Source organism: Myxocyprinus asiaticus, chromosome 47 (assembly GCF_019703515.2).
Source record: "Myxocyprinus asiaticus isolate MX2 ecotype Aquarium Trade chromosome 47, UBuf_Myxa_2, whole genome shotgun sequence".
Lineage (NCBI taxonomy): Eukaryota > Metazoa > Chordata > Actinopteri > Cypriniformes > Catostomidae > Myxocyprinus > Myxocyprinus asiaticus.
In genome coordinates this window covers 1,671,442-1,815,187 of record NC_059390.1, presented here as the reverse complement: position 1 = coordinate 1,815,187, position 143,746 = coordinate 1,671,442, and the positions used below count along the sequence as shown (strand labels likewise).

The 143,746-nt window shown below is 40.5% G+C and overlaps 8 protein-coding genes across 13 annotated transcripts in view; 5 read left to right on the top strand and 3 right to left on the bottom strand.

The window, feature by feature from the left end:
* The first annotated feature begins 3,980 nt into the window (after nucleotides 1-3,980).
* LOC127436973 (sodium-coupled neutral amino acid symporter 2-like) lies at nucleotides 3,981-15,964 on the top strand. Its single transcript, XM_051691522.1, has 16 exons — nucleotides 3,981-4,293; nucleotides 6,665-6,778; nucleotides 6,875-6,956; nucleotides 7,047-7,162; nucleotides 8,751-8,824; nucleotides 8,911-9,003; nucleotides 10,127-10,205; nucleotides 10,766-10,848; nucleotides 10,932-10,990; nucleotides 11,116-11,256; nucleotides 11,352-11,431; nucleotides 11,573-11,673; nucleotides 12,027-12,151; nucleotides 12,239-12,383; nucleotides 12,470-12,567; nucleotides 13,457-15,964. The coding sequence occupies exons 2-16, from the start codon at nucleotides 6,666-6,668 to the stop codon at nucleotides 13,568-13,570; spliced, it is 1,503 nt and encodes a 500-aa protein (XP_051547482.1). The 5' UTR covers nucleotides 3,981-4,293; nucleotide 6,665; the 3' UTR covers nucleotides 13,571-15,964.
* An 8,265-nt stretch (nucleotides 15,965-24,229) lies between these two features.
* LOC127436968 (protein SCAF11-like) lies at nucleotides 24,230-36,479 on the top strand. Of its 2 annotated transcripts, none has more exons than XM_051691515.1 (15): nucleotides 24,230-24,407; nucleotides 24,739-24,799; nucleotides 24,968-25,113; nucleotides 26,559-26,636; nucleotides 26,717-26,799; nucleotides 26,886-26,956; nucleotides 29,662-29,696; nucleotides 29,794-29,894; nucleotides 30,022-30,129; nucleotides 31,439-31,512; nucleotides 31,602-33,911; nucleotides 34,730-35,046; nucleotides 35,148-35,324; nucleotides 35,412-35,531; nucleotides 35,698-36,479. In XM_051691515.1, exons 2-15 carry the CDS (start codon nucleotides 24,778-24,780, stop codon nucleotides 35,806-35,808), a joined length of 3,753 nt encoding a protein of 1,250 aa, XP_051547475.1. In that variant the 5' UTR covers nucleotides 24,230-24,407; nucleotides 24,739-24,777; the 3' UTR covers nucleotides 35,809-36,479. The 2 variants fall into 2 exon arrangements, with proteins under 2 accessions (XP_051547475.1, XP_051547473.1); XM_051691513.1 differs by having other exon boundaries at nucleotides 35,145-35,324.
* A 2,094-nt stretch (nucleotides 36,480-38,573) lies between these two features.
* On the bottom strand, nucleotides 38,574-62,531 carry LOC127436695 (AT-rich interactive domain-containing protein 2-like). Its single transcript, XM_051690999.1, has 21 exons — nucleotides 60,962-62,531; nucleotides 60,764-60,857; nucleotides 60,095-60,192; nucleotides 54,127-54,260; nucleotides 52,785-53,003; nucleotides 52,631-52,698; nucleotides 51,413-51,482; nucleotides 51,021-51,271; nucleotides 50,648-50,744; nucleotides 49,226-49,435; nucleotides 48,969-49,133; nucleotides 48,493-48,568; nucleotides 48,272-48,406; nucleotides 47,925-48,118; nucleotides 45,384-47,794; nucleotides 43,398-43,540; nucleotides 43,166-43,304; nucleotides 42,910-42,992; nucleotides 42,688-42,817; nucleotides 42,199-42,290; nucleotides 38,574-40,350 (listed from the first exon to the last, which is right to left on the bottom strand). The coding sequence occupies exons 1-21, from the start codon at nucleotides 61,051-61,053 to the stop codon at nucleotides 40,239-40,241; spliced, it is 5,013 nt and encodes a 1,670-aa protein (XP_051546959.1). The 5' UTR covers nucleotides 61,054-62,531; the 3' UTR covers nucleotides 38,574-40,238.
* A 2,024-nt stretch (nucleotides 62,532-64,555) lies between these two features.
* Nucleotides 64,556-92,425, bottom strand: LOC127436437 (GAS2-like protein 3). 2 transcript variants are annotated; one of them, XM_051690576.1, is made up of 9 exons: nucleotides 92,281-92,425; nucleotides 85,289-85,413; nucleotides 80,196-80,373; nucleotides 79,582-79,694; nucleotides 79,359-79,497; nucleotides 74,448-74,511; nucleotides 73,398-73,533; nucleotides 71,152-71,259; nucleotides 64,556-69,546 (listed from the first exon to the last, which is right to left on the bottom strand). In XM_051690576.1, the coding sequence occupies exons 2-9, from the start codon at nucleotides 85,313-85,315 to the stop codon at nucleotides 68,497-68,499; spliced, it is 1,815 nt and encodes a 604-aa protein (XP_051546536.1). In that variant the 5' UTR covers nucleotides 85,316-85,413; nucleotides 92,281-92,425; the 3' UTR covers nucleotides 64,556-68,496. The 2 variants fall into 2 exon arrangements, with proteins under 2 accessions (XP_051546536.1, XP_051546537.1); XM_051690577.1 differs by lacking the exon at nucleotides 92,281-92,425 and adding an exon at nucleotides 86,748-86,904.
* A 10,732-nt stretch (nucleotides 92,426-103,157) lies between these two features.
* On the top strand, nucleotides 103,158-105,774 carry LOC127436455 (FGFR1 oncogene partner 2 homolog). The gene is made up of 6 exons (XM_051690625.1): nucleotides 103,158-103,208; nucleotides 104,292-104,428; nucleotides 104,503-104,620; nucleotides 104,700-104,842; nucleotides 105,113-105,226; nucleotides 105,298-105,774. The coding sequence occupies exons 2-6, from the start codon at nucleotides 104,294-104,296 to the stop codon at nucleotides 105,433-105,435; spliced, it is 648 nt and encodes a 215-aa protein (XP_051546585.1). The 5' UTR covers nucleotides 103,158-103,208; nucleotides 104,292-104,293; the 3' UTR covers nucleotides 105,436-105,774.
* A 7,095-nt stretch (nucleotides 105,775-112,869) lies between these two features.
* LOC127436438 (transmembrane 7 superfamily member 3-like) lies at nucleotides 112,870-128,897 on the bottom strand. Of its 4 annotated transcripts, none has more exons than XM_051690580.1 (12): nucleotides 128,709-128,895; nucleotides 125,884-126,038; nucleotides 123,284-123,434; nucleotides 123,048-123,168; nucleotides 120,484-120,655; nucleotides 120,203-120,398; nucleotides 119,666-119,752; nucleotides 119,022-119,102; nucleotides 116,012-116,164; nucleotides 115,803-115,900; nucleotides 115,562-115,724; nucleotides 112,870-114,461 (listed from the first exon to the last, which is right to left on the bottom strand). In XM_051690580.1, exons 1-12 carry the CDS (start codon nucleotides 128,776-128,778, stop codon nucleotides 114,208-114,210), a joined length of 1,701 nt encoding a protein of 566 aa, XP_051546540.1. In that variant the 5' UTR covers nucleotides 128,779-128,895; the 3' UTR covers nucleotides 112,870-114,207. The 4 variants fall into 4 exon arrangements, with proteins under 4 accessions (XP_051546540.1, XP_051546541.1, XP_051546538.1 ...); XM_051690581.1 differs by having other exon boundaries at nucleotides 120,203-120,380; nucleotides 128,709-128,890; XM_051690578.1 differs by having other exon boundaries at nucleotides 115,562-115,900; nucleotides 128,709-128,897.
* On the top strand, nucleotides 128,898-131,949 carry LOC127436463 (mediator of RNA polymerase II transcription subunit 21-like). Its single transcript, XM_051690634.1, has 4 exons — nucleotides 128,898-129,016; nucleotides 130,222-130,336; nucleotides 130,463-130,563; nucleotides 131,243-131,949. Exons 1-4 carry the CDS (start codon nucleotides 128,975-128,977, stop codon nucleotides 131,420-131,422), a joined length of 438 nt encoding a protein of 145 aa, XP_051546594.1. The 5' UTR covers nucleotides 128,898-128,974; the 3' UTR covers nucleotides 131,423-131,949.
* Nucleotides 131,950-141,108: 9,159 nt separating this feature from the next.
* Nucleotides 141,109-143,746, top strand: part of echdc3 (enoyl CoA hydratase domain containing 3) — a 2,680-nt gene continuing 42 nt past the window's right edge. The window contains exons 1-5 of the mRNA XM_051690619.1: nucleotides 141,109-141,336; nucleotides 142,507-142,628; nucleotides 142,720-142,817; nucleotides 142,896-143,096; nucleotides 143,247-143,746. The exon at nucleotides 143,247-143,746 is cut by the window's right edge and continues 42 nt beyond it. Coding sequence (XP_051546579.1) covers nucleotides 141,206-141,336; nucleotides 142,507-142,628; nucleotides 142,720-142,817; nucleotides 142,896-143,096; nucleotides 143,247-143,579 — 885 coding nt within the window. The 5' untranslated portion in view covers nucleotides 141,109-141,205 and the 3' untranslated portion in view covers nucleotides 143,580-143,746. The remainder of the gene's footprint in view (nucleotides 141,337-142,506; nucleotides 142,629-142,719; nucleotides 142,818-142,895; nucleotides 143,097-143,246) is intronic.

Sequence of the window (143,746 nt, the reverse complement as noted above, 5' to 3'; positions counted from 1 at the left end):
GATCTGATTAAATAAGATTGGATGAGTTCTCAGAAGAAGAGTTGAACAAGTTCAAAAAGGTGGAAGGGTTTACAAAAAGATTTTGATATACTTGGGCCTCCTCTAGCACAGAGTTAGGCAGATAGTTTACGAATGGAGGAAATTCAGCACCACTGCACCTCTCTTCGGGACACGACGTCCCGCAAAGATCACTGTGAGGATCACATGTAAAATCCTCAAACAAGTGATGGAGAACCTTAGGGTGATGGCTAAAGATCTGCAGGTATTGCTGACACCTGATAACGTCAGTGTACATGAGTTTACCATAAGAAAATATTGGCAAGAACAGTGTTCATGGGAGGTTACCACAGAAAAACCACTGATTTCCAAAAGAAAATTTTGCTGGTCATCTCAGGTTTCCAGGATGTTTCACAGCTCTCCTGGAAAAATGTTCTCTGGACAGATGAGTTTAACATTTTAGTAATTGTATGCATTCAGTTTAAAGAAAACTTGGGCTGTCAATTTAACGCATTCATTTAGTGCGATTAGTCTGTGGCAGTAGGGGGCAGTCAGCGCAACTTACAGACAGGTGCGCTTAAGACAGCTGGACGGAGCACAACAGAATGCTGACACATTTTTCAACATCTTGACACAGCGTCTTAAAAATACAGCGTTGTATAGAGACGCTAAAAACTCAACCAAAACGAGATGCTTTAAAACTGTCCGTCTGACGCATGAGTACATAGACCAACACTTAAAAAAAGCAAAGAATTACAATAATAGAATTATATACAAGTGAAATGGATTGAATCCAGGGCGTGCTGAGTGACTCCAGTCAGGCTTCCTAAGCAACCAATTGGCCCGGTTGCTAGGGAGGGTAGAGTCACATGGGGTAACCTCCTCGTGGTCGCTATAATGTGGTTCTCGCTCTCGAGTGGGGCGCGTGGTGAGTTGAGTGTGGATGCCGCGGAGAATAGTGTGAACCCTCCACGTGCGCTACGTCTCCGCAGTAACGCGCTCAACAAGCCACGTGATAAGATGCGCGGATTGACGGAAAATTCTGTCATTATTCACTCACATCTTCTTACTCGGTTTGGAACAACATAAAGGTATTTGATGACAGTAAATTATGACAGAATTTTCATTTTGTCCCTCCACACTTCTCCATAGACCTGATCATCGGCCGCAGAAGGTATTTGTTTGAGGTTATTGCCAATAAAAGAGGTTCCAAGTTTCAAAACATAAGGGTTCACCAACCTTTCTGTATTATTAATGATGTTGGTATGTGAAATCATTGGTTGAATAAAGATATGACACATTTAAAGAGCACATTTTAGAAACCATTCATGCAGAAATCCAGTAATTCCAATGGTTGGACGCACAACATTTTCCTGTAATCGTGGCTGCTTTTCAGTGAAGTCAGGTGGTGTGTTTGAATTTATAGTACAAACTTCTCTTCTTCAGATGATTCATTCATCTGAAGATCTTGCACAAGTTTCCCTCCCTCATTTCTGGACAGAATACTCGTTGGATGCTTCCAGTTTCAAAAGCATAGCTGGGATTTCTTTTTTCACACAGTGTGGAGACAGAAAAATGCTTTTGTTTATCCAGTCTTACCTATGGAGTCGGGGCGTCTCTGGGGCCTCACGGGCCATTTCAATAGGTCAGACATTCCAGTATCCGTGTTCTTTTGTCACCGGCTGTGAATTTGAGCTCAGTGGCTGCAGTGGCTTGTAATCCGGGGGTAAACCACCGTTGACCGAGGTCCTGCTCCACTTCCACTGGGGAGATTTGGCCGAACGGGGGGTGGCAAAGAACTTCTGTGTGAAGGTGCTCAGGCGAGTGATTCGTTTAAGTTCTGCTGGGAGCGAAAGAATCAACAGACTCAACCCGATGCCCTCATCTGCAATGACCTAAACCAGTGCGGAGTCTCCTGGCACTGGTACACTCCAAACTCATATAGTTTCCCTGCTGAAAAAAAAAAAAAACATCTTTAACCAGCCTAAACTAGCTCATCTCTCAGCTTTGCCAGGGTGTGTTTTTCTAGTTTATCCATCCAAAACTCCTTTGGAAGTTTCTGTTTTTACTGTTATTTATTTTGTTTCATGACCCTTATACCCCGATGTTCAGCGTCACATTCGTGTGGTCTCATTCTGATCTTATTCACTCCCATAGGAATGAACAATCGCAAATGACATCTCTTTAATACCTCGTGACCTGCGTCCTGTACACATGCGCCTAGCATTCGCGACTGACTGAAGTACACAAAACCGATTTCAAGCGAATGCAAAATAACTCAAAATATCATCTTTTTTTTTTTTTTCTCCCCTTTGGAGCTAAGCTCTGCAGGACAGTGGCCCTCCAGGAGCAGGGTTCCCTATACCTGATTTAGACTACAAAAAGTGGCTTTAAATGTCAAAATATTGTTTATTTCCATTTCACTTTTTTTTCTCCCCAATTTGGAATGCCCAATTCCCAATGCGCTCTAAGTCCTCGTGGTGGCGTAGTGACTCACCTCAATCTGGGTGGCGGAGGATGAATCTCAGTTGCCTCTGCGTCTGAGACCGTCAATCCGCGCATCTTATCACGTGGCTTGTTGAGCGCGTTACCGCGGAGACGTAGCGCGTGTGGAGGCTTCACGCTATTCTCCGCAGCATCCACGCACAACTCACCACGTGCCCCACCGAGAACGAACCACATTATAGCGACCACGAGGAGGTAACCCCATGTGACTCTACCCTCCCTAGAAACCGGGCCAATTTGGTTGCTTAGGAGACCTGTCTGGAGTCACTCAGCACACCCTCCAGGTGTGGTAGTCAGCGTCAATACTCGCTAAGCTACCCAGGCCCCGCTCAAAATATCATCTTGCACACACAGAACATTTTTGTTAGATCAAAATATCATTTTGTGCACTCAATATATCTTTAGCGGACGCAGAATTGTAGCACAAAAACAACTCCTTACACTGTAACCCAGAAGAAAGGGAGAGACGATTCGAAATTCATTTTTGTGGTGATCAACATTATGCCACAAATGCTGTTGATTGAGCTCAACTTGTATTGAGTCTCCTGCTCCTCAGATGTTTCTACATTTTAAATGCGTATATCTGCTAAAAGATCATTTTGACAATTTTTTGGAAAAGGTACACTAGCATGATCTCAGAGCTAACACTGATGGACTAATGCTATATTTTTTAAGCAAAATCTCAATTTCATCTCACTTCTGTTGAAGAGAAACAATTGGGATATTAAAGAGATTTCATTTGTGATTGTTGTCTGTGGGCAGAAGGAAGACGACTTCATAAGGCAGCAAAAGAGAGAGAGAGAGAGAGATTCCTGGTGAAATTCCACTGCTGATAGGGTCATTGAGCTCCTCCTCTGTGTTTGTATACAATCCACGTCAGAGTATGGATGGCGCCTAGATGACATGTGTGCCACAATTCTGCACGTGCAAAATTATATTTTGAGCGCACAAAAATGTTCTGCGCGTGCAAGATGAAAATTTGAGCGCACAAAAAGTTATTTTGCACGTGCAAGGAATTTTGAGTGTAAAAAAAATTGTGCACGCGCAAGATGATATTTTGAGCGCGCAAAAAAAATTCTGCACGCGCAAGATGATATTTTGAGTGCACAAAAAATTTTCTGTACACGCAAGAGGATATTTTGAGCACACAAAAAGTTATTTTGCAAGCACTTGAACTCAGTTTTGTAAAGCAATGTATCTTCTTGCAAAGATAAATTCATTTTGAGCAAACGAAAATCAATTTTGCGCTTGAATAAAGTTTATTTGAATGTGAATTTGCTTAGAATTCTTACATTTTGCCTTCTCCTCCTACCCACTCTGCGTGCAAAATACCTTTTTGCATGCTCAAAATATAATCTTGCGCACCCAGAATATGCGCAGAATTGTGGCACAAGTATAACTCCATATTCAGAGACTCCGCCCACTAGTGTTCGCTGGCTGATGCAATGCGACCGGTGAATATAAATCCTCTTTCAAACGCAGAGAATCACGATTTTGATTCCGGGACGCGCCTAGATGATATCTAATCATTTTAATCTTCAAAATTTATGTTAATATTCAAGATTCTAGGGCTTTAGATTTTTACAGTATTTATATTTATGGTTAATGGTCGTGATTAATCGTTAGGATATCTATTTAATGTATATACAAGTACATTTAGAAGGATAAAAAAATCAAGTTATCGTTTTTAGAATTGATCACTGGAACATTCTACACTGCTGGGAGTGTTTTTGTAAATAAAAAAAGAAGAAGAAAAGAAAAGAAGCAGAATTTGTGTCTTTAAGTCTTAAGGTAAGAACACATCGCTGTATTAATGCATGAATGAGCCACCGGTTGTTGTTTTTTTTTTATTATTATTATTTTTTTTTTTACAATTTAATACTGTTCAATTTTTGGGCATGACTCATTCATGTGTCATTATCTCATTTCAACACTTCCTTTAAACAAAACAAAAAAAAGAAGAACAAAAATGGCGCGTTTAGACCGCAGCATTTGTCGGGCTCTTTAAATAATTAATTTATTAATGAAACACGCTGGTGATGTTGATGATTGATCTTTCGATGGGGAACAATGTCAAATGCTGTAGAGATGAAATTAGATTTATAATGAGCTTTATTTCTGTTGTCGTTTCATTCCTGCGGGGGCTGTTCACTACAAAGACACACCGTGCATCTGTGTTTATTTCCACATTCTTTCAATATTATCAATATTTTATCATTTCACATAATTATTTATATTTCCTTTGGGAATTTAACCTGAAATATGGCAGTTTAATTTCCCTTTCAGACTCTAAAACCGTCACCAGAATACGTTTAAATACGTTAAACATGTCACCTGACAAGAATAGACACTGAAATTGGTTTTTGTTAATTTCGTTGCTATTATATAAATATAGATTGTGGAAATGTCGGTATTAATAGTTGATGACGGTGCATGCCGGGTTTGTAATTTTCCACCCAACTATTTCTCATGGGAAGTCGCCAATGGCTCGCTGAGCTAAATCGCGCGGTTACGTCATGTAGTACGCAAGACGTCTAATTTACATATGTAAATGAATTGGCGTAAAGAGCAGTTCCTTAAAGGTGTAGTGTTAAAGAACCATCATACGTTTTTTTTTTTTTTATTGAACTAATCATTGAACAATTAGTATTTAATTACTAACCATTTGTCTATCACTAATTGAACTTGTCAAACATTCAGAAAGTTGTGGGCAGCGGGATCGATTTTTTTTGTTGTTTGTTTTTGTTTTTTTTTGTTTTTGTTTTTTAATAAAACTATTTTAATAAACATGCTAGCCTATCAAACACCATATAGCAAGCAGGGGAAGACAGTGGGGGATTACTATTTTATTATTTATTTATTTATTTATTTATTTATTTAGTTTTGTTATTGAACAACAACAAGGCCAAAATCATCCTAGCAATAGCAAACAGGGGTAGGCAGCGGTGTAGTGTTGGGGATACTTTTTTCTTTTAATTATTATTTATTTTTAAACATGGATCTATATGCCTTATAATTCTTCATGCAGAGTTTTGGAGATAATATGCAATATATCTTTTTTTTTTAAGATCAGGGTTTCATATCCATTCTCTCTATCTCTCTTTCTCTCTCTCGCCCAGTTAGATCATTTCTCAGTGCTCTTCTATCACTGTAGGCTGACTTTTCTAAACGGAGAGCATGCACGTGAATTGAGGTTGAGATTATCGCAACAAATACCAACAACATGTAAGCTCGTCAGTCATACGATTTATAGAACAGCCGTATGCACATAAATCCAACTTCTGATGGCATGAAGGTCAGTCATATTACTTGAAACACAGGGGGGCGCTAGAACACCGAGAAAAATGAGACGTCATTCACGATAGAGCTGATGTTTTTTTTGTGTCGCCAGATGTGGAAGAATGTCGCTAAAATTGTCGCAAGTAGCTAAATGGCTCTTTTAATCGCAAAGGAGTTCAAAAAAGTTGCTAAATCTAGCGACTAAGTCGCTAATTTGGCAACACTGTTCCGCTCTAATGGGTCACATGACCACACTGAGGCGAGGCCCCACTGATCTATGCGGGGGCGCACATTTGCTACACGCGCAAGGACGCAAAACTAGATATCGATTGACCGCGGGTTTATTTATTTATTTATTTATTTTCACACCCATCGATATTATTTTCTTTATATTATTTTAGTGTTTTAAGAGTATGGTGTTTTAACTGTTTTAATGCGATTTTGATAGCATAAACCACATAATAATTTGACTACAGCAATTAAAAACAAAACCCCATTGACTTCCATTGTAAGTGTCTCACTGTAACCCAGAGTTTTTATTTTTTTAAAGAAAGGATGAATCAAAATGTATTTTTGTGTTAATCAACATTATACCACAAATGTTGTCGATTGAGCTTAACTTGTATTGAACCCGAAATATTCATTTAAAAGTCAGGGCCACGTGTTTCTCACTTGAAAATGAATGGCTGTAAAAAGTTACGTAATTTATGTGTCCAAAGTCTTGTAGAACTGTCAGATGGATTGTATCAACAGTTTTGTAGTTAATTAAAAATAAGTACATAAGTAAAAAAGCAGTAAAATCAAGGTATCCACACTGCAATGTTCAAACGAAACCCACATCCTTTCATAATAAGGAGAATTTGTGTATGGTTTTATGTTGCAGAATGAACAAAGCCCCAGGGAAGACAGAGATGAGTCATTTTAACACCCCTCCAGAGATGGACAGCAACGAGTACACTAGTTACCAAGACTGTCACACCAAAGTCCCTCTCAATGGGTAAAACATTCATTTGATCTGTTTAGTCACTATTATACTACAACTCATCTGCTAAATGAAATAAAACATTGATTTAATATACTCGTGCGATTACAGATTGCAGTATAACGATGTGGACGCAGAGAGTCAGAACTTCCTGTCTGATCAACATTTGGGAAAGAAGAAATATGAAGAATATGTAAGTTGCTCATCAGGTTCAGTCAGTTTCATAAGATGTGACTTGTTCTTAAACATGGTAGTCTAAATCTCGTTGTTCTTGTTTGTTTAGAGCACTGGCTCGGCATCGTTTGGAATGTCGGTGTTTAACCTCGGTAACGCCATCATGGGAAGTGGAATTCTCGGGCTCTCCTATGCCATGGCCAACACTGGCATCGCCCTGTTTGTGTGAGTATTGAGAAGGTTTTGTGATCTGTACTGCATGATGAAAACTTGGTTTTAAAGAGTGGGATTTTCCAGTAAAAACACTTAAACCTCCTTTAAACGTGAGCTTGTCTCATAGAATGAACGTTACATTTACTACATTTTTGCAAACGGACTTTTACGTGCCGAATTCTACGTTTCACTGCTTTACATTAACTGTGCGTTTTATTCACTTATTATGACTTTATAAACACATATTTTTCGCTCCATTGCTCACACACTGTATGAAATTGCGACACCATTTCACTCGCTTTTGGCGCCCCCTGCTGGACAATTCACTGGGAAACTGCAGCAAAACGTGTAATGAAGCATGTAATTTTGTTTTGCAAAAATTTTGCCACGGTCACATAATGTTCATGAGATCTGGCTGTTTAAACATGATCTGTTTTCTTGAGAAGCAAAATTAGACTTGTTTTTAGAGAACATATTTTTGGTTGTGTATTTTTCTTACCCCATTTATATATATATATAATTTTTTTTTTTTTTTTTTTTTTTTTAAAAGCATAAATCTCATCAAAATTTTGTGTGGTTTATGCTTAAAACAGTTTGCCAGTGGGGTAAGATATTGCAAATGTATTTTATTTAAAGGATGTTTATGTGTTTTTACTGGAAACCCAGAGAAGAATATTGATTAAGGAAATAATTTTTGCAGTTTATACATAAAACAGTTGCTAATCTACCATTAAAAATATATATTTTAGTAAATGTTTAAGATTTATGCATTTCAATTTCATAACAAAATTCCATTGAATTGAATTGTGTAATTTTTTTTAATCAAAATTAAATTAATAATAATAATTTTTAAAAAAAATGTTTTATTTTTTCTTAATTAAATTTGATGGAATTTTGTTAAATGCATAAATCTTAAAATGATTATTTTTGAGTGTATAGAATGAAACGTGTACACATTGTCCCCAATTTACATTGCAACTAATTACCTGATTAAGATAATTAATACTGTTAATGAGTCATGCAGTTTGCCCCAGATTCTGGTTGTGGTAAATCGGCCACACTTCATCTGAGTCAGTCAGTTCGTCTCTAGATGAAAAAATAATGAAAGCCGCGGTCCTGCTTAGTGTTTACAAACAAAGCCCAGTGTGTATGTGTGTGTGAATCCCCTGACATTCGTGCCAGGCTTTCTGCTGGTTATATAAAGGTATCGGGCACAGGTGGAGCTATGCGACGTTCCATGCGTGCCATTTGTTACATTTAATCTGCTGGTTATAAACGGGTTTACACGAGCTCCAGAGAGTGGAACAGATGAGCATGGGAGAATATAATCAGGTTGTGAGTGTGTGTTTGCCTGTGATGGTAGTGAGCGGGTCCATTATGTCCAATTCTTTATCATTTATATCTTATATATCATTTAAAGTCGACATGAAATAAAAATGGACTCCATATGCTTACTGGTTTCCTGGTTGTATTGTGCATTATTCATCGCTTCATCCTGTTTCATTTTGAAATGTGTCAAATTACAGAAGTAAAATGTTGTTGTTTTTTTCATGAGAGTTTGTGAGCAGTTTGAATAATCCCGTTTGTGTTTGTTTTGTAGGATCCTGCTGGTCAGCGTGGCCATTTTCTCCTTATACTCCGTTCATCTGCTGCTCAAAACGGCCAATGAAGGAGGTTAGTTGCTCTTTGCATTATGTGTTTCTGTTTTTAAATGTGATAAGAGCATGAGTTTTAACGCTGTAAACTCCTCTGTCGTCCAGGGTCTCTGGTGTACGAACAGCTGGGCTACAAGGCGTTCGGAATTCCAGGAAAACTGGCAGCATCTTGTTCCATCACCATGCAAAACTTTGGAGGTACGCTAGTGGAGCACAGTGCAAAAAAAAACATTTTACGAATTACAGTATTTTTTTTTTCTTAAAACAACACATATTTACCTGAGAGGCAAATTAGTGTAACATAATAAGACTTATAGTTATAAAAATAAATAATCAATAATTTATAAATTATTTATTATTTATAATTGAAATTATTTATGCATAAAATGTAAATTAATTATATAAGAACAAGCCTCAATATTTTTATTTTATTTTATATATTTTGAGATATATTATTATCCAATGCATTTTAGCTTCACAAGTATATTTATCTTGTTTTAAGAATATTTAGGTATTTTTAATGGAACACATTTTTTTTATTAAGTTTATTTATAATTATAAAAATACATCATTATAAATAATCATTTATAAATATGTATTATTTATAATTAATTATATTTAAAAATAAATATGCATATAAATAAATATTTATTGTTTACAATTATTTATAATTATATAAGACTAAGCCTCAATATTTGTATTATTTTATTTTTTATATTATTTATATTTTGAGATATATTACTGAAGACATTTTATCATATGCATTTTTGCTTCTCAAGTATATTTATCTTGTTTTAAGAATATTTAGGTATTTTTAGTGGAACACAAAACAAAAATACTGATTAAGAAAATATATTATTTTATTCTTAAAACAACATTTACCTGAGAGGCAAATTTGTGTAACATAAGACTTTTTTTTTAATTATTTATAATTATAAAAATAAATTATTATAAATAATCAATAATTTATGCATATGTATTATTTATAATTAATTATATTAAAATTATTTATGCATATATAAATAATTATTTATTGTTTATAATATTTAAGACTAAGCCTCAATATTTGTATTATTTTATTTTTTATATTATTTATATTTTGAGATATATTACTGAAGACATTTTATCATATGCATTTTTGCTTCTCAAATAAATGTATCTTGTTTTAAGAATATTTAGGTATTTTTAATGGAACACAAAACAAAAATACTGATTAAGAAAATGTTTTGCAGTGCAAAAACTCCGTGTTCATGCTGATTAGCTCTTTTACCAGTTTGTATCAAGGAACTAAAATGTTTTTAAACTCTGTTTTAACCCCCAGCTATGGCGAGCTACCTCTACATTGTGAAGTACGAACTGCCGATCGTCATTAAGGCCTTCTTAGACAACACTGATGACAAGTAAGTTTAAACATTTCAAACTCACACTCATTTTTATCCATGCATGAGACAGTGGCGACTTTAGCTGTCGATTGTGTGAATCAGAGATTGTTGCGATCTGTCCAGTACAGCCAGTGTTTTTATTGTTGCACTGGAATATTTGGAACAGTGTGTGAGCTCTATTGTAGAGCTGTCCCAACGAGGGGGGTCGGAAACACTCTTCAAAGACAACGATTTAGAGCTTTGTGCCAGTGACCAAATGCAACAAACACTGACATCAAAGATTCAGAGCTCTACATGGGCCCCGGTGCAAAAAAAAAAAAAACACATGATACATGCCACTAAAAACAACCGGCAGAACTGAAATACCAGAGTTTGGGATTTTTATCATAAAAATATTCAAATGTTTTGTTTGCAAAGTACCTTTCTAGAACTCAGTATTCCTTCTACAGAGTCTGATGACAAATAGATAAACGTTAGAAACAGGATCTTGGAAATACGTCACGTTATGAAGGTGAAATCGAGAACGGTGTTTCATGCTGACTTTACAAAACAGTTTGTTTTGTTTTGTGCTTTTGCAGCATGTGGTACACTAACGGCGATTACCTGGTGCTCATCGTAACCGTGGCCATCATTTTGCCACTCTCGCTGCTTAAAAACTTGGGTAAGTGTTTGCAGAAAGTGTTTGTGTTTGGTGTGTTTGTTTGGAGTGTGTTTAAGATCCTCATGGTGTGTGTTGCGTTTCAGGTTACCTGGGATACACAAGCGGGTTTTCCTTGTTGTGCATGGTGTTCTTCCTTATTATGGTGAGTGTATTCACTTTAAAATGTGCTCGTTTGACACACAAAGACGGGCACGGCAATTGAGAGTTTTATTCGAGCCGCTGTTGTTGGTCTGATTGGACGTTCTCTCCTGCTTTTGTTTTTTTCAGGTGATCTACAAGAAGTTCCAGATCCCCTGTCCTCTACCTGAAGACTTCATTAACATCACAATGAACAACACCGTGCCACCGCAACACAACACCACTGATGAAAACTGCTGCAAACCCAAGTACTTTGTCTATAACTCACAGGTACCAGAACACATATTTGCATCTCAGATTTGCATTCCAGTTACGTGTGTGTGAGACAAGCATGCATTTATCAAACCTTTCTCTTTTTAACTCAGACTGTGTACGCCGTGCCCATTCTCACCTTTGCATTTGTGTGCCACCCGGCTATTCTGCCCATGTACGAGGAGCTCAAAGAGTGAGTCAAATCTTCAAGTCGTGAAGATTAAAATTGTGATTTCTAGGCTTGGAGAAGCAATTTCAGTAGTGAATATGAGCTTGTCTAGTTAGGCTCAAACACTAGTAAACGAGTAAACTCTTTCTCTGTCTGTCATTGCAGTCGTTCCAGAAAAAGGATGCAAAATGTGGCAAACGTGTCATTTCTGGGAATGTTTGTGATGTATCTGCTGGCTGCTCTGTTCGGATATCTGACCTTCAATGGTGAGCGTGTTAAAACAGACGCATCAGAACCCGAAACATCTTCTAAGACATCACTTATATTCTAGAGTTGGCTTGTTTTCGGCCTAAATTCACAGTAAGGACAGGTTTGGGGTTTCAGAAGTTTCTGGGGGGGGCACAAGGTAAATCTAGGGGGGGCAATGCCCCTCCAAGCCCCCTATTAAGCCTAGCCATGCATCCTGTCTTATATAAGTCACACATATCACCTGATGAGTCGTATTTAAATAAAGATGCATTTTAAAGCAGCTTTATGTATAAGAAGTGTCTTGTGTTGATTCTGTGAGGTCATGCGCCCACAGCGAGAGTCTAAACCGAAAATGTGCTTGATTTTACAGAGGCTGTCGAACCCGAGCTCCTGCACACATACTCCAGGGTCTACAGTTTTGACGTTGTGCTTCTGATCGTGCGTTTGGCCGTCCTGCTCGCCGTAACGTTGACCGTGCCCGTGGTTCTCTTTCCGGTGAGTCTTTCTGTACTTGTACATGCAGTCAAAACAAATCAGCGTCGACGGTATGTTGACCAAGCGTTTCTTCTATGTTTGTTTTAGATTCGTACCTCAGTCAACCAGCTGCTCGGCGCGTCTAAAGACTTCAGCTGGCCGCGTCACATCTGCATCACCCTCGCGCTGTTGGTCTGCGTCAACATTCTCGTCATCTTCGTTCCCACCATCAGAGATATCTTTGGATTCATCGGTGAGTGGACACAGGATGTGATGTCATCGTGTGTGGGTGTGTGCACAGTACAGGTGTGTCTAACGCAGGTGTGTCTATCTCTGCAGGTGCATCTGCTGCAGCTATGCTGATCTTCATTCTGCCGTCGGCATTTTACATCAAACTGGTGAAGAAAGAGTCCATGAAGTCCATGCAGAAGATCGGGGTAAGAGAGATTCACCTTTAGAGCGCTACTACAATGATTTCTCAATTTGTGCGTGTTTGATTTTATTTAATATTCACAATATATTTGCAATGATTTTAGCTAGTGGTAAAAAATAAGCAAAGGCGTGAATATTACAGTTGATTAATAGTGTCTCTGATTTAAACTTATGAAGCAAAAGCGACATTTCAAGTTTATACGTTTGATTCATTTCTGTGAATCAGTTCAAAGTGTCCATTTCAGTGAATCGATTCCAAACTCTGATTCAGTGATTCACAATCATCACTCAAAAATGTTAATAGAGGGGCCTAGGTAGCTGAGTGACTCCAGCCAGGTCTCCTAAGCAACCAAATTGGCCCGGTTGCTAGGGAGGGTAGAGTCACATGGGGTAACCTCCTCGTGGTCGCTATAATGTGGTTCTCGCTCTCGGTGGGGCGCGTGGTGAGTTGTGCGTGGTTGCCGCAGTGGATGGCGTGAAGCCTCCACACGCGCTATGTCTCCGTGGCAACGCGCTCAACAAGCCACGTGATAAGATGCGCGGATTGACGGTCTCAGGCGCGGAGGCAACTGAGATTCGTCCTCCGCCACCCGGATTGAGGCGAGTCATTACGCCACCACGAGGACTTAGAGCGCATTGGGAATTGGGCATTCCAAATTGGGCAGAAATTTGGAATGCAGTAAATGTTAACAGAAGTCCCCTCGTGAGATTTTTACAAATATACTTTTTTTTTCTTTATTGAAAGTATAAATATTGCTGGTTATGTTAGCTATATTAGTTCAAATGAGGGTGTTTCTTCAGCTTAATTATGCATTAAATTATGCAAAGCTTGATTGGAAATGACGGCCAATAAAAATATTGACGGATAATTTCCTTTTTTCTTTCTTGAAACAGGCGTTGTCGTTCCTTATCCTGGGTTTCGTCGTCATGATCGGCAGTATGACTTTGATCATCCTCGACTGGATTCACAACATCGGAGCCTCAGAGAGCCACACCAACGGGCACTAGTGGGTGTATCCTAACTCTGACTGACAGAATGAGGCGGAGCAAAGCCGCTAAAACTGCAATTTAAAAAAACTCGAAGCTGCTCTTTTATCAACGCGGAGCAAAAACAAACATCCATTCTGAGAGAATGTCTTGAACTTTGTACAGTATGCTGTTTGCCCACAAAGATGGTAATCAACGATTAATGTTGTGCTTTTTCCCATTGATTTTATTTGTTGTTCATTTTAGTTTTGTGTTGTTTCTGGTAACGTTGAATTCTGGTGGTACGTTGCTCAGAGTGTCGATTCATTCGTGCTCCGCTGTGTGAATTATTCACACTTTTTCAGGTTTGGCATCTTGTATCACAACGAAAACGTATTGATTTCACCGATCTGTTGCAAGCAGAGCGTCTGCATTTGACTTCCATTTGTACCTTTGCCAAAAATATTGATGTTTGTGTGTCAAATAGCACTTCAGTAAATGTGAAAATTGTCCGTTTGCACATTTTCGCTAGGCATTTGTTACAATGCTATTCATACTGTACTACTTGAGTCACCTTTACCTGTCCTTTAGACCTACTAATGAACAAATGTTGATCTGTAGTTGTTTGTTTCTAACAGGTAGAGCAACTAAATGAATTTACGGAAACCTTATTTAAAGCCGAGGCAACAGCTAATCGGCGATTACAGGAGCATTTTATATTGAAAACTCGGTTTAACCAAAATACATCACATTACTGTGGTAATATGACTTGTGAATGCCTTTTAAAGGTGCTGTAAGCGATTTTAGCCGCGGTTGATTAGCAACCACTGGGTGGCGCCAGAAGATTCCAATCCATTTAAGTGTTAGTTTGAGTATAAATTAATTTCGGGCTCAACTTGTGCCATTGTTGGCTGTCATAACTCAGAATAATTAATTATATCAACGTAACTAACCCCTGACCTTCACTTCATGACATCTACATACTCCGGCGAGACACTGTCTATAAAAAAAAACTGACCGGGCAGCCGCGACTTGCGAGCTCTCGGGCCGGCTGAACACCGCTTTGTGCTTGCATTTGCCGTTTTATGTCATGCTGCTTATCCGCGCGACGTGAGAGCTGCAGGTCATAGCGGTTTATTTCATGACTTCAGCAGGGACCTCTTGTTTGGACATTTTATCTTTGCACTTGCACTCATTCTGTTTGCAACTATCTGGTGGATCACACTCCTGTTTATCCATACTATCGTTGGCACTGTTGATGACCATTGCATGACACTGTGTCATGTGTTGTCAACATGGCAGCGCCCATGAGGGGGCGACCCGCTCTATGTAAAATCAAACAGCTTTTATTGGGAGTCTTCACCTCATGTGAGGTTACATCATTTTCAGCATATTTCTAAAAAATGCAATTCATGTCTTTGTGTAAATCTCTGTTAATTAGCAAAAACGTACTTAGCATACCTTTTAAACGTTACATCACCCACTAAGAATATACGCTGATGCGAGTGAAAACACTAGAGACCGGAAATTGAAAACAGTCGAATCGTGGAACACTTCCGCGTTCAGGAAAAAGGTGGATATGCGCCGCACAATGATTGACAGGCAGAAAGTCTTTTGATTGGCTAAACAAATGAGCTTTTTCGCCGCTGTTTACCGAGTTGTAATATTTTATGGCACCTATTTCAATGATATCGGACAGAAAATAAGGACGTTTTTGGCATGTCATTTAACTGAAAAATCACGTACAGCACCTTTAGCGAATTAAGAACTCTTGGTTTTGTTACAACTGCTTTGTAATGGTGAAACTGCACAGATTCAAGCGGCAAAAAGACCGCCAGTGTTTAAATGAATTAACCATTTCAGTGTTTGCCATCGGCAGCTTGAAGTTGCTCCCTGAGCGAGCGAGCGAGAGAGAGAGAGAGAGAGAGAGTGTGTGCCGCAATCACTGCTCACACACCTCACTTGTGCTTCCAACAGCTAAACCTCACGTGTCATCCAACCTGTTACTCTCCGACAGTTATTTATGGAAAAACATCAATGTAATTTAATCTATTTTACTGTATTTATATATTGTGTATATATGTGTATATACCACAAATTGAACTGTATATAGATGCTGTCATTTATTGTTTTGTTTTTGTTTTGTTTTTCAATTTTGCGCAATATGTATGAAATATGAAAAATAGCTTTAGAACCACAGTGTTCTCATTCATGTGTTCCTCAGTGTGTCGGGGCCGAAGGGAAATGGGCCCCTGAACATCCTTTCGACACGAACGCACCTTTTACACTACTATTACAATGCTGTATTAATACCAGCAAAGGGGTGGAGCGCTCCTCATGTGCAAGAGGCCATTCCTGCGAATGATACGCTCTTGTTTCAATGAAACACTATGTATATCATGTAATTAATGTCTAATAAAGGTTCGAAATAACTCATCCATGTGTCATGGCTTTTTAAAGAAGGCTCTTTGTCTCTATGTGAAAGTGTCATAAGAGATTCTCTTTAAAAAATAATTTTAAGGGATGCACTGATATGAAAATGTGTGAACAATACGATTTACCCTTGTGCATCAATTTAAAAAAGTTACTCAGAGGGCAAAAAACTGCAATAAAAATATTTTATATTAATATTATTTTCTACTTTCAATTAATTAATTTTTTTAACCAACATCAGTCCTGATCATAACTACCAAATATTAATTCAGTTTCAGGATTTTAACCCTTTAAATGCCAGTTTGTTTACATAATGTCACTGTTGTTGTTTTTTTACACACACACACACATTTCTCAATACACACATACAAAACACACTCTGACATTCATAATAACACACACACACACACACACACAATTTTACCTGTATCATTTATTCAATTGGCCTGCAGTGCTCTATAATACAGCAAATAGAAAATAGGTAAAAAGCTTGTATTTGCTCCATATGCTAAACATGAGGAAAAATGGCGCCATCTGGTGGAAAATATTAAACATTAAATTTTTTAAGCCAGGGCTCTGGAATGAAAGCACAATTCATGATTTTATGCTTTAATGGCACTGGGATCAAATATTGCAGTTTTAATGGGTTTCAATGGGGACATTTTTGTCCTGAAGTTTCTTTTTTTACTGTTCTGAAAGTAAATAATTTCTATTGAACATGGATTGGATCTGTTGAACACATGTCAGGCCAAAATTTTAAAGAGCCACAACGAAGGATAAATAGAACATAAATGTGAAAAATAACTGAATATGATAACATGATGACTGATAAGTAAAAAGTTTATTTTGTGCTTTTAAAACATTTTTGCACTTCTGTTTTTACAGTTCTAAACGGATGCATTGTTGATAAAACATGACAAATTCATACTATGCATATGTTGGGCAATTCCACAGAAATGTTTAACACTTCATGGAAAATAAAACGATTTAACCAAAGGAAGATAAAAAAAAAAAAACATGTTAAAATTCAATATTATATTGGTATAATGGATAATGTCACCCAGACCGCTAGAGGGCGCCGCTTGCTCACACAACGCTGAATGTAGACTATATTTTGAAACATTGCTTTTTATGGTTTAATAATCGCGCAAGGCCATATTGCGATTTCAATCTTACTTCAATCAATCATGCAGCATTAATGGATATTATACCGATGTCTCCGAAGTCAAAGTCTGCTGGTTTCAAAGCGTTTTGGATTGTTTCCCTCATCATGTAGCCTATAGCAATGTGCCGCTTTCACAACTGTCATGTCTGTTTATAGCAGTTTTTCCACATTAATGTGAAAATGAGAAAGAATAAAAATGAAATATTAAATGTACTTAGAAGTAATAATCCTTCTACATAATGTGGATATTATTTCTGGGTTGTGCATTTGAATTCACAGAGTTTTACAAAGTGTGTTACTAATTAGTTACAAATAAACCATCGTTTTTTCATATCTGCACTTTCATGCTTGTAACCAATATGCCGATGGTTTCAATTTAGTCAATAATTGGCTGATAAATATCGACTCTATTTTAATATTTTCGGGCTGCCGGGGCTAATTAATTGATTATCTTGAGTTTGGTGCTTTAAACGCATTAAATATGCATTTTGTTCTGTATTTCTGGAGCGCACATATCAGGCACGCGGGCTTCCCTCGATATCATGGCGCTGACCACAAAACTGATGTGACCCATTTTAATTATTATTAATTTTATTGATTTTCTCCCCAATTTGGAATGCCCAATTCCCACTACTTAGTAGGTCCTCATGGTGGCGCGGTTACTCGCCTCAATCCGGGTGGCGGAGGACAAGTCTCAGTTGCCTCCGCTTCTGAAACCATCAATCCGCGCATCTTATCACGTGACTCATTGTGCATGACACCGCGGAGACTCACAGCATGTGGAGGCTCATGCTACTCTCCACGATCCACACACAACTTACCACATGCCCCATTGAGAGCGAGAACCACTAATCACGACCACGAGGAGGTTACCCCATGTGACTCTACCCTCCCTAGCAACCGGGCCAATTTGGTTGCTTCGGAGACCTGGCTGGAGTCACTCAGCACACCCTGGATTTGAACTCGCGACTCCAGGGGTGATAGTCAGTGTCAATACTCACTGAGATACCCAGGCCCCTTCTCATTTGAATTTATGTGAGAATTTTCCAATTTAAAGATCTGTGGAGGAAGTCAAACCTCTCAAGCAATAAACAGCCACGACATGCTAAACAGCACTGAGGAGAAAAAGAGCAACACTGTTCTACATGCCAAAATAATGGGTTTGTCATCCTTACTCAAATTTAGACTAATAAAAGTAATTGTTATATTTTGTATAAAATGTTATGTTTCTTTTAGGTAGAATCGATTAGGCCTCATTTTTATTACCACTGTGGCAGTTGCAGTTAAAGTTTCTAAATGTGTTTAGGCTACTATTATTTTCATGACTGATATGAAAATATGTCATATGTCAACGACACAACTAAACAGTTTAGAACGATCGTGTCAACGCGTCCAGTGTAAACAGCTTCAAGCCGTTGCATCACGTCAACAGACGCACCTGGCGTAGACAGGGCGTTCTCATCAGCCTCTCTTCACAGTACGACAGTTTTAAAGAATTTTTGATTTTTTTTAAGAAAATGTTTTTTGTTTTTAAGAATATGTGATATCATTTGAAAGAAATCACAACAACTGATCTTTTCTTCTAAAAAAAAAAAAAGATATGCCACAAACATCACCACTACCACTAATCTAACTTCAATATAATGGCCAAACAAAAAATGGGAAAGTCAAACAACAATATATTGTTTAAAAGTATACTATGACATTAGATTATTGTTGTCACACACATGACTCTATGAAAGAAATTCCAAATTTCTGTCCCTTTTAGTTTTTGGCAGGTGGTTGTACATGAGACATTATTGGTCATTCAGTGTTTCAGTGAAAAAGACTAACAATAAAGAGGACCAGCTCATGACCAGATTGGACCAGCTCATGACCAACTTGGAGCAGCTCATGACCAACTTGGACCAGCTCATGACCAGCTTGGACCAGCTCATGACCAGCTTGGACAAGCTCATGACTTGATTGGACCAGCTCATGACCAACTTGGAGCAGCTCATGACCACCTTGGAGCAGCTCATGACCAGCTTGGACAAGCTCATAACCAGCTTGGACCAGCTCATGACTAGATTGGCGCTCATGACCAACTTGGAGCAGCTCATGACCAACTTGGAGCAGCTCATGACCAGATTGGACCAGCTCATGACCAACTTGGAGCAGCTCATGACCAACTTGGACCAGCTCATGACCAGCTTGGACAAGCTCATAACCAGCTTGGACCAGCTCATGACTAGATTGGTGCTCATGACCAACTTGGAGCAGCTCATGACCAACTTGGACCAGCTCATGACCAGCTTGGACCAGCTCATGACCAACTTGGACCAGCTCATGACCAACTTGGAGCAGCTCATGACCAACTTGGACCAGCTCATGACCAACTTGGAGCAGCTCATGACCAGCTTGGACCAGCTCATGACCAGCTTGGACCAGCTCATGACCACCTTGAACCAGCTCATGCCCAACTTGGAGCAGCTCATGACCAACTTGGACCAGCTCATGACCAACTTGGACCAGCTAAGGACCAGCTTGTACCAGCTACCATGTTCCAAAACACAGCTGCCAGCTTGAGCTGGGTTTTCCAGCAGAAGGGTCGTTCCAAACAAAAGTAAGAAAGTTATTTTTTTCACAAAGGGCCCTTTCACGAGACTATTAGCAAAGTCTTTCTAGCAAGTCAGTCCACTCGGCGGCCATCTTTGGAACGCCCCCGGGAAACTATTTCCAGTCATGCCAGTGCAGCTCCTATTTACTTGAAAGGGGGAACACCGAAATCTCAAAAACGGTTGGTCATGATTACGATCAAATAACATATTTCAAATCAGAAATTAAATTTGATAATATTGGAATCAAAAATTGATATTATTTACCTCATATTTCGTTAAAAAAAAGGCAATTTCCCTTGTATAGACAATGCAAATGCGCTTTAGCATATTGATTGACAGGTGATGTCTGTATCTAAATGGTGATTGGCTCTTTTAACTGTAAGGCGGGACTTCCTTTCTGCTTCCGTTGACCGTTCCAATGTCTCCCATTCATTTTAATAGAACTGGCCCATCTCTGATAAATAGTCTCTGCTTTTAGTGAAGGGTACATTCAAACTGTATTGCCATGCTCCCGTCAGAGTGCCCACATCAAGAGCTCTGTCCTTCGTAGTGAGTAGGGCATAGGGATGATCACTTTCGATTGGCAGGTTGTTGGGCTCATTACTATTAATCACGTTCTATAGACAATGTCGCCCTCTGCTGGACACTGTTTGAACTACACAAATGCATTTCTTTTACACAAAGCCCGGAGAAGCCGTATTTTACACCGTTTTCAGATTATACAGTACATAATATTGAGTTATAGAGGTGGAGCTTTAATCAGAAAGACTGGATGTGATTTCAGCAAGCATTATTAATCACATCCAAACAATCTTTAGTAACTGTTTTGTATGACAGAAACTAATAACTGCCATTTAACCACGAGGTCAATGAACATTCAAACAGAAATAATTTGGAAGAAAGGAAGATAACAAGAGCGTCGGTTCCACAAGGGGAGGAGCTCTGCAGAATCGACGTTGTCTCCCATTGGCCAGACGCTAAGTGACACGGTCGACGGACCAATTAGGAAAAAGCATATATATATATATATATATATATATATATATATATATATATATATATATATATATATATATATATATATATATATATATATATATATATATATATATATATAAACATACAGAAAAAAACAACCAAATACAGGGGAGATAAAGTACATCCTTTATACCAAAAAAATAAATAAATAAAAAATAAATAAAAATAAATAAACATTAATAAAAAATACACAACAGAAACATCTCATTTACATTTCAAACAATACAGACATTTATTTCCAATTATATTCCTATTTTAAAAACTTGTGGTGGTCATATGGAAAAAAAAATATTTTGAGGATGTTTTTGCATATTTTTAAGTAATCAATGAGTCATTAAGCATATTTACATATACGTTAAACAGATTAAAACAAGTTATTTTTTTTTTTATTTTTATTTTTTTTACATAACCAGTGGAACTTTTCTAAATGAGTTAATAATTTCTTAATATTAACGATTATAGGAAGACCAATGTTAAAATCTAAGAACAAGTCTGTACTGTAATTAATTGGAGTTATTTTATGAAATATTAATACGAATTCCCGGGTCCAGAAATCTTAATAAAATAAACCTGCTATTGTTTCTATCTCAACATTACACTAAGAACATTGTGGTTTCTGCCTTGCATAATAATAATAATAATAATAATAATAATAATAAAAGCATTGCAGGGATAGAAATACAATTAAATAAATATGTTAATTATTTACGTGCTCTAATAAATATTGTAAAGTCACAGTCAGCTTTATTGTCATTTTTAGGATTAAAAACAAAAGACAGTGCAACATGTAGTAGATATAAAGACAACAATAAATACGGACAATAAATACAAACAATAATACCACAACAAGTACACAGAATTAAACAAGTCATATATAAATAGGAAATATATGAAGTGTAGCAGCAGTGGGAAGATGATGATATGTACAACTGTAATGTATGAACAGTAAGTACTAAGTGAATATATTATAACACACTTATTTCACATAGTAATGTAGTGACAATACTGCACTTGTTGTGAGTGAGGTAGAGTGATACTGTTGTTCAGTCTTAGATGGCAGGTCAGTCTCTGCACAGATGATAGTGTACTTGTTAAGGTGACGATAGTGCAGTGAGGGGTTATGATCACAATCAGGGGGTTGGGAGGGTTGTCCTAAGTGGCAGTGATGCGCTGTGCCACCTTCACTACCCGCTGCAGGGCTGTGTGTTGATTCTGACAACCTGTTGTCTGTTGCTCAAGAAGTCGAGTATCCAGATGCACATTGATGTGCTCAGTCCAAGTGCTGACAGTTTTTCGATTAGCATCTGTGGGATGATTGTGTTGAATGCTGAGCTGACATATGAGTCTTTGTTTTCCAAGTGTGAGAGGGCTAGGTGAATTGTGGATGCGATTGCATTACCTGTGGGGCGGTTGTGTCTGTATGCATATTGTTGAGGGTCCTGTGGGTGGGATGAGTGCTTTGAGGTGAGCCATGACCAGTCTTTCAAAACACTTCATGATCACAGGGGTGAGTGCGACAGGACGGTAGTCATTGAGGCATGACACTGTAGACTTCTTAGGCACTGGGGAGATGGAGGTAGATTTAAAGCACACAGGGACGACTGCCTTCTCAAGGGAGATGCTGAAGATATCAGTGAAACATCTGCTAGTTGGTGGGCACATTCCTTGAGCACATGGTTTGGGATACCATCTGGTCCGCCACTTTTGCAGGGGTTTACCCTGAGGAGAGTGTTCCTAACATCACTAGCACTTGGTCACCTGGTGGAGGGGTAGTCTTAACCACCTTCCTGGAGTTAGTTCAAATCGTGCGTAAAATTCGTTCAGTGTGTCTGGCAGAGATGTGTTGTTCATACAGGGGTGGTTCTTCTGCCTGTAGTCAGTGACACATTGAATTGTTATTGAAGTGTTCTTTTATTCTGGTGGCATATGAGTCCTTGGCTTCTTTGATGCCATGGGTGAGATTGATCCTGGCTGCTCTGAGTGTCACTCTGTCACCTGATCTGAAGGCTTCATCACGGGCTTTGAACAGTGAGTGGACTTTAGCATTTAGCCAGGGCCTCTAGTTGGGACGTATAGTGATTGTCCTAGTGCAGTGTTTCTCAGTCCTTTCCTGGAGTACCACTAACACACATATTTTGGATGTCTCCCTTATCCAGCACACCTGATTCTACTGATTAACAGGATTGAGAAACACTGTCCTAGTGAGTACAACATCAAAAAGTGCTTGGATAAATTCAATTTTTACACGACTTCCCGTTGTGATGTCTGTTGTGTGTTGTTTCTCCCTTTTTTTTTTTTTTTTTTTTTGTAAAACAACAACAACAACAACAACAACTTGGGTCATGTCTGTATTTTTCTGATTTGAACTAAGCTTAATTGATTTGATTTCAAACGACCTAATGAGTTTATTTTGTGGAGCGATACGCCCTCTTGTGGACAATTGTAATTACCGAAAAAACTATGGAGTTATATTTGTGCCACAATTCTTCAAAAAGATGATATTCAGAGCATGCAAAAAGGTATTTGCACGCAGAGTGGGTAGGAGGAGAAAGCAAAATGTAAGAATTCTGAGCAAATTCACATTCAAATTTATTCAAGCGCAAAATTGATTTTCGTTTGCTCAAAATGAATTTATCTTTGCAAGAAGATACATTGCTTTACAAAACTGAGTTCAAGCACATGCAAAATAACTTTTTGTGTTCTCAAAATATCATCTTGTGCGAGCGGAATTTTTTTTTGCACTCAAAATATAATCTTGTGCATGCAAAATAACTTTCTGTGTGCTCAAAATTTGATCTTGCATGTGCAGACATTTTTTTGTGCTCTCTAAATATCATCTTGCATGTGCAGAAATTTTTTTGTGTGCTCAAAATATAATCTTGCGCATGCAAAATAACTTTTTATGAGCTCAAAATTTTATCTTGCATGTGCAGAATTTTTTTGTGGTGTGCTCAAAATATCATCTTTTGCATGCAGAAATTTTTTTTGTGCGCTCAAAATATCATTTTGCATCTGCAAAAAAATGTTTGTGCTCTCAAAATATCATCTTGTGCGTGCAGAATTTATTTTGTGCACTCAAAATATCATCTTGTGCATGCAGAATTTATTTTGTGCACTCAAAATATCATCTTGCATGTGCAAAAAAAAAATTGTGCTCTCAAAATTTCATCTTGCACGTGCATAAAAAAATGTTGGCCGCTCAAAATATTATCTTGTGTGGGTAGAATTTTTTTTTTTCACTCAAAATATAATCTTGTGCGTGCAAAATAACTTTCTGTGCGTTCAATTTCATCTTGCGCGTGCCGAATCTTTTTTGTGTGTGTGTGCTCAAAATATCATTTTGCGGGTTCAGAATTGTGGCATATATATAACTCCATACCCTTCTACTAAATTTTATTTCTGTGAACCCTAAACTTAACGTGATGACGCAGTAAGTCTACCAGCACGCCCCGCTGCAGCGCCGCCTTGTGGTGAAGAGGCGGAACTGCAGCCGCTGACCCACATGTGGCCGGACGGTGTTAAATGTACCGCAATATCGAGCGCAAGTGCTCATGAAAGTGCACGAAAAGTGCGTGTTTTTGCGCTAAGAAGCGTCCTGCGTTTTGTTATATGATCTGAGCCGTGCGGAGGAAAGTGTGAGGAGGTGAGTGTGAGCTACTGACAGCACATGCTAACACAGCTAGCCGCGTCACACTGGTAAACAACAGTCTAAACTTATAAACACCGCCTGTAAACATACCTGCTAAACATCTATATGTGTCTCTGTGTTTTATCCATACTAAGTATTCATATGAGACTGACTAAAGTGAGTGTAAAGCGTTATAAAAGCTCTGTTAGCGCATGGTGCTAATGAAGAACTCAAAGTTAAAATAAAGATGCAGTTACACAGTGATAAGTATGATCTTTTAAGCTTCTGAACTGTAATTTTATGATATTTTATTACATATGCGACTTCTTTGAATGTACTGGTACAGTGAATTAGGGCTCAGAGCAGCTGTGACCCGGAGCCAAAGATGCAAGAGGGGCAAGGACAGGGTGAGTTGGGCTTACTCATATTAAATGTGTTGCTTTTCAATGTACACACACACATGCATTTAAAGGGATAGTTCACACTAAAGTGGAAAATCATTAAATGTGGGTGGAATGTTTTCTGATTCACCAGGCAGAAACTTTTTGAAAAACTTAAACTATGTGTGTTCTCAGGTGGGCAGAATGTGGAGGAGAGTTTGGAGGATGAAGAGGCCCAGCGATGCCCGATCTGTCTGAACCGACCCAGACGGGCGGAAAGAGCTGTACCTGACTGCTGCAGACATGTCTACTGCTCGACCTGCATCCTCCGTTGGGCGCAGGTCACATCCTGCTCTTTATATAATAAAAATAATTTAAATAATAACTGTTATCTTTTCAGGCATTCCACATATGTAAACCTCAAATGTTTATATAAATTATTTCATATCACGGTAACATATATATATATATATATATATATATGTATATTATATATACACATATGAAAGAAAATCTCTCCCTGATAATGCTGTTAATTATACCGGGTATCTTCTAACTAGGTACATTACAAAGAATATAAATAATATTTTATTAGTTTTTCATCATTTTGGGCACATTTTAGCTATTTAAAAATGAAACAATCAATGCATTTCATCAAAATATAATATGATGGGTGTCTGGGTATCTCAGTGAGTAGTGACGCTGACTATCACACCTGGAGTCATGAGTTCGAATCCAGGGCGTGCTGAGTGACTCCAGCCAGGTCTCCTAAGCAACCAAATTGGCCCGGTTGCTAGGGAGGGTAGAGTCACATGGGGTAACCTCCTTGTAGTTGCGGTAACGCGCTCAACAAGCCACGTGATAAGATGCGTGGATTGACGGTCACAGACGCGGAGGCAACTGAGATTCGTCCTCCGCCACCCGGATTTAGGCGAGTCATTACGCCACCACGAGGACTTAGAGCGCATTGGGTATTGGGCATTCCAAATTGGGGAGAAATCAAAAAAATTATATATTATATCGCATATATTACATTTCGTTACCTGCGAAATGTAATATATGCTATTTAAATTTGAATTTGTCCGTGCTAAAAATCGGTACTGTCTCTTTAAGAAAACCGGCAGTTCTTAAAGTAAGAAAGTTCGGCAGAGAGACTTAAATGGCTTTACCTCATCCATGCATGAGTGATTAGAATTATTTATTTATTGTAGTTCATAATTTCATCTTGCACGTGCAGAAATTTTTTTGTGCTCTCAAAATATCATCTTACGCATGCAAAATAACTTTCTGTGCGTTCGTGAATAATGTAAAGCAGTCCACCTAGCGGGGCGATTCTCACGAAACCTGTCAAGAAAATGTCCTGGTTACATTTTTGTCTTCAAAATTGCATATAGAAAATTAAGCCTATTTTAGGGCTGTTAAGATTTTTAACATTGTGACATTATTTTTAATGACAATTGCTCACATTTTACCCCCCAATTCTTATTTTCCGCAACTCAAAAATAACCACATTATGAAACTAAGGTATTTATACGTCATAGTGATGCTCCCTTGGTACTTCCTTTTAATTTTCACTGATTTTTATTAAAAAATCATTGCACAAAAGCATCTTTTTGTACTTAATAAAATCATCAATCATTAAAATAAAATGAACTATAGTGGAACCATTGTAGATGTGTGTTATTGGTACATTGCATATGCACATTTGTATGAATGTAATTCTGACTGGCCCGTTTAATCGGCAAATACGGGGTGTAATTTATAATGTTGTGTTTGATGTGTATAGATGGTTCAGTCCTGCCCGGTGGACCGAAGACCCTTCAGTGTGATCTACCTGCAGGGCTCATCACAGCAGTTGATTAAGGTCAGACTTCCTGCTGATGTCCTGTTAATCTCTGTTAGGGGCATTTATTCTTGATGAAACTGAGCTTCTCTGTGTTTTAGCTTCCTGTGAAAATGGCCAGACTGTCAGACCCACACGAGTCCTGCACTCTGGATGCTCAGAGAATGTGTCGTATCTCTGTGGTGTAAGTGACTGTGTTTACGACTGTGTTTTATATGTCACCGCTACTGTCCCATTGGGATATTTTTACATTTTAACTGTCATTTACAGGGGAGAGGCAGAGGAAATAGATAGAAGGCAAGAGAAAGGCGATAATGCCAAACAGAAATGCCACAGAAAATGTACGTATTATTAATTCTTATGTTATGTGGTGTGTATAGCAGTGAAAGAGTGCATTTTTGTTTTTTATTTGAATAAAGAATTCAGTGAAAGAATTACAGGAATATTCCTGGTTAAAAAAAACGTAATTTCAATGATTGTTCCGGCTGGGGAAAAAAAACAGCATTTGTGGAATAATGTTGAATTTCTATACACACACACACACAAATCATTTTAATTGTGTTCAAAAAATTAAGCAAAAATTACCATTACAGTAGAGGCAATGGGGCCAATCTGTAAACGCTTAAATAAACGCTGTTTCAAAAGTATAGCCACAAGACGTAAACATTGTACGCGATAACATCATTTTATTATTAACGCTTTTCATTGATTCTTGTATAAAAAAAGGAATGAAAAATATATATACAGAAGCTTAGTGTGATAAACTGTTAACCTTCTGTGTAAGGTTATATGCAATATTACAACTTAATTGTCATGACAACAAAACCCTGATATCACTTCACACAAATAAGATTACGAAGCAGTTTTATTACATTAATACCATGTTAACATGTACAGTTGAAGTCAGAAGTTTACATACAGCTTATCCAAATACATTTAAATTCCTGACATTTAATTGTGGAAAACATTCCCTGTCTTAGGTCAGTTAGGATCACTGCTTTATTTTAAGAATGTGAAATGTCAGAATAATAGTAGAGAGAATGATTTATTTCAGCTTTTATTTCTTTCATCACATTCCCAGTGGGTCAGAAGTTTACATACACTTTGTTAGTATTTGGTAGCATTGCCTTTAAATTGTTTAACTTGGGTCAAACGTTTTGGGTATCCTTCCACAAGCTTCTCACAATAAGCTGCTGGAATTTTGGCCCATTCCTCCAGACAGAACTGGTGTAACTGAGTCAGGTTTGTAGGCCTCCTCGGATTGAGGTCAGGGCTTTGTGATGGCCACTCCAATACCTTGACTTTGTTGTCCTTAAGCCATTTTGCCACAACTTTGGGGGTATGTTTGGGGTCATTGTCTATTTGGAAGACCCATTTGCGACTGAGCTTTAACTTCCTGGCTGATGTCTTGAGATGTTGCTTCAATATATCCACATAATTTTCCTTCCTCATGATGCCATCTATTTTGTGAAGTGCACCAGTCCCTCCTGCAGCAAAGCACCCCCACAACATGATGCTGCCACCCCCATGCTTCACGGTTGAGATGGTGTTCTTCGGCTTGCAAGCCTCACCCTTTTTCCTTCAAACATAACGATGGTCATTATGGCCAAACAGTTCAATTTTTGTTTCATTAGACCAGAGGACATTTCTCCAAAAAGTAAGATCTTTGTCCCCATGTGCACTTGCAGACTGTAGTCTGGTTTTTTTATGGCGGTTTTGGAGCAGTGGCTTCTTCCTTGCTGAGCAGCCTTTCAGGTTATGTCAATATAGGACTCGTTTTACTGTGGATATAGATACTTGTCTGCCTGTTTCCTCCAGCATCTTCGCAAGGTCCTTTGCTGTTGTTCTGGGATTGATTTGACCTTTTCGCACCAAACTACGTTCATCTCTAGGAGACAGAATGCATCTCCTTCCTGAGTGGTATGATGGCTGTGTGGTCCCATGGTGTTTATACTTGCGTACTCTTGTTTGTACAGATGAACGTGGTACCTTCAGGCATTTGGAAATTGCTCCCAAGTATGAACCAGACTTGTGGAGGTCCACATTTTTTTTTCTTTGATTGTCCCATGATGTCAAGCAAAGAGGCACTGAGTTTGAAAGTAGGCCTTAAAATACATCCACAGGTACACCTCCAATTTTCTCCAGTTAGCCTATCAGAAGCTAATTGGCTAATTGCCTAAAGGTTGGCATCATTTTCTGGAATTTTCTAAGCTGCTTAAAGGCACAGTTAACTTAGTGTATGTAAACTTCTGACCCACTGGAATTGTGATATTGTCAATTAAAAGTGAAACAATCTGTCTGTAAACAATTGTTGGAAATATTACTCGTGTCATGCACAAAGTAGATGTCCTAAACGACTTGCCAAAACTATAGTTTGCTAATATGAAATCTGTGGAGTGGTTAAAAAATGAGTTTTTATACAAGTGTATGTAAACTTCTGACTTCAACTGTATAATGTTTATGTCTTGTGAATATACTTTGTAATAATGTTGTGTACTTTAATGTGTATGGACTAGCCCCATTCACTTCTATTGTAAGGATCTTGCTGTAGCTTTTTGAGGGGCAAACAACACTGTTGTTTGAGCTTAACTTGTATTAAACCTGGAATATTAATTTATGCTCTGGAAAGCATCTGTGACATGCTGCCGGAAGACGTCCCTAAGTGTGTAGAAACAAGTAAAAGTGTTTGTGTACAGTCATACACACACAAAATTAAAAGTCTATGGGGCAAGGTGTACTGGAGAGTTTAAAAGCGTAATGTAAAGTTCATAATTCCTTCTTTCTTTGAGTGACAAGTAAAACAATTGGCACATGCCACAGACGCTGTCGGGGAACTCGAAGTTTAAAACCTGGAAATATTCCTTTAATTTCACGCTGCACAAATGCCTCGCATTCAATAAAGTTTGAGGTATAAGAGCTTAAACAGATCATGTTAGTTTGTTGGTTGTGGTGACACGCTTTATACAGGACAGCTAAAATAAATGTATATCATGTAAAAGTTTCCCAGAATTGTTTGGCAAAATAAATGTTTTGTATTTCGCAACAGGTGACTCAGATGCGTCTGTGCATAAACACAGAAAGGTTGGTCTTTTATTTCTCAGTTCAGTCACATTTATTGCAGTTCAGTAAAACATGAAGTGTTGAGCACCATAAGGATCATGTTTTTTTATGCATGCAGGTGAGAGGAGACTCGTGCCACTCTCTTCTACTCACTCAGAATTTTCACTCATCACTGCCCAGCCAGCAGGGGGCGGCAGTAGGCACTCTCACTCAGATCATGTAAGCGCACGTATTGGCTTGATTCTAAGGCATAGATGAAGGTTTTGGACCTTCTTTTGTCTTCCATTTTGGTTGGCAGAACACATCTTGGGTGCATGTTAAAGTGTTGTGTGTGTCATTGGTATAGAACAGAATCTGCTGAGGTTTGTGAAGATGTTGTCCAGTGGAGGAGAATAGAGAGAAAGCGGCAGTGGCTACCTGCCTCTTTACCTTTCCTCTCTACTGGGGTGCCCAGGTGAGGAGCATGTTACATGGTCACTTGTAATTCACTCTTTGAATATACACTGATGGCCAAAAGTTTGGAATAATGTACAGATTTTGCTGTTTCGGAAGGAAATTTGTACTTTAGTTCACCAAAGTGGCATTCAGCTGATCACAAAGTATAATCAGGACATTACTGATGTAAAAATTACTGATGCATCATCACTATTTGAAAAAAGTAATTTTTGATCAAATCTAGACAGCAGCCATCACTCCAACACCTTATCCTTGAGTAATCATGCTAATTGATCATTTGGTACTAGAAAATCACTTGCCATTATATCAAACACAGCTGAGAGATATTTGGTTCATTAAATGAAGCTGAACATTGTCTTTGTGTTTGTTTTTGAGTTGCCACAGTATGCAATAGACTGGCATGTCTTAAGGTCAATATTAGGTCAAAAATGGCAAAAGAAGAAACAGCTTTCTGTAGAAACTCATCAGTCAATCATTGTTTTGAGGAATGAAGGCTATACAATGCTTGAAATTGACAAAAAACTGAAGATTTCATACAAAGGTGTACACTACAGTCTTCAAAGACAAAGGACAACTGGCTCTAACAAGGACAGAAAGAGATGTGGAAGGCCAGATGTACAACTAAACAAGAAGATAAGTACATCAGAGTCTCTAGTTTGAGAAATAGACGCCTCACATGTCCTCCGCTGACAGCTTCATTGAATTCTACCCGCTCAACACCAGTTTCATGTACAACAGTAAAGAGAAGACTCAGGGGTGCAGGCCTTATGGGAAGAATTGCAAAGAAAAAGCCACTTTTGAAACAGAAAATCTAAAAGAAAAGGTTCGAGTGGGCAAAGAAACACTGACATTGGACAACAGATAATTGGAAAAGAGTGTTATGGATCTTAACCCCATTGAGCTTTTGTGGGATCAGCTAGACTGTAAGGTGCGTGAGAAGTGCCCGACAAGACAGACACATCTATGGCAAGAGCTACAGGAAGTGTGGGGTGAAATGTCACTGAGTATCTGGACAAACTGACAGCTAGAATGACAAGGATCTGCAAAGCTGTCATTGCTGCACGTGGAGGATTTTGTGATGAGAACTCTTTGAAGTAGTTTAAGAAGTTCTGAACATTTGTTTCAAACTGCAGTAGTAATTTTTCACGTTATTAATGTCCTGACTATACATTGGGATCAGCTGAATGCCACTTTGGTGAATAAAAATACCAATTTCTTTCCATAAGAGCAAAATCTGTACATTATTCCAAACTTTTGGCTTCCAGTGTAAGTATCTCACTAAATCTTTTCTTTTTTAACATGAACAGGTTGTCCTTGTGTTCACACCTACTCATGTCAGCTGTCTCCACGTCTTTGAATCTGCTGCTCGCTGAACACTCAAGTGAGAGCTTGTGTCATTTCAGATTTAGTTGTTGGTTATATTTTAAGGATATACGTAATCCATGCTTAATTTATATATGTGTTCCTTAGTTCCTCATGGTATAGTTTGTGCCGTCACCTGTCCCAAAGGTGAGGAGAGAAAGGGAACCAGGGGCTCTGGATCAAAGAGTTCTGCAAAGCCGGCAGAAGCTGTTGCAACCCGACGCTCCTCTCGGCACAGTCGCGTTGAGACGGAGGATTCCACAGCTACACAGTCGCAACCGACAGACACGGACGTCTCCTCTTCCATTGACCCCTCAACTACACCACAAACTGTAAATGATACTCCTGCTTCTACAAGCAAAGGCAAACAGGGGAACAATCGGAGGTCTGGAGCAAAGACAAAAGGTCGTGCAAAGAAGGCGAAGGTGAAGAAACATAACGACGAGGAACAAGAAGAGGAGGCTGAGAATCACAAAGAAGATGGAGTCACGAAAGAAGCAGAATCCGAGGAATCAAGAACTGACCTGGAAGCAAAAGCAGCTCAGAGCTCCGATCAGGTCGATGGTGACAAAGAACCATTGAATACGGAGCAGGAAATGGAAATGGAGAATCAGACAAGTCCTGCTGATGGTGAACGTATGTCCCCTGATTCTGATAACCAGGAAGAAGAATTTGTTTCTGCTGATGCTGAGAACCAGGAAGAAGAATGTGCTTCCCCTAATGCTAGTAAACAGTTAGAGGAAACAACGATAGTGGAGGAAATGCTTACCAAGAGTACTGTTGATGAAGATGAAGACAATCAGATACTTTCACCAGGAGAAAACAAGCAAGAAGTGGAGGATTGTGACGAAGACCAAGCGGAATCAATTAATGTTTCTCCAGTAATGAAGGAAGACTGTCTGCCTCAATCCTGTGCTGAGGTGCAGGTGTCCCAGTCTGTTTCTCCAAATGTGGAATCATCTCTCCATGTGGAACCAACAACTCTTCTTACAGAAGCTGCAAACAAGATCACCAACCTGGAACCAGAGCCTGATACCACAGCAGATAATTCTGATGAAGGTCCCAGGCAAGAGTCTAGCAGCCTTCCGTCTGAGTCTAGCAGCCTTACACATGTCTATGTGGACCAGAGCACCTGCTCATCAGATCAAAAGCTTGAATTGGCTTCAACAGAGAACACTGCCTCAGAGTCTCTTGACACATTGAGTCCTCAGGACAACCCTGATCTCATCCCCATGGACTGTGATTCACCTGCATCAGAGAGGGAAGGCAATGCTGTCAAATTTGAGAAGGATACCATTGGTAATGTGCCTGAAATCCCCAATGAGACGCCCATTCAAGACCCCACGCACAAGCCTGAATCCAGTGAGGAGCAGAAAGGCTCAGACAAGAAGGATGGACGATCACGCAGGTCTCGTTTTCACTCGCCTACGACCACCTGGTCTCCAAGCAGAGAGTCTAAAAGTGAAGGATCACGCAAGTCAAGGTCTCATTCACGGGACCGCAATCGCAAGAACCGATCCACATCAAGGAGCCGAGATCAGCAAGAGGACGAGAGAGACGGTAGACGGAACTGCAGTCGAGAGCGCAGCCATAGTCGAGAACGTAGCCGTAGTAGGGAGCGAAGTCGCAGGCGACGCAGTCGTTCCAGGTCCAGGAACAGAAACAGGCCCAGCCGCATTAGCCCATCCCAGGAACGTTCTGATCACGGTGGCCGCACTGATCACGGTGGCCGCACTGATCAATGTGGCCACTCTCCTCGCAAGAGGGACTCATGGGGTGGGGACGGATGGCAGAGCAGAGGTGGTGGGAGAGGTTTCCGTGATTCCAACTGGAGAAACAACTTCGAGAAGCCCGGTCATTTCTCAACAAGAGAGCCCATATCTTCAGACAACGGCAACTTCTATGAGGCATCACCAGACAGGGGCAGAAATGAGAACCCGGACTGGGTAAGGGAGAGGGAGAAGCTCTGGGCGGACACTGATACCAGAGGGCGGGAGCCACGAAGAGAAGAAAATATGAGCGATCCACCTGGCGAGTTGTGGCCTCGAGGTGGCTGGAACGTTGAGAAGGGGCAGCGCCCTGCCGGACGCGGCAGGGGTGCACACTGGGCTTCCAGCCAGCAGGGGGAGACGACCGATAATTGGAGGCAACGTCCTACTTTCTCAGGGACAACGAATAACATGAATTCTTACAGTCGCTTCAATGAAAACAGAGCTGGAGGGAAGAGAAAAGAACCAGAGGGCGCTGATACTCCACTTGATCGCTCTGGGTGGTCTTCAGCGTCAAGTTGGGCCGTGCGCCGAACGCTCCCTGCTGATGTGCAGAACTACTACTCGCGCAGGGACAGAGGAGCCGACAACAATGCCTGGAACAAACAAGATGAGGATCAAGGTGCAGTAGGTCTCTCAAAACAACCAGGTCAGTATTTATCTAAAAATGTATGCGCAGATATCTGTAATTTAGGGTGACTCTCAGGAAAACATGTCTAGGTCACATTTCACCTCATTATCAAAAGAAAAATTTGTTATACAAATTATTTTGCGGCAAGAAAATGAAGACTATTTTAAGGAAATCACTCCATCTGCACCATAAGTGAGTATTGGGTCATTTCCATCAAAAGCAAAATGCTTCCATTGAAATCAGTGATGCTGTCAACACTGCATGCAACTGTGGCGTCAAACCATGTTGAGTTTACGAACACCCCCTTTCTATTTCTGACGTGCTGCACATGCTTGGCATTACAGCTCAATGCTGATTGTCCTTGTACGTCTTTTTTTTTTTAAACGTTTGCCATTATGTAACCTGTATAGACAGCCTCAAGCCATTGTGGTTGTGTCCGGTGTAGACAGGGTGTAAGATGTCAGGGTGTAAGATTTATGGATAAAATTACTTTGGATTTTAATGATAAGCACATAACTCTTACTGGAACGGTTCCATTTTTTTTACTTTTGATTTTGTTTGTAATGCTTACTGTAATTTACCATTTTCATAGTAATCCTCAGATTTTATAAGATAATCTTAATGGTCCTAAAAAAAAAATAGGATGTGTTTTCTTTATGCAAAATATATATTTTTATATCTTCCCTTGATTTCAGGGTGAAATGTTTTTTGACAGGTTTTGGTGTGATTCGCCATCTAAGGGTTTTCAATTAAAATTTCGCTGCCACTGTTTTCTTTGTGATACACAGTGTTTTAGGAGTAACAGGTTCATGTGCATCTTCACTGCTACATTTCAGATCCCCCCCAGAATGAGCCAAATGCCCCCCTGCCAACTGAGGCTGTGCCAGCCCTGCCCGCCCTGATGCCACACCAACTTGGTGTGATGGGGGTCCTTCGTTACCCAATGGCGCCTCTGGTGCCCAGACCTCCAGTGGGTCTGCAGCCTCCCCAGTTCAGCATGCCTCCTCCAGTACCAGTTCAGCTGCACCCCACTGGACCTCTTCTCCAGTTCCCACCAATAGCCGTGCAGGGACTGCCTCCACCCCCACCACCCCCTCCACCCATGCAACAGGGCGGCTTCACTGTGGTACCCACTGAAACCCACCCAACTCAGGTGGTTATTTGGACTGTAAATATTGGAATGAAATCAATGTGTAAGTTTACCAAAGTGCTATTTTAGTTGCTCAGTCAGTAACGGTGCATATTTTACAGCAGGTGATGCCCAGTTTTCCTGTCCCAAGCAAAGCCTCTTTCAAACCCATGCCAACCAAAGTAGGTGCAGGACCGCCTCCCCCTGCTGCTACATCCAGTGTGGCCCAACCATCCTCTACCACCACCACCCAAACTGCCTCTCACAGTAAGGCTCACGCCGACAGCTCAAAGAAAGAGAAGGCAAGTGGCACATTCAAGCAAAGAGCTCCTTTCCTACTGTTCATGAACTAAGCTGCACTTCCTAAAATGTTTTTCCCTTTTAAACAGAAATTGCAGTTTCAAGAACGAGCCATTAATGAAGTGAAAGCAGCTATAAAGCCATATTATCAAAAGAATGAAATCAACAAGGAGGAATATAAAGAGATTGTACGCAAAGCTGTGGAAAAAGTAAGTTCTGAGCTCTTGGAATTTAAAGAAATAGTTCACCCTAAAATTAAAATTCTGTCCTTGTGTTGTCGTTTCAAACACGGATGACTTGTGGAATACAAAAGATGGTGTTCGACTGGATGTTACTCTTTATACTAGCTTTTAATTTTCATGCTTTTTCTCTCAGGTGTGCCACAGCAAGAGTGGAGAGGTAAATGCCGATAAGGTGGCCAACCTAGTGAAAGCATATATCGACAAATACAAACGTGTTCGCAAAAACAAACCGGAGAAGAGCTGAGGGTTGCTTTTCTGCTTGACTGCACAAGTGCAATTCCTCCACCATTGGCTGCTGCAGGTGTCACTGACTGGAGCCATTCTTAACATATTTACATACGAGAATGAAGATTTTTCTAGAGATTACATATTTTGTTTAATTTGGATTTGATATAGTGCAAATGCCCTTTATTGGATTGTGTCTCATGATTGTGTGCGAGTGTGAAAGTCTTAAGTGCTGTAAATGTGGGGGGTTAAAAGTCTATAATGGTGTTGCTTTAATTGCATTTTGCTTCTAAGTTTAAAGTAGCAAAGAAAATGATTAATCAAAGCAAATTATTCAAGTGGTACGACTGGACCTGCCCTGTCTCTCTCTGTTTTTCTCTCTCAGTAGTCGTATGGACCTAAACATAAAAAAGTTTGTAATTTTCCCTTTAGAAATGTCAAAACAATATGGCGTATACGTGCATTAGCATTATTATTTCCTGTTAATTATTCCCTGCAATTTGCAGAGTGGATGTGTTCGAGTGTCTGATGAAATCATGATTTTACGTGGGAAAAAAAACACGGGTAGTTTGTCGCTGAGCTGATGATTTTTGTCATATTCAGATTTAAGTCCTGTACTTCTGTTTATGCAGTTCAATCACTGTGTATGTTTACCCTCCCAAAAGCAATTAAATAAACCAGCTCTCTGTACTCTGGCTTGTCTCAACTTACTAAAAGTTCAATATTAAACTGTGCTAAAACCAGACAAGGCAAATAAAAGCAATTCAGGTGAATTTGAAAACTGATAAGGAGCTCATATCTTCATCTAGAGTTCATGATTACCTCAAATGCTCCAATAAACACCTTAATTAAGGGACTTATCGTTTAAGCTCAACCTGATAAGATTCTGTTTGCCTAAAGGCATATCCCACATCTCATTAATACTACTAATCAAGTGATTTTCATTCACAGATTCATGTTGAATCTGAATGTGGTGGTCAGAAGACAAATATCTGAAGAAATGTTTTCAAATCTGTTCTCAGATCATAAACATGCAACAACATCAGATCTCCAGAAGATGGTACCTGTGACCCCATACGTGCCAGATTTTCAGATAACATTTGCTGTGAAACTTTGGGTTCTGAATTGATTCCACAAAACCACATAGTATTAGGAAGTACTTTGCATCCAGGCCATTCAAGTCCAATTTTCACAACAGACGTTGTTTCAAAGCAGCATGCTATAACACAAAATTAATGAATACAATGCCACTATTAGTTGTTATTCAGCTTCATTATATATATATATATATATATATATAGAAGCAAGCAATGCTAGTCTTAGGTGCACATGCTCAAAAAAGAACATATACTGCCTCAAAAGCATTGTCATCAAGGCTCTTTGGTGGTGCAAGAGAATGTGAAGCTGGCACATGATGATGATGAATAAAGTTGGAATTGGTGGTTCAAATCCCATGTACTGCATGCACACCTGAACCCAGTGGCAATAAACTTGTTCTAGGTGAATTCAGTGGATACTTGCCCCCTTGAGGGGCAAATACTTACTTTAAAAAATAGCCAATCAGGGATTTTAAGTATGCAGTTATCACAACATTACTATTAATCTCCCCACTCACAATGATCATCCAGTGCCCCACCAGTATATTAGACAGCTTCAGATCATTTGCCAGCCCAGGATTAGAACCCAGGTCAACATGCATCAGGACATGACACTTCTCCACTCAGCTATTGGATCCTACACATTAGAAGAGGTGTTTTTGATTCATTTTGCTTTAAAGACTACTCACATAATTCATGGACTGATTGCATGGAATGAAAACATGAATTTGTGTATTTGAAAATTATTTTTAAGTGGGAGACAAGATTTTAACTTAACAGATGCTTCAGTCACTAAGAGAAGTACCATGGTACCACCACATATATATTGGACATGCACCATGTGAATACTATGATACATAAATATGCTTGCTTGCTACATTATAACATTGATTCCATCACTATACATTTTTGTAAGGGATGTTATGCAACATATAGTAACCTCTATGCACTGCATATTTTATGTTGCTACAGTTTGCACCTGAAATTACCCTCACGACCACTTTATTAGGTACACCTGTACACCAACTTATTCATGCAATTATCTAATCAGCCAGCAGTGCAATGCATAAAATCATGCTTCCATTAATGTTCACATCAATCATCAGAATGGGGAAAAATGTGATCTCAGTGATTTCAACTGGGGCAAGTATTTCTGTAACCTCTAATCAATTAACTGAAGCTCCTGACCCACATCTGCATGATTTTATACATTACACTGCTGCCACACGATTGGTTGATTAGATAATCGCATGAATATGTAGATATACAGGTGTACCTAAGAAAGTGCTCGGTGAGTGTACAAATGCATGTATGAACTTACCGCAATGATGCTCATTCCTGATCCTGGGAATGATAATTCCTGCAGAGTTTAGATCCAACTCTAATTAAACACACCTGAACCAGATAATCAAGCTCTTGGGTTTCACCGGGAAATGAACAACAGGTGTATTAGAGCAGGTTCGAACTAAACTGCAGGAAGGATGAGCATTTAAAGTAATTTTGTAGTCGAGTACTCTAACGCATAACAAAAACGAGTAATCAATTACTTGAAATTTAAGTTCAACATTTAAACCAGTTTTCTTTATGAAATATTATCACTACGCATAAACAACATCTAAACTCAAATTAAAAAAACATGTGCACACACAAAGAAATAGGCATCCTAAGTCTTCTGAAACGATGCAATCACTTTAAATAATGACAGAATTTTCATTTTTGTGTGAATTACTGTATTACAACATCATGCAAGATTGTAACTGCAAAATGTAGAAGAGAGAAGCAGTTTCACTGTTGCCCACAACAGGCAAAGACACAAATGAAAATCAAATTGTAATATTCGAGTGCTGTTTTTACTAGTCGAATATTTAAAGGTGAACGAGTACTCGATTAATCGATTACTCACGCACATCCTTAGCAGGAAGATAGATTTTTATAGGTACGTTTATTTGGAAACAAATAATAAAAACAACAGTTTGTCAAATAAATTGGCATGTCAAACGCATGGCAAAAATGTTCAGTCTTTTATTTAAAAACTATAAACAGTCACCAAAGTAAATGAAGCCAATCTATATCAGACTGTTAGATATATGTATAATCGCACACCCTACAGACACTGCAGAAATGGGGGGGGGGGGGTCCCGGGGGTCCCCGCTGGGATGCTAACACTACAGTAATAAATGTTACACAACACACAGCAGAGAGGACAGCCTGGGGGGTCCAGAGCTGGAATGTGGCGTGGTCGTAAGAACGCGAAAAAAAAAAAAAATTAGTACAATAAAATCCCACACTATATTAAGATAGAAAAAAGGTCTGGAGGAAAATATCATACCTGCACGGAAAGCAAATAACACACGAGAAAACCTGTATAAAACTCCATGTATTTAAACCATTTTACAAATACAAAAAGAATCGCGTACGAGCGTACGGCAGGCTCATACACTGTCGGTTACAGTGAATACAGATTGAGGGGAATATCTTCAATATTTGTGTTTTTTCGTCTCTTCTACAAAATGACATTTGATATATTATTTCATACTCTTTCAGCCAGCAAAATGAGTTCTACAAGTTATAATAGTACAAAAAGAAAATGGGGCAAAAAACAAAAAATGTAATCACAGTTCCACAAAGAAAAGCCTGTAGCCCTCCGCCAGCCCTCCCAAAACTTTACAGCATCAGTACCTTCGCAGAATATTTACAGGGTTTAAGTACATTCATCCACTGCTGAGTATAGAATCACATCTCATACAAGTAAACGGGTTAAAATAAAAAAAGTGAATTTGAACCTACTAAAGTAATGCTTCTGATACCAGCGGCAGCAGCGGCATGAAGGGTGATTTACTTTATATCTATTCACAAATATTTACAAAAAATGTTCTCTCATTTACTCATATTGGTATTTATTTCAATAATAAATAAGTGAAAATATAATCAGCTCAAGTAAGAAAACCAAGCTATCAAGTTATAAAGAAAAAAGAAAAACAAACGATCTAGCCACACCTCTGCCGCCCGCACCGTTTTGTCCACTTGCCCCGCCCACAGAATCCCCCTCTCGCCCAATCAGCGGTGCTCATCCGGGACTATAAAAATGTGCTCGTTGGGCCGGGCGTGAAGAGGCGGATAGAAGAGTGAAATGGGCGCTGGTTTCTGAGTGGCTGGTGGAAGACCCGTGGCAGTTTGTGAGGGAGGCGGGTGGGGGTCAGTGGAATGGAGAGAGAGTGAGGTGGGGGAGGGGTTTCGGGGGGCGAGAGGTATCACCCCGTGACCCAACAACGCTGGCGACCTGTGTGACAGCAGAATGGGGAAATCAGGTTTGTATTTCCTTTCAAAGAAGTTCTTTTGGCTTGAGCTGAGCTCAGGCCTGCAGCGTGCGTGCAAGTTCGTAAAGGCATTTAGCGAGCGTGGTGGAGACCTCCATACTGCTCAGCGCCAGCACAGAGAGATGATTTTCATGCCGCCTTACCAACCTAAAAAACACAAACATGCATCAGCTGGCTGTATTTGTAAATTCTACTTCAAAATTCTTGTCAACATGAAAACATTTCAGAGTGCAACAGGATGTTCAACGAGGAAAAAGAAATTAGTGCACCAAGTCATCGAAAGGTAAAAAGTATTTTTTTTTTCTTTCTCCCAAATTTGGAATGCCCAATTCCCAATGTGCTCTAAGTCCTCGTGGTGGTGTAGTGACTCGCCTCAATCCGGGTGGCGGAGGACGAATCTCAGTTGCCTCCGCGTCTGAGACCGTCAGTCCGCGCATCTTATCACGTGGCTTGTTGAGCGCGTTACCGCGGAGACGTAGCGCGTGTGGAGGCTTCACGCTATTCTCCACGGCATCCACGCACAACTCACCACACGCCCCACTGAGAGCAAACCAGAAGGAGGTTACCCCATGTGACTCTACACTCCCTAGCAACCGGGCCAATTTGGTTGCTTAGGAGACCTGGCTGGAGTCACTCAGCATGTCCTGGATTCAAACTCGCGACTCCAGGTGCTGATAGTCAGTGTCAATACTCGCTGAGCTACCCAGACCCACGGTGAAAAGTATTTCTACATGACAGGTAGCCAGCCGAAAAGCAAAAATGTTTCAAAGGCAGAGCAAACGGTTACGTTTTGATAAAAGATCAAATAGACTAACGAATCATTCACAATAAGAACAGGAACTGTATTGACAGTGTTTTTCATTTTGCTCTAATGTGCATATTTATATACAATAGTTAGACAAGTTCAATGCCATTTGATTTTAAACCATTTAAAAATCAAAGCATCCCAAAGAGGCTTTTGAACCGCAGCAGTGTACTCCACGCACATGACAATACTTGCGTGAAACATGAACCTGCCCGGGCGTAGCGCAAATACATGCAGTGACAGTGATTATATTAGTGAGTTTATTGTGAGATTTTATCATTTGAAGATCTTTGTGCTATTTAGGCTCATAGCTCTCTGTGCACTTTATTTGCTGCCGTTTTGAGAATTGTTTGAGAAACTTCCATTGCAACAAACTTTCTTTATTCCCGAATGCTGACGAAAAACCCATTAACTCTCCGCGAAACCTGACTGTTAACCGAATGTTAAAAACAGTAACAGTGCACATCCCAAGTATTGACCCTTTGCTAAGCCCCGCCCTAAAATAATTTCTGACCAATCCGATTTTAGCAACTTAAGCCGTGCGCCATTTCTGACAAGCATTTAGTTTTTGCTAATGAGAGTCTACGTCCAACGAGAGTAACTTAACATTACTTAATTTACGTATTGATTCAGGTCTTAGAAATAAAGAGTTCAAAGCATCATAGTTAGTGTTGAGAGATGTTATTATAAGTTTAGGCTAATGTTATCAGGTGTTATTGCCATCAAATGAGGTTTTTCTCTTTTAAAGTGACTGTGATGATCGTTTGCCTCAAGTCTGATTCACAGCCTCCACAGTTTTCAATCAAATCAATACTGCGTAAATTAACAATCTTTTACAAAATTAAAATAAATAAGCTTTGCAATGTTCCTCTTTATTCCAGCCTACCTAAGAAAAAATTATCAATTCCGTTTATGAGAATATTTTACCAAAAACCCACGCCTTTAACGTCAATCTCCCGTTCATTTCAGTGGGAAATTCTGCAAAGCTTGTCAGAGCGAGCAGCGGCAACCAAGAGGGGCGGAGTTTAGCGAAGAGTCAATTGTATTGTATCAAGAAAATAAACAGTGAATTTTGTTTTCATGCTGACTTATGTTTATATTTTAGTTCATTGGCAAGTTTACAGCATGTATAAACAAAATTAGGCTCAGATTGGAAATATGCGAAACAATAAACCAAAAGGTTTACTTACTTCCGTCCACAATCAGAGTACTTAGCGATGTTCTTTAACGTTAAGGCAGCAGTTAGTCTAATGTGTTTGGTCATTGGTCCCTCTTTATCATCCTGAGAAAAACAGACATAACATGAGATAATTCTCTACTGGACATAGTGGAAATATCACTGTAGAACACATGGGTTCATACTACAAGGTTCCCACTTTTAAAAAAAATGAACTTCCATCAGTTTTCCATGATCTTTCAAGTCATTTGTGGGTAAAGATACTTATAAATCCCTGATTCAGATTTGCTAATGGATCATTTAGATCTGTTGTGCCTATTACACAGATCAGTTGAGAAGCTCTTGCTGCTTACAAGCTTTACTTTTAAGAGCGATATCTATCTGATGAAATATTTCAGAACACAGCACAACCAGACAAATCTATATTTCTTATCATACAGTAACGTGCATAAGATTTGTATGACTTGTCCAGGCCTGGAAAACAATTTTCCACTATACTCACTGTGAAGTCCCTGAACACGAGGTTTCTCGAGCCCCTGCGTAGAGCCATCAGAGCTGCGCTAGGGTGATTGACGAGCGCTTTCTGCGGCCTGGAAGGGGGAGGAGGACTGCTGACCACTGCTGGAGGAGACCTGCACATCAACACCACCACAGTCAGAACCAACATTCAATCACCATCATCTACAACCTTCAACCACTATAAATCAAAAGAAGTTATACACACTTGGAAGTGTTGGGGTTGCTGCCTTGTGTTTGCTCCTCCAGTTTGAGTGCAGCTATGAGCGCTTCTCTCGAGCAATGCTTATCCTGCAAAACACACACACAAAGATCAGTAAAGCACTTCCAATTCTTCATTTAGTAGATGCTTTTATCAGTATTTGTGTTCAGCTACAGGAACTAAAGCTCACATATAAACAGCCACCAGGGATGATGATGTCATCATTATGTCAACAGAGAGAAAAACAGGACCTTAACCTTACCTGCAGGTGTGTGATGAAGGATAGTCTCTGGCGAGGGAAAGGTTCACAGCCCTCCCAGAGGCACTGCCCAGGGTACACGTCTTTACTGCCATGATGGGTAGCAGCATGGTAAAACACCTGTGATGGCGTTTCAAACCATCTAAAAAAAAACAAAAAATGACATGTTTAAGACAAACAGTGTTACAGTTAACATGCACCAGTGAAACAGACACCAGTAGTGACACTTTCTTACCGTTTGCATCCCTGCCACAGACATTTAAAGTTCTGTCCAGGTTTACGTGCTTGATCTTGAGAGAGGGAGGTTGCTTGCGAATTCTGATTGGTTCCCTGTGCAAGCTGCACCACTGGGGGCGGAGTCTGCACCGACAAAGGCTGCTGCAAAGTCAAACAAGAATATTTAGCGAATTCAATAATAAAAGACTTGACTTTAACTTGGACTCAATTACGCATGGCGACTACGCCAACTTAATGCAAAATGTAAAAGTGAAATATGGCAAAGCCTATTTTTAGGACAATTCTGAATTTGTGTTTTAACATTTGCCAATTAAGCACATTTCTGCTGCCATTACTGCAATAACACCTTTCATGAGATATCCAGGTTGATTATTCATGTAAGCTCACACTTTTTTGTTTAAAAAACATTAAACAAAGGGGGCCTGGGTAGCTCAGTGGTAAAATACGCTGGCTACCACCCCTGGAGTTCGCTAGTTCGAATCCCAGGGCGTGCTGAGTGAATCCAGCCAGGTCTCCTAAGCAACCAAATTGGCCCGGTTGCTAGGGAGGATAGAGTCACATGGGGTAACCTCCTCGTGGTCGCTATAATGTGGTTTGTTCTCGGTGGGGAGCATGGTGAATTGAGCGTGGTTGCCGCGGTGGATGGCGTGAAGCCTCCACACGCGCTATGTCTCCGTGGCAACGCGCTCAACAAGCCACGTGATAAGATGCGCGGATTGACTGTCTCAGATGCAGAGGCAACTGGGATTCGTCCTCCGCCACCTGGACTGAGGCGAATCACTATGCGAGTCCATGAGGACTTAGAGCGCATTGGGAATTGGGCATTCCGAAAAAGGGGAAAAATCCCCCCCCCCAAAAAAAAACATTAAACAAAGTACCGAAAGTATCAACAAGTATCAATAAGTAACACATTTCGTTTAATAACTACAAATAAAATAAACGTTTCATTTAATAAATTAGCTTTCCTAAAGATAATCATTTTAAAAGGCATGATTTTCAAATCGCATTAGTCATTTAAAACTGCACAATGAGGACTTTAAGACTAGTGGTCCACCTATATGTTTTTTTTTTTTTTTTATACGGCCGATACCCATAGAGCAGGATGGCCGACAGGCCAACATAATGCAGATATATCACAATTTAATATAGTAAATAACATGCATAAAATTGCTAAAAAATTAAACTCTAATTTAGCACTTTATTTACACAATTTCACACAAAACTTTAACTTTGTAAAACCCATTTTAGTAACTTGTGCACAAATAAATTGTTAATTTTTTAAGGAAATACAAAAACATGTTTTCACAAAAGACAGAAACAAACTCATTTGAACATACAGTACACAGTGAATATGACATTTACTTTCAGCACACGAGAAGCACATTTACTTTGAAGTTGCTCAAAAGGAATATTAGTTTTATTGATATTTGCCTTTTTATCATTAGACAAGACAGTTTAAAGTTACAGGGAAATGTTGAAGCAAGAGAGGATGAATGAAACAGGCGAGCACTTTAACATTATGATCTCCTACGCATCTGTCGCGGCTCTTATATGCGGACTGTTTAAATGAGACTGTGTTGCACACCGGTCTATTATTGTAGTAACATGATGGCACAAAACAATAAAACAAACTATGGTTAAATGTTTACATGTCTCAAAGGGCTTCTTCACATGCAAGCAGGCGATTCTCGGAGTCCTAATGGCCTTAAGAAACAAATCATCCATGCGGGAAAATTTATTGGCCGATGTGATAATTAAATTGTGTATTATTGGCTGATTTACCAGCCTCGGCGATATATTGTTCAATCACTGTTTAAGACATCACAGCATTATTTTCTGTAAAGCTGCTTTGAAACAATGTGTGTTGTAAAAAGAGTTAAACAAATAAAATGGACTTTCTAGCACTAGCCATGCACTACATAATAGTGGGATCTAAGCAATTTTGAAATCATGTTTGCTCTTTGAAGAAATGTTCCAAAATTACCTGAGCGTTGGTTTCAGGATGCGGAGAGGGCACACTTGGTCTCTGCTGCGCTGCGTTCTCTATTGCTACTTTTGCTACTGTGCTTGGGTCTGCGCCCGCTGGCACGGCCACCATGGTGGAGCTGTTGCCAGCATTGTTGGGGTCACTGATGGTCACTATCCGTACACCCATTTTCGTGGGGATTCCGGAGGAACCTCTATCCACATCCTCCAGTGGTCTCTTTAGCGGCCGGCTCTCAGAGGTGCCGTTAGTGGGAGGCGAGGGCAGCTCAGCTCCAGTTGCGCGCTGGAGGTTAGTAACAGCTGCGGGTGGAGGTGGGGAGTGGTTATAATGTGGGTGCTGTTGCCTCAGGCCCAGTGTCTCTGAGTTCTGAACTGAGGGGCCGTTGGAAATCTCAGCGCTGTAGCTGGAGATCTTGGGCCCGTTGGCCAAGCGATCTGCGTGCTCTGCTTTGGCAGTATCCTGCTGAGGAGCAGCAAGAGAATCCGTGAGGGCTAAAGCCCCGTGCGCTTTCTGAGGTGACAGCACCTCCCCGTTCCCCATGTGTTTGGAAGCCTTATGATTTGGAATGTTTTTGCATGGATGGGTACCAGTAGTGGGGTCCAATCGTTCAAAGTCACAGACCCCGTTTACCATTAGCTTTTTAGGGTCAGACGGTGCGCCCCCCAATGCCTGCTTCCCAGGGCCATCGGCGCTCTGCGTGGTGGGGCCGTTCAGTGCCTGCATGCCCTGTGCAGCCTCTGCTTGGCTGTTCCCTGAGTTGTACGGAGGTAGACTCGAGTCGAATTTCCTCCCGTTGAGCATCTTGAACGCAGGTCTGTCCACCTCCGCAGAGTCCCCATTGCTGGCTTTGGCAGAACCATCAGCGACAGAGGAGTTCTCCATGACCTCAATCTTACGCTCATGGGTGTTGAGTCCCGCGGCGTCCTTGGCTTCCTCCTCCTTTTCGCAGATGATTTTGTCACCTCTGAAAGGTGGCATGGGCGAGGGGCAAGTGGCTCCTGCAACTGACAGAGAGGGAGTCAATTGCAGGCCAATGGCGGGCGAGGCTGTGCTGACCGACAGGCCGGTCTGAGATGCGATAGGAGCCGGCGCTCCCTGGCTGACAGCTGCAGCAGCAGGGAAGCCAGAGTTTGGCACTACTGTGAAGGTAACTTGGTTGCTGGTAGCAGCTTGCAGAAGGGTGCCAGGGGTAGAGGTGGAAATGATCTGCCCAGGAAGGATGGAGATGGGGACAGCACCGGTCGCCTGCAAGGGACTCTGCACAAGCTGCACATTCAGCTGCGGCTGAGGTGCCCCCTGACCACTGTTGGTTACCTGGTACACAACTTGCGGGCTAGGAGCTCTGGTGCACACAGGGGCTGGGACTTGTGGAGCAGGGAGTATGAGTTTTCCGCCAGGGGTGGAAGGACCACGTTTTGGAAGCAGTAACTGTTTTATCAGACTGGATTCTGTGGAGGTAGGTTGGCCAGGGGGAGGAGGAGGGGGTGGAGGAGGTGGTTGAAGCTGAAACTGCTGATGCCGCTTGACAGACAGAATCTGGCTGACTGTATGGGGCTGACCTTGCTGCTGCACATTTGGAGAAACAGGAGGTTGGCCAGGAGGTGGCGTGGGCTGTGAAGGTGCCGTGGGTTGCCCTGGCAGCTGAATGGTCTGAGTACTGGGCATGGCTGAGGGGTTGGTCAGTACAATTTGATGGATGGCTGGGGCAAAAGCAGTGTTTGGTTGTGGATTGGGACTAACGATGACTAAACTTTGCTGTTGCTGCTGCTGTGGCGACTGCACTTGTGGTGCCGGTTTGGGTGCAATGTTCTGAAACGATGCGACACGAGGCCCTTGTGCACTCTGCACACCTGTGACAGTCACCACCTGCCCTCCTGCCATTAGTGAAGTACAGGGTGCACTCACATACTGAGGGGGTGCTATTACCAGAGCCTCTTGAGAAGGGGCACCTTGCTGTCCCTGAGGGGCTATCGAAGGACAAACACCTTGTACCCTACCTGTAAATATATGTCCTTGTGGCGGCCCCTGCTGGATCAGTGTGACGGGAGTGTGGTGGAACAGGGTCTGCTGGGTAGGAGAGCCCGCAGGGCAAGCGCTGTGGTTAGGAACAGCTGGTGTTCCAGAGGCTGTGGGGATAGCACTCTGGATCATGGCCGTCTTCAGAATGTCATTGGGACGTGGGGGAACTGGGGCAGTAGTCGGAGAGCAGTGGGGAAGTGCGCCTGGTCCCGTTGGGTTCACTGGGAGACGTGGAAAAGTCTGGGCTGGCGCAGGAGCACTGGGAACATTGTGGCCGTTGCCGTGCAAAGTCCCGTGCATGGTCAAGGCCACCTGTGGTGCTGCCTGGCCGGCATTAAGGCTTGGTGTTGGTGCCCGGACGAACTGCCCACCCATACCAGGGGGCAACGCTGCACAGGAGAACGAGATGTAAAGCACAAAGCCATTAGTGCTATTGGTGTTAAAACATATTAAACAATGTAGTTTCTCAGAATTGTTAGAATGAGAGTTACTAGCCTGATCACATTAGTGTATTCATACCTGACTGGGACTGTGGAGATTCTGAGGGGGCTTCATGTTTGGGAACTAGTGCAGGATTGGCCACCTGCTGTGGAAAAAAAAGTTGGACAGGAAGAGGAATAGACCTCTTTCGCACACCAACCACATGGATTTGAGCCTGCCCACTCAGGCGTGAGTCCTCCACCCGCTTCACCGTGTGATTGGGAAAAAGCGTCCTAAAAAAAAAAAAAAAAGCAAGCAAGCACCGAGGTGATGAGCAGTGAAGAGCCTGAGCCTTAGCACTCAAGTTTTACAGTTATACAGAACAGACAAACAGCTTCACAATGATGACAGTCACTGCATATGCTCTACAGATTCATGAATCTCACCTCAGGCATTTGTAGAAGTTGTTGGATGTCACCACGGCACCCCGCGCCATTTTACTGCAGGTTGCCAGATATTCAGAGTACATCTCTGAGCGAGAGACCGAACCCTCTGGATGAACCTCAAAATGAGCATTTAGCCTACAAAGAGCAGAAACTGTTCACAAAACACCAGAAAATGTAACAGATTGGAGAACTGTAAGGATGTGAGAGGCATTGACTCTTACCACTGAGCTGAGAATTTCTCTCCATCTACCTCCACAATCCCAGGTGGAGGTGTGGACTGCACAGGTGCTCTGTTCACTATACATGAAGAAAAAAAACATACGCACTGTAACCCCAAACTATAAACCCATTGGCATATTCACTACTCAGACAATTTACTATTTTACCATTTAATCCCAACCATCTCCAGCACATTTTTCTATTTTGCGACAGTTCTTATTACAAGAGTAAAAGAAAACTTGTTCACTTTGCTGACCAGAAGAGGGCAAACTCAAAAACAAATGGCAATTTTATCTTCATTCTGAAAAGAGTGAAACACTCATGCCACAAAGTGCTAATGAGGGAATCCATTGACTGTTTGAGTGCTTGCTAAAATAACAGACTGCAGTGCTCATTTACTCATTCAGACTTGATATACGGATAACATCAGAAAAAAATAAAGACCAAAAGGAAAATTAGACTTTAGAAACGCTCTTACCAGGGCCAGGAGTGCCTTGTGTAGGTGGGGGAACGTTCTCTACGAGCTGCGGTCGAACCTCTGATACCTGACTGCTGGAGGCCTGATGCTCGATAAGTTTTACTGCCGTCAGGGCATCTGGTCCAAATGTGTGCAGGTCTACTGACACCAATCGCACTAGAAGATCTGACAGACGCACATATATACAAACTGTGTTAGTTCACTGTTCCTGATAGAAGGCTGAATGTGTTTCCTGTATTTACCAGGTGACTGTGTACCTATGCTTCTCTCCACGGAGGCGATTTTGGTGCACGTGATCTCCCCGAGCTCGGCCAGCTGGTACAGAACCTCCAGAGCGGAGATGACCAGTATGATGTCCGGTAATGTCAGGAGGGTGATGACCTCTCGGTACGACTCCTGATCCACATACTCGCAGATCAGAACACCGTTATCCTCTACTTTGCTCAGGTTGCCCAATATTTCCATGGCTGTAGGATGCAGATGAAAGTATTGAACTTTTATAGATGATTTTGAAGACAAATGCAGTTACCTTTTCTGTGTTTACATATTTCCTATTGAAACAGGACATATAACCTACTTGGACAGGAAATTTTGTAGGTCTCATCCCATAAAAAAACAAAAAATAGCAAATAGTCAAGTCATTTTATTTGTACAGCGCTTTTCACGACAGGCATCCTTTCAAAGCAGCTTTAAAGAAAAAAAAGAAAAAAGGCTTAAGTTTACATCACAGCCGTGAACCACTGATAGTCAGAGGCAGGTGGCATTAGGTGGATGGGATGTCTCATTCTATAGAGCATTGGCTCTTGGCCAATTTTTTTTTTTTTTTTTTTATGTAACCAGCTGGTATGTGATAGCTGTGCAGTGTGTAAACCTCACTCTCCTGGCCTTAAGAGTTGCACTAGAGACCGAGGCTATGCCTTTTATAGCCTCCTTACTAGCGCGTCTGACTCCCATGGTGGGGATAGCTGGTTCGAATCCCACTCGGGGCGGGTCGAGTAGGACCGTTGCTACTGGTGCCATGACCCGGGTGGGAGTGAGGTTTAGGGGGGTGAGTGTACGGTAGCCAGCTGGAACGTGATAGCTGTGCAGTGTGTAAACCTCACTCTTGTGGCCTTAAGAGTTGCACTAGAGACCGAGGCTAGAGGTTATGCCTTTTATAGCCTCCTTACTAGCGCGTCTGACTCCCATGGCGGGGATAGCTGGTTCGAATCCCACTCGGGGCGGGTCAAGTAGGACCGTTGTTACTGGTGCCATGACCCGGGTGGGAGTGAGGTTTAGGGGGGGTGAGTGTATGGTAGCCAGCTGGAACGTGATAGCTGTGCAGTGTGTAAACCTCACTCTCGTGGCCTTAAGAGATGCACCAGCGACCGAGGCGAGAGGCCATGGCTTTTATAGCCTCCTTGCTAGCACATCCGACTCCCATGCCGGGGATCGCCGGTTCGAATCCCGCTCGGGACGGGTCGAGTAGGACTGATGACATATACACTCAAGTGCAAGATCAGTCATCAATATTTTGGTCCATTTTCCCAGAAAAGAAACAGTGCACATTTTAAATGCATCCTTTGCATTTAATATATAGATGAACTCAAAACTCAAAATATGCATGGACTAAAAGACACATAAATGTATTACATGCAGTTAAATTTTGGGTACCTACACATACTGAACTATGTGCTTACCCCTCATTTTGAGAAAGCGATCCTGTGACATCAAACATTTGGTGATGGTGTGAAACATCAGATGAGTTGTTCGAAAATCAACTGGATCCAATTGAAGCTGAAAGTGGAAACAGACACAATTAACAAACATAAACCAAAACACAACCAGACGTGGCCATAGGTACAAACAAGTGTGTAACTAGCCTGGTGCAAATTTGATCAAATTTAAGGCAGTTTCATTGTGAAGCCAATTTATTATTTGCCAATAGTTCCTCCCATTTATTTATTTGTCCACCCAAGCAGCAAACCCTACCTTCACCACTGGGAACAACTGATATTATATGGAACTGAATTTAAAATAGATAATTAAAGAGCTACAGTTTTGAATTCTGACCTCTCCTGCGACATTGCCGAGCGTGTCGAGACCCAGCTGTCGCAGCTGGATGAAGGTGCAGTGCGCACACAGCAAGAGGAAGCGCAGGCATGTGCGATTAGCTGCCAGGAGTTTGATGTTGGTCTCCTCAAAAGACAAGTTCCTCAGAATCATGGCCACCTGCAGTACCCGCTGGCCCTCTACGTCACCGATGCCCACGTTACGTGGCGGGTGGAAGAGAGAAGAGCAGATACCTCTAGTCTCAAAACCATCTGAGAAAAACAACACAAACATACTGTTAAGTGATGTTTGGTTAAAACATTGATAAATCAAAGTGAAACTACACTTTGAGTGAGTGTCATCCCCACATCAAAAGAAACGAGAGTGTGGCCGGCATGTAAACATCCACATACTTTGAGTTGTGCAGCTCCTGTCTGAGATGAGATCTTTGACTTCATTATCTTCAATGACATCTTTCCAAAACTATGAATGCAGGACAACAACAGTTAGGGAGAGAAAGCAATAAAACGTATTAACATAACAATTCAAAGTAGATTTACATTGTATTCAGCCATTAAGGCTCTGTTAAGCCACGCGTACGCTACACTCGGCGCTCTGCAACATGACGTTTAGAGCAGAAATCCGAGTTATTTTAGTGCAGTACCTGTAATTGACCTTCTAGTGTGCATGCTGCTCATATCTGTGTCCCTATTGTGCATGTTCATGCATTCGCTTTTTTTACATTTCCGATCGTACACTTTTTACCCTTTAAATCCGCACAGAATCGGAGAAAACCTTTAGCATCGTCCTGTTTCAAACGAATTGCCCAAAATGCTTCTTAAAATTAAGATAATGAAATCCATTCACAAACTCGGGCAGTTTATTCTTGATATATGTCAACAAACATGAAAGAACCACTCTTAGCAATTTCTGTGCTTATTGGCACCATTTGCAAAGGAATGATAAAACAGCTGAAAATAATTAAGACGTAATTATTATTATAGAAGTAGGGAGATGTGGGTGAAATTTTATTTTATTTTCAAATAATTTTTGTCTTCCTCTTCCTAATACCTTGCCCTTCTCTTGCGCTCACTCATTTCATTTGTTTTAGCTCATGACGGTCTCTCACTCGTCGGGACAGTGCGCACACCTGACGACAAGACGTCTAGACATCCTAACGTCTGGGACTAGTCTCAACATGTCGCAGGAGTGCGCACACAATGAGACCATTTGTTGTGAGATCTAAGACTTCTCGTTGCCGACTCAAAACATCAAAGGAGATGAGCTTGAGTCGTGTAGTGTCCACTAGGCTTTACAAAACCTCTGATGCCGTCTAGGTAGGCAGCACCTACAGAGAAGGCAATCCCAGAAAACAAGCCCAGTGAAAAACGATGCAAATTTCAACCAATACCACAAAGTTGCTTATTAGAATATAAAATTGTTAGCTTAGCAACATGTGCTAATGGCAAACTCAATTGAAACCAACTGTGAGTGTACACGGTGTGCTTCAAGTTTTTCAAACAAGCTACTTCTAGGTTTTATTTCAGTTTGGATGGTGCTTAAGAAGCCAGACAGACGAGGCAGCTTACTAGGTTTTGGATCAGAGCTTTAGTGTTAAAAGACTGTCTAACCTTTACGAAGTCTCGTGAAGTTTTCTCCTGCCAGTCTGTCCCAAATACAGCAGAAAAGCTGCCTAATGCTGAAAGACAATCACACGTAACATTAGAGGCACAAAAACACATTTGTAGTCACGAAGTGTTAATGCACTAGTCAAGACAAGCTTACAGTCGTCAAACACTCCGGCGTGCGCAAGCAGCAGCGTGACGAGTTTGGGCTCTTTGTCCAGCTGCATGGCGTGTTTGCTCTCGTTGGACAGTAGCGTGCAGACGTTAATGGCGAAGTCCACCTCATTTGGGAGTCCAGACAGGAGAGACAGCACCAGTTTGTTGTAATCAGATGGAGGGACGAAATCCATTGACAGCCCATAGCTTTGGCGGAGATAGTCTGTCATTCAGAGAACAAGAACGTTATAAAGAACGGTCAAAAAAAGACAGCTTTTAAATCTGGTCTGAATCTCAAAAACAAAACTAATTACACTTATTTAACATGACTATACTTGTCTGCTCCTAATAAAAGCTGATTGTTACATTTTCTCGAGAACATGTAAGCGATTCTCTCATCATTTACACATCCTCAAGCCATCCCAGATGTGTATGACTTTCTTTCCTCTGCAGAACACAAATGAAGATTTTTAGAAGAATATTTCAGCTCTGTAGGTCCATACAATGCAAGTGAATGGTGACCAGAACTCTGAAGGTCCAGATATCACATAAAGGCAGCATAAAAGTCATCCATATGACTCCAGTGGTTTAATCCATGTCTTCTGAAGGCATCCAATCAGTTTTGGGTGAGAACAGACCAAAATATACCTCCTTTTTCACTAGAAATCTTGACAGCAGTCTCCTTGGCGATCATGATTTCAAGCTTGATTACACTTCCTATGGCGCCATCTAGCACTCTATAGTAAAAAGGAAGTTATACTTTTGTCTGTTCTCACCCAAAACCAGTTGGATTGCTTCAGAATACATGGATTTAACCACTGGAGTCTTATGGATTACTTTTACGCTGCCTTTGTGGTTTTTGGAGCTTCAAAGTTCTGGTCACCATTCACTTGCATTGTATGGACCAACAGTGCTGAAATATTCTTCTAAAAATCTTCATTTGTGTTCTGCAGAAGAAAGAAAGTCACACACATCTGGGATGACATGAGGATGAGTAAATTATGAGAATTTTCATTTTCAGGTGAACTAGCCATTTAATAAAAATAAAAAAACAACAACATACTAACATCTTTGACAATTTATGACAGTATTAAAATGAACACAAAATAATGAAAAAGGTTTATCCTCCCTAAAATATAGCCTAACCTACTCTTTATATAAAGGGAAACAAAATCCGTCTCTTAAAAGCTCACTCACAGAAGTAGCAGCACTATTTCTTTTGTGGCATTGAGTTTTCACAGGTGCAGCTCACTAACACACATTTAGCCCTTGAGGCAATTGTGTGTGTGTGTGTGTGTGTGTATGTGTGTGTGTCTCAGAACAGCACAGCACAGGCTCATCTGTACCTGATACAGTGTGTTGCTGGTAGTTGTATGTCGTGGGTATTGCACCAATTGGAAGCAAAGGTTTAGGATTCCCCGGCTGTTCCTCTTCATCTTCCTCTCCAAAGTGATGCACCTTTTCATACTTCTCTAAGTAGCTGCAGAGAGACCAGAAAAATACTTCAAACACACAAGAATGATGCCCAGATAGATGTGGTTTTATAATCCCAGTAGAATACAAGACATGGAGAATAACTTGGGGTCATGACATGAGGAATCAAATTTTCTTTGATCTTCTGACATATAAGAGCTCATTGTACTTTAAAACCATACTGCACGTTTTACCAACTCACCAACTCAAAACTTCCTCCTCACTGTGAAGAGAGCATTTGTTGAAACCAAGCTGCCAAAATGACTCGTTCTCTACTTCCTCTACATTGTGATGTCACACTGTGGTAGACATTTGCATCAGACCGCCTCCACAACACCACATCAACACCTACTTTATCTTATCACTCCCGTTGCCCCGCCCAGTGGCTGTTATCAGTAAGATGGCAAGGAGAGAGCAGGTCAGTCAAGAGCAGAGAGCCAATCAGAACAGTGGGCGTTTGCTGAAGGGTCTTAAAGGAGCAGCACCACCAAAACTGAGCGTTTCTGACAGAGGGTCAGAATGATGGTCGAAAATGATCATGTATTACAAATGCATGACTTTACTAATATTATAAGTGAATCTCAAGGAACATATTAACAAAATAATGCATGTCAAGACCCCTTTAAACACACAGTTTTTCACTGAACAGGTGGCTCAAGAACCTCAGTGTTGGTGGTTACAATAGCTTGGCAATCATTTAAAATAAACGGAAGTTTACTTCTATTCTCGAAAATATTAAAGTTAATATTAACTGAAATTATTCCCAATTTTTTATCTAACCACATAAACACACAGCATAAGTATACTGTTCATTGTTCGATTGAAAAGATTGCAAGAAGGCGGTGTCTGTTGAGTTCTTCACATTGCAATGGCAGAATAAAAAGTAAAAAAAAAAAAACTTTAACAACAGATGACTGTAGCGTAACCTCATCACATAATTACTTGCGTTACTGTATCTAGATAACGAAAAAACATTTACACCATATTTGAATGTGGTCAGAATCCTTCCCTGACCACCTCCAAATGCGATCTGATCACAATGCATCTTGGGAGCATTTACACCTGTCATTTGATGTTGTCAAATGCTATCCGATAGCGATCATATCATCGAAAACGCATGTTAATGCAAGGTGTAATTGGGTACTAAAGGCCCGGGAATACTTTGTTTTTCTGCGTTCCGGATCGTATCACACCCCGTTGACCACATTGCCTTTCAAAGTATTTTTTTTCTGACTGCGAGAGAATACGAACGCGTTCGACGCACGCTTTGCAATACTCCTAGAACAGTCAACGGCAAGCGTAAGTGCCAGCGATGCATACAGACGAGGACTGTCCGCGTGTCTGGGCCGTGCGCGGACAGTGCTGATGACGAAATTTGAGTCACGGACACTGTGCACTGAGTAACCAGCAATTCATTTGGCCTCGACAGTGTTGTACTCTCAGCTCCATTTAACAGATTGTACTGTTTAAATCTCTTTATGAAGAATTACGGAGATATTCCCTAAGGCTGGGCAAAATAATTCTTAGCCAGTGTAGTTATTCATTTGATCTAAACCAAGTCTATCTAGAAAGTACTCATTGTATATCAAACAATTTGTGTGTATATTCATAAACCCCTCCAGATAGAGACACGCCCTCTAGAGGTTCACGCTGAGCAGCAATATTAAATAATTTATCATTACAATTCAACTCGCAAAGTTTGTCAAAATGAACGCTTGCCAAAAGTTGGCTATAGATGCAGTACACTTGAAACACGTCACAGAACAAAGCAATAATTAGCGATCTATCTGAATCACCGTGGCAAAAGGAGCGGCGGATGTTTGATTCTCCCATATATAGCCTCTCCATGATTTGAAATGAAGCACCTGTCACGTAACTAACGCTTTTATATGGGTAAAAAGAAAGGAGACTGTTCATCAACATGCGCACACCGAGGCCAGATATGGTCTATACTTGGTGTATACCTGCTAGGGATGGGCACGAGTACTCAGGTAATCAGACATGGCAGCAATGATCGATCATGAAAACGATGGTCGATGGTGATCATGCATGATGTGACTTCTCACTTAATTTGAAATTCAGTGACAATTACCTGACAAGGGGTAATTGAGGGGTACATTGATTGTCAGAGACGTCCCATAGCAACCAAACTCATATACGACGCTGCAATGCTATCGATATGATAATCAAGAGTGTGATTAACCATGTTTTGAACACCTGTCTCTGCAAAATGTTTGCTAAACACGTTTTATTATAATTTAAATGTAAGAACTTTGACTCGTTCATGGATATTATTTAATAAAAGTGAATGTTTATCACTGACTGTAAACCTCCCTGCCCTGGGTGCTGACACGTTTGCGTGAAGTAACACACACCGGCATCTCGACGAAATGGGAGTTGAAGATTTCTGTAAAGTGTCCGACTCTGAGTTGAATGGAACACTTCATGAATCATCACAGAAACAACATGGAGCATCGCGGCTTTCCCAACAGGAGTGAACACTCGGGGAGACACACACACACACACGCGCGCGTGCGTGTAGCAGTGGACTCAACACACTGAAGCAGTGCATATACAGCAGGCAAGTGTTTCAAACGGCTAGACAGAGCGCAGATAAATAGAACAGATTGCAGCATCTTCAAAACTGAACTTCAACTTAACACGCATATTAAAAAGGCGATGGTTATGGCGTCTCCTGTTACGCCAACTGCGATTTGAAAATAGACGGTCCAGACAGTCACTAAAAAAAAAAAAAATTGGTGCGCACTTACTAAGATTACTATGGTAACCTGAAGGAAGAACAGACAAACGTGTGTTGTGCCCATTCTTTCACCGAGTTGGGCAGCGAATCTTCACAATGACAAAATATGATGCATTATATTTTGATTATGCAATCTTTTGTACCAGATTATTTTATAACAGCCTATAATAATGAATAGACGATAAACTGGAACAACAAGACGCAATGCAGCAGCCAAAGACGTTTGTCAGACATGTTATTATATATACAGTTATGTACATGTCATTGACCCTCGGACTAAATTCTCGAGTACTCGAGTAGACAAAGTGACCAAAATGCCCATGCCTAATACCTGCATGATGGACGAAGTTGAGCTACAATCACACTGTGTACAATCGTACTGGGAATATTACCACTGTCTTTTATATCAGTCTCTGAGTTGTTAACCTGTCATGTTCATTTGGAGCACGCACACATGTGCAGCCGATCAGATCGGGAGCTGCATTAAGACAAGCGCTATTAATTATTTTTTTCTTCCTTATTCAGCCTTTGATGGATTTACAAAGTATCTAACGTTAGCGTTTACAATATTTCTTTGCAAAACCTCGATTTAAAAAAAAAAGTCAAAACGCAAATTCGAATTAAATCGGAAAAACCGGCCAGCCTTAATTTTCCCGCAAAATCAGCGCAGAAAACGTAAAAAAAAAAAATAAAAAGTCTACCGACTCCATCTGGGACTGCAATTGACTAAAGTGAGCATTGGCCAATTCCTGACACTGAAAGGTGTAATTCAGTTACAGTGTTTCCCTTCTTAGGTCGGTAGACTGAGCTTCTGTCAACAGATCGCACATTTAAATGACTCATTTCACATGCTTCGATCGGTGCCAAGTAGTTCAGTGGTAAGCGCATCACACCACAAACTTAAAGACCCAAGTTCAAACCCCTCCTCCAGCACTTCTTCAGCTGTGACTGTGTAAACACACATGCAATTCCCCTTTTGTGTGAGAGAGATAAGCGTTAGACTACACAATGACTGCCTACTGGAGACACCTGTACAGCTACAACCATTTAACAAAGTGGGATCGCAACTAAAATTCCTACATTATTATCTGAACACTGAGAAAACATGTTTAAAAATAAAGTTTCACTGCACATGACAGGCTGTAGGTCTGTGTGGCATGAGTGAATTAGACTAACCGAGAGCTGGAAGAGTTTGGATATTCTGAAAGCTGCACTACATCCTGCAAACTCCCAAGCTAAAGCGAAGGGTATCTACAGAGACCTATCAGCTGCGGAAAGATCTGCAGGACTCTTTTTAATGTGTGATGTGTATGGGATGCACCCAAGTGTTTCCAATGAGGCTTTGAGACAAACATTCAAAACAGATGTGGAATAAAATCAAGTCTTCACAAAATACATGTGCAATTAAAACGTTCCGATGTCTTGACTCCCAAACACCTGCAGCTTAAAACACAGGGTTCAAAACATGATCTTAACTCCTGACGGACAAAATGTGACTTGTTGAGAGTTCAGATGCATACTGGCACTAATGCACAGAGGCAGAATCTGTGCAACAACAACTGCAGAAACCATCTAGAGATTTTCTTTCTTTTGATACTACAAAAACAACTCGATCACAGATAGTGAATTTCCTCCAAGCAACTAGGTCTGTGTAAACTCTTAAAAGATTTGGCTCCATTTCTACCTCCAAACTCCCTAAAAGATGGTAGCGCCTCAAGACATACCTCTGAAGGATTTCAAAAACAACCTGAGTTGCATCTATAGAACTAGAGGAGAATCAAGACATCTTTATGGAAATAAAACCAAAAGAGAAAGTTTCTAATAAATATACGTATGACTGGATGCTATAACAGGTTTTATTTGATGCTCTGATCCATGAAGATCTCTAGTTAGCCCCCTCTCTTTTTTCTTTTTTAACTTTCTCCCCAATTTGGAATGCCCAATTCCCAATGCGCTCTAAGTCCTCGTGGTGGTGTAGTGACCCGCCTCAATCTGGGTGGCGGAGGACGAATCTCAGTTGCCTCCGCGTCTGAGACCGTCAATCCACGCATCTTATCACGTGGCTTGTTGAGCACGTTACCGCGGATACGTAGCGCATGAGGAGGCTTCACGCTATTCTCCGCAGCATCCACGCACAACTCACCACGCGCCCCACCGTGAGCGAGAACCACATTATAGCAACCACGAGGAGGTTACCCCATGTGACTCTACCCTCCCTAGTAACCGGGCCAATTTGGTTGCTTAGGAGACCTGGTTGGAGTCATGTCCCCTCTCTCGAGGAACACAAACAGGAGAACTTTATATCCCCTGTAGTTCTGTTCTGAGATCTGCTCACAAACAGACTCTCTGATTTACCTGAGAAATGAAGGTAAAGATGTTGAAAGATACAGAGAGTTGCACTGCAGAAGGGTAATTAATTACACTTTTAGCCCGTTGTGTGGCAGGTGTATGGCCCACACAGCCGAAAACCTCCCTGCTGCCAAGTCTGTCGGTCTCACCCCTCCATAACCTACTAAACTAGAGAGAAATGCACGTGGAAAACCAGCAGCCACTCACTGTAGACAACACAGCCACAGGTGTAGCGTGTACGCTTCCTCGCAACTGCCTTCAGAGACTACAAATGTACATAAACCTACATATCAGCACATGCATATTCTAACATTTGTTCAAGAGCTTCATGACACTAAACATCATCTAACCACATTCAAAAACATGCAGATGCATCCTTAAAAGCTGTCATTTTAACCTAAAAGCATCCACCCACACCTGTAAAGTCTCCTGATATAAATTTCTGTTCGACCCACATACAAACATACAGAAATGAGCACATGGATGTTCTAAAACTTCACATTCATAAACAAGCAAATAACAAACTAGACAGCCTCCAGAACCCTGCAGATGCTCACTCATAAAAGTGACAGACCACTTTAAACAACCATCTACTACTGTTAAACTCCTGATTTAGATTATTTAGATATTCTTTGCCCCTCGTTTTCTAAACACTTCTTCACGAGAACTGAATCACCCAGAGAAGCGCCTGTAAACATTGAGCACATGTGAACAGAGAAAGAGAGACTCACCGAAGGTAGTACTGTTTCAAAACAAAAGCAGCATTCGAGCAACTCCTGGGGAAATTAAAATCCTCGCCCAGTTCGGCCCATTGGTTCTTGTCGGACACCTGTAGGATGATGAGACAGGTGAGAGGTGAGGGGGGTTCAAGTGTACAAGTGTATATATGAGTGTGTGTATGCTAACTCCCATTAGCACTCCAGCTAACGTGCAGTTTCCCGTGTGAAATGAATAAATCAAACCTGCTGCACAGAAACCACCTGCTCTGAGACGAAGCCCGTCCGAGCCCAACGGACCCCCGCGTCCGGACCGCGGATCTGACGCGGTTTACGGGTGTATTTACATGGCGGAATGCACAGGCCTCTATGCGGCCTACAGTCGCTCAAACCTCCGCCACACTGGAGGAATGAACTCGATGATCCGGGTGCCGGTCCGGACGGGGTTCGGGTGCCTCAGTCTCACTCCTGATAATCGATGCAAAAGCCGCCCGGTGGTTTTGAGTGAGTGTGTGTGAAAGAGTGTGTGCGTCTGGGGCCAACACACACTCACTCGTGCACACAAACACACACACACTCACTCACTCACACAGGCCATAACAGCAGCAAGATCCGCCGAACCGGGCCGGAGAGTTGAGCTGAAAGACTTTGTATGGTGAAAGAGGTGGAGTGAGAGTAACTTACCTTCGCGAACCCCCCTAAAGACACCACTCTCATATACAGCGCGCTTAGGTCCAGCTCCTTTCCACCCACCACGGGAACCTTTCTAAACGGAGATCTGTGGAGAAAAAACAACCGAATTAGCAGCCATGACCGGACCGGACCACTCACCTACCCCGCGCGGGTCTCCCAAGTTCCAATAAGAGCGAAATTCCCGCTCACCCTCTGCTGTGGTGAAATTGCCGCAGCTCGTCCAGGAAAGCCTGTCCTTTCCTCCGCTGCTCGGGGAGGTTTTTCCCCGTCGAGTTCGCCATCGTTTCGCTGAAATTCGGTCAAAGCCCCGGCTCAGATTCGGTTCCTAAGAGTCCGGCGATCCCATGTTCCGGTCCGCTCCGCTCCGGCGCGGCTGCGTGTTTGAAAAGTTAAAGAAATGACGGCGGAGGAGGATGAGGAGAGTGGAGAAACCCGCTCCAACGGCACCCAGAGCAGCCCGTGAACCCGAGCGAGCTCAGCCCAGCAGCACCGCACGCGCCATGCTCACGGCTGCACGGGAAATCAACGGTACCGGCTGCGCTTGCGTTGGCTTTTGGAGTGGGTTTTTTGACAGAGCGGGACGGACGCGTCTCCGGTTTAATCGCGCACACTGTAAAGCGGCAGCGGGATCCAGTTCAGACAAAAAGACCCGAGGCCGCGCGGCTCCGCGGCGCCCCCAGCAGGCAAGCAGCGGCACTGCAACCGCCACAGCGCCGCTAACGAACAATAGAAGGAGCAAGCAGGGGGAAAGGGAGCGTCACAAAACTCCGCGAGGCCGTTAAAAACGGGAACCAGCTATGGCCATTGGTGGGGGGAAGGGAATGTCCACTTAGACTTCGTTTAAAAAGTGATTTCTTTCTTGACATATTTCACAAGTATCTAAACAAGCCATTAAAAAACAACTGTCTAACTCAGACACTTCTCATCTGAACCACCGTAGCTATTTTATGAAAAGAGATCACCATTGTGCTATAAACATGCAATTCCGGACATTTCCTAACGACTTATAAACGAGGACTGTTACGAAACATCCCATATCTAGCATTGCGCGTAGCTCAGACGGAGAACAATGATAGAATGAGTTAAATCGTTTTGTCTTCAGTTAAAGTTCAGCCTGCGCTTTGTTGCTGTGGACGAGCAATTATTTACTCCCGGTCCCTTGTGTTAACCGCCGGGCGGATATAAACGACACGGGGTGACTACATTCAACCATTACACGCACCCCTCTCACAAGTAATTCTGCCACAAAATGGCGGAGCCCGACACGAAAGACCCCATTTTGTCAAGCATGCGATAAGAACAGCTCGAAAAGCAGCCCTCTGGATGGAGATTTATATTTTTAAACATCATTTTGAGCGAGTTTGGAATGAGGTTTGCTGCGCGTCCTGGAACGTTGAGCCGTCGCGCGGCAGTGTGGAGAATAATGTCCGCGCGCTCTGGCTTTGAATCGAGCGCGAGCAAAGACGCGTTTAAATATATTTATCAAACTGGATATAATTAATATTATATTTTAAATAAAGTGTAATCGTTGATAATTTTTTATCTTGCGTTATGAAGCCAATCGTCTGTTTAATATTCTGAAAACCTTGTTATTTTTCATTTATTTGCTCTTTTTTTTAAAATAATAATCTTTTTTATTTTATTTATTATTATTATCATCATCATTATTATTTAATTTGAAGTATTTAAATGTCTGATTAGAAATGCAGTTTCCTACGTTAAGAGTTGCGGCTATGCGAATCATGTATTTATGTTCTAATAAGTTCTCACGGTCATGGAAAACCTGAAAATATCAGGGAATATTAAATATGTGATTTCTAGGCCTGGAAATGTCATGTAAATTAATAAAATCTTAAAAAGTCCTGGATATTTTTATAGTCAGTATAAATGTTTCTAGTTATGCTCAGCTCTAAAATATAAAATGTACTATAAATTGCTCTTTGTGGAGGAAGACTCTATAAAATGGGTTTATAAATTCTTATCCAGTCATCATGAAGGACTAGAAAAGTCTTAAAAAATTCATTTGTTAAATGGGATGTGAACCCTGTAACAACATTGCTCATAGAAATGCTTGAACATTAATATTAACCGGAGAAATGCTGTGCTGCTTTACTTCAGCAAACTGGTTTGAAACTCAAAAACCTGCATAATCTTGGAGTATTTGTTAGAAATAGGCCAATGTACCAGATTGTCCCTCTGATTTGTTTAGTATTGTATTTTATCAGTGGTCATCTCAAGCATAAACGAGTAAAATAGAATTATATTGTAAGTGAAAGTGTCCAATAGCAGGGCGGTTATTGAGATTAAGCGAGTAATAGTTAGCTGGTCATGTGATCATAACATGGCAGCCCCCATGAGGAGACCCTTTCCATGTAGATTTAAACAGCTTTTATAAGGTCACTGATATGACTGGAGTCGTCATCTCACGTGAGTGCTCATGATTTTATACATGTGTTTCAAAAGTACAATCAATTTCTTAAAGGGACAGTTCACCCAAAAATGAAAATTCTCTCATCATGTACTCGCCCTCATGCCATCCCAGATGTTCATGACTTACTTTCTTCTACTGAACACAAATGAAGATTTCTAGAAGAATGTCTCAGCTCTGTAGGTCCATACAATGCAAGTGAATGGTGACCAGAACTTTGACCACTGCAGTGGTTTAATCCATGTCTTCAGAAGTGATCCAATCTGTTTCAGATGAGAACAGACCAAAATATAACTCCTTTTCACTATATATCAGTTGTTTCCTTGGTGATTACAAGCTCGATTACACTTCTTAGCGCCATCTAGCACTCTGCGCAAGTTAGTGCTAGCACTAGGAAAATGTAATCAAGCTTGAAATTATGATCGCCGCTGATTTATAGTTTGTATTTATAGACTGCAATGGGAAGCTTTATAGTAAAAAGTAGTAACATTTTGGTCTGTTTTCACCCAAAATTGATTGGATTACTTCAGAAGACATGGATTAAACCACTAGAGTCTTATGGATTACTTTTAAGCTGCCGTTATGTGCTTTTTGGAGCTTCAAAGTTCTGGTCACCATTCACTTGCATTGTAAGGACCTACAGAGCTGAGATATTTTTCTAGAAATTGTTGTGTTCTGCAGAATTGTCCGCATTTAATACAAGTTAAACTCAATCGACAGCATCTGCGGCATAATGACATACCTGCCAACACTCCCGTTTTTCCAGCTCTACTCCCGATTTACAGTTTCTCCCGATGAACTCACAATTTCCTGCATCCACAATTTGCTTATGAGAATGTATTAGACCACCAGGTAATGTTTTATCACATTGACACAAGTTGAAAATTGTTCATAAGGTGAGTAAGGGGTCGTCTGAAAAGTACAAATTGTGCTAAAACTGTGGATGTTTTAAAAACAATGGAAGAACAGAAGGTTCAAATGTAAATGTTCAATAAGATGTACACAATTACACAGATCCAACAATGTATGAATGCAACCACTGAGTCAATAAGTACAGGTGAAAGAAAAATAATTTAAAGTTTTACAAAAATGCTCTTCCACAACCCCCCCCCCCCCAAAATACCCCATACATGAATCATATATGTAGTCTATTTTTACAGGTCTTTAAAATGTATGTGCTGGTTCCGATCAAACATACAGTATATGCACAGAAAATATCAACCCACAGCTGTATTTTGTCTTTTGCCATTAGGTGGCATCATTATCAAACAAAATGGATTATTATGATCTTGCATTAGAAGAGATTATCATAACAGAAGAAGAATAATGTGATAAATCCATTTACATGGTTCTAATACCCTGAAAAATTAGTATAAAATAAGTTCAAAACTTATCAGATATCCTGAATGAATAGTCGACAACAAATTCAGCAAAGTACCCACTGAATAGATCTTTATTTGACAGAATACACAGAGCACACACACACACACAGACACAAACAAAAACTTTTCTTTAAAGTGCTGGATGAACTTCTTTCAACTGGAGTTTGACAGACAAAACTAGAATTAAAAGATCAATATCAAAACTATTTCTAATAATAATACATCTATATAAAGTCTGGAATAAAGTGAAAAATATGAATACACAAGTCTATTGTTTGACATAGACAGTGTTATAAAAGCATTTAAATGAATCAGTAGTATTTGTTTGGCGTTAAGGAAGTAGCCGGCTGCTTGACCGACTTACAAATGTTAAACTAACGCTCTGATCTTTGCCATAAAAAGTTGTTTACGAATGTCTGATAATTAAACCCCACATAAATTCCAACAAACACAAAATTTAAGGCACACAAACACAAAAATACTCCAAGCGAGTTAAAACTAAGGGCGTAGCCAGGAAATCACATTTGGGTGGGCCTCAGTAAAAATGGTTTTTCTCCAACTTTTCCAGAAAAGTTGAAAAGGCGGCGCATTCAAACAGTTCTCACACTTTCAGAAAGCAGAATTTATGCATTTTTTTATCTCTCCCCTTTTCTCCCAATTTGGAACGCCCAATTCCCAATGCGCTCTAAGTCCTCGTGGTGGTGTAGTGACTCAATCCGGGTGGCGGAGGACGAATCTCAGTTGCCTCCGCGTCTGAAACCATCAATCCGCGCATCATCACGTGGCTTGTTGAGCACGTTACCACGGAGACGTAGCACGTGTGGAGGCTTCATGCTATTCTCCGCGGCATCCACGCACAACTCACCACACACCCCACTGAGAGCGAGAACCACATTATAGCGACCACGAGGAGGTTACCCCATGTGACTCTACCCTCCCTAGCAACCGGGCCAATTTGGTTGCTTAGGAGGAGACCTGGCTGGAGTCACTCAGCACGCCCTGGATTCAAACTCGCGACTCCAGGGGTGATAGCCAGCGTCAATACTCGCTGAGATACCCAGGCCCCCAATCTATGCATTTTTAACTATTTTATAAATATATATTTGAAGTCAAAAAGAGTGGCTGAGGCCCACCCTTGGCTACGCCACTGGTTAAAACGTGTTCTAAAATAGATCAGGAAGGACTCTCAGGATCTCTTTTTGGTTGCCATAGAGACATGCCTTTAAATATTATGGGATATCACATAAGAACTAAAACAATGAGAGCGAGAATTGTATGTATCTGCATATGTTTATGTAATTCAGTGCTCTCGGGTGTAAATATGAACAGAACAGCAGACCTGTGCACGTGATAGTGCATCTGCTCCATCATCATATATAAAGACAAACATTAAACCAACACACACACTTACTGTATGACATCAACCACATTCTCACAGTTTTTCTTGTGAGCTCAGAAGGAAGACATGTAAATATACGGCAGTAAAATTATCTATGGTATTAATCAGGAATGTTGATCCATGTGTCCCCCAATTAGGAGACAGACTGACCTATAATATTGTAACGGATATTAAACACACATGATGTTAAGAGTTTGTGCATAATCATTTCTGATTAAATTTAAACTACCTAAATATAAAAAAAGGCTTTCTAATCCCTTAGCTAAAATAATGATAATTACAGTAGCTAAAGAAGAAATGAAACTGTGTTTACAATGCATACAGTATGTTAATTCCTGGTAGAATGAATCAAAGGCATATCCTGATGATTTTAGTATGGCACAAATAAAAGCCTGAGTATAATTAAGTTTTGACAGATGCAAGGAAACAGAATAGTTTATGGATCTCAGTCAGGGTAGACGGCATGCTTATTTAACGTGAATGAAAACGAGGCTGTAAGTCAGGGCTAGTCAACTGGTGGGCCAAATCCGATCATCTTTGTCTGGCCCTCCGACTGATTTTTTTATCAAATTGTCTCGACATCTGAAATACCAGAGTGCTCTCTGTGCAAAACTCAGTGTTCGTAGGCGCAAGCCTCAGCAATTAGCGGTGAGTTTAACAACGCTCAATGGCGTGTGCAACAGCATTCAGCCGTCATCAGTTGTGCAAACCGGAGGCTGGCGATAGTTTAGTTACACTGCTTTGCTAAACATGGATTGCACCGTTTAGGGGAGCATTTGATAGCGTCTTTTTCAATCAAATGTATTTATATAAAATTGCTTAGTTGTGTAGAGTGCGGTCAAATCTACAGATGTAGGGTCTGGGTATCTCAGCGAGTATTGACGCTGACTATCACACTTGCGAGTTTGAATCCAGGGCGTGCTGAGTGACACCAGCCAGGTCTCCTAAGCAACCAAATTGGCCCGGTTGCTAGGGAGGGTAGAGTCACATGGGGTAACCTCCTCGTGGTCGTGATTAGTGGTTCTCGCTCTCAATGGGGCGTGTGGTAAGTTGTGCGTGGATCGTGGAGAGTAGCATGGGCCTCCACATGCACAACGAGCCACGTGACAAGATGCACGGATTGACGGTCTCAGAAGCGGAGGCAACTGAGACTTGTCCTCCACCACCCGGATTGAGGTGAGTAACCGCGCCACCACGAGGAACTACTAAGTAGTGGGAATTGGGCATTCCAAATTGGGAGAAAAGGGGATAAAATAAAAAAAATAAAATCTACAGATGTAAAAAATGATCACCGCAGTTGTGACAGAAATGTTGTCATATGCACATTAGGCAACAAAAGAGAAATCGATTATGAAAACTGAACGTTAAAAGAAAATTCGCTGAAAAGTTGGCTTTCATTCACTATTCTTGAAGTGTCAAACAGCCCTAAAATGTTAAAATTGATTATTATGTTTTGTTTTTTCAAAGTAAAGTTGATCAAAAATTATTTGATATTTAAGAATACAAGCCATGGGGCCTGGGTATCTCAGCGAGTATTGACGCTGGCTACCACCCCTGGAGTTCGCTAGTTTGAATCCCAGGGTGTGCTGAGTGACTCCAGCCAGGTCTCCTAAGCAACCAAATTGGCCCGGTTGCTAGGGAGGGTAGAGTCACATGAGGAAACCTCCTCGTGGTCGCTATAATGTGGTTCGTTCTCGGTGGGGCGTGTGGTGAGTTGTGTGTGGATGCCGCGGTGGATGGCGTGAAGCCTCCACACGTGCCGTGTCTCCGTGGCAACAAGCCACGTGATAAGATGCGCGGGTTGGCGGTCTCAGACGCGGAGGCAGCTGGGATTCGTCCTCCACCACCCGGATAAAAGCGCATAGGGAATTGGGCATTCCAAATTGGAAAAAAAAAAAAAAAAAAAAGTACAAGTCATGTTTATTCTTCAGCCAGAACATATGAAGGATGAAAAATCTGACCCCCACCAAGTTTTCATATGGATAATCTGGCCCCCGCAATAAAGTAGCTGAAGAGCCCCGCTGTAAGCGATAGACAGTTTGTGCGTCTTTAGACGCATTTTTTATGTTTTGTTGACTTGATCGATCAGCACCACAAAATGTAACAGTCCAACTGAAATCAAACGGACTATTCTTCTTTTACAGCCTCGTTTTTATCCGTATCGCATTAAATATGGCACCCTCCGATTAAATGCTAACGTACAGTTTTTCCACGTGCCGTTCTGTCTTGCGCATGGTAGAACGCTTAGCCTTTCAAAATATACTTTGCATACTACGACTGCTTTGTGATACTCTTTACGCACGGTTAACAACAGGTCCCAACGATGAGCAAAAAGACGCGGACTGTCCACACATGCAGAAAAATAGGCTCTGCGCGGACAGTCCACGCGTACTGTGCTGAATCACTCGCGCTACGCGAGTCGTTCAGGCATGTGGAAAGCTGAAGTATACACAGTGACACAGTGCTGCTGTTGCAGTTAAAAAAAGCCGCCACCAGACTACATTTCCCAGCATGCTCAGTTTTTTAGCCGCCTCTTATTGTTCATCTCAAAGTAGGGCTCTTCGCGTTTGCTTGGTTTAGTCCGTGTGGCGCCGTTAGGTGCTGGTCTGGCTGTTGTGGGACTGTCTTTGGGCGGGTTACTGCTGGCCAGAGGTTTCCTGAGAGGAGCCGTTTTAGCACTGATGGGTGCAACAGTTCGTGCTGCGCAACCTCTGCTCTGCTCGACAGGTTTACTCTTACAGGTCACCGAGGTTTTCGTGAGAGGGATGGGCGCTCTTGGGGAAACTATCGTCTGTTTTGGGTTGTTCGGAGCCCTCGCTATTCCTGCCAAATGAGGAGAAACAGGGCGGGCTTTCCTGGACTCTAAGTGTAAGCTGGAGGCAGGGGACGGGGGGCGTCGCTGCGCGATTCGCGAGCGTGCAGGCCCGGGAGGCGGGCGGTCATCACGCTGCGAAGGTCTTTGGGGAAGCTGGGCACAGGGCAAGGCTGAAGGTTTGGGTAGTTTGCAGGTGGGTTCGGAGCAGACCGGACTGCGGGGCTGATTGGGCGATCCACGCGGGCGTAGTTTGGATTTGGATGGGGCGGGGGCGGGGGCCTTCTGAGTTACCCCGCTCAGGCCTGGCTGGGTCAAGGGGCTTCTTTTTGGGACTGGTGAGGAAAGTGGGGTGGTTTTGTGGGAGGCAATGGGCATTTGAAGGGTCTTTTTGGGTGCTGTAGCCTTCCGGGGCAGGGAGGGTGTGGAAGCAGGTGACTGGGAGTAGCCGCGGGGTGTGCCGTGGCCCGAAGCGGGCGTGTTGGGTTTGGACAAAGAGGTTGTGGAGGAGGAAGAGGAAGAGGAGGACTCTGGGAGGAGGTTAACGGCGGCAATGGGGTCCATCGTGGGCAGCTGGGCGGTCTGTGTGCTGAGGGCGGGGCCTGGGCTGGATGGGCCTTTCTGATAGGCTAAAATCTTCTGCTCTAGAGTGGTAAACTGCAGCACACGGTCAGGGTCGTATTTCAGCAGAAACCCTTTCAGAGTGTCCCAACCGCCACCAACACGCACCATCACGTGCTTTCCATGGAGCATCTGAGAGAGAAAGAAAACTGATTGTGATGAAGTCACAAGAAAATACTGCGTTTTATTAATGCATCTTGTTGAATGACTTATCCGGACAATCAAAACATGTGCACACGCACACCCTCTTCTACCTGATCTGGATGTGTTTGTTAAGACTGTTCAGCACGTGCTGGTTAAACAAACTAGATTGGCTTTTAGTGGATTACTACAGTGGTTGTGAATGAGATCTCCATGGCAACATGCCAGCAAAAGATACAAGGGAAGTATAGTCTGCTCACATGAATGTGTTTGCATAAGGTTTATCTGCTCTATACAGCAAAGTGATTGTAACAGAATGAAAACATTACTAACACACACAACCTGATTGTGCTTCACCTGACTGTTTAGAGATGATTCTATTCATTCATTAACATTAGCGACTGTCTATCTGTGGATCTTATATTTGCAATGCTCTTTGCTACAGTATTCACTATCCTGTTCATTGACTGAATGCTTTTACTACAAGTGTGGGCATATGAAGAGTTGCATTTGACAGCGGTCTAGAGTTGGTCAGAACAATAATGTTATTATGGACGGAATACTTAAACTGGTTGTATAAAGCACTTTATAAAGGAATAATACTCTGAATATGCTACAACCATCTCTATGACTGTTGTTTTCATCTGGTTGTGTGTAAGCATATGTTTTATTGTGCAGCGTGTATAACCAGCTGGTTACATAGCCCAAAAATTATGTATATGAGTCGCTTTGGACTATAAGTCACAGAACCTTTCAGATGATGAGAAAAAAATGTATATTATATTCCGGAAAATACGGTAATTGAATTAATCGCAGTTATAAATATTTGCTGAGAAAGGCCCTTAAATAGCAATAATTCAATATATAATGATTAAATAATTATATTTAAATAATTATACATACTGTAGAATGATTAAAATGCATTACATTATTGTGGCAAACAAGGAAAGCATTGATGAGGCAATACAAAAAGTGCTTTAGAATCCAATTTATTGATTATTTCCAAATTATTGAACATAAGTCTATCATTGGCCTACAGTCCACAGCAATCCATTTTGCGATTGAATTCGTCAATCTGTTCGAGATATTTTTTTATAGACTTTTCTAAGGACGTGTCAGTGTACAACACGCGTCAGACGGAGGCTTTAGGTTGCGTCGCGTCATAAACACAACGTTTTTGGGTAGCTGTGTCAAGTTAAGCGTAAAAAAAACACGTGTTTGAGCGCAAGAACGCGTCCTCATCTTGTGCTGTCGCCAGCATCAAAAAAAGATTCGTGTGGTTTGTTCTCTGTACAGCTGCTGCACGTTGTCTATACAGCTGGAGTTTCGCTTACTGCCCCCTGCTGAAAACAGGTGGTCCTTCAAGCTTATCCGGGGACACTAATCATGATTAGTTGCGTACATTTTTTTTTTTTTACGTGTTATTCTTTATATAATAAAAAGTTACATCGACAGCCCTAGTTATTTTACTTTCCACAAGAAAGTTACACAGGTTTGGAACAACATGAGGGTGAATAAATGATGACAGAATTGTTTTTGGGTGAACCACTCCTTTATTTCCACACTCTACTGTGTCTGTGGTAAAGCTGCTCTCACCCTGATGAACAGGATCTTGTCTCCCAGTCTGTAGCGACCCTCAGACAAATACTCAATGGAAAACCTCTGTGAACAGTTGCAGGGAGAGTCGTCCTGGTCCCCACGATCCTACAAACACATCAAAAAGTTTGAGAGTTTAAAATAGATGAAAATGTAAAGAGTGCGACAGCAAATCCTTTTGCAAACTGTTTTTAATGAAGGAAAAAATAATGCCTAGGTTACAGATGGTGTGTCAATGTTAGGTCCTACTCTGATCCCATCAGGCCTCCAGACCCAGGACCTGAGAGACAGCAGTGTCCCGCTGTTTATTTGGCAGAGACTGAGCAAGTTTGTTGTGGTTTCTAGCATTTAGGGCAAAAATGTTCACCATGTGAAGCGTCTCAGTAAGCAACAGCTGCTGTTTATTCACTCAACAAACAATAACTGGGTCAAAATGGAAAGACATTGAATTTTAATTACAGAGTCCTGGAGATAATCGGACTCAAACAAAACATTTCCTTGCATGTATTTTGGTTGTTTTCAGATGTTCTGCTTAAAATCAGAAATTCTACAGAATACATTTTCAATCAGATTAAGCCTAGAATGGATTTGAATTGCAGAACAAGTAATGATTCTCTGCAGAAAACAATTAACATAATTTATTGCCAAAAAGATTTGCATGTGCAGACTACGATTTGTTTAAATAAAACTGCAAGCGTAAAAATAAAAATGTGCATGTGCATAGAATGATTTGCAAGCGTAAGAAAAAAAAGATTGACAGTATTTTAATGCTTTGCATAAGTGTAAATCGTGTTGGGAATCTGTAACTTCCCAGCCACGCCTGCCGGCAGGTCATCCCTGCCTCTTCAGACCTGGGAGGGTGAAAAGGGGAGGGACAACAAAAAAAAACAAGGAGGGAAAGGCCAACACAGAGCGACAGCAGGAGAGAGGAGAGAGAGAGAGAGAAAGAAACGTACTCGCCGGTACTCCGATACGCCATATCCGGGTCCTCGGCCACTCCTCCACCCTCTAGTGGACGACAGCCGTGCCTCCCCGGGCGGATCAGAGGCAGTCCTCCGGCCCCTGGCAGACGGAACGCCCTGCCACATTTTCAGTGGACGGAAGGGGTCTCCCCTGACCCTGGCAGTAGCCCTGACCGCTCCAGGGGTCGGCTAGGAGCCCCTCCCTGCTCACGGTCAGCGGTTCTCTGACCCCGCCACGTTTTAGCGGCTGGTAGGGGTCTCCTCCGCCCCTGGCAGCGGCCCTGACCACTCCAGGTGGTCGGCTAGGAGCCCCTCCTCTCCTCGCGGTTGGCAGACGTTCCTCCGCTCTCAGGCGGCCGGGCTTCTCCGTCCCCCGGCGGATGGCCGTGGCTGCTCCATTGGGGTGGATGGTAGTGGCTAGGACTCTACAACGGCACATCCCTCCTCCTTCCCGGGTTTGGCACCAGTGTAACGAAGTTAAAAAAAAAAAAAAGAGGCGGCGAGAACCAGCTTGACAACATAAATAATAGTTTAATAATAAACTTAAACAAAAAGACAATCATAAACACATGCAAGGCAGCTGCCTGTAACTCTCTCTCTGTCACACTGCCGTCTCCGGTCGCCTTTATCCCTCTCGAAGGCTTGATTAGCCTGATTAGGGGCCGGGTGTGCAACATCATGACCCGGCCCCACCCTCCTCCCTGCCACAATTAAACTTAAATATTAATACACGTCTCAATCTGGTGTTCAAATGTTTCTTCTTGTTGCTGTAATTATTTTCATTATAGTTTTAATTACATTTACTCATCATTAGCATAGCATTTGAATGGATGGAAACCTACTATTTTTTGTAAAAACCGTATGAGAGACAAACATTTCAACCTCACTACATTGCACATTTAATTTAGCGAGTGTCACCCAGTTACCATCTTGGAAGTAAATATGATTATTTTTTTGTTTAGTCCAATTTTCATTGGACATTATTAATTTGTGGAATTTTGGGCAAATTATGGTTGATTACACTTCCGGTTTGTTCAACATTGGAAATAGGAGTTCAAGTTAAGTACATTTCAGTGTGGTGTAAAGTTTTCAACAGTGTGCTATGGTTGTAAACAGCATATTTGGGTAAATGTAGTTAGTCACCTGAATATTCCATGCAAACAGAAAATTCACATACTGCATATAAACATACCACAGAACTACACTAACTTAAAAAAAACACTCTAAAAAGCCTGATCTTAGTAAGTGTGGGTTAGCGTGTATGTGTGTGTGTATGATACTCACAGTGTGGTACAGGGCACCGTGCTGACAGCACACAGTGAATGTTTTGCCTGGAGCGGAGTCATCAGTCATCATTAGACTTTCTTCCAGTTCAATTTCCTTCTCCAGTTGAACCAAAACCGGAGGCTCCACCCCATACCTAAACAAAAACAATAGTAGACAAACAAAGCCTCCGCTTCTGAGACCGTCAATCCGTGCATCTTATCACGTGGCTCATTGTGCATGACACCGCAGAGACTCACAGCATGTGGAGGCTCATGCTACTCTCCACGATCCACACACAACTTACCACACGCCCCATTGAGAGTGAGAACCACTAATCACGATCACGAGGAGGTTATCCCATGTGACTCTACCCTCCCTAGCAACCGGGCCAATTTGGTTGCTTAGGAGACCTGGTTAGAGGGAGCGTGTCACTGTCAAATTTTTCTATTCTTCTAATTCATTGCATACAGTCCATTTACATGAACAACTTCTCATGAATGTGCTGTCTTTGTTTATATCACTAGAGTTTGAGGGAATGGACTGTATAATAGGAGGCAGATGGCGCAATAACAAGAGAAGAACCTCAGAATTAAATTACACCTGAGACCTGACCCAGCCCATTAGTGTTTTGTGCGCAAAATTTCACCAAACCCACTTGCGCCTAGACTCAGCGCATGCATGCACAAAAATACTAAAACTTCATGACCATGCCCACTGACTTTGAGCTTATGACTTAAAGCATAGCACTTAGCGCTAGCACTCTTGAAATAAGGCCCTGTATGTAAAAATAATGACTGGTAAATTCACGGCAAGTTTGCCAGAACTCTATATTTTTCGTAAGGGCGGTAATTCACAAGAACAACATACAGGCACTTTGCCATGTGTTATTAGAGATTATCTAGTACTGACCTGTTTCACAGTATAGATCTCGATTCACTAATTCATGTAAATCTCACCCCTGCCCCCAACCTAACTCCTAAGCCCCTGAAGCAGCAGCCCCTGACCCCTGACCCCAAATCACATCCAGACACCTGTCTTCTGTGGGATCAGAAGAGCATGTTCACTTACCTGGAGACGATGCGTCCGATCTCCAGCAGACACAAACACACCTGCCGAGGGTTCTTATGCAGGACTGAAGAGGGAGATGAAAGCAGTTGCTATGGTTACACTATAAACATTTAGTTAGTTCATAAAATATCTTATTTTCCTTGAAATATAACAGTTTGATGTACTATGAAAACATACTGTAACTTTTAAAAAGTCACCACAAAAAATGTATTCAATGACAGATTGCAAAAATGACAATCATAACAGAGGTACATGAAGAAGTCTTAAAGGTACAGTAGCAAAAGCAGCCTGTTTATAAATGTTAAAGGTCAGAAAGAGGGTGGTATGATAAACTAAATTAAGTTTTTGATGTAGAAAAAGTGTCTGTCTGAGAGATGCTTGCCCAGATTATAAAATACAATCTGTGTCACTCCTCAGGACACAGAGTCCCGGGGCCGTCAGGTTAATGACTAACACCCCAGATCGCGCACACACTCATTACGACCAGGGATTTCGGGAGGGATGGGGACATGCAGGTCCCTCAGCTTAGCTGACGTACATGGCACAGCTCAGAGCCAAAGATCCACTGAAACGATTACGGCCTATTAAACAGCTCAAAGAGAAACTGTGCTACCGCAGCACCACAGAGGACAGACAGGAGGGCACTGGGCTCTGTTTAAATACATTAATTTAGCCAACATGATTAAAGTCCTGCTGTAACAGACTACAGAGGACTGACAAGGCTGAATCATAAACTGAAACAAAGTTTCTGTTCCATCTCAGTTTTTTCTGACACTTATTAGTAGAGATGGACCAATAGTGGATTTTGCAGATACCGATAACTAAGCTGGTAGAACAGGTAGATAACCGAATAATCGGCCGATAGTTTTCAAAATTGAGTTATTGATCATTTTTTTTATAGTCTTTCCTAACTATAACTACGTTTCCAACTAAGGATTTTTTGCGAAAAAGTTTTAGTGCATCAAAATAAAGCTGATGGAAACGCAAATTATCGCTAAAATTTCACAAGTGTCAACATCTAGCTTTAGCTCTAGCACATAAACTCTATGTCGATATTTCAAAAGTCGCGAAAAACTGGTTTGGAAACACTTTTGTCGAGAAAATTGGCATTAATGCAAAAATATAGTCACATGACAGAATTTACCCCAATTGTTAGCCTGTGTTAATCATGACAACAAGGTATACATCCTTGAAAGCCAATTTATTGTACGTGATTATGGATTGATCTGAACGGCATATAGATCCGATCACTGCAAACATGACACTTCCAGGAGTGCCAACACAAATCTCTCGTATCATGCACCGGTCATCGACAAGTGCAAGGAGAACAAATGAATGGCCACTGTTTGTGATTAATGTAATCGCGGTAGACATCCGTTTATTTATTAAAGTTGCTTTTCCACACCATTCAAAATAATAGACGGCAGTCACAGAATTAGCCCACAATACAAAAAACATAATTTCTATGCACAAAGATGTTTAAAATTAAAAATAAATACACAATAGGAGAAAAACATCAGTGTGCTTTTTTTTGGAACACTAACAGCCCAATTCTATAAAATTGTTTAGTTTACTTTTGGAAAAAATGCTGGCAAAATTCCCTGTATGAAATTAAATAAATTACCAAACGAAAAAATATATATTTTTAGACCTATATATATATATATATATATATATATATATATATATATATATATATATATATATATATATATATATGCCTTTTCTTTACACAAACTTAAATTAGCCTTACCCTGTTCTGTAGATGAAAAAAGACAGCTGAATGACATTCTCAGAAAAGATTATAAATGATCAGAACTATTTGTCCAATGCGGAGTTCACTTTCAGAAAATGAGTTTTTGAACATTTAAAAAATGTTAAATATTTTAAATCTAACACTCCTTAAATCTTTACCTCGGATCACACTTGCTGAGCTTCTTCAGAAAATGTAAACTGCATTATGACACTAAAATTAATTTTAGATGATAATCAAGTTCAGTTGGTCGTTAAAAGTTGCTGGACAAATATGCGGGACATAATGCAGTTGTGATGGCGATACTTTAGATTAGATGATTGTTCTAAATAGCCTCTTGAATATCAGGAATGTATCATATGTAAACCCTGATATTACACCGCATCATTTTTTTCTTTAATAGCTGTGCACACAGCATATACACATCGATGATCCTTATACTAAGACCGAAAGTTTCCCCCACTACTTGGTGCAGGTTGCCAGCTTGAACAGGGCCATGACGATTCGCTTTCGGGTCGGAACCGGTGGCAACCTGCGATAGGTGCAACATCAGGACCAATATTACAGTCCTATCAGAAGGGCAACTGCTCTCTTTTGATTGCAATTCCTCCTCTTCTGATTGCTTTTATTTGTGAAATTAAAATGACAGTAAGCTGGCTAATTTCAGTGAATTCTCCCCATTTTACCAAAACTTGAGGAAAAAAATTAGGGACATTTGGGAGGCGAATTAGTGATAAACACATTTCTGTATGGAAATGGCTTAAAGGCAGATCTCTTTTGCGATAAACCAAAACTTATGCGACAGTGGTTTTTTTTAGGCATGACATCACGCACACCGTTTTTATCGATAAAAGGCCATTTGAATGGAAACAGGCAGAAGACAGAAAATTTCGCAAAATTTGTTTTACGCATTGTGGATGGAAACTAGGTTATTGACAGGCACAGACAGAGTCTACAAGGCTTTGTTCAAACTGCATTAAAGAAAAAGCTAATTTTCTCAAATCCAATTTTTTAGACCGTTCAAACTGCAGGTCACATGTGGACAGATCTGATTTATTCCTATTCAAACTGCAGTTGCTTTTGCTAGCACATTCTCATTAGTTGTCATAGCAACGATGCAAACTTGCATATGTTCACCATGCGTGAGTGTTTATGAGAGCAATATCCAAATATTAACACATTCTTCACAGAAAACAGCTCATAAAATGGGAGGTGGTGGCATATGCAATGTTTATTGCTGCTAGGGTTGACAACTGTCCCATTTTAGTCGGGACGTCCCATATTTTTGATGAAATAACGATATCCCAAGCGAAGCATCCCATACTGAAGGCATTGTGTCCCGTATTGAAGCATAAAAGGATCGGACAGTGAGACTCTTGAAGAGGACCCCCGTCCTGTATTGAAGTGGTCAAAACGCTCAAGCGTCCCGAGACATTCACCTTATCGCGTTGGGGTGTGTGTTACTGCACGTTAGCGCATCTCCTTGGGTTGGTAAAGCCAATGTCTGTATTATTTTAAAAGAGGTTTGCACTGGGGGACCTGGGCAGCTCAGCAAGTAAAGACGCTGACTACCACATCTGGAGTCACGAGTTCGAATCCAGAGCGTGCTGAGTGACTCCAGACAGGTCTCCTAAGCAACCAAATTGGTCCGGTTGCTAGGGAGGGTAGAGTCACATGGGGTAACCTCCTCGTGGTTGCTATAATGTGGTTCTCACTCTCGGTGGGGCGCATGGTGAGTTGTGCGTGAATGCTGCGGAGAATAGCGTGAAGCCTCCACACACGTTACATCTCCGCGGTAACGCGCTCAACAAGCCACGTGATAAGATGCGCGGATTGATGGTCTCAGACGCGGAGGCATACTGAGATTTGTCCTCCACCACCCGGATTGAGGCGAGTCACTACACCACCACGAGGACTTAGAGCGCATTGGGAATTGGGCATTCCAAATTGGGGAGAAAAGGGGAGAAACCCCCCATCCCTCTGCCCTGTTCCCATTCATTTTGAATGAACTCAACATTTTTTATGGAAAACTTTTGTGACGATCCTATAGCATGGCCATCATTACGGTTTTCCCTTCCAAGTGCCCTGTGATGGCATTATTTATGCTATTTGGAACACAGTTTGTGTCTTCTCGTCACAAAACGAATGAAAAAAAAATGAAATCGGACATTTTAATCAGATTCCAAACCACCTATGAATGTGGTTTGGATCAGACTTGTAAAAAATCTGATTTTATGTGTTTTTGTACTGTTCAGACTACAAAAACCTAAATGGATTTGAGTCAGACAGGCAAATCAGATTTTTCCTGCCTGTGTGAACATAGCCCACAAGTCCAAAATGAATTAAATCCCAGATGCAGTTTATTTTGCCACCAAAATCCCAATAATAATCATAAAAACCAAAAAATAAAACTGTAAACAAGCCCAAAATACACCGGTCTCCCAGCTCTCACAAACCCATTTGGGGAAACAAAACCTGCAATCATACAGTCATCTACAATGTCTTACAATATAAACAGTATAAAGTAAACACTGTCATATAGGCTAATAAATACTCTATGAGCAGTAATTCATCAGCAGTAGATTATCAATCATCAATAGTAGATCATCAGTGATCCAGTAATAAAAACTTAACGGTTATTAACTTATAATTAACGTAAATCTACTTAAACCTCTGTAAAGCACTAATTTATTATAACCTTATGAAAAGGAATAATAATTAAAAAAATGAGCGAAAAACAACTATTCAAAAAAGCAACTTTTGGCACCGATATATCGGTAAAACCGATATATCGGTCGACCTCTACTCATAAGAAAACCAGAAGTCATTGCAATCAGAATATTGCTGCACTTCCTAAGGTTATGTTGCAATATGTTATAGTAATATGTTATCTGAAATTTATAAATAACTCTCCTGAAAAAGGCACCATATCCTAAAAAGGTATGTTGCAATAAAGCGACAAGCAATAAATCAAAGCAATCACTTCCATGTCAATCTTTTGCCTTAACCAGCTGTGACCACAACAAGCAAGGGTGATTGGACCAAAACCGTACTTCACAAAGATGCATGTTAAACATCAAATACAATCTAATTGGTTGGGATTTTTCCACTAAAGGCAGCATGTTTCTTTAAGACACAATATGGCAAGGTTTTCTTACCCAAACCCTCAGACTCAAACAGATACGTCTCGTCCACTCCTATTTGACGACACCAGGACAGAAAATTTGCAGTGTTGTCACGAGCGAAAAACGATCCAGGGGAGGCGTTTCTCTTGAACTGAATCTTCTTTGAGGACAGCTGTTGACGAAACAGACACACAGTTAACACTAGCAATATGAGTGCCATTGTCGCACAAAGTTTCACACGAAGTCTCGTACTCACCGGTGTTTGGTCGGAGTCCTGCGGGATTTTGCTCTGCAGAATTCCAACCAGACGACAAAGTCTGACACCGTTATCCAACTCCTCCATGAAGCGTTCGACTCGGACTTCCTCGCCTGCTCACACACACACATCAAAGACCCTGTTTATATAGCGGGTGTTAACATCCACCTTGAGTGATCTGGTCACAAGTGGTCAGTCATTATTTGTGCAATTCAATTTTCCGCTAGTGGCGCAGAAATTTCATGCTGTACCTTTAAACAAGCTTAAAGAGGACTGTAGGTTTACAAAAAACAGGAGCAATGGGTTTATAGGTAAACGTTTGTCTCAGTGAGGAATTTTTCTTTGGTCAGGATAAACGTGACCAATGCAGACAGACAGGTAAAGGCAACACCCTCCATTATCTATTGTTCACATGGTCAAATATCACCATTAGTGAGTTTCCCACACTCCTGTGCATGACATATCGGGCTTTGAACTTCACTTGTTTGACTAATGCAAGGAAAAGTGATTTAGCCTTATAATGGCAGTAATTTTTGCTTTCATTCCCTGAGAGTCAGTCATCAACATTTTCTCTCAACAATGAGTCAGGACACCTTATCTGAGAGCAGATTTACCCAGCATGCCACTGAGCCAGATGGCGAGGTCCTCCTGCATGGGCACCAGTGTGGCCTCGTGCCGCACCGCCAACCACTGATCATACTGGAACACATCAGCCAGACCCGGACCGGGCCGTGGAGCCCGCGGGCAGCGAGGAATCTGTAACGGGGTATCAAACTTCTCGCCAAACCAAGCCTGAGAGACAGAGAGAGCGAAAGAAATATGAGAACCAGTCAGCTCATAGTTGACAGTATTGAGTAACTAAAGCGTTTTTCTCTTATTCAAACTACAAAACAAGATTTAGCGGCACCAAACAGATTTGCAGAAGTCAAGGCGCTAGCATACTTGACTTGATACTAGCAAAGGGTGTGACCTCATTTCAAACAGAATCTGGCAAAAAAGAAGGTGTTTTTCAGTTCGTTTCAGTGGTTTGTAACAGCTCGCCAGCGCAAACTTTCAGGAAAGCTTCATACTTACTGCCATTGGTCCACGTCAGTGGTAGGTGTGTCCTGCAGCTCCACCTACTTTGAGGCTGATAACTACTTTCCGATCAGTCAGTTAAGATCAGTCAACATGAACACACCAGCATGCAGAGTTATTAGCAAGCTGGTGCAAATTTACCTACTTTTGTACAATCGTTCTTGTAGAGATGTTTTCTAAGAATATGTCATGCAATTTTTTATTGTTTAAATTGTCTACAAAAGGAATCAAATCTACTCAAATAATCTTAAGTGCCCATTCACTCATGTGCCATCTGTAGCAGCCATTCACACATATGCCCAAAATAAGATATGCCTGTAATCATCATTCTTTTGTCTGTATTCTACCCATTAACACTCCTTTATACACCCATCTTTGCAGTAGTATCAGTGTCATCATAAATTACAATAACAGAGTGTAATCGGTGCATATGGCCATGTATAGTGTCAACGCATTACAAATTACACAATTTCTACTGCATATATTTTACTCTAACATTCAGTAGTAAAACAGCTTCTTTTACTGATCTCGTGTGAATTCTACTCATACAATGAGGCATGAAGTCAATGATAACACATTTTAATCATATTAGTTGATGTTTTAGCCTACATGTAGACTTGTGTCTCCTCATATTTAAGTGCTCCTCTAAGCACCTCCCCCAGCGGTGTGTCTGAAGTTTACAAACAGTTCACCATTGTTCAGAACTTCTTTTTGACTCCGAGCAAAGAATGAAGAAGAACTTGTACGAGCACACCGGGGCATTAAAGCTAGCATTTGGCGAATCGGTTGAATCAAGCCAGGAGTTAACATTTCGAGCTGCTCAAACAAAACAGAGCAATGTTTTAAAAGTGCCACAATGTTTGCACTCTTTCGGAAATGCTTTAAAATGGCTTGCTTATACGTAGTTGACTCTGTACTAGAGGTCGACCGATATATCGGATTTACCGATTAATCGGGGCCAATTAATCGGTGTTTAACTATCGGCTATCGAAAAAAAAAAACACTCTGATAGTTATTTTTGGTTTCATTTCTCCGTGGTCGGCACGGCAGGGTTTTACAGTCTGAACTCCTTGGTTTAACAATATAATGGCGCCCTCTAGAGGTTAAATAAAAACAATCGCTGACTCCGCGTGGAGTTTGTTATCCAATGTGACTAGGCTATGTATAGAGATGGGCGCTTCAAATGGGGGTTTAAAACATAGACAGAGAAAAGCCTTGGTATACATATTATTATTGTCATGGTACAATAAATCAGTCATTTAAGACAACTAAAGGTGGTTTGATAATTTGTTTATAACTAAATGCTGCACTGGAGAATTGCATTGCAGACAAGGTGGAGAGGATGTGAAAATTAGCTGTTCAATGGTTAGAACAGTATTATAGCATAAAGTTTTCATTCATATTATACATTTGAAAAACTATCGGCCGATTAATCGGCTATCGGTCTGTTTTCCCACCTTAATTATCGGTATCGGCAAAACCCACAATCGGTCGACCTCTACTCTGCACAATAAACTGGGAGAGGAGACATTAAAATGTAAATACTTTTACACACTTGAAATTAATTACATAATTACACATTTGAAAATGAACATAATAGCTGCCTGCAGTTAATGATTTAATGTAAAAAGAGAAGGCGAGTGAGTATATTGCTCTGTAAAGACCTCAGATTAAGCTTGAATGCACTTTTCCATCATAGTGTGAAAAGACTGATAAAACTACAACGCTGAAACTCCAAAGCCAAGAAACACTTGATCTCATATTCACAAAGAGGAACACACAATACAGAGACCAAACACACACGATTCTCTGCAGCGACTACACTAACCCCGATTCCACACTCCCTCTCTGGAACAAACGATGACACGGAGGAAATCACGACAGCGCTCTTTCACCTACAAACATTCAGATAGCAAACTCAAGCTAACAAACAGGACTACCAGTAATCAAATATACAAACCAACACAACCAGAGGAGAAAGAAGAAACCACAACAACCTTGAAAGAGATAAAAAAAGGCTCTCATGAGTGAACGGAGGAAAAGTTCAAGGTACCACTCAAATCGCTGAAATGCTTCCTTCGTTTTGCTGCATATGAAAAGTATGAAATACCACAAAACATCCTTGAAAACTTCAATCTCTCAAGAAACCACAATGTTTTGTATTGAAAAGAAAACAGAGACATGATCTCGAGAAGGGAATTTCTAACAAGGGACTAAAAATGGTTCAAGGAAATTAAAACTAACCAATTTTTTTTGCAGAGTGTAACCAAAAACAGGACCGAAGACCCTTTCAATTGTTCCAGAGTGAAAACATTTTTTTTCCCCTCCCCTTTTCTCCCCAATTTGGAATGCCCAATTCCCAATGCGCTCTAAGTCCTCGTGGTGGCGTAGTGACTTGCCTCAATCCGGGTGGCGGCGGACGAATCTCAGTTGCCTCCGCGTCTGAGACCGTCAATCCACGCATCTTATCACGTGGCTTGAAGAGCGCGTTACCGCGGAGACGTAGTACGTGTGGAGGCTTCACGCTATTCTCCGTGGCATCCACGCACAACTCACCACGCGCCCCACCGAGAGCGAGAACCACATTATAGCGACCACGAGGAGGTTACCCCATGTGACTCTACCCTCCCTAGCAACCGGGCCAATTTGGTTGCTTAGGAGACCTGGCTGGAGTCACTCAGCATGCCCGAAAACGTAATTTTTAAATAATTAATTTAGTTCCAATACGTTTTTCACCAAATAGATTTCAGTAAATTTTCAGAACTGTAGTTCCAGAAGAACACAGTCCATGCATATGCTTTCTGTGGGTCCATCAACGTTTAAAAATAATAATAATAATAATTCGCTCCACATCACTTGCCATTTAGTCCAAACACGCCCATGCAGTGTGTGTGTGTGTGTGTGTGTGCGCGCGCGCATACAGGAGAGAGAGATCTTGGCTGTTAATCGATTTTAGATGGCCAGATATATTTTTGAAATATTTGAAATGTTTTTGGGCATATGTTTTAAAATAAATTACATTTATTGAAAAGGGATTATTTTATATTGACTACTGTAATATACTCCTTATGATTCCTATGCTGATAATTCCTCCACATGGGAAACATTTTTAAATCGCTTATTTTGGGGAAGGCAAGTCCCTTATTTTGGGCTTGTTTTCTCAAAACAGGTCGCTTGTTTCTCTTGCAAGATCTGACAACACTGCAACTGGTTTACCAACCAACCCTTAGCACAGAGACTGTTATTAACCATTCTTTAATTTTGTTCTAACCGCATGTTTGAGTCTGCCATGTTTTTCCAATTTCAACTAGTCCCGCCTCTCTGAGACTCCTATTGGTCAATGGATGCATAGAGTGCGTTGCAGCAAAAGTTTAAATGTTTTCAACTTTTGGTCGCATGATGGAGCTTCAAAATCGGAAACCCTTGCGTTTTCCATCTCCGTCCTTCTGATGCACCATCCCCTTTGAAATCAATGCATTCACAGCGTTCTCTGATGCCGCGTAAACTCTAGCGTGTAGGCGCCATTAACTCCGTTTTTCCATGTGACGTTCCTTCTCACGCGCAGTCGAGCGCCCAGCCTTAAAAAGTATACTCTTTTGACCGCGAGCCCAATACGGACACGTTTGCTGCATGCACACTATGACTGTATGACCATAAAATTGGTGAAATTGAAAGCTCTGTTTTAAAATCACACACAAGCAAGGCCACTCCAAGTGAAATCCCATAACCCCTCTGCTACTTTCTACACATGAACACTGCTGTTCCCACACATGCATCAGATTCCCAGGAGAAAGAGAGACAGCCTTAGGCCTCTTCTAACAACACATATGGAGCATTTCATCTGCTGTTGCACAAAGCTTGACTAATTAAACAGGAAAGTGTGTATGTGTGTGTATATGTGGGGGGGAGTTCTATTCATCTTGTATAATAAATCAAAGATTACCATACGAGATTACGGTAGTTTCACTTACACTACTTCCAGTCTTTTCTCTTGGATAGGTCAGGCACTCTGTCTGGTGTGTTAAATCACACATGCATACAAACGACTGATTGAATCAACAACATTTGGCATTACATAATGCAGATATTTCACACATGACATCAGATATAATAACAGATGCACACAAATGATTAACCACCACTCCATTGGTTGATTGTCTTGGTGCTTTTTAAGGCTTGTCCCTCATCCTACCAAGCCGTCTTGTGGAGCTTTTCCTTGCAACAGTCGCCTTTTGTGTGCTCGATGGGGTTTGTATGGCACTATACATTGTAAAGGGATTAAGAAGAGCCTACAGTGGTTTATGTGATAATCTGTGTGGAATAAACAAACGAAGACCACAAAATAGATTTACAGAACACAAACAGACAGGTACTTCCCTCTGGAGTAATATGGGGTCAGGTGAACAAATAATTTATTGAATAAAAGGCTTGGAATTGAGTAGCTAAAGTGTAATGAAACTGCTACAGTGGCTTGCAACACAACTACTGTGCGCAGAGGAAAATGGGTTCGAGTCTGGCTTGCGTCACGTCCCACTCTCAATTAACTCCCAACACCCCTCTGTATTAAGGCCTGAAGGACATACAAAAGAAGTATAACTAAGCTAATAAGAAAGTAAAAGTTATTGCGTACCTGCAGACCAGCCTGAAGCGCCATCATTAAAGTCAAGAAAGATTCACCTCCACATCCTGAGAGACAGACAGATAAAACACTCCAGCTCAGCAGACATCCACAGGCTCAGACGCTCAAGATATTTCCTGTGAACGAACACACACACACACACACACACAGTTCGTGTCAGTGTACTCTCTTAAAATAATATTCTGGATTCAATACAAGTTAAGCTCAATTGACAGCATTTGTTAAGCACAAAAATGTATTTTTAAAAAAAGTAAAGAAGCAAAAATGTGTGTTCCAGTGAGGCACTTACAATGGAAGTCAATGGGGCCAATTTTTGGAGGGTTTAAAGACAGAAATGTGACGCTTATAATTTTATAAAAGCACTTACATTAATACTTCTGGATAAGGCTATTAGAGCTTTAACGTTGTTTAATTTGTCATTGTTGTGGGATTATAGCAATAAAGTCATAAAATTGGATATAACTACAGATTTGTTCTTTTTATAAAGGAGGGACGAGTCGAAATTAATTTTTGTGGTAATCAACATTATGACACAAATACTGTCGATTGAACTTGTGTTGAACCCGGAATATTCCTTTAAACCTGTTTAAGTTGTTTGTCCCACAGAAGGACTGACAAGTACCTGCAGTTCATTGTTATTTAATGTTTAATAATAACAAATAATATGAATATGAATAAATGAAGAAAAACACTAATCACTGTGATCAAACACCAGAGAAAACAGTGGGTGTATAAAGAGATAAAGAGAGACAGATGTCACTACTTTATTTTTATTTTGCACTATTGATATTTAAATGTATTTAATATTACTTGTTTATTTGCACCATTGTTATTGTGCAATTTATCATATGCTTCAAACTCTTGGGCAATACAAATGTAGTTTTTGTCATGCAAATAAAGCACATTAAAATTAAATAGAGAGAGATAAAGACAGTTCAGTCAACATAAGCACAGCTGAGGAAACAAGACGAAATGTCTTCTTTCTCAAAAACACACACACAAAACACACTCTCCAAGAACGCCACTTTAAAAGAACAATAAGAGCCACACACACGCACACACACGTGTTTTTATATCATTATGGGTACTCTCCATAGACTTCCATGCATTTTTGGATTTTATACAGATCTAACGATAATTTCTATCCCCTAATCCTAACATTACACTTAAACCTAACCCTCACAGAAACCTTTCTGCATTTTTACATTTTCAAAAAAACATTGTTTAGTATGTATAATAAGCCATTTCCCTCGTGGGGACCGCTGGCTGGACCCCATAATGTAGGTGATCTCAGGTTTTACTATCCTTGTGGGTAGTTAACAATGTAGTATAAACACGCGCACACACACACACACACACACACAGCTGTCAGACTCAAACACTCATGTGGAATCGGTTTCCTAAATCTTGAACATTTCAATCATCTTCATAAAACCAGTGACAAACTCACCTGAGAAACACACACAAGAGTCCAGGTGCCACTAGACGTACAAATCTGAGTCCAGCACAACACACACCTCAACACAGTAAATCCCAACACACACTTCTGCAGACCCACTCACGACTCGTTGACAGAACATATGACAGAGAGAGAGAGAGAGGAAACAGAGCGATTGACTAATGAAGCCACTCCGCAACCCCCATCCAATCCCAGCCAAGCATTTACAATGGCTCTATTGTTACAACCCTCTCACAGATACACACACACACACACACACACACGTAGTCCAAGGTTCGCTCGCTCAAGAACCACACAGTCCTTCACCACAAACTCCTCCGTGACACCATAAAACAAAAAGAATCCAAATTTTTCCAAAGGGCATCTAGAGAATAAACACAACTGCTCTTTTTTTTCTGCCAGACATAAAATACCACAGCGAGCGAGAGAGATAGAGAGAGTGATAGAGAGAGAGTGTTAATTACTAGAGGAACAGCATGTGGGGACACAATGAAAAGTACTCAAATCAAGGCAGTCTTCTGTGCACTTCCAACCCACAAAATGTCATGCAGCGGAGGAGATGAGAATAACTGAGAACACACAAAACCCAGAATTGATGTCTGAGGGTTATGAAGTGGGTGGCAGTGCGGCTCCGTGTCTCAAGGGCCACATTCCTCTGTCGGCACACACCCGCTGAACATAACGGCCAGTGGAAAGAGCCGGTCACTAACGGACGCTCTGCCCGAGAGCCGCGACTGACTCTTAACTGATTTGTGTATTTATGAGTGTGTTTCTATCCACTTAGTGAAAGAAATAGGTGTTTTCAAACTGGGGTCCAAGGACCCCCAGGGCACAGCAAGGGGGTGCTACAAAAAAAAAAAAGATGCCAACATTATTTGAAATAATTATTGTTTCATTCTTAAATCATGAAATTAATCACTAGGGTTGGGACGATATAGTTCTCACGATTCGGTTCGATATACGATATGAGGTTCACCATTCAATATAACAACAATTAAAGCAACAGTTCACCCAAAAATGAAAATTCTATCATCATTTACTCACCCTCATGCCATCCCAGATGTGTATGACTTTCTTTATTCTGCAGAACACAAATGAAGATTTTTAGAAAAATATTTCAGCTCTGTAGGTCCATACAATGCAAGTGAATGGTGACCAGAACTTTGAAGCTCCAAAAAGCACATAAAGGCAGCATAAAAGTAATCCATACGACTCCAGTGGTTTAATCCATGTCTCCAGAAGCAATATGATAAGTGTGGGTGATAAACATCAATATTTAAGCCCTTTTTTACTATAAATTCTCCGCCATCCTCATTCATGCTGCACTTTAAGGGTGCGTCTCAGTCAGCTCCCTAGTTCAGTAGTCAGGGCACTGATCAGGGAGTTGGTCATTTTAAGGGCTGTCTCAATCGCGAAATAGTTTCAGTGCACCAAAACATTCGCTCCCTTAAAAAAATCCCACAATGCATCATAAAAACCAGGGAGCATTGTTGCTCACTATGTCTCCTTATCGAAAACGTCGTCAGGTCTTCTGAAGTCTCTAAAGTTGTTAGAAGAGGAGCACAAAGGGGGCCTGGGTAGCTTAGCGAGTATTGACGCTCACTACCACCCCTGAAGTCACGAGTTCGAATCCAGGGTGTGCTGAGTGACTCCAGCCAGGTCTCCTTAGCAACCAAATTGGCCCGGTTGCTAGGGAGGGTAGAGTCACATGGGGTAACCTCCTCGTGGTCACGATTAGTGGTTCTCGCTCTCAATGGGGCGTGTGGTAAGTTGTGTGTGGATCATGGAGAGTAGCATGAGCCTCCACATGCTGCGAGTCTCCGCGGTGTCATGCACAACGAGTCACGTGATAAAATGCGCAGATTGACGTCTCAGACGCGGAGGCATCTGAGACTTGTCCTCCGCCACCCGGATTGAGGTGAGTAACCACGCCACCACGAGGACCTACTAAGTAGTGTGAATTGGGCATTCCAAATTGGGAGAAAAGGGGATAAAAAAATAAAGGTTTTTTTTTTTTTTTTATTATGTCCTTTATTATGTTTTTGTCTCCAGACAAGTAACATTTTCACTCGGACAAGTGAATGATCAATTTACTTGTCCAAAGAACAAGCACATGACAATGCTAAATGTTGAGCTCTGCCTAATGACTAGTCATATAGACTAATTTTTATGATGCTGTATTGGCGCTTTTTGACTCTTAACAGCCCCTAGTCACCATCACACCTACTTCGTTGTATGGAAAAGATCAGCGTGAACTCTCTGCAAAGTATCTTCTTTTGTGTTCTATGGAACAAAGAAAATCCATGGGCTTGGAACAACATGAGCATGAGTAAATCATGACAGTTTTAATGCTTAATCCTTTAATGTTCATTTGAACTAATGTCCTATAATGTCTTTATGGGAGAACAAATAAAAAATAAAAATAAAAAGATCGAGTCCAAATCACAGATGAACAAAAAGATGAGTAACCTCTCATCAGACGATTTTTACTCAATTACACTGCATCCTGAATGACACACAACAAGGCAGTAAATAAAGACAGTGACTTTCATTGCAAAAATGAGACTGGCCCAACGCCCGACACAACACAAAGCATTCTAACGCTGTAATCCCACTATAATGAACGTCTGCGTGAGTTACGCCCGATTTGTCGCTTTAATTAAATGCAACGACACAAAGACATGGGGTGTGTGGGTGTCCACATGGCTCCTCAGGTCATCTCATAATCACGTAAGAGGATCACGCATCCATTGGATGGCTGCTCTTCACTCTAGTTGTGAGCCGAAACGTGGCACATGCATGTATAAGTGTGTGTGTTTGTGTGCACCAGTGGCTTGCACATGGGTCCCAAAAACACCGCCCATCAATCAAAGCCCCTCCCCTTCCTATTATTTTTTTGTTTGTGATCTTAATTGGCCTGTCAGTTGCTTTCATTAGCAGGCTGACCCATCAACACACGCAGAATGACTGGCCCTGAAGAGGGTGGCCGTCCGATAAACTGCGGGTAAGAAGACCCTCCCCCAAATCCTGGAGTAAAGCCCCTCTTACACACCTGCCACCAGCCCAGGATCAGTGATCTTAAAGTACATACACAACTCACACACACACACACACACACACACACACACACACCGATTAATCTAAGAAATAATCGAAGATTAATCGATTATCAAAATAATCACTAGTTGCAGCCCTAGTTGTCGATAACGTAAAAACTGGCCGATTAACCTGTCTGTCTGCTATATAGGCCTAGGTCTGTCACTAGTGCAACTCTGTAAAGAAACCAATTCACAAAAAATGGGGCAGTCAAGACTGCTGGTGACATTCCATGGCATAATGTAAACAGAAACCATTGTCATGGTGATGCAATGACATGTTACAGGCCTATGATACTAACAATTAACCAGCACTCAACAGCAAACCCCTAAAAGCAAAGAGAGTCTGGTGCACCACCACAGTTGGTCATTAATAAACGAACAGTAATCTAAGATTCATAACAATGAGCAGCATGTGCACCAGAGATCATGGGGAATTAATCCCACCATTCATTCATTCATTCATTTCAGGATTCCCCCTTTTACTCTCCAGCTCAAGAGCCCTGATGCCATGCAGCAGGCAGATGGTCTGTTTAAAGTCACAGGAAATGGGGGCATTTTTGGGGCAGCTTACATGTGCCTGTGTTCACATAAACATAAAAACAACAACATCTCTGTCTTAGCATTTCTTAGCAGAACTTTATATTGCAGCAACATGTTATGTTTTCCTCATTATAGTGGGTGATATGGGTTATTCAATGGTTAATGCCAATACTGATATCCCAATATGATATCCCTATGACAGGGTGGCCAATTGCATTAAGAATTATGGTACATATGATACAATTTAATGATGGCAAATCATAAAACTACAGAAATAAACACTTGATTTACACAATGTTTACTCATCATTAATTGGCTGAATATAAACTATGTCATCCACTGACAAGGCTGTGGGTAGATTTTGAAACTGACCCCAGGGAGAGTTAACACTAGTTATTTGACTAAGTAGATTGGCTCTTGCCAAATTTTTCAAAATGTCCAACTATCGGCCAAACTATCAGTCCATCACTACTCCTTATGATGAATCGCTTGTGCTATTATATTCATCATTTGGAAGTTGTTTTGGATAAAAGTGTCAGCTAAATGATAAACTGTAAATGTAAGTTATTCATGATGAAGTGTCTCAACTAGCGACAGACCAGTATATCATATCGATATTTGGCCGTTTGAAATTATCGAATTTGGTGGATAACCGTGCTACCACATTACCTGCCCTTTCGGCTAGTTCCAAAAATAATAAATACCTATAAATGTAAATTATTCATGATGAAATGTCCCAACTAGCGACAGACCGATATATCGACAAGACTGATTAAATTAGCCGATATTTGGCCCTTTTGAAATTAACGAATTCAGTGGATAACCGTGCTACCATGTTACCTGCCCTTTCGGCCAGTTCCAAAAATAATAAATAGCTATAAATGTAAATTATTCATGATGAAATGTCCCAACTAGCAACAGTATGATACATCAGCAGATATTTGGCCATTTAAAATGATCGAATTCAGTGGATAAAAGTGCTACTATGTAACCTGCCTTTACGGTGAGTTCCAAAAAAAATTACAAAAATTAAATAAAAAGGTGTACATGTAAATTATTCATGATGAAATGTCTCAACTAGCGACAGACCGATATATAGTCAAAACCGATTAGCTCAGCCGATATTTGGCCATTTGAAATTAACGAATTCGGTGGATAACTGTGCTACCATGTTACCTGCCCTTTTGGCCAGATCCAAAAGTAAATGACTGTAACGTAAATTATTCATAATGAAATGTCTCAACTAGCGACAGACCGATATATCGACCAGCCCGATTAAATTAGCCGATCTTTGGCCGCTTGAAATGATCGAATTTGGCGGATCATCGTACTACCATGTTACCTGCCCTTTCAGCCAGAAATCCATTGACAGCCTTATAAATGGATAAAAAACCATTTCTGTTTTCCATTCTTGTGTCTTTTGAGTACAAATAACACAAGCCCAATTTTGTTTGCCATTATTAAATGGCATGATGTTGGCAATATACCGGCCATCCTGTTCTTTAGATATCGTTGGGCCATTGAAAACCCCATATAAATAAGAATTCAGTTTCCTGAAATAGTTTATTGGTGTGTTCATTCTGTTAACAACACTTCAGTGTGCCAAAGAAGTCTTGATAAACACAATTCCCTGCCAAGGACATGCTGAAATCTTTATGGCTGCAATTCCCAGCAGGAAACACCTGCACTTGCATCTCTTCCGTCATTCTGGTGCTGGACATAGATCCAATAGACAACCTAAACTGAGAACTTTACAAGCTCAGAGCATCATAATATACGTCATAATGAACAACTTAAAAAATAAATAAATAAATAAATAGTTATCTTACACATAATCGACTACATACGGGTGTTTGGGTCTGAATAAGCAGAATGCGTAAACTCACCATCGTTAAAGTGTGTTTGTTTCAGTTGTGAGTCAGTAAACAATCTCTCTTCACTCGTCAGAGTTTGATCCACGTTTCGCTCCGCAGCTGTAAGGGCGTGCGCGCGAGGATGCGGGGACGCGCATCAGTTGAAGCTCGTGCTGCTCTGCTGCTTTTCCTCATAGAGTCTGTGGAATGTTTAGTTGAGTGGGAAACAGCCAATCAGAGCGCAGATCAAAAGACTCAGTGGGGAAGGGGGCGGGGACAAGAGAGCAGGTGGGCGGTCTCTCCATCAACGCGCTACACATCACGTAACTGAAAAATGAAAGCCAAGAATTTTTTTTGTATGGAAATCAGATTCTGTCAACATATAACAAAAAGACAAATTATTGCAAAAATACTTGTCATTACAGACTGAGAATGCAATATTCCAAGTATGGGTTTTACTAAACAAAACCATATTTCTCTGAGAGCAAATATAAATTATTGGCTTTTCATCCTTTTTACTGCATCAAAATACTGGGACAACTCCACTTTAAATGTAGCTGGGGTGGTGATTTTAACTGTGTTTGGTGTAATGCATTACAAAATAATTAATTACTGTAATTAAATTACTTTTTCATTGGTAAAAAGTAAAGTAAGGGATTACTCTTAATTTTTCAGTAATTTAATTACAGTTACTTCTGATGTAATTGCGTTAAATACTGTATAGACTCTAGAACAATTCTATATAAAACAATAGTGAAATTAAAATCAAAATTTAACATCTAACGTTAAAATATATGTTTTCTAATTTAACGCTGCCCCCTTAAATTCTTTGGCCAGTTCATGAATAATTTATTGGATTTTATATGATTTATTTGAAAGAATTAAAAGAACAGCTTCATAGGTCTCATGGGCACCATGCAAGGGTCGGAGGTGTGAACGGCAAGCTCTGTGCACTTTGCTTGTTTTAATAATATTTGTGTCACAAACCGGTGAGATTCGGTGAGATGGTTACAAGAGTTGCGGATGTTGAGAAACTAATTGATTATCTGGAGTCATCAGAGAGGGAATTAGCTGCTAAACTGCTAGCGACCAAAATAGATATGGAACGTGTTTGGGAACAACTGGAGGATTTGAAGAATTGTAATCCACGAAACAACGTCCGAATTCCTGAACATGAAGAAGGCCGAGATATGATGAAATTCCTAGATGAGCTCTTTCCGAGTCTGCTCGACATAATGGGCCATAAGCTGTAAATCGAGCGAGCTCACAGAGTTCCGGCTCAGAGATCCGATGAGGGAGACAGGCCCCGATTAATTCTGGCCAAATTTCTGAGATCATCCGATAAAGATCTCGTGTTACGTGAGGTGAGGAGTAAAGGAAGGCTTTCTTGGAAGAACCACAACATTTTCTTGTTCCCAGACTTTGCGAATTTGACAAGAGAGAAGCGTGATCGATTCAAGGAATGCAAGAAACTCTTACATCAACGGAAGGTCACTTCTGCACTGATGTTTCCGGCCAAACTGAGAATAGATACTAAGGATGGCCGCAATATATTTACATGCCCACAGCAGGCGATATCCTTCATAAAGACAATAGAGTGAGTAAGCCATTTGGTGATTCTCATGTTGCAGCCTAGTGGGCCTGACTCACTGAACATTCACTTGACCGTCCGAGGAAAGCCCTCTAAAGCCTAGAGTATATGCGCATGTTTTTCTTTTTTCTGTTTGTTTGGTTCGGGGGGAGGTTTGGGATTTGATTGTTGCTCTACTGTTGGAATGTGGTCTTTTTGGTTTTGTATTTGACACACAATCTGTTTTTTTCTGGTATGTCAAGATGTCGAGTGTTAATGTGGGTGGATTGGCTCGCTCCACATGTGAATGTGAATGGGTTGGGGCACCCCATAAAAAAAGGAAGGTTATTTCTTTTCTTAAGCGTAAGAAATATGATATAGTGTTTCTTCAAGAAATGCATCTTTCCTTGCAGGAAGCTGAAAAATTTGGGAAGATATGGGGTGGTCTTTAGTGCTGGCTCAAGTAAGAGCAGGGGAGTCATTACGTTGATAAGTAAACATCTACAATTGAAACGTCTCAAACAGACTAAAGATAAATTAGGAAGAGTCATTATTGTTTTAGCTGAAATTCAGGGGCAGGGTCTTATTTTGGCTAATATTTACGCACCTAACACTGATGATCAGGGCTTTTTTATAGATCTTGAAGGGATGTTGCAAGCCGCTGGCACCCCTCATGATATAATATTGGGAGGAGACTTTAATCTGTTGATGGACTCAGTCCTTGATCATAGTGAAGCAAAAATGTGTAAGCCCCCTATGGCAACATTGATGTAAAAATCTTGGTCTTACAGATATTTGGAGACTTTGAACCCATCTGTTAAGGACTATACATTCTATTCGTCAGTCCATAAGATTTATTCTAGAATAGATGATGTTGTTTGAAAATATATATATTTTAAGTTTATTTATTTATCTATTTTTATTTATTTTATGTTCTAATTGTTGGTGACCACTGTAGTGTATGTTTGTGTCGGGTGGGGGGTGTGGGGGAATGTGCGGGGGGAGGGGTTTAATGTATATAATTGATTCCGTATTTTATGTTATGTTTGTATGATTTTTGTATGGAATCAGTAAAAACTGTTAATAACAAAAAACGTGTCCATCCTTGTATTTTTCATATGGTCGAGGTTAAGGGTTTTAGAAAGTAATTAGTAATAAGTAATGCAATTACTTTTCAGACAGAGTAATTAGTACATTAATCTGATTACACTGTAGAAGATATAATTAGTAGTTAGTAATTAATTACTTTTTTAGAGTAACTTACCCAACACTGGTTTTTAAGAATATGCATTTATGTATAAATAAAATATTAAAAGCATCATATTATTCAAAACAAAAAAATTATTATCATCAAATTTTACAAAAATTTTATTTACCAAGAAATATTAGCTAAACTGATATTTATTTTATTTAGTTTTTTTATCCAATTGTATGCATCATTCCAAAAGGTCTGCACCAAATTACACTGAGAAACAAACTGTTTCTACATCAGTATTACACATTTGACATTTAGGCCCATTTGAATTAACAAAGTTAAATCGTACTCTAAAAAAATTGTTTGCTGGATATGTCACTGGTCCTACTCTACCCGCTCCGAGCAGGATTCGAACCAGCGTCAGCCGACATGGGAGGCGGGCACGCTAATGAGGAGGTGAAAGGCTACAGCCTCTAGCATCAGTCACTATTGCGCCTCTTGAGGCCAGGGGAGTAAGATTTACACACTGCACAGCTATCACATACCAGCTGGCTCCTGTTACACCTCACTCCCATCTGGGTCACGGCACCACTGTCACTGGTCCTATTTGTCCCGCTCCGAGAGCAATTCGAACCGGCGTTAGCCGGCATGGGAGGCGGGCTCACTAACGAGGAAGCTAAAGGCTACTGCCTCTAGCGTCAGTTGCTAGCTGCGCCTCTTGAGGCCAGGGGAGTGAGGTTTACACTTATCGCACAGCAGGGGCGTAGTAGTCATTTTAAAAGCGGGGGGGACACAGCAGTCAGTAGGTGGCTCACACAGACCCAACACTTACAGTGCAGTATTAATACATTAAACTATATATTAATATATAAGTATTATATTAATATATACATATTATTTACTTTTAATATTTGTAGTATTTTAAAAATTCAAGTATTGCAAAATAATTGCAAAATTTCGCAAAATTAGCTGTAAAAATAAAGGGCATCTTGTGGAGCACTTGCTTCTGTTTCACACATGACAATAAAAGACTGAGCACAAGCAGGTCCTTAATACATTATTTAATCAATTACAATAATGACAATTGTGCATGTGCAATTTATTTTTTCATTGTGGGATTTAAATGTATCCAAGTGGCTCAAATGTTCTGACTATGTTCACCATTTCTGGTGATGCCAGAAGGTGGTGACAAATGAGTGTCTTGTGTGAAATGAGTTAGTCACTGAATCAATTATCAAAAGAAAATTTTAATCCTTTAAAATGTGCATGTCTACAGATCTACAAAGAGACTTTTGTAGAGGTTTTAAGCATTATAAGGACAAAGCAAATCTATCATTTCCCTACAGATTGTGAACTGCTGAGCATGACTTTTATCAAAAGACAACAAGAATAAAATAAAATATATATTTATTCCTACAGTTTGTCGAGTGCACTCTAACATAGAGGAGCTGATACTAATGTTGTTTCGGCTCATGAAACTCACCTGTGATTGGCTGGATGGTCGCTCAATCAGCCCAAAGTAACAAAACACAAAGAATACTGTATACAAATCCAACATTTGGACTCGGTATGGGTTTAGCTTGGAAAAGTGCGGGGGACAAAAATCACCTTTTTAAAGACTGCAGGGGAAAACAAAGTTTTCATTTTGAACTTTAACGAGTACACACAAAGTAAACATTACATTTTTAAATGATTACATTACCAAATGATTTTAATCAAGCACATATACAGTACATACAGTATATTTAAAACATTGCTCTTCTGTCTACTGTCAGAGGCAGTTAAATGCATTCTTCAAATCATTTCAAAGGAATATTTTGGGTTCAATACAAGTTAAGCTCAATCTACAGCATTTGTTGCATAATGTTGATTACTATTCAAATTAATTTAAACTCGTCTCTTTAAAAAAAAGAAGAAGAAGCAAATATCAAGGTTACAGTGAGGCACTTACAATGGAAGTCAATGGGACCAATTTTTGGAGGGTTTAAAGGTTATAATTTTATAAAATCACTTACATTCATTTTTACTGTTAAAACTGGTGTATTATTTGAAATGTAAAGTTGTTTATATCATCGTTTTTATGGTCATTTTAGGGTTACGGCGTTATGTCGTCATGGCAATAAAGTTGTCAGATTTGATATAACTTTACACAGAAATGTTTGGAAGTGATATTATCACACTAAAATCATGTTAACACATATTATTTACATCTTGTGGATATATATTTAAAACAGTGAGTATTTTAACGTTTATAGATTGACCCCATTGACTTCCATTGCCTCCAATTCTGAGACCGTCAATCCATGCATCTTATCACATGACTCACTGTGCATGACACCACACACAACTTACTACACGCCCCATTGAGAGCGAGAACCACTAATTGCGACCACAAGGAGGTTACTCCATGTGACTCTACCCTCCCTAGCAACCGGGCCAATTTGGTTGCTTAGGAGACCTGGCTGGAGTCACTCAGCACACCCTGGATTCGCACTCGCAACTCCATGGGGTAATAGTCAGCATCAATACTCGCTGAGCCACCCAGGCCCCGCTTCTTCTTTTTTTTTTTTTTTAAGAAAATTATTTTTTGTAGTAATCAATATTATGCCACAAATGCTGTTGTTTGAGCTTAACTTGTATTGAACCAGGAATATTCCTTTAACAGGGAATACATAATATAATTATATTCTTGAATGAAACTAAAAGCAAATTGTCTCGTGGTTTTCTTTATAATGCTCTACTGAAATATTGACTATTTCTATGAATATCATGATTTCTCAGGATGATAAATCATGTATTAAAATGTCTATCTGAAAACAAATTTAAGTCTCTTGTCATTGTGCTTTGGTTGTTCAATCACTTGTCACTAAGAGCATTTCTGAATCAAAAATTTTAAAATAACTTTAGGCAGCAGAAAAAGCTCACAGGAAAGGCAAGATTATAACATACATTTTCCTCACATACACCTTATGTGATTGGACATTCTGTGTTGGACATGTTATTTATTTTGTTCCTAAATGTCAAAGAAAATAGTAAAACACAAACTAAATATTTCAATAATTCTACAACACAGTCATGGTTCCTCTCTTTGGTTGATAAACTGGACATTGGATATTAAGATTGAGTCATAATCACAAGGGAGGATTTGTTTACTTGCAGGTGAAATCTGATTACCCCCTCTGGGTCACAATGGGATTAAACTAGGGTGACCAGACGTACCCGTTTTATGGGGACAGTCACGGTTTTTGGTGGCCTGTCCCCGACTGGAGCTGTCCCCAGAAATGTCCCAGTTTTTCCCCAGCGTTCAAGACAGCATTCATAGTGAAATATTACATTGCAAGAAAGCCTGTGCAGCAAAGCATACTGTGTGCTGTATATTTTAACCAGCAGAGGGGGCTGCTCGCTATAGCAGCTTCAATTCATTCTTCCTTTACTGATTACTTGGTCAGGCCAGTTTTGCCATTAAGAACTGGACCAGGCAATTGAAGAGAATGATCATCATTGTTATAAGCTTCAAAGTAAGGCACATACTAGCTATTTATGTTGTAAAGTTATATTGTTATGTATTTAATAACAGGTTCTGAATTTGGTGCGGGATTGTATTGCACAGTGTAAAACATTCCTGAAAGTTTGGCCTTCATAATGCAGGAATTCCCGCACAGGCCGCACAAATTATAACATGCTGGTGAAAAGCAGTCAAATTAATCCCCGCAGATGAACAAATAAAATCAATAAATTTATCTTTAATCAGTGTGTTTTGTGAATATCAGTGCTATCGGCCCACAACCCCCTCTCCCTCCCTCTCTCACTAGTAATATTCACAAACTAAAGGAAGCACCTTCTCACATATTTACTCATTTGTTGTATTAACATATACCTGAAATAAATTTCAAATAAGAATATTACATTTTGGTTTCAAGATGTCACCACAGATTGCAGCTTCGGTGTGGAGCTCTCTAGCGTTTTTTGTTACTTTTGTTTGTTTGTCATGTTTTTTGTCACTCTTTCCCGATCAGTTTCACCAGGGATGAACTGCTGAATATTCGGCAGAGCATACCTGATAGTGTTTTGCCGGTGTTTGGTTATTCAAAGTTTTTTTAGACGTCTTAGTTGGAGGCACAGTGGTGCTCTACAAGTGATCCAAAAGACTCAAGTGAGGGAAGCGAGCCGGTGCGCTTGTTAAGCTTCGTCAACATGGATTTAGGACTCCGCTGCTGAGTATTCATCTGGTGAATGTCCGCTCCCTCGCCAACAAAACGGACAAACTGCTTCTGCTCACTCAAACAAATAAGGAGTTTTCTAACTCCACTGCTTTGTTTCATGGAAACCTGGCTGAATGAAACCATCCCGGACAGCGCGTTACATCTGCCGGGCTTCCAGTTGTTCAGAGTGGAATGTGTTTCGGAATCATCGGGGAAAACGAGAGGCAGTGGAACATGTTTTACATCAACGAAAGTTGGTGTACAGATGTAACAGTATTGAAGAAGATATGCTGTCCTAATTTAGAAGCACTCGTCATCAGCTGTAAGCCTTTCTACTCACCACGGGAGTTTTCCTCATTCATTCTGGTGAGTGTTTATATCCCACCACAAGCATGCATGAACACAGCATTGCAACAGCTGGCTGATCACATCACAGACACAGAGCAACAACACCCGGACTCACTTATTATTATTATGGGAGATTTTAATAAAGCTAACCTCACCTGTGAACTGCCAAAATACAAACAACACATCACATGCCCCACCAGAGACAGAAAAATACTGGACCACTGCTACACCACTGTAAAGGATGCATATTGCTCTGTCCCACATGCAGCTTTAAGACTCTCTGATCACTGTCTGGTTCATCTTCTCCCGACCTACAAGCAGCAACTAAAATCAGCTAAGCCTGTAGTAAGGACTGTAAAGCGATGGACCAAAGAAGCAGAGCTGGAACTACAAGCCTGCTTTGACTGCACTGATTGGAGTGTTTCTGAAGCTGCAGCCACAGACCTGGACAAGCGCACAGATACTATGACATCATATATGAATTTCTGTGAGGATATGCACATCACTACGAGGACATTTTTATCATTCAATAACAATAAACTATGGTTTACAGGAAAACTCAGACAGCTTTGTCATGTCAAAGAGGATGCTTACAGAAGTGGGGATAAAATATTGTACAACCAGGCCAGGAACACACTGACTAAGGAAATCAGAGTGGATAAAATGAGCTACTCTGAAAAGCTGAAAAAACAGTTTTCAGCCAACGATCCTGCATCTGTGTGGAAAGGCCTGAAAAGCATCACCAAGTACAAGACATCTCCCCCTCGCTCTGTAGAGAGTCAACTAATGGCTGATGAACTGAATGTGTTTTACTGCAGGTTTGAAAAGCCCAGTCTCACACCCCTCCCCCACTCTGATCTTCACTTCACACACACACACCAACACCTCCTGGAACCCCGTCCTCCCCACTCCTGCCACTCAATCTGCACTTATGGTCTGTGAGGAGGATGTGTGCCAGGTCTTTCAGAAACAAAAGACTAGGAAAGATTCAGGCCCAGACAGTGTCTCACCTGCATGTCTGAAAGTCTGCGCTAACCAACTGGCCCCCATCTTCACACAGATCTTCAATGGAGCACTGGAGCAGTGTGCTGTTCCCTGCTGCTTCAAATGCTCCACCATTATTCCGGTACCCAAAAAAAAAAAAAAATCACAGGACATAATGACTAAAGACCTGCTGCTCTCACGTCTGTGGTCATGAAGTCGTTTGAGAGACTGGTTTTGGCCTACCTGAAGGACATCACTGGACCCCTGCTGGACCCCCTTCAGTTTGCTTACCGAGTAAACGGGTCTGTGGATGATGCTGTCAACATGGGACTGTATTGTATCCTGCAACACCTCGACAGACCTGGGACTTATGCAAGGATCCTATTTGTGGACTTCAGTTCAGCCTTCAATATCATCATGCCTGATCTCCTCTCAACCAAACTGACCCAGCTCTCTGTGCCCACCCCAATCTGTAGATGGATCACCAGCTTTCTGACAGATAGGCAGCAGCAAGTGAGACTGGGAAACTCACATCAGGGACCCTCACTATTAGCACTGGTGCTCCTCAGGGATGTGTTCTCTCTCCACTGCTCTTCTCTCTATACACGAATGACTGCACTGCAAAGGACCCCACTGTCAAGCTCCTGAAGTTTTCAGATGACACCATGGTCATTGGCCTCATCTGCGACGGTGACGAGTCTCCATTCAGACTGGAGGTTGATCAGCTGGCTGTCTGGAGCGGTCATAACAACCTTGAGCTGAACACGCTCAAAACAGTGGAGATGATAGTGGACTTCAGGAGAAATCCCCTCGCACTCACCCCCCTCACCATCCTGAACAGCACTGTGGCAGCAGCGGAGTCATTCAGGTTCCTCTACCATCTCTCAGGACCTGAAGTGGGACACCCACATAGACTCCATTGTGAAGAAGGCTCAGCAGAGGTTGTACTTCCTTCACCAGCTGAGGAAGTTCAACCTGCTACAGGAGCTGCTGACATAGTTCTACTCGGCCGTTATTGAGTCCTGTGTACATCTATAACTGTCTGGTTTGGTTCATCCACCAAATCAGACAGAAGGAAACTACAACGGACAGTTAGGACTGCTGAGAGGATTATTGGTGCCCCCCTGCCCACCCTCCAAGACCTGTAAGTCTCCAGAGTTAGGAAATGTGCAGGTAGAATCATTCTGGACCCCACACACCCTTCCCAATCCCTCTTTGAACTGTTGGCCTCTGGCCGGCGTTACAGAGCATTGAGCACCAGGACATCAAAGCACAAGAACAGTTTTTACCCTCAGGCCATTTTCCACATGAACAATTTAACTGCCTCAGGACTCCCCCATAGTGCAATAATGTAAATACATATCTCATGTACATATGTAAATTCACATATTTAAATAAATAACTGTACATACCCCTACCTTGCACATACATTACCACTTGCACATGTACATACGCCATTCTGTTATATGTCCTATTATTTGTATGTCTGTTTATACTCTTACCTTGTTGTATATTCTGTGTCTCACTATAATGTTCTGTGTGCACTTGCTTGTTTCTCCTATCACCAAAAAAAAAAAAAAAGCTCATTCTGATTCTGATTCACTCTTGTTTGATTAATATCATGGTAAAATACAAATGCATAATAAAAATACCTGCAAAGAAATGTACAGTAAGTCAGTACATTACAGCACAGATTTGCACTTTGCAGGGAAACGAGTGAGTGAAAAGGAGCACCATAATACATAAGACTTGATCAAAATAAAAGGTGCAATTAAGAAAAACAGGTCCATATGAGATATGCAAACAGTTAGGTAAAATAGCATTATAATAATAATTATTATCATTATTATACAATACTGAATATCAGTGTGTCATATGATAAAATATGTTTTAGATGCTAAATTTACATTCTTCACTGTATTCCATGATATGAATAAGATGCTCAAAGGGCAGGACCCCTGTGGAGTCAGCTGCAATAGTTCCTCATTGTTTGTTTAGTTCACTTTTATGCCACAATGTCATCTGTACAGCATAGAAAACAATGAACTCATTGCAGATGAAGCAGAAGAGCACTAAAAATGATCAACTTTACCTCCGTGTTTGAATTTCATTGAGACAAAGGCTACAGTATTCAATAGAGCATGATATACCACACTGTAGAAAAAAATAAAATAAATAAATATATATATATATATAATAAAAAAATAAGTTAGTTTACTAGACCTTTTCATTCAAACTATAATTTATTTATTTTATTTTATTATCAAATTTTATTTCAAAAGTAAGTAAGGTTACTTTTTTAAAGTTTAACCAAAATAATTTCTTACAGTGCATAGTTCAGCACATCACCACATTCACCATGGCCAAAATACATAAAATCCGAACCCAATCTATAAAACTCTTAAACTCAAGTTGTGAAAGAACCTCAACAGCTTTGTAATGGAATTATAAGGTCAGATATTTAAAGAACAATAGACAATAATATGGCTCTTGTAATATGTACGGAATTTAATAAACCTTAAGATTGCGGCCCCATGTGGACGTACTCGGTAGTCAAGACTGTTTAGTTCCTACATTTCCCAGATGCACTTGCGCGGGCTAAAATGACGTCACGGCTAAAGCAACAGGAAGTGTTCTAAACTGAGCCGTAGCTGCAGATAAGGTAAGGCATATACTTCTAAACTGTGTTGTATATGAAAGAGAAAGATTTCATCTAATCAGAGCGTTAAGATCGTTGGGAATCAAGCATATGTTACTCCAGGTTCTGTTAAGTAATGGCCCAAAGCAATCAAGAATTTACTATGAATTATTTAATTATTTGAAAGAGACAGGATTGATCAATACAGTCATTTATCACGAATATTTAAAGGAATATTCCGGGTTCAAAATGAGTTAAGCTCAATCGACAGCATTTGTGGCATAATATTGATTACCACAAAAATTAATTTTGACTCGTCCCTCATTTTCTATAAAAAAGCAAACATCTGTGTTCCAGTGAGACTCTTACAATGGAAGTCAATGGGGCCAAGTTTTTGGAGGCTTTAAAGACAGAAATGTGAAGCTTACAATTTTTTTAAATCACTTTCATTAATTCATCTGTTAATACTTGTGTATTATTTAAGATGTAACGTTTAAATAGTAGCTTTGATGGTCGTTTTAGGGTTTGTGGCGTTTCGTTGTCATGGCAACAAAGTTGTAATATTGGATATAATGGATTTTATCACACTAAAATCATATTAACGTGCATATTGTTTATGGCTATGTGTCTATACTATTGAAACAGTGAGTATTTTAACGTTTATGCTTTGGCCCCATTGACTTCCATTGTAAGGGCCTCACTGGAACCCAGATTTTTGCTTTTTTGAAGAAAAGGAGGGACGAGTCGAAATTATTTTTTTGTGGTAATCAACATTATGCCACAAATACTGTCGATTGAGCTTAACTTGTATTGAACTCGGAATATTCCTTTAAGCCACAAAACAATAGCAGCAGAAAAAGCCATCTAAGTGGACAACTCCACTGCTCTGATCATCAGAAGATTGTATATTGTAGCAAGCTCATTACATACAGCTGGAAATATCGTATCACAAAGGAAATGCATATTCGTTTTTATGTTTTTAAAGAAAATCCTATATACTTTGTGTTCATGCACCTCCAGCCACGCGGAGGTTTTTAAACCCCTCGAGCTGAATGATATAAATTAAATCATGATCATGGTCATAAACCTGTGTCTTGTGTGCGTCAGGAATGACCTGTACGCTTGAGAAGGTACTGGCCGATGCCAAATCGCTTGTGGAGAGACTCCGGCATCATGACAATGCTGCTGAGATCCTGATAGAACAAACCACACTACTGAACAAGAGAGTGGAGGCCATGAAACAGGTATAAAAAGGGGTCACATTAATGGCCCTGTAGGCCATGAGACAGAGGCTCACCGTTAACCCGTGTGTTCTCAGTATCAGGAAGAGATTGAGGGGCTGAACCAGGTGGCGAGACATCGGCCGCGCTCTGCTCTGGTCATGGGCATCCAGCAGGAAAACCGGCAAATACGGGAACTGCAACAGGAAAATAAAGGTGTGTTTATAGGGTTGTTTCAACAGTAGATCTGTTGTAAATGTAAATGTAAATCTAATATGTGCCTCTCTCTCTGCAGAGTTGCGCACATCACTAGAGGAGCATCAGTCTGCGCTGGAGGTGATCATGAGTAAATACAGAGAGCAAGTGTTTCGCCTTGTGATGGCCGGCAAGAGAGACGATCCTGCTATAGTCACCCAGCTCAGAGAACAACATACTAATGTCAGTCCTGAACACATTTCTGCAACACAATGTTTCAGTGCAAGTGCAGCTTACAATAAACACGGCCTGTAATTACCACACAAACAAAATTGTAATCTCGACATCACTGAAAATGAGGGCGTGCCCTCAATGACTTCTCGAGACTAAAATAAAGGTTGAATGAAAAAGCTAAAAAATGAATACTATGGTAATGGTAAGTCTGTTTAAAGGATTATTAAAATAGCATAATTTCTACGAGCTTATGGAGTGTTTGCTCTGTTTGTGTGGCAGGAGATGCAAGTGCACATTGAAAAGATTAATGAAATGGCCACAGTGATGAGGAAAGCCATCGAAGTGGATGAAGGGCGACTGTGTGATGATGAAGAGAGAATTAAACGACTGGAGGTGAGATGAGCCTTGTGGAATGAAGTTTTGATGTGATGGATCATATGATGATTATCGTTTTGTGTCTATAGCTGGAGAACAGTGGTCTGCGCGAGCTGTTGGGCATCAGTCGCGAGGCGTTTCTGGTGCTGAAGAGCAACGACACGTCTGACAGCACATCTCTCTCTCCGCTGCTCACCAGCACAGACGTCAGTCTGAGGAAAAGCTAGAGACCATCAGAGACTCTGTACGACACCATGCATTACATCACCGCTCACATGACCAGTGTGAGAAAACCAACAAATCCCACAATCCTCCATCATCACTCGCTCACTGCCAGCTCAGCTTGACCTGGATGTCCATCACGGGGCGACAGCTGTCATGAGCGATTCAGCGCTCTCGGTGTCTGTGGGGCATGTTGACTAGCCGAGCGAACTGATCGGCAGATTGTGCATTATTACCTGAATGTGGGACTTTGCAAAGTGAATGTGCACACAATGTAGCTTTTTTTGCTTGTTGTATTTGTGACGGTTTAATGTGTGTATGAGAGAAAGTATCATTGATAGTGATTCAAAGAAGCTCATGGGCTTTTATTTTGCACTTTCTTGAGGCCTGTGCCATGAAGGTCGCTGAACGATCTCAGGATTTCAGGATTGGTTTCAGGCTTAATTGGCACCATGATGCAGCTCATCAACTTTCTCGGTCAACTCAGGCTTCGATCCTGACTTTAGGATTAGATCACACGCTCGTGCACATGAACGAGTGATGTTTGCAGCACACAACCAATCGTGTGAGAGAACGCAGTTCACTCTTATGCGATTCATTCTTATAAAAATAAGCTGTGCACAAGACATTGTTTTAAAAATATAAAAAAAATTCAAATGCATTTACACAGCTGTAAAAAGATGAAGCGATTAAAGACATTTACACAACAAGAACAAACATTGGCTGCTATGAGAGCTCAAGAGGACTGCTGCAAACTAAATCTTCATGTAATAAAAACAATATAAAACAGCTGGTATATCAATGCATAAGTGAATTCATATAGGCTCACAACAAGAACACACAAGCTTACATTTATTTAAAATATAAAAGCTTTTATATTTATTTGAATTGAAATCTATTACAAATAAATATCGGCAACTATTGATTACGATAAAGATTTATTTTCCTTTTTCAAAATCTATCAGTTACTGTATCAAAAAGTGGTTTAAGACTACGAAATAAACCACTTTGTAAATATATACGGGACACTAAAAAATCGCTGTAAATTTATGGCCAAGTTCCTACAGCAATCTACTGTGATTCTTAAATACAGAATTCTGGGAGATCAAGAGCAGTCTCACTATAAAGCTACTAGTTTTACGGTAAATAGCTGTTCTATGCAAGGCATTAGGGGAAAAGGAACATTCAAAATCATGATATCATCTTGGTGAAAGCTAGTGACATTTTGAAACGTATATTTTAAAACCCCCATGAAAGTTCAAGTTTGTGGCACATGGTGAGTGTTCATGATGCTTCTGACTCCCCTGTTCTTTAACTCACATCAGCCTTCACATGTCTGTCTAATGAGAAGTACATTGTGTGTTATAATGGTGAAATCCCCATAAGCCTTTTATCTAGCTTGAATAAGTATGTATGCTCTGGCAATGCATTGGGGCTAAAATAAAATTAAAAAAAAATACCTTACAAAAGTTTTTATTCAGACTTAATAGAAGTCTTAGTTTTATTTAGTGTTGTTGTTTTGTTATGAATAGTTGTGTTTTGTTTGAAGTCACCATTATGGTGATTAGTGTTCTCTTGAGCTGGCACCTTGGACCGTAAATATAAATATTATTATATTATGTTCTTCCAGCCAGTCAATTTGTGTCGAAGTAAAACACAAGTTGTTGCACTGTGCTACTTGGAAGACAAAACCTAAGGTCAGACTGAATGTCGGATCCTACCTTGCCAATGGCACTATATGTGGCAATAGTGATGCACTACACATAAAAACAAAAACAGTATCAGCAATTTGAGTGTCTGATGTTTTTGATGAATTTACAGCATAACTCCTGTTCTTATAAAGACACACACACAATTCAACTCTCTGCATAAAAAACACAACAATGGTGACAATTAACAAACATACTTTTACATAAAAAAGTAAAATCTGAACATTAAAATACAAGTAACTTAGACTGCAAAAACAACTTCGTCAAAATAAACCAGTAAATAGTAAATAATCGAAGTAATTTCTTCATGCCGCAGTGCATGCTGGGAACTTAGCTGTTAATTTCAACAACCGTAGATAGTATGTAATTTGACAGCTATATGCTGCTAAATTACAGCTGTATACTGTAGCTGTAAAAACAGTATCAAGCTGTTAATTTCAGCAACAGCAAGACACCGTTAATTTTACAGTAACATGCTGGCTGTTTACAGTTTTTTGACAGGAAAATCTTTAACAGTGGATAACAGGAAACCTAGAATTAGTCTTAAAATTTTTAAGCTGTCAAAAAGGCTCGGAGGACTAGAATTCACTAATTTAATAAATGATTATAAAGCTGCCCAAATTCAACCTTTATTGATTCGGATGAACGAAGAATATAAAGCGAAATAAAGGAAGATGGAAATGTGGGAATCTATTAGTATATCCCTGTTAAAGCAACACATTTAAATTATTAGATCATATTTGTATTAATAGTACTTTTAGAATTTGGTTAGAAAAATAGTAAAATTAAGAAAGATGATTAGTTTACAAGAAATTGCTAAAGATCCTAATTGCATGCTGAATTGATTCGATAATACATGGAAGTTTTGGGCAGATATCAGCAACTGTTCACTGGTAAAGGATATCTTTCAAACCTAGCAACAATTATGCAATTTTTTGTAATTATTTACAGGTAAGAAGATATTTATTAACAGAAGTTAAAGTAAAAGAAATAAAAAAGGAAATGCATCCATTAATACATTATATAATTGACACATACTGTACAACTAATCCAATAAAAATGTTATGAATTTTAAAGAGTGCGTTTGAAAGAGATATACGGGACATTCTGAATAAATGAGATTGTTTATAACACCTGTTATTCTAAGTAAATGGTAAAAGGGGATTGTTGGAGAAATTATGGAGAATTAAAGTCTCATTACAGTCAAATTCTATACAAGTGCTTTAAATTGACAAATTATTGGAATGAAGTGATTAGACAGGTTAATTTAATATTTAACTGTGCAATAGAAATACATGCAGAAAACCTTATTTTGGGTAAAATGCCATTGTCCTTAAGAAATAAAACATATATTTAAATATATTTAGGGTAATCAGAAGAGCAGCTTTAAACCCCCACAGTTTCATAGATGGAGAGAAATGATTTTGGAAATATACCAAATGGAAAAAGTAACATTTGAAATTAATAATAAAAGTCTGGAATAAAAATAAATAAATGGGATTTGCTTAAAAATATTATAAATTAATTTAGATTGTTTCCTTCAGATTCTTGATTTTTGAACAAAATTATAATTAGTTAAAATATGAGGTATCCTATCTCATTTAATATTTAAATAAAAGAAGGCGATGCCTTAACTTTCTTTCCATTTTATTTGAAATAAAATATAACGTGAATGAATGAATTACACGTTATTTATTTGATATGGTTATTCAAAATGTCAAAATTTCTCTTTCTTGATGTACAATTTGTTCACTGTCTTTAGCAAAAAATAAAGGAAAATAAAAAAAGCATAAAAAAGGCTACTATTGATTAATTAAAAAGTGAGCATTTGGAATACTGTATGCAAAATAAATTGGTATCCAATAATAAGACGTGCTTATATTGCTTAAATTATTATAACTTCAAATAAAATACTGTATGTTCATCTCAAGTCCATGAAAGATAGAAGGGGTTTGGGTGGCGTTCACCCCTTTCCATAGCAATCTTTCATTTTTAATATTTTAAAAACTATTATTTTTTGCAGGTATCATATTAATCCATCTTACTGGCAGTTTTATAGATAGCCTAATGTATTATGTTTATATTTTCAAAGATATTTTTTGCTGTGGCTAAAGAGGGTAAATGAAAAGCAATTCATTTAAAATAAAAACACAACACTCTACATTTACATTCTCAAATAAATAATTTATCATAAAGAGACGATTTTGTGGATTTCTGAGATTTTATTTGTAAAGTGTGCTTTAAGAGACACGGGGGAGTGGCTTGATTGCGTCAGAGATGTCATTTTACTCACATCTGATTGGTTCAGCATCTGTTACAGTCTGTAATCCAGATAGTATGTGTTGTGTAAGTTGTTATGGCGATGAACACTGCTGAAAGCCAACTTTCATGGTACCTAAAACCTTGGGTTGAGGCAAACTAAACCAAAACTTACCTGGCTAGCCACCGAAAGCGGCTTCATGGTACAGGCCTCAGGTCTTGCTGTGAACGATCAGGTGGGTTTCCATCCAACTATTTTTATGCGCATGTTGAAATTGTGCATTAGAATTCCATGGAAAGCATGGAAGTGGTTTATTTGCAAAACGATGACATGTTTTGACCATTCGTGCATGAGTTATGAGTGTGCGATCAAGTGCGTAGATTTGGCTTGAACATTGTTTTTATTTCTTTTTGGATTTTTCCCATTTTTCTCCCAGTTTGGAATGCCCAATTCCCAATGTGCTTTTTAAGTCCTTGTGGTGGCGTAGTGATTCGCCACAGTCCGGGTGGCAGAGGACGAATCCCAGTTGCCTCTGCGTCTGAGACCGTCAACCCGCGCATCTTATCACATGACTTGTTGAGCTTGTTGCCACGGAGACATAGAGGCTTCACGCCATCCACCACGGCAACCACGCTCAACTCACCATGCGCCCCACCGAGAACAAACCACAAGGAGGTTACCCCATGTGACTCTACCCTCCCTAGCAACCAGGCCAATTTGGTTGCTTAGGAGACCTGGCTGGAGTCACTCAGCACACCCTGGCGAACTAGCGAACTCCAGGGATGGTAGCCAGCGTATTTTGCCCCCCGAAGATTGGAGGGGTGACAGTATGAAGAATTTACAAGTTTCGATTGATCATGGGATAAATATTGGGGGGGTTGTACTTGCTTGATTTGATTATTTGGGGGGGGGGGACCTGGAATCTACGCCCCTGTGTGCGATAGCTTGATGTGACTAGCCCACTGAAAGGTCTGACCATGGCACACAATTCTTTGAACATAGCGCTTGTCATTCGGAAGTGTTTAACCCACAGCTGGTCGATAAAGTGGGTCCTCACAATCCGCCAGAACAGTTTTGAGATTGGGTGCTCCCAGGTATGGGGAGACTGGCAGAGTGTGGGCATCACAGCTATTTCAGCCCACATTATATCAGATATTACACATATTCAGCGGTGTCTCGTGGATGCATTTAATAAAATGAGATACTTGCTCCAATCTTGCAAATTAAACTTGTCCCCAAAGCAGGGAGAGTTCATTCAGCTGCTCGATCAGTGTTGCGTAAGTTACTCTATAAAAGTAATTACTAATTACATCTTCTACAGTGTAATTAGATTAGTAATTACATTACTTATTACTTTTTAAAACCCGTATCAACCCCAACCAGATGAAAAATACAAGGATAGACATGACACTGTTCTTTTAATTCTTTCAAATAAATCATATACAATCAAATAAATTATTCATGAACTGGCCAAAGAATTTAAAGGGGCAGCGTTAAATTAGAAAACATAAAAAAAAATTTATATCCCCTTTTCTCCCAATTTGGAATGCCCAATTCCCACTACTTAGTAGGTCCTCGTGGTGGCACGGTTACTCACCTCAATCCGGGTGGCGGAGGATAAGTCTCAGTTGCTTCCACTTCTGAGACCGTCAATCTGCGCATCTTATCACGTGACTCGTTGTGCATGACACTGTGGAGACTCACAGCATGTGGAGGCTCATGCTACACTCCACGACCCTCCCTAGCAACCGGGCCAATTTGGTTGCTTAGGAGACCTGGCTGGAGTCACTCAGCACGCCCTGGATTCAAACTCGCAACTCCAGGGGTGATAGTCATGGGTGTAATGCATTACTTAGTAATGCATTACACCCATGCTAATGCACATTACGTAGTGGATGGAAACGTGCAACAATTCGTATTTCCTTAAGTCTAATTTTTATAAATGGTAGCTTTGATGGTTGTTTTAGGGATTATGGCGTTTCGTCGTCATGGCAACAAAGTAGTAAAATTGGATATAATGGATTTTATCACACTAAAATCATATTTACACACATATTGTTTATGTCTTGTGTCTATACTTTTGAAACAGTGAGTATTTTAATGTTTACAGATTATTGACCCCATTGACTTCCATTGTAAGTGTCCCACTGGAACACACATTTAAAGAAAAGGAGGGACGAGTCGAAATTAATTTTTATGGTAATCAATATTATGCCACAAATACTGTCGATTGAGCTTAACTTGAACTGAATCTGGAATATTCCTTTAAGGAGGGAATGATCTATAATCCCATGAAGCATTGCAAAGGATCGTTTCTCTTTAGGATCATGGGTAGTGTAGTTCTTCACCAGAGATGCCACTATTAAACAAGATTTGTTTTTCAAATGAAGTTGAAATAAAACAGACTGATGTCTTCAACAGAAGCGTATGCCATTGATTAACAACCTCAGAGCTCACGGTAAGTTTACAAGTTATTGTTAAAACATTAACGGGATTTCTACACTGTAAACCCAAATGCTGTCATTACTGGATAAAACAAGTTGTCTTAATTAAACTTAACTTGAAATGCCAAGTTTTGGGCTCATAAGCTCAAATATCTATGTTCCTTGAACTTATTTTTCATAAAAATATTTAGACTTAATATTTTAATTGTTAGCTCAAATGATTGAGTCCAAAATTTTGGCTATGGGGAATACCCATAATGCCTTGCGCTTAAATTATTGAATTATGATTCCTTGGTAAAAGGGAACTTATTTAGATTTAAATATTTGTTATTTAAAATTCACAGAGGTTTTAGCTTATTTAATATATGCTGTTTTGTTGCAAATAGTTGTTTCGTGTGATGTCACCATCAGGGGCGGGGTCAGAAGGATGGCACTGGCTGCCACCCCATACTCTACTCTTGCCCCCCCGCCCCCCCTTGCCACCCCGTGCAAAAAAAACCTGGACACGCCCCTGGTCACCATTTGGGGAATCTGTGTCCCCTTTGGTCAAGTTGGACCCTGTTAACACTATCAGTTCTCCTTGTGCACGTGCAACTGAAGTATACGTGTACTGTACCATTTCTGTGAAGAAATACATCTATTTGATGACTGACCTAGAATCAGTTATAATCTTTACTGAAGATGTGTTATTGTATGGCCTAAATTTCAGTCCATTTAATTAAAATTATTAAGTAGAAACAACAACATTAAAATAGCAAATTTGAGTTAAGTCTACTTGCATTTATTTAGCTTAAGTTAATTCTACATGATCACCAAGTTAAGTGAACTTAATCACACAAGTTTTGGAGACACCATTACTCAATGCATTTGAGTAGAGACAACTTATTGAGGTTTTCAGCGTACTGTTTCCTGGTTCACTTGGATACAAGTTGTACTACTGATGTGAAATGGGTTGCCAATGCACTTTCATGTTGACTAAGTAACCAAATAATAATAATAATAATAATAAAAATCAGAATTCTGGCACAAACTTTACAACTTTATTTAACATTTTAGTTGTTTAGAGAATCATTTTTCAAACAAAAAAACATATTGCTACCATTTTAAAACATTATTTTAACATGTAACGTTTTAAATTGCTTAGAACAGTGTTTCTCAATCCTGGTCCAGAAGGCCAAACAACACCTCTCTCTTAATTGACACACCCAATTCAGGTCATGGAGCCTCTACTAACGAGCTGGTGAGTTGAAACAGGTGAGTTAGATTCAGCAGACATCCAAAATGTGTGGTGTTGGGGCACTCCAGGGTCAGGATTGGGAAACACTTTAATAAGATGTTTGATTTGTAATTACACAAAGAAACCCTGAGAGGAGAAACTTCAGTACCTGATCTTACAGAAAACATTTAACTTGGGCTTGTGTCTCCACAAGAGCTACACGTTCCGTTATAAAGGATGGAAAAAGAGAATGCTTTAAACTTTAAAGCTTCTCTGCTGGCCTTCAAACAACAGCTGGAACAAACTTTGGAATTCTACAGATTCCAAATATTCACACTCAAAATAAACCTGCATTTAAAACCCTAGTTATTGTGTGCATTACAGCAGTGCAGTGAAGCAGCAGTCACGTTCTCGCAGGAATTCTGCCAAAATATGCTCATTATTATCACCACCAAATCCAAACCTCTCAGGACTCTTTGAGGATCTACAGACACCCGCAGGAACCCAAAAGGACGTCGTCATCAGAACATCTACACAAACATCAGCCATACTAATGAATGCTGCTTCATTTGGTCTGAGCTCACAGAGTGCTATACATTCATTATAAGGGTAAACATGAAAAAATAAACAGTCACAAAACTCTTTTGCATGTCTTTTAAAATCCTCACTCATTCTGAATCTCAAAATGTTGTGCGGACACCCTGTACGTACAAAGACCTAATATAAAAACTTTTAAAAATATTTCCTGGACTAAATGTAACAATCTGTGGCACATGTGGTAGCTTGAATTAACATTCCCTCGAGTTATGTAAAATGCATCTAAAATCACTCTGTTGCAGCTGTATATTTAAACAACAATCAACCAATGGGTAAACAGTACATATTTGACGTCATCAAATCCCAGCGAGCTGATTGGTCAGAGAATGGCATTCAGCATTGACAGAAAGTGCATACTCTGGATTCTGGAACCTACGCATAAGAACCCATCACACACAAGTGCACATGCTCAGTCTGACACCAACGTGCTGTGACCTCCAGCAGCATCCTCATTACGGTTATCTAAACCATCTCCACAGGACTGAGGGCCAAATATCTGGAGGGGAAAAACGTCTTTTCTAACACAATGCTCAAAAGTCATAAGTTAAGGGTTAGAGGAGGAGGGGCGTGCTTTCGCCGGCTGGTTCTGTGCGACGCGTGAGCTGGCGAACACGGTTGAGGATTCGGGCAGGGAGAGAGGGTTTGTGGTAACTGGGGTCCAGAACGTTGGTCTTCCTGCGCTCTCGTTCCTGCTTCCACATCACATACGGGCTTGGCGGGAAAAACGGGTGTGACCGCTCGCGATACAGCTGCACCACGATGCCAGAAATCCCGAGAACCACCCACAAGGTGATCATGATGAAATCTGCAGAAGAAAGCATGAGAGACATCTGATTCATTAGTGACAAGCTGGCCAATTAATGCCATTCTGAGATCAACTCTGCCTGATTGGACCATTAACAGATATATAATATACAGGTATATAAGAGTTTACCTAGACTTAGATATAGTGTACTTATCTTAGGAATATTCTGGGTTCAACAGAAGTTAAGCTCAATCGAAAGCATTTGTGGTATAATGTTTAATATATTTGTTATTTACAATGGAAGTCAATGGGGCCAATTTTTGGAGTGTTTAAAGGCAGAAATGTGACGCTTATAATTTTACTAAAGCACTTACATTAATTCTTCTGTTAAAACTTGTGTATTATTTGATCTGTGAAGTTGTTTACATTGTTATTTTTAACAGCCATTTATGGCGTTACATCGTCATGGCTAAATTGGCTATAACTTTCCACAGATGTGGTTAGTAAGTGATTTTATCACAGTAGAATCATGTTTACACACATATTGTGTCTATACTTTTGAAACAGCGAGTGTTTAAACATTTATGGATTGGCCCCATTGACTTCCATTGTAAGTGTGCTTTTATTAAGAAAAGGAGGGACAGGGGGCCTGGGTAGCTCTACGCTGGCTACCACCCCTGGCGTTCCCTAGTTCGCTAGTTCGAATCCCAGGGTGTGCTGAATGACTCCAGCCAGGTCTCCTAAGCAACCAAATTGGCCCGGTTGCTAGGGAGGGTAGAGTCACATGGGGTAACCTCCTCGTGGTCGCTATAATGTGGTTCATTCTCGGTGGGGCATGTGGTGAGTTGAACGTGGATGCCGCGGTGGATGGCGTGAAGCCTCCAGAAGCGCTATGTCTCCGTGGTAACACACTCAACAAGCCACATGATAAGATGCGTGGATTGACGGTCTCAGACGCGGAGGCAACTGAGATTCATCATCCGCCACCCAGATTGAGGCAAATCACTATGCGACCACGAGGACTTAAAAGCGCGTAAGGAATTGGCCATTCCAAATTGGGTGAAAAAGGGGAAAAAATGTTTTGTGGTAATCGACATTACGCCACAAATGCTGTTGCATTATTACGGCAAAAATATCAAGAGTTTGAGTGTCAGACCTACCGATGTCCTGCAACGGAACAGAGATGAACGCTCGACTGAAGTTGTGGTTGAGGAAGCGTTTGAGAACGTCTAGTGTGATGTAGGAGAGACTGGTGTAGGTGTACGCGTTGACAGTTAGGACCACTACATATGCACCAACCACTCCACACGTGGTTATATTGCCCTGAAACACACAAACATATGCACATACATCGGTGTGTATTTGTAAAGCTGAGTGTATTTTGTAGGATGTGTATCTCACCTCTCTGGGCCACCTGATAAAGAATAAAGGAACAACCACCATGATGCAGGTAAACACAACCCAAAACACCACATCATTATGGAATACGGGAAGGTCACCTAAAAAAAAAAAAGGTTAAATTTGCTAGAAAGATAAAGATAATTGTGCTCATTGCAAAGATGGAAAGGAACAAACAGATGCTGAATTCAGAGAAGAAGGTGTTTTCTTACCAAGTGGAGTGAAAAAGACGATAGAAGAGACAAGAAATCCAAGAATGAGTCCGACCACCAACACGCAAACCATGACGGAACCAAACCGCCACCAGCTCATCACTAGGACCACGCCCCCGACCACGCCCATCACTGCTGTCAGAGCCAATCGAACTATGAATAGACACACATCATTCCAGAAGTCGTTCTTTAATACTCTTGTGCAAACTTTCTGTACAACTAAAGAATATATGGTATATACCTAATTGAATTAAGGTAATTAAGATGTACACTTACATGCTAAAATCAAACAAATATTTTTTACTCAATATTTCCTCGGCCTAATAAGATATTTGGAAACTGTTGGCAGACATTGGAACTAACAAAAGGGAGGCTTCTGTTAATTGGACAAGGCGGCATGGTTATCGGCTGATCTCAAAATGGCTAAATGTTGGCAGATTTGTCCGTCCATCACTAGTATTTGTAAGCATGTATCTGTATGAACATATGTATGTGTTCATGTAATGCAGCTCATTCTAACAGCCAATGTCTGTCCATGTTAAATGGTCTCCAATGGATGCAAAATCAACTGGCTTGTTGCAATTCTAAGATCTGATCAGAATCAGATCATAGCTCTCTATGATAAACGATCAATATACGCAACAACTATCAGTGAGAATCACAAGTTATTTCAGAAATGTTCTTCCTCATTTCAGCCATTCCCTTAAACACACAAACAGCTGACAATCAGCTCCAATTACTGATAATTACTACAGAACAACTATAAGTCTGTTTGAACACACACACACAAACCAAATGATTATTATCAAACAGCGGCAGACAGTGACCTCTTTGACACCTCCAGGAGAAATCCAAGGCACATGACTTCATCCACACGCAACATGACTCTAATCTTCAGTGAGTTACGGTAGAACAATAACCTCAATCCTCTGTGAAGGGCACTCTTATTTCTGCACTCGTGATGGCTAATGAGATTTACTGCATGCAGAACTAGTTTATGTAGCCATTTTCATTCAAATTACAGTCAGACACACTGGAACAATGTCTAGGGGAGCTGTGTTTCTAGAAACTATTTATGGAAATTTATGAACCAGTGACATCAGCTTCAAGTAAACAACATCTCATCCATAATCACATTTAATTTTTGTTTATTTTACAATGATTCAATTCTAGAGTGATTCAGCCTTAGAGTGGTTGTGTTCTAGAGTGATTCTGTTCTGAAATTATTCAATTCTAGAATGATTCAGTTCTAGAGTGATTCCGCCCCAAAGTGGTTGTGTTCTAGAGTGATTCAATTTTAGAGTGAGTCCGCCTTAGAGTGATTCCGTTCTAGAGTGATTCAGTTCTAGGATGACTGTGTTCTAAAGTGATTCCATCCTGGAGTGATTCAGTTCTCCAGTGCTAAAGTGAATACATTCTAGAGAGATTGCGTTTTAGAGTCATTCTGTCCTAGAGTGATTTTGTTCTAGAGTGATTCAGTTCCAGAGTGACTGGGTTCTAGAGTGATTTCATCCTATAATGATTCCGTTCCAGAGTTATCTTGTTCTAGAGTGATTCAATTTTAGAGTGATTAAGTTCTAGGGTTAGTCCGACCTAGAGTGATTCAGTTCTAGAATGAATGTGTTCTAGAGTGATTCTGCCCAAGAGTGAGTCTGCCCTAGAATGATTCAATTCTACAGTGACTGCATTCTAAAGTGTGTTCTAGAGTGATTCCATCCTAGATTGATTCAGTTTTAGTGACTGCATTCTAGAGTGATTCAGCTCTAGAGTGATTATGTTCTTGAGTGAGTCCACCCTAGAATGATTCAGTTTTAAAGTGATTGCACTCTAGAGTGATTCAGCTCTAGAGTGAATCCACCCTAGAATGATTCAGTTCTAGGATGGTTCAGTTCTAGAGTGAGTCCATCCTAGAGTGACTGCATTCTAGAGTGATCGTGTTCTAGAGGAATTTCACTAACTACACCCTACGGTGCTTAAGAGCATGTTTCTCCATTGACGGCCATTCAAAAACAACCATGTATTCATTTAGTTTGAGTAATTCAGTTCTAGAGTGATTCAGTTCCAGAGTGACTGGGTTCTAGAGTGAATTCATCCTATAGTGATTCCGTTCCAGAGTTATCGTGTTCTAAAGTGATTAAGTTCTAGGTTTAGTCCGACCTAGAGTGATTCAGTTCTAGAGTGATTTTGCCCTAGAGTGATTCAGTTCTAGAATGATTGTGTTCTAGAGTGATTCTGCCCAAGAATGAGTCTGCCCTAGAATGATTCAGTTCTACAGTGATTGCATTCTAAAGTGTGTTCTAGAGTGATTCCGTCCTAGATTGATTCAGTTTTAGTGATTGCATTCTAGAGTGATTCAGCTCTAGAGTGATTATGTTCTTGAGTCCACACTAGAACGATTCAGTTCTAGGATGGTTCAGTTCTAGAGTGAGTCCACCCTAGTGATTCCGTCCTAGAGTGACTGCGTTCTAGAGTGATCGTGTTCTAGAGGAATTTAAGTGATTTAGAGTGATTATGTTCTTGAGTGAATCCGCCCTAGAATGATTCAGTTTTAAAGTGACTGCATTCTAGAGTGATTCCACCCTAGAGTGATTCCGTTCTAGAGTGATTATGTTCTTGAGTGAATCCACCCAAGAGTGATTGCATTTTAGAGTGATTCTGTCCTAGAGTGATTCAGTTCTAGAGTAAGTTTGTCCTGGAGTTATTTAGTTCTAGAATGATCGCGTTCTAGAGGAATTTCACTAACTACACCCTCCGGTGCTTAGGAGCATGTTTCTCCATTGACGGCCATTCAAAAACAACCATGTATTCATTTAGTTCTAGAGTAATTCAGTTCTAGAGTGATTCAGTTCCAGGGTGATTCATTCCATGCTAGACTGCTTGTTTTCTAGAGTGATTCTGTTCTGAAATTATTCAGTTCTAGGGTGATTCCGCCCCAAACTGGTTGTGTTCTAGATTGATTCAGCACTTGTGTAACTGTGTATTGGTGATACTATGACCGTGATGGACTCACTGTTGTATTCCAGCGCTGTGGTGCTGGTGATCAGGACAAAGAAGAAAAATGCCATAAACGCAAAGCCCATACAGAACAGCTCTGAAAGGGGAGAGAAATGGACAAGTTAACTGGTAACATTCTGGTATATTTTAAATGGTACACTGGTAAAAGATTCATGCTAAGATCAATCTTCGGTAGGACTGTATAAGACACATAAATGTCTTATACAGTCCTACCGGGTGTGGTGGTGGCGTAGTGGGCTAAAGCACATAGGTGGTAATCAGAAGGTTGCTGGTTCGATCCCCACAGCCACCACCATTGTGTCCTTGAGCAAGGCACTTAACTCCAGGTTGCTCCAGGGGGATTGTCCCTGTAATAAGGGCACTGTAAGTCACTTTGGATAAAAGTGTCTGCTAAATGCATAAATGTAAATGTAAATATATCTCCAAAGTAACATTATAAATACTGACCATCCATTCATCATGGAGTGTTTATTTGTAACTATAATAAATGTTGACCTCTGACACAACATTTTCCCCAAATGTTGTACCCCAGACTTTCCCAAACCCAGAATACTTAGGGCACCTATAAAAGGTCAACAATTATGAATAGCAGTAATGTAATCTGTTTCTGAGAAAAGAAAAAGAAAACCCATCACTCACCACATTTGAAAAAGCGATGGCCCAGAAAGCACACAAACAACCCCGCCACTCCGATCACAGTAAAAAACACTTTAGTGGAAACTCGCCCTGGGAAAATTAGAGAAAAAGAGAATGATCATTTGAAAAAGTCTGAAATTGTATTTCATAATGACATTTTTTTCCATATTAGACTTCTCTTTCAATATACTCCTACATTTGTGAGGACTCGTTTTTAAGATAACGTTTACAAAATGTACCCTAAACTGCAATAAAAGTTTCTTATAAGACACTCAAAAAGAACGATATTACAAATAATGGTAAGCATCATCTGGCAATCACCACAAATATACTAACAAGGCCCTAGCAACCACCCAGAACAACTTAGTAACTGTAACCTAGCAACCACATACCAACATGGTAAAAAAAACCCACTCATAACCTTTTTCATCAGTGCATTTTAAATTGTCCTGTAGTGTGACAAATTCATTTTCAGAAGTAGAAATATTCCATGCCATCAACTTCAATTTCATATGAACTACTTAGCTTTCATCTGCCTACCTAAAGTACTGCAGCCGTCCAGTGTGGAGTTGAAGCTGCAGGCGTACGTGTGCACAGGGATGTATGAAGCTGATGTGTTGAACACTGGGTCTCTAACAACCACAGAGAAAATCACACCCTGACCAGGCAGAGAGTTAAACGACAACTGCGTCTGATCATGAGATGACAACGACATCACCTGGAAAACCAAACATACCTGATAAACTCATAAAAACTAAAGATAAATGAGAGGAACCAGAATTTGTAGGGAAAGACAGAGGGAAGAGAAAGATCTCACTCACTTTTCTGCTATTGTCCTGTATGTTCTCCACATTGGCCACTCTCTCCACGCCACTGATGAGACTCTGCTCTGATTGGTCGCCTTCTGGCAGGAAGAACTGATACACGTCATACACCAACCGCCAACGAGTACTGGCATCCGTGCCCACATCACACGCTGGTGGGGTCCCTCCTCTGAGAGACACAAGAGATATATGAGAAGAGCATTCTTTCAATATCTCCCCTGATGTTACCATCTGAGTAGTTTCTTCAGGATTCCCACACTTTTGGACCAACACATTTCCATGATCTTTCAAGTCGTCAGTAATTACTGGTTAAGTGTTAATAAAAGCATTTTGATTTACACTGAACCAAAAAATCATTCAGAGTGATTTGTGACCCGATTCACTTGACTCCAATGAGAAAAGAATAACTCGCTTACAACATCACAAGGGGCTAATTAGAGCAGACTCTACTACAAGTTAAGCTCAACAGACAGTATTTTAGACAAAATGTTGATTACCACAAAAAATGATGTACATCTTTGCAAAAGGTTCCAGTGAGGCACTTACACTGGAAGTCAATGGGGCCAATTTCTGGAGGGTTTAAAGGCAGAAATGTGAAGCTTATAATTTTATAAAAGCACTTACATTAATTCTTCTTGTGTGTTACTTGAGCTGTAAAGTTTATTTTTTTATGGTCCTTTTAGGGTTACGGCATTACATCATCATGGTAATGAAGTTAAAATAGATACTAACTGTATCTGTGTAAAGGTATAAGTGATTTTATCACAGTAAAATCATGTTTACACACATATGTCCTGTGTCAATACTTTTGAAACAGTGAGTATTTTAACGTTTACGGATTGACCCCATTGACTTCCATTGAAAGTGCCTCACGAGCAGGGTTTCCATCAATGTGTTTTTATGCACATTTTGGGATATTGCATAAAAACTGCTGGATGGAAACACTAAGATTCGAATAAAATCTCCAAAATGCGCATAAAAAAAAAAAAAGTATACGCTCACTTGAGGCGGATACATTTTTTACTCTATAAACTATGATGGAAACACATTTACAGAATAAACTCCTATTAAATGCATTAATAATACAAGATGTGTGGAGGCCTGGGTAGCTCAGTGGTAAAATACGGTGGCTATCACCCCTGGAGTTCGCTAGTTCGAATCCCAGGGCGTGCTGAGTGACTCCAGCCAGGTCTCCTAAGCAACCAAACTGGCCCGGTTGCTAGGGAGGGTAGAGTCACATGGGGTAACCTCTTCGTGGTCGCTATAATGTGGTTCGTTCTCGGTGGGGCACGTGGTGAGTTGAACATGGATGCCGTGGTGGATGGCGTGAAGCCTCCACACACGCTAGGTGTCCGTGGCAACGCGCTCAAGTCACGTGATAAGATGCGCGGGTTGACGGTCTCAGAAGCGGAGGCAACTGGGATTCGTCCTCCGCCACCCAGACTGAGGCGAATCACTACGCGACCACGAGGACTTAGAGCGCATTGGGAATTGGGCATTCCAAATTGGGAGAAAAAAAATTATACAAGATGTGCATCAGAAAAGTCGTTTATAACTGCACAACCCAGCGGACCAATCATTGCATCTGAAATGTTGCTTTGGTCATCCTGAAATAATGGTGTCCTGAAAATCCAAAGCCTGCAAAGAGTTTGTACAGAAAATAAGTCGAATACAAACTTGAACTTTGACGAATAGCAGGTTTATTTATTTTTTTGATTCTCTCCCCAGTTTGAAATGCCCAATTCCCAATGCGCTCTTAGTGACTCGCCTCAATCCAGGTGGCGGAGGATGAATCTCAGTTGCCTCCACGTCTGAGACCGTCAATCCGCGCATCTTATCACGTGGCTTGTTGAGTGTGTTACCACAGAGACATAGCGCGTGTGGAGGCTTCACGCTATTCTCCGCGGCATCCACGCACAACTCACCACGCGCCCCACCGAGAGCGAGAACCACATTATAGTGACCACGAGGAGGTTACCCTATATGACTCTACCCTCCCTAGCAACCGGGCCAATTTGGTTGCTTAGAGACCTGGCTGGAGTCACTCAGCACACCCTGGATTCGAACTCGCTCCAGGGGTGGTAGTCAGCATCAATATTCGCTGAGCTACCCAGGCCCCGAAGAGCAAGTTTATTAACAATTTTGAAAACATCTTATAGATCCACACGGTATAGTCCTAACGATGGAGGTATGCACACACACACACATAGTGCTCCAAGAACTGTGTGACTCGCTATCGCTCCCAGACATGAGACGAAGTTCTTTACAGTGTTTTGTCTGCTTGCTCTAAACTGCCAGTATTTTATTAATAAAAGAGTCACAGTGGCTACAATTTATCCGGAAGTGACGATTTTGTTCTTATAAACACATGGGATAGACACACGGCTTTATTCGCACATTGCGATTTTATGGTTTTTCACATTAATTAAATTCACAACTGGGATGGAAACATAGCTAATGTAACAGAAATCTTTTTTGTGGCAATCAACATTATGCCACAAATGCTGTCGACTGAGCTTAACTTGTATTGAACCCGGAACACTCCTTTTAATCTCTCTCACCTTGTGTATCCAATGTTAGCAGGCGCAAAACTGATAGTGGTCTCAAACAGGTTGTATTGCAAGTAGATGTTTGGATCAATGTCCAGTGGAAATTCCTGATTACAGGCACCAGGAACAGGATCTGCACGCACACATACACACACGCACATACACAGTGAATATTCCATATTCCAGTCAGCAGTCTATAAATAATGGTATTTGTGTTGTGATGTGTATAAGATGGCTTAGTTCTCTACCAGCGCTCATATATGGCAGCATCACACCAATTCCTGCCACACTGTTCCCATCTGGCGTCTGCAGGAACCAGGAGAGAGTGGACTGGTTGGGCAACAGGGCGGACAACAGACCAGCATCCGCTGCTGTGACTGACTGACCATAAACTGGAGCCTGACCAACACACAGACACCAAAAAAAAAAAAACTGTGTGAAAAACTATGAATGTACAGCCACACACATTGGCCTACATTAATTACTGTTGAATATTCTGTACATCAGATTACACCATGGTCTGTTCGAATACCCGATTCTGATTGGCCGGAATGTGTGCGTTACAACCGTTCATTACACGGGTCTCTGGAATACTTGATTCTGATTGGTCAATGGCGCCATCTAGTGGTCTCATATTTCTCAGTAACAAATGCACATTCATTAGCTCAGCGAGTACTGATGCTGACTATCACCCCTGGAGCCGCGAATTCGAATCCAGGGTGTGCTGAGTGACTCCAGCCAGGTCTCCTAAGCAAACAAATTGGCCCGGTTGCTAGGGAGGGTACAGTCACATGGGGTAAACTCCTTGTGGTCGTGATTAGTGGTTCTCGCTCTCAATGGGGCATGTGGTAAGTTGTGCGTGGATCACGGAGAGTAGCATGAGCCTCCACATGCTGTGAGTCTCCGCGGTGTCATGCACAACGAGACACGTGATAAGATGCGCGGATTGACGGTCTCAGAAGCGGAGGCAACTGAGACTTGTCCTCCGCCACCCGGATTGAGGTGAGTAACCGCGCCACCACAAGGACCTACTAAGTAGTGGGAATTGGGCATTTCAAATTGGGAGAAAAGGGGATAAAAAAAAAAGTTTAAAAAAAAGTTTAAAAAAAAGAGACATGCAACAGGGAACAGCAGTGTTCTTCAGCCCCGAATTACCGAGTCCATCCTGGAGATAATTATGAATTCCCCCTAAACACCCATGAGGCTTGTGTGGTTTGATATTCAGCTATGTTTTGCACGGAGGGGTAAAGAAGGAAACCGGAACCTATCAAATGCGTCTTTTGAGGCAAGACTATCTGAAATGTAATATTATAAACATAATTTAATACTGCTGCGCTGCTCAGCACACACCCGCTAGAGGGCGCCGCTCGATCACGCATCACTGACCGAAGCGCTGAACTGTGACTGTTTTATAAAACGCAGCCTTTTGTGGTTTAGTAATCACGCAAGGCCATATGGTGATTTCATTCTTAATTCAATCAATCGTGCAGCCTTAATGGGTATCATACCGATGTCTCAGAGGTCAAAGTCTGCAGGTTTCATTGTTTTGGATGGTTTTCCCCTCATCATGTACAGTAATTGCCACTTTTCACAACTGTAATGTCAGTAACAGCAGTTTTTTTCTCATTAATGTGAAAATTACATTTAATATTACATGTTCTTAGAAGTTATGTGGCTAACTTTGTTTTTACAGAGTTTGTCATCTCCAAAAAAACTCATCCATTTTTTCCCAGTTATTCATACAGCTGTTTATTTAATGCAAATAAATGTGATAATCACACAACTTTATCTAAGAGCACGTTTATAGGCACAACAATATACTGATTACTCTCTAAAATCAGCTTATTTAAAAAAATCTGACAATGCAAGAAATCCACGTTTACATGACATTTGAAATAAGTTATTCTCCGCTTTTGACATCAAACCATGATGGGATACGCTCAACACGTGCGCACATTGGATGAGCCATTGAGAACGGCAGTTAAGGTGTTTACATGCCACGTAAAATCGGTGTAATGGGCAAAAATCTACCCGTTTCGATCGGTTTATTCTTACACCGTTTATGACCTTACACCGATAAAGGAACGCTGCTTATTGCGTTTACATGACCACACGTATTGTCGGCTTATTTAGCATAATCAGTATAAGAATGTGCATGTAAACGTGCTCTGTGTGTCTGATTTAGAATGGGCAGATCTATCGACCCGTAGATAAAGTTAAGCGTTACTGTTATTCTTCCAGTCAAAATTGCAAAAATCAATGACAGCTGTAACTAATCAATGCTGACATGTGACCATGGTATAAGCGGGATAATCCACGGTTTAGTGTGCGTTAAATGATTAAATTGCTCCGCTATGAGTCGGGTGGCTCTTCACTTCCACATCATGCATTAAAATCGTTTAACACACACCTAGCTGTGGATTATCCCTTACTTATGGAAGTGTTTCATCTTGGTGAAGAGTGTCATTTATGCACCTTTAGGGTCACCTAATAGAACTGCAAAAATAATGACTGTTTTCATACTGTCTGAACACACAGCCCATCTGCCATTTGTCAGCCACATGAGTGCTGACATTTAGTCTATGTTTGGAATGCATGCAGGTGTGTGTGTGTGTGTGTGTGTGTGTTTTGAGATCAGAGCCTGTGATTAAACTCTCACATGATGACTTGCTCTGCCTGCTGAGCTGCCTCAAACACCCCATTGAAATGGGTCAGCTGATTGTGTGTGTGTGTGTGTGTGTGTCTTGTGTAAGACATGTCTTGTGCATAACAGTGATATGTGTAAACCTTTATTACCAAAGTGTTTGAAAGTGTGGAATTGCACTGCTGCATGTGTGTGGTCTCTTACCTGTGTGTATGAGAGTGTGACATTGCGGTGTGGTGTGTGAAACTGCAGCGTGATAAAAGAGACGTCTGGAGGGATCCGTGAAATGACGACTTGAACCGTCCCGTTTACTGGAACGCTGACATTCTGGAACTTTCCCAGAGAAAACACCACACGATCTAAAACACACACAAAAACTGAGTCATGTTTCCTAAATTCAAGTATATGTTTGTATTAGTATCAAAATATTGGGAAACATTTTAAATAATGGGTCCCTTTGAGAATGCTACATGCATTGTAGAAGTCAAAAAGTTTGTTTCAGATCAAGTGGTTATTCATTTATTATGTAATTATTATATATACAGTATATGTTTTTTTGTTTTCTGCAGGGAGTGCCCCCCACTGGCCTGGTATATGCTCAGTTCAATAAATCCTTCTGTCAATAATAAAAAAAAATAAATAAATAAAAAACAAATTATATATATATTTGAATATGTTCAAAAAGAGAGTACAAAACCTGTCATAATTACTTAAAAGAAGTTGATAAAAAGATCTACAGTAATGCAATATCTTGTGATAATATATGCAATATGAGAGATTTATAAACAATCTTAGTGTGCCGGTCATTTTTGACCGGGAACACAAAATGTGTTAGCACAAAACAAACTCAACACAAGGGTTCATATGTATAGCTAGGTGTAGATTACAATAATAAGAAATCCATCAGATGCAACAATTAAGACGAATCATTAAGGCAACATTTTTTACATTTTGGGTGAATTAGGTGGCATTTTCCCCCAAGTCCTCATTAACTTCTAACATGCGTATCAAAAATAAAACTCTGATGTAGAGATAGGCCTACACAGTATAGCAGATACATAATCCATATTATTCTCTTTCATTCAGACAGCAGTCAGTGACAAGCCTTGCAGGTGATGAGGAAGTGGCTCTTGACAGTTATATGGTGCGCTTTGGATTAGAAACATGTTGCGTTGGGTCACAGATTGCTCGAATTTCCTGCTTTACAGTGAAATCTGACACTGATAACCAAGTGATCTGCAGAAAAATTTCACAATGACTCACACCTGCTGTATGTCAACACGACACCTGAACACAACTCAACACACTCTGGCTGTGAACGCAACATGAAACGTTTCTGAAGGCCTCTGTTGACTCTAGAAAGCTATTCCTCAAGAAACATTCCTGTACGAGTGATAAATCCATTTAAAACAGCTGGGCTTTGAACGGGTTTTGAATCCTTGAAGACTGAAAATTACTCTGCGTGAATCTCTCTCTCTCTTTTAGGAATGTGTAAATAGTTTCCAAACTGAGTCTCATGGACTGTTGCTCTGTTGCATCGTCTTAAAGGTGCACCATAAGTCAAATCGCAACTGCTTGAATGAGGGATATTAAATGAGAAATGCTTTACTGTTGCAGAATGCAAGAGCATTATTCAGGGTAGAGGTCGACCGATAGTGGATTTTGCAGATACCGATAACTAAGGTGGTGGGAAAGGACGATAACCGACTAATCGGCCGATAGCTTTTAAAATCGATTTTTAGTGAGTGACTCCAGCCAAGTCTCCTAAGCAACCAAATTGGCCCGGTTGCTAGGGAGGGTACAGTCACATGTGGTAACCTCCTGTGGTTCTCGCTCTCAGCGGGGCGAATGGCGAGTTGTGCGTGGATGCCGCGGAGAATAGCTTGAAGCCTCCACGTGTGCTACGTCTCCATGGTAACGCGCTCAACAAGTCACGTGATAAGATGCACGGATTGACGGTTTCAGACGCGGAGGCAAATGAGATTCGTCCTCCGCCACACGGATTGAGGCGAGTCACTACGCCACCACGAGGACTTAGAGCGCATTGGGAATTGGCCATTCCAAATTAGGGGAGAAAAAAATACAAAATAAATTTACAGAAAAATCGTATTCTTTCCTTATCATGATGGGCACGAAGAGTCCTAAATGAACAAAATCTCAGATGCAGTCTATTGTTTATTCGAAATCCCCAAAATAACCAGAAAAAAAGATTTGGTGCATAACGCAGGAATTTTAAGTATAAACAAGCCTGAAATACACTAGGGACTCTTATTTTGAAATGAAGAAATTATGAAAAAACTATGGGCAGATTTATGCCGATAACGATAGTTCCAAACAGCAACTATCGGCACCGATTAATCAGTAAAACCGATATATCGGTCTACCTCTAATTCAGAGGCACAAATGAGACTGACAACAACCAGACTGCCATTTTTAAAGAGGTTAAAGAGACAGAAGATTTTTGTAACTTCTGAGCAGGCAATCAAATATTTCAAAAATGAGTCTCAGCACAGTAAACAAACCCCAAAATCCTCTCAAACAAAATAATTATTATAGCATCATCTGCCTTGTTATAATATAGTGAATTAAGGTAAATTGGCCCACTTTTTAAAATGTACATGCCATTACTTTGATTTGACTGTCAATAGAGGCCCAATTTAATCATGCATTTTAATAAAACATTATTGCAGACAGACACCAGCATGCACATGTGAGACACATTAACATTTACTTTGTTTATGAGACAAAGTATCAATAAAACTATTAGCGTTGGGTGTAATGCATTACTAAGTAATTAAATGACCTTTTCCTTGAAAAAAGTACAGGGATTACTCTTCATTTTTCACTAATTTAATTAGTTACTAATAATGTAATTGCGTTAAATTCTGTATAGACTATATGCTTTTATTGATTAGCACCAAAACAATACAGTCGACAAAAAAAAGGTGAAAGTCAACTGTGTGTGTTTGTCACATTTCTATGATGACAGACATGTATTACAAGAATTAAAGATGTTTATTGAAACTCACTCTCATCCTGAGCGCGCAGAGATCCGAGCCATGACATAAACAACAGTAAACATTCCCTCTTCAGTGGCATTTTCCCGGGTTCAGTCCACAAACACACTAAAAGCTGCGCTCTGATTTTCGACTCATGCTGTAGGTTCAGATTTGGCCTCCGGAAGTGTCACTCTGTCTCTTGCGCTAAAGTAACACGCGTTTCCGTACACTGCGCATGCGCGGCTCCTTACTCACGTGATTCAGAGCGGAAACGGAAAAGGTGCAGAAGAGCCAACATGGCGGACAGGCTAACGCAGCTGCAGGATGCTGTTAACTCAGTAAGATTGATTTAAAGCGTTATTTATTTTTTTACTTAAAGTGTGCAGATAGTGTTAAAATATTCAAAGTAGTTGATTCAGTAATCTGGTTTAGGACATTACAATTACAATTCATATTAATGGTTTGACTTTGTAATGATGCTTGTTGATGTTAGCATGTGTTGTTGTGAACATTTCCCTGAAACAATTCAATTATTATTTCGTGCCTATTTTGTACTTTTGGAATGATTTTAAAATTCATATCCAATAATAAGCTAATATTGTAGTTAATTATAAATTTGTCAAGTTAATGTGTTAAGTAAATATGTTTAAAGTATGTTTCGTCTTAAATGTATTTAGATTTTGTGTTTCATGTGGTTTAATTATTGTACTTCCTCTATATTATGCACAAAGTTAAAGGGACTGAAAGTCATATCGAAAAACAAGGTTTAAAAGTAAAAATATGACCGCAATACAAACAACATCATTTAGTATGCACAGCCTTGTATAATCTAATAAATAAATGTGGTTATGTTTTATTGTTCTAATGTTCTTCATATCATGCAACGTAGACACACACATTTAAAGGGATAGTTCACCCAAAAATTAAAATTCTCTCATTGTTTACTCACCCTCATGCCATACCAGATGTGCATGATTTACAAATGAAGATTTTTGAAGAATTTTTCAGCTCTGTAGGTCCATACAATGCAAGTGAATGGTGGCTAGAAATTTTAAGCTCCAAAAAGCACATAAAGACAGCATAAAAGTAATCCATAAGACTCCAGTGGTTTAATCCATGTCTTCAGAAGTGATATGATAGGTGTGGGTGAGAAACAGATCAATATTTAAGTCATTTGTACTATAAATGTCCACTTTCACTTCCACATTCTTCTTGTTTTGTTTCTGGCAATTCACTTTCTTCGTGCATATCGCCCCCTACTGGGCAGGGAGGAGAATTTATATGAAGGAAAAAAAAGGACTTAAATATTGATCAGTCCTTTTGACTTTGTGGATTTAATATCGAGCCAGTATAATAATTAAATAACATAAAACACGAAACCTGCGTGAGGTTGAGTAAATTATAAGAGAATGTAATTAAATCTGAATATGGGAGTTGTAACACTATTTACCACAATTACTTTATGTGTATATACAATGCAATAGATGCTGTGTTTTGTGTTTGCATTGTATGTTTATCTCTGTGATGTGTTTGTGTGTTTTAGCTGGCGGATCAGTTCTGTAATGCGATTGGAGTCCTGCAGCAGTGTGCACCTCCAGCCTCATTCAGCAACATCCAGACAGCCATCAACAAAGACCAGCCCTCCAACCACACAGAAGGTGCTGTACACATGTGCACCAAGAATCAATTCACACCTGCACAGGGCAAAATGAGCTGTCATTCTCAATTTAGACATATTTGTTGTTTTTTTATTGTTCAACTGTTGGTTTCATGTGTCATTACAGAGTACGCTCAGTTGTTTGCTGCTTTGATAGCGAGAACAGCGAAAGATGTCGATGTGTTGATTGACTCTCTGCCCAGTGAAGAATCTACTGCTGCATTGCAGGTGCATTTACAGGCAAACCATGTGACTGGCTTAAGGCTTTAAAGACCCCATGAAACTGGGCTTGACAAGCACAGTTTTCTTTCCTGTGTTAATGTGTTAAAATCTTCAATTTTGAAGGGCTCATCCCATTTTTTTAAATGGCCAATAGCCTTTAATTTATGTCACATGAACTAGCCCTTGCCAGTCTGAGGTGGCATTGTCATTCTAGAGAGCATTTTATTGGACAAACTCTTGTATACGCCCTTAAGTGCAAGATGATGTCATCAGTATTTCTGGTTCGTTTTCCTAGAAGAGAAATGCTGTACATTTTTTATGTGTATATAGTCTACAAATGAATTGTCAATGTTTATGTGTATATTAGCAAAACAATGACAAAGCTAACATACACGGATTAAAAGCAACAAAATTGCATTTTTGATTTCCTGGCATCCGTTACTGCCCAATGTGAAAAATAGATGCATTCCTTTTCTGTTTATTTCCATTGTTTAAGGGAATATTCCGGGTTCAATACAAATTATGGTCAGTCGACAGGTTAATCAATTAGTCACTTCCGTGCTTGTTGTTAAAGGAGGGACAAGTCAAAATTAATTTTTGTGGTAATCAACATTGTCAATAAAGCTTAACTTGTATTGAACCCGGAATATTCCTTTAATTTCTCCTTTACCTTATTTCTTTTCAGGCGGCCAGTCTGAGGCAGCTGGAGGAGGAGAATCAAGAAGCTGCAGCTCGTTTGGAAGAAGTGGTTTATAGAGGAGACCTGCTGCTGGAGAAGATCCAGTCGGCTCTAGCAGACATCGCACAATCGCAGCTGCGCACACGCAGTGGCACCCCCAGTCAGCCCACACCCCCTGAATCATGACACTGACTGACCCAAAACCAAGCATGGACTGTACCATCTGTACACAGCAGGGATTTTTATACTTATCCTTCAGCGGTTGCAGGAGACTTTTTGTTAAATGTACAGTTTATTTCTGGGCTGAAGAAGGATTATCATTTCATTCAAGTACAGACACACGAGATTAGAACTTCATTATTGCTGTGCTGATGTCACACACGTTTGGTGTAAAAACACTCAAGACACTTCAAAACTATCCTCGGAAAACATGGATATGTCACAGTGTCAGATTTTGGTACGAAACTTTATCTGTAATTTACATTTTTCTTTCTAGTCTTGTTTTCCACAGCATGTCTCTATTACATGAGCTCTGTCATTGTTTTCTAAAAGAGAATTTACAGCATCCATCACCCCCTTTCAGCCATTAATTGTCAGGGTCTGAATAAGCTCGCTTTTGTATATTAAAGGATATTTTTCTGTTTGTTTTGTTTTGAAAGAATTGTCTTTGTGTTTAACCAATTAAACTGTAAAGTGCTTGTTACTCATTTTAACTCGAACTGTGGAAGTGCTTATTTCTCTTAAATGTCACATGCTGCAGATCTTTGAAAGAAATGATTCACATCTAGCTTAAAGAAACAGTTCACCCAAAAATTAAAATTCTCTCATCATTTACTCATCCTCATGCCGTCCCAGATGTGTGTGATTTTCTTTCCTGTGCAGAACACAGATGAAGATTTTTAGATGAATATCTCAGCTCTGTAGGTCCATACAATGCAAGTAAATTGTGACCAGAACTTTGAAGCTCCAAAAAGCACATAAAGGCAGCATAAAAGTAATCCAGTGGTTTAATCCATGTCTTCTGAAGTGATCCAGTTGGTTTTGGGTGAGAACAGACCACTATATAGCTCACTGTACGTCTTGCCGTTAAAGTCTCTGTGCACTATCATGATTTCAAGCTTGATTACACTTCCAAGTGCTTGACGCGTGCGCAGAGTGCAAGATGGTGCTATAGGAAGTGTAATCGAGCTTGAAGTCATGATCCGCTCTTACCGAAAACCGATTGGATCACTTCAAAAGACATGGATTAAACCACTGAAGCAGAGCTGTAACTAGTGGGGTGAAAGGTGGTAACGATTCTAGGGGCCTAAAAGTACAGGGGGCCCCACAACAAATTCTAAACTGTATTTTTTAATAGGAAAGGGTCCCAGAGCAATATACAGTCATGGGGCCCAGATTACCTTGCTACGGCCCTGCACTGAAGTCATATGGATTGTTTATGCTGCCTTTATGTGCTTTTTGGAGCTTCAAAGTTCTGGCCACCGTTCACTTGAGGTGTATGGACCTACAGAGCTGAAATATTCTTCTAAAAATCTTCATTTGTGTTCTGCAGAAGAAAGAAAGTCATACACATCTAGGATTGCACGAGGGTGAGTAAATGATGAGAGAACTTTAATTTTTTGGGTGAACTATCTCTTTAATCTACAAGCCACCCATACAGAAATCATGTTCAGTTAAATGAGATCTAAAACCCAGAGGATGTCAGAGCCATGGCCTGATGCTCAAAGCAAATGCTTTGAAGTGTTGAGCTGTGGTGCTCATGTGGAAGACCTGGGTTCGAGTCTGACTCTTTATCCCTGATTTACTGCTCACTATCTCTCTCTCTCAACTATTTATATTTAAAGCTGAAGTATGTCATTTCTACGCCAATAGTGCCACAAAACGGAGTTGCAGAAATAACATTTGTGTTCAAAACAGCTTTCTGAATACGCCATTGGTTGAGCAGCGTTGTTGGGGCGGGTCTCTCTAAAAAAGAAAAGGAATTTTCAGAGCACTAAAGAGAAATAATACTTACAGTTTTCTGGAAAATTAACCTATGAATGGCTCACTTATAGTTGTCTCTGCATATTAAGCTGGAGTATGAGAAAGTATTTAAACACAGAAAATGTTACATACATCAGCTTTAACATTTAACCAACTAAAAGACACCTTTCAGTGTTATTTAAAGAAGAAAAATGGCATAGGCAGGAAATTAATATCCTTATTAACTGTTGTTCTATTACTATAGTCATATATTTGGATATTTCCAATGACTATGTGTTTATGTAATTTAGTTGTTGAAAGTTTACCTTTAGCAATTGTGTGGTTGCTCTGTCAGGTGCACCTATTTAACATGATTTGCATGTTGTGATTGGTGAGTAAGAGGAAGATTACCTGGATAAATGCCCTGCAGACATGATGTGCCACTGTGTTCTTCTGTCTCAGATGCTGTGGTCTTTCTTTTCTCTTGTTGCTCAGAGTAGTTGATAGTGATGTAAGCGGACGTTACATATGCCACAGTTTTTTTGTTTTTTCAACATTTGGTTTTCTTCAAACTAAAGTTAATATTTGTTAAGTACTGTTTAAGGAAGCTGTATGGAGGCAGGGTGCTCTTTTTGTTTCAAATGTTTGTTGTTTCTCCTGTAAGGCATATGTTCATGCATCTGAGGGGGTGTCTACATTTTTCTTGTGGAAGTTCCAGAACGGCTTAAATTTGCTTATATGTCAGTTTAATTAAATGTCTTTGTTTGACTTAGAAAAATGGACCTGTGTGTTGGTACAGGAGAAGGGAACCCCTAAAAACTCCTCCCCAGGTGGCTATGGCTTTATAAAAAAAACACACACACACATACAGCTAACTATAGATGGCATATTTATGTATTTAGTACAGTTGGTGTAACATGTTGCACTTATACATGCAATGTTTTTTTTTTACGCTTCAGAGATATGGATAACAGGTTTTTGTGTACCGTAATTGTTTTTATGCACAAATATTTTGAAATGAATTTAGTTGTTGGGCAGAGTGACCTGCTGTTTCTATGGAACTGCTGCCATCTGCTGGTCATTCTTAAATGAACTCATTGTGCAGTTGGACTTTTCATCGCTAGATGGCGTGAGAAGGTCTAGGAGTGGAAGGGCTGAGTGGCAGGTCATGTGGGCCCAGGTGTTTACAGGGGTGGGGCCAGAAGGGTGGCACGGGGTGGCAGTTGCCACCTTAAAAATGAGCTTAGCCACCCCAACTCGGACCCCTCTAGATGGTGCACTACGGCTTAACCCGTCCATGTCGCACATGGTCCATAACAATGTTCTGCCCGTGTCTGGCAGGACACAGCGTTCAGCCTCAGTAGACAGATCCGACCCCCCCTGTCAGATGAACTTACTGGATGCCACCCCTGGCAAAAAATCCTGGACACGCCCCTGGTTGTGTATTTTATCCAATCAGAGAGTGTCTGTTAATGAACATCATGGCAGCATCCATTGAGTGGGGAGGCACTTTAGAAGCAATTTACTGAAAACAAAAGCCATTGACGGGTAAGAAACTGGAAAAACAACAGCATTTTATTTTGTTCATAACTAACCACAGGCAAGCTGTTTAAAAATGACATCTAAAATGTATTTATAACGCTCAGGTGGAAGCTGTAATGGTTGCCGGGCTCATTACGAGGCTGAATCCAGCTTCTTATTCACATTATCTGTTCTTCTTTATAAAAAGGAGCTGTGGCCTCATTTACGATTTTTCTCCTGAACAGTTAAACTACTGCAAAATGTTATGAAAAGACCTTTATATATAACTGCTAGAACATTGACTCCATTTCTATCAAAATCCTTAACCCAGGAGAAGCCAACCCTGCTATTGGAGGACTACCTAAAAGGCTTTCTGCAGAGATTAGTCCATCAGACTTTAGTTAATTTTAGTTGATATGTATTAATAAATTTGCCTTCTGAACATTATAACTATATCATCATCACTAACCTCTGAAAATGAACACCTTGCACCCCAGTGGTTAAAAGCCAACCAACACACATATAGACAATAAAACAGCAGAAAATATTTAGAAACATAAAAAAACCCACTAGTCTCTCTCTACTGCCCCTCCCCGAGAGCCTTCCAAAAAGGCTAAATAGCTGCCCCATTTCCTGATGTACAAATCCAGGTTGCCTAGCCTTCTACATGCCATCTCCTCAAATGCTGCTACCCTGCCCATCTCGGTAGACCACTCATGAAATGAGGGCGCATCAGTTGACTTCCATCCCCTGAGAATTACCTGTCTGCCAATCATCACGCTGGTTAGGACCCAGCTTTTTATATATTTATCACCTATATTCAAGACCACCCCATCACTCAAAATACACAGTCTGGGAAAAAACAAAAATTGAGTGTCCACTACATCACACACAAAGCTCTGAACCCTCAGCCAAAACTCCTGGATCCCAACACATCCCCAAAAAACATGGGTTGTGTCCCCGTCTTCTGATTGGCATCACCAGCAGGTGGGAGCGTCTTTAAGACCAAGCCTATACAATATAGAGGGGGTCCAATAAAATCGATGCAAAATCTTAAATTGCATCAGACACACCCTTGCATCTCTAGATGCAGACTTGACGTTTTTTGGATCCTAGCCCACACCCCCTCCCCCAATGTCAAGTATAAATCTTTCTCCCATAATGTTTTGAGAGAATTCAAAGTTCCATCCCCCAGACTCTGAATTAGCAGGGAGTAATACACTGATGCCTCATGACCCTTCCCAAAAGCAGCAATCACCACTCCCAGAGTATCCGCCGCTTTAGGGGGGTGCGTGCCACTCCCAAAAACAGTGCAGAGTAGGAGGCGAAGCTGTAAATACATATACAACTGAGATCTGGGAATGCCAAAATGTTGAACCAAATTTTCAAAAGGTCTCAATACTCCACCATCATATAGGTCACCGAGTGCATTAACCCCCCTCACAATCCAATCTGACCACCAGAAAGGGGACTTATTAATACATATTTTATGGTTCAGCCATATGCTTGAGGCTACGTTTAAATAAATATCAGAATTAAATACTCTGGACACTTTTGTCCATATCGAGTGCAAATGCAGAATAACGGGGTGCGACTTAACCTCTCCGGTTAGTTTAATTGAAAGGCTTTGCAGTGGCGAGATAGGGGCAAGAACTGCCTGTTCAATACAAAACCAGGGAGGGGCTCTCTCAGGTGGAAGCGACCAATGAGCCAAATGTCTGAGACCGAATGCATAATAATAAAACAAAATCTTGGGTAGGCCTAGTCCACCATTGTCAATCAGCCTATGTAACTTATTGAAATTTAACCTGGGGCGCTTACCATTCCAAATGAAGGACTTGGCTATGCTATCAAATTGCTTGAAATAAGAGAGGGGGACATCTACAGGGAGAGACTGTAGCAGGTAGTTAAATTTTGGAATACAATTCATTTTAATAACATTAACCTTCCCAATCATCGATAAATATAATGAAGCCCACCTGCCCACATCGCTCGAAAACCTTTTTATTAAAGGGTCAAAATTAATTCTGACTAAATCAGAAAAATTTGCTGGGAATAAAATCGCCAAATATTTAATGCCCTGTTTGGGCCATTGGAAGGCGCCTGGCTGAAAAGCCGTTACTGGACAGTACGCTATCAGTGTCAAAGCTTCGGATTTAGACCAATTAACTCTGTATCTCGAGAACTTAGAAAAGGAGTTAATAATTCTGTGGAGGCAAGGCATAGATCTAGTTGGGTCGGAGATGAATGATAAAATATCATCTGTGTAAAGCAGAAGCTTATGCGCCACACCTCCCGCCACCACCCCTGGAAAGTCATCCCCCTTTCTTATCGCAGCTGCTAATGGTTCCAGGGCAAGACAGAACAATAATGGGGAAAGAGGGCAACCCTGCCGGGTGCCCCTATCCAGAGTAAAATAATCTGAAATTAATCCATTTGTTTGTACCGCTGCTACAGGGTGTCTATAAAGTAACTTAATCCAACCAATAAATGTACTCCCGAACCCATACATTTCCAAAATCTTAAAAAGATAATCCCATTCTACCATATCAAACGCCTTTTCGGCGTCAAGTGAGATGGCAGCGACCGGAGACTGATCATTCACCGCTGACCACATGATATTGATGAGACGCCTGATGTTATCAGAAGAGCTATGGTCTCGAATAAACCCCACCTGATCTATATGTTTAAGAGATGTCATAACTTTACTTAATTGGTTAGCCAAAATCTTTACATCTAGCTGGATCAGGGAAATTGGACGGTAACTTTTACACTTGCTTGGATTTTTGTCCTTTTTAAGAATCAGACTGATCTGGGCTTGTGTCATGGTTGGAGGAAGCTTTCCATTCTTTAATGATGTGGAGCCAGTTCTGTAGCATAAGATTTGAAAAACTCAGTGGCAAAACCATCTAGCCCCGGAGCCTTGCCTGTAGGTAAGGCCTTAATTACCTCATCAAGCTCCTCCAAGGTTATCTCAGAATCAAAAGTCGTCAGTTTGGTTCCACAAAGTTTCTAATATCTTCATCAGTAGACGAAGACGTGGAACTATAAAGATCAAGAGAGAACTCTTTAAAAGCATTACTAATATCAATGGTTGAAGTAAAAATTTCACCACCAGCAGATTTCATTGAGGGAATGGCAGAAAAAGACTCTCTCTGCTTTATATATCTAGACAAAAGCTTCCCTGCTTTGTCCCCTGACTCAAAGTATGACTGTCTTGCCCTGAATAACCAAAACTCCACTTTCTGTGACAAAATAGTATTATATGTATATTTCAATCGGGTCAATTCTCTGAGGCCATCAGACGACATACGGCGCTTCAGCTCTGCCTCTGCACTTTTAATATTTCCTTCTAACTCCATGAGTTCTCGTGCTTTGGATTTTTTGATGAATGATGCATACTGTATGATCCGACCCCTAATAACTGCCTCCCAATCAAGTGCCTCCCAAGCCACGCCCACAGAGGATACCGAGGACCAGTTGGTCTCCATATAAACATTAAAATGTCCCACAATGTTCTGTGTATACCGTTATGTGCTGCTGAATTATGTTATGCAATATCCTGTGTGTGTATTAAAGCACAAAATAGTTTGTTAATGCACCAGGACCTGTACGAGAAATGCATTTTTATTCCTCCATATACACACGTTTATTAATGTCAATAAAAGTTGATTTGACGTTGGATTTACTAAGAGAGTTATGACCTTTTGAAACGAATTATGTTTTGATAAGGGCATTGGACAGATATTGAGCCAAAATCATTTTCTCAACTCTCTTAAAGTGATATAAATATTCCATGATCATTTGACAGAATTTGTCAGAAAAACTCATTCAACCCTCATTCTGATGTTTTGTTTGGCCAGAATGGACCGTTTCATGAACACTGATTCTTTGAGAATAGCGTGTGTGAAGAATAAATGGACACGTGTGACATTCATGTCTGCATTCATACGCATGTGTGATTGTTGACGTCAATTTCCACAAATCAGTCTCCTCAGAACAAACAGCAACATTTTCTGTTAAAACAATGAAAGCTCTTGAGAACCCTCATTGAGTGAACTGAAACTGAGCAGTATTTACACAAGCAGCTGTGAATCTACAGACAGAAACAGAGCAGATGTTATGTTCAAGCTGAAACAAACCACTGAGTTCAGATCACCTGATGTGTTCTGTCACCATATGAGCCGAGTTCAGCTTCAGTATGTGATGCCAACATTCATCAAGACATCTCAGAAGATCTTGAGCCAGTGTTGATCTGTGTGAGGAGAAATCTTAGTCTGTTACTGAAGGTTCTGGTGATGAATGTTCACTAGAACTCACTCATTCATAGAGCGGCTGAAGTCTGAAGGTTCCTGGTTCTAATCTTACCTGTGCTTGTCTGTTTTACTTTTATATGTCATGAAGATGAGGTCTTAAAAAAGAAGATATGACCCCCCCCAAAAAAGCCTTTGTGGTTGTGGTGTCTCAGTGGCTCAGTGGTATGAGCATGTCCTCCTGGGTGGAGGATGCTGGTTCAAATCCCAGGCTGGACATGGTTGTGTGATGGTGTTGGGGTGATCTGATGGAGATCATCAGAGGAGAAGGCTGGAGACTGAGAAAGGGGAGCTCAAACATCCAGGTGGGCCCCCTGGACATCCAGAAGAGTGATAGTGCACATGAAATTCAGAGTGTTCACTTAGTTTCCTAAAAGTAAACACACTAAATTTGTGTGCATTATCCAGCAGTGATATTGTTTTGGATGTCCAGGGGGCCCAACTGGATGTTTGAGCCCCCCTTTCTCAGTCTGCTCAGTTTCTAGCCTTTTCTCTCATGATCTCCATCAGATCACCCCAACACCATCACACAACCATGTCCAGCCTGGGATTTGAACCAGCATCCTCCACAGAGGAGGACATGCTCACACCACTGAGCCACTGAGACACCACAACAACCATCTTTTTTTTTTTGGAGGGCATATCTTCTTCTTTTTGTAATTCAAAGTAACTTACAGTGTATTTAAAGTATGTATAATTTTGTGTATTCACTGGGAATCAAACCCAAGACGTTGTCACGTGAGCTACAGGAACACACAACAGAACCCAGAGCAGTTCAAGTCAACATCTCAAACCCACAACACTTTTGAAGACACACTGAACTTCACAAGCCTCACATGATTTCCATCCGTCAGCTTGTTAGTGTCTAAAACTACCACACACATCCAGAAGCTCAGAGATGTGAGAGCAGGATGAGATCATGAAAGCTGCACACTGAAGTTCTTCTTATCTACTTTGAGACTCATGGAAGAATTCAGTTTTTAAGTCTTAAGACTCTTTATTTAGCCCATATATTCACTCTTTTCTGACATGAGGCAGAGATGTCTCGTGATTATGAGCTGATCTTGCACAGACTCACAGGAAAGAGAAACCAGATCATCCCATTAACACACAGAGATGATTTCATTCATGCTTTGAGAATATATTTCATGATCTCAAGTTTAACGCCTTAGCTTTTTTGCAAAGCATTTTGCATTTTCATAAAAATTATGCACATGGGCATATCTTTGTGTGATTCTGACGTGTACACAAACTCTATAAACTGTAAGTAAATGTAAAAGTGAATGGTTATAAAGAAATTTTGCAGGTGTAAATAAATATAAATATAGTTAGGCAGTAGACAGTTATGTCCATAAAGTTTTTTTTATTCAACATCAAGATTATAGGTTAAAATTCATCACTGTTTAAAGTAAAGTGTATATTTTAGGAGCTATAATGGTCAATATTTCTTAATAATTTCAGTATTTTTTTTCCACAATTTTTTTTAATAGCCTTTTAGCTATTTATGGAGTTTACCTTAATGGTCCTGTGGTGTAGCAGATAGTTCTAAAAGTACTAATATTTAATTAACTAATAAAACTAAATGCATAATAATTATACGATTAGAAAAATGTTTAAAATTTAGATTAAATTCAGCATGTGTCACTTCTGCTGTGGCTGCCTTTATAAAGATTTTACTGAACACAAGAGCCGTAAACTCCAAAAACATCTCTAATACCATTGGCAAAATAATAATAATAATAATAATAATAATAATAATAATAAAAAGTCCTGACAATCATTTCACACATTCAGTAAGAGACTAACGTTACCGCTGATCTCAGTGATGCAAACTGAGAACTTATTAAGAAATGACATTTTGTATAACTGTTAAAATGTTTAAGTTTATTAATACCCAAATTCATAAGCATTTAAACATGGACTTTCAGATCCTCCTTACTCATGCCATATTCAGACAACCATTGTTATATATTACCTGACTGTATAAAGACAGTTCCAGTCCAGTATATGTCAATACGGCTTTCCACAATAAAATCCATGCATGGCTGCAGTTCATTTCACTTGAAGAACTGTAAGTAGGACTTTTATTTTGTACTGAAAAGTATAAGCGCATCCGGTGTTGTAGCTGTCTTCACATTCGCATACTCATTTTCTTTCTTTGCAGCCATTAAAAATGATTAAAAGTGGATTTTACAGGGTGTCAAACATTGTGAAGACCAGCGGGATGTTTTTGAGGTTATGGGTAAGGAAAATGAGCGCCGATTCTTCATCTTTGACCCTGAGACAACAGCAGGACGGAATCAGGTACTGAAATCGACGGACGTGACCCGATAAACGACCAAACAAAAATTAAGTCCGAATTAAAGGAATATTCCGGGTTCAATACAAGTTAAGCTCAATTGACAGCATTTGTGTCATAATGTTGATTACAATAAAAGTTCATTTTGACTCTCCCCTCCTTTTGTTAAAAAAAAGCAAAAAATCTGTGTTACAGTGAGACACAATGGAAGTGAATGGGGCCAATTTTTTGAACGTTAAAATATTCACTTTTTCAAAAGTATAGCGATAAGACAAACAATATTAATGAAAACATGATTTTAGTGTGATAAAATTGCTTGCTAACCGCATCTGTGTAAAGTAATGTCCAATTTTACAACTTCGCTGCCATGACGACATAATGCTGTTAACACTAAAACCCTAAATAACTAATAACTTTACAGCTCAAATAATACACAAGTTTTACTAGAAGAATGAACGTAAGTGCTTTTATATAATTATAAGCTTCACATTTATGCCTTTAAACCCTCCAAAAATTGACCCCATTGACTTCCATTGTAAGTACTTCACTGAAACACAGATATTTCCTTTTTTTCTCTCTCTCTTTTTTGAAAAATTTTTTTTTAGCCCCCTTTTCTCCCCAATTTGGAATGCCCAATTCCCACTACTTAGTAGGTCCTCGTGGTGGCGCGGTTACTCACCTCAATCCGGGTGGCGGAGGACAAGTCTCAGTTGCCTCCGCTTCTGAGACCATCAATCCGCGCATCTTATCACGTGACTTGTTGTGCATGACACCGCGGAGACTCACAGCATGTGGAGGCTCATGCTACACTCCACGATCCACACACAACTTACCACACGCCCCATTGAGAGCGAGAACCACTAATCACGACCACGAGGAGGTTACCCCATGTGACTCTACGCTCCCTAGCAACCGGGCCAATTTGGTTGCTTCGGAGACCTGGCTGGAGTCTCTCAGCACACCCTGGATTCAAACTTGTGACTCCAGGGGTGGTAATAAGTTTTTTTTAAAGGAGTGGAGGGATGAGTGGAAATAGATTTTTGTGGTAATCAGCATTATGTCACAAATGCTGCTGATTGGGCTTAACTTATATTGAACCCAGAATATTCCTTTAAGCATCTCTCTTGTTATTACCTGGCAGGTCATGAGCAATCTCATTTGAATTGTCATTTCAGGAGGATTATTCTGAATAACCGCAAGAAGAGGAACGCGTTATCTCTGCCCATGCTGGAGTCCCTGAGAGAAAACATCCTGACAGACTCCGACAGCGAAGATCTACGAGTGATTATTATATCAGGCAAAACATTCAGAATTCACCCCGAATAAATCAGTCGAAAAACAACTGTCCACAGCAAGAAAACTACTGTTAACTCTCTCTTTCTCTGCAGCTCAGGGTCCAGTGTTTTCTTCAGGTCATGACCTTAAGGAGCTGACCTCCGCCCAGGGCCGAGAATACCACAGCAAGGTGTTCCAAACCTGTGCAGAGGTCAGGGGTTAGTTCATGACCGAATTTTGTGCAGAATAGCGGAAGGTTATTTGTTAACTAATCACATTTTTTTCAAAGGTGATGACCCTGATACAGGATATCCCTGTGCCCGTCATCGCTATGGTGAATGGTGTCGCCACGGCAGCAGGATGCCAATTAGTTGCCAGCTGTGATATTGCCATAGCAACAGATAAGTCGACCTTTGCCACCCCTGGAGTTAACGTCGGACTGTTCTGCTCCACCCCAGGTGTGGCGATAGGGCGAGCTGTACCCAGAAAGGTGAACTTACTACACTAGGGCATCATAGTAGAGTGATATAATTAAATGAGTGCGGTGAGATGTCCGCTTTTGAAAGAGCTAAAAAAGCTTTTATAGTGGTCTTGGACTTTATACTTTAATATATTGTATTTTTTTGGACCCTGTCTCTAGGTCGCCATGGAGATGTTGTTTACAGGGCGGCCCATCTCAGCTCAGGATGCCCTGCTCCATGGGTTGATCAGTAAGGTGGTGAGCGAGGAGCAGTTAGAGGAGGAGACGCTGGCGATCGCCCGGCGGGTGTGTGAGTCCAGCCGCCCTGTGGTGGCATTGGGGAAAGCCGTGTTTTATAGGCAGATGGCTCAGGGGCGGGACGCGGCGTACGCCTCTGCTTCTGCAGCTATGGTGGAGAACCTGGCACTGCGGGATGGGCAAGAGGGCATCCGGGCATTCCTGGAGAAACGGAGACCTGTGTGGACCAACAGTGCTGAGAAAGACCACACATGACCACTGGTGATGTCAGCATGGCTACAATGCTAAACCACTGACACAAACAAGCTCCAGATGATATAATTGTCTATAAAATATAAAACTGAGACAAATAAAACAGATAGTTAAATATAATATCAATCTTGTTAAAGGGATAGTTCACCCAAAAATGAAAATTCTCTCAT

What these genes read in the sequence shown, in the direction of transcription:
- LOC127436463 (XM_051690634.1), top strand. Translation starts at nt 128,975, where the DNA reads ATGGCGGACAGGCTAACGCAGCTGCAGGATGCTGTTAACTCA. An exon ending in TGCAGGATGCTGTTAACTCA is followed by an intron (nt 129,017 to 130,221) that starts GTAAGATTGATT and finishes TGTGTGTTTTAG; the next exon opens with CTGGCGGATCAGTTCTGTAA. An exon ending in AATCTACTGCTGCATTGCAG is followed by an intron (nt 130,564 to 131,242) that starts GTGCATTTACAG and finishes ATTTCTTTTCAG; the next exon opens with GCGGCCAGTCTGAGGCAGCT.
- LOC127436438 (XM_051690578.1), bottom strand. Translation starts at nt 128,778, where the DNA reads ATGCCACTGAAGAGGGAATGTTTACTGTTGTTTATGTCATGGCTCGGA. An exon ending in CACAGCGCTGGAATACAACA is followed by an intron (nt 116,165 to 119,021) that starts GTGAGTCCATCA and finishes GTCTATTCATAG; the next exon opens with TTCGATTGGCTCTGACAGCA. An exon ending in CGTCTTTTTCACTCCACTTG is followed by an intron (nt 115,901 to 116,011) that starts GTAAGAAAACAC and finishes TTTTTTTTTTAG; the next exon opens with GTGACCTTCCCGTATTCCAT.
- LOC127436455 (XM_051690625.1), top strand. Translation starts at nt 104,294, where the DNA reads ATGACCTGTACGCTTGAGAAGGTACTGGCCGATGCCAAATCGCTTGTG. An exon ending in ACTGCAACAGGAAAATAAAG is followed by an intron (nt 104,621 to 104,699) that starts GTGTGTTTATAG and finishes CTCTCTCTGCAG; the next exon opens with AGTTGCGCACATCACTAGAG. An exon ending in AGAGAATTAAACGACTGGAG is followed by an intron (nt 105,227 to 105,297) that starts GTGAGATGAGCC and finishes TTGTGTCTATAG; the next exon opens with CTGGAGAACAGTGGTCTGCG.
- LOC127436973 (XM_051691522.1), top strand. Translation starts at nt 6,666, where the DNA reads ATGAACAAAGCCCCAGGGAAGACAGAGATGAGTCATTTTAACACCCCT. An exon ending in TTAGACAACACTGATGACAA is followed by an intron (nt 10,206 to 10,765) that starts GTAAGTTTAAAC and finishes GTGCTTTTGCAG; the next exon opens with CATGTGGTACACTAACGGCG. An exon ending in ACTTTGTCTATAACTCACAG is followed by an intron (nt 11,257 to 11,351) that starts GTACCAGAACAC and finishes TTTTTAACTCAG; the next exon opens with ACTGTGTACGCCGTGCCCAT.
- LOC127436437 (XM_051690576.1), bottom strand. Translation starts at nt 85,315, where the DNA reads ATGATGGCGCTTCAGGCTGGTCTGCAG. An exon ending in CGCTTCAGGCTGGTCTGCAG is followed by an intron (nt 80,374 to 85,288) that starts GTACGCAATAAC and finishes TCTGTCTCTCAG; the next exon opens with GCTTGGTTTGGCGAGAAGTT. An exon ending in ATCGGACGCATCGTCTCCAG is followed by an intron (nt 73,534 to 74,447) that starts GTAAGTGAACAT and finishes GTTTTTGTTTAG; the next exon opens with GTATGGGGTGGAGCCTCCGG.
- LOC127436695 (XM_051690999.1), bottom strand. Translation starts at nt 61,053, where the DNA reads ATGGCGAACTCGACGGGGAAAAACCTCCCCGAGCAGCGGAGGAAAGGA. An exon ending in CTTTAGGGGGGTTCGCGAAG is followed by an intron (nt 60,193 to 60,763) that starts GTAAGTTACTCT and finishes ATCATCCTACAG; the next exon opens with GTGTCCGACAAGAACCAATG. An exon ending in ATCCTGAAACCAACGCTCAG is followed by an intron (nt 43,541 to 45,383) that starts GTAATTTTGGAA and finishes TTGACTTTGCAG; the next exon opens with CAGCCTTTGTCGGTGCAGAC.
- LOC127436968 (XM_051691513.1), top strand. Translation starts at nt 24,778, where the DNA reads ATGCAAGAGGGGCAAGGACAGG. An exon ending in CATCACAGCAGTTGATTAAG is followed by an intron (nt 26,637 to 26,716) that starts GTCAGACTTCCT and finishes TCTGTGTTTTAG; the next exon opens with CTTCCTGTGAAAATGGCCAG. An exon ending in ACAGCTCAAAGAAAGAGAAG is followed by an intron (nt 35,325 to 35,411) that starts GCAAGTGGCACA and finishes CCTTTTAAACAG; the next exon opens with AAATTGCAGTTTCAAGAACG.